This window comes from Vulpes lagopus, chromosome 10 (genome assembly GCF_018345385.1).
Source record: "Vulpes lagopus strain Blue_001 chromosome 10, ASM1834538v1, whole genome shotgun sequence".
NCBI classification, from domain to species: Eukaryota; Metazoa; Chordata; class Mammalia; order Carnivora; family Canidae; genus Vulpes; species Vulpes lagopus.
Genome location: NC_054833.1, coordinates 90156118 through 90264478, shown reverse-complemented (window position 1 = coordinate 90264478; position 108361 = coordinate 90156118). Strand labels below are relative to the sequence as shown.

General features: G+C 49.5%; 3 protein-coding genes and 1 pseudogene across 12 annotated transcripts; 3 read left to right on the top strand and 1 right to left on the bottom strand.

Annotated features, from left to right (window-relative positions):
- The first annotated feature begins 2136 nt into the window (after positions 1-2136).
- On the top strand, positions 2137-34904 carry TCF25 (transcription factor 25). 8 transcript variants are annotated; one of them, XM_041770723.1, is made up of 18 exons: positions 2137-2452; positions 13896-14060; positions 15021-15095; positions 15772-15890; positions 16399-16464; positions 20806-20888; positions 21905-22035; positions 22495-22594; positions 23881-23974; positions 25200-25292; positions 25405-25510; positions 26719-26878; positions 28116-28203; positions 28967-29125; positions 29255-29345; positions 29643-29825; positions 31342-31414; positions 33939-34904. In XM_041770723.1, the coding sequence occupies exons 1-17, from the start codon at positions 2261-2263 to the stop codon at positions 31399-31401; spliced, it is 1965 nt and encodes a 654-aa protein (XP_041626657.1). In that variant the 5' UTR covers positions 2137-2260; the 3' UTR covers positions 31402-31414; positions 33939-34904. The 8 variants fall into 8 exon arrangements, with proteins under 8 accessions (XP_041626657.1, XP_041626658.1, XP_041626656.1 ...); XM_041770724.1 differs by lacking the exon at positions 33939-34904 and adding an exon at positions 33115-33310; XM_041770722.1 differs by lacking the exon at positions 33939-34904 and adding an exon at positions 32996-33310.
- Positions 34905-36080: 1176 nt separating this feature from the next.
- Positions 36081-50119, top strand: LOC121500947 (annotated as a pseudogene).
- Positions 50120-59925: 9806 nt separating this feature from the next.
- DEF8 (differentially expressed in FDCP 8 homolog) lies at positions 59926-75704 on the top strand. 3 transcript variants are annotated; one of them, XM_041772152.1, is made up of 12 exons: positions 59926-60018; positions 64511-64644; positions 66025-66122; positions 67232-67381; positions 68300-68441; positions 69739-69903; positions 70490-70617; positions 70812-70925; positions 71430-71510; positions 72289-72429; positions 72545-72654; positions 73729-75704. In XM_041772152.1, the coding sequence occupies exons 2-12, from the start codon at positions 64521-64523 to the stop codon at positions 73829-73831; spliced, it is 1356 nt and encodes a 451-aa protein (XP_041628086.1). In that variant the 5' UTR covers positions 59926-60018; positions 64511-64520; the 3' UTR covers positions 73832-75704. The 3 variants fall into 3 exon arrangements, with proteins under 3 accessions (XP_041628086.1, XP_041628087.1, XP_041628085.1); XM_041772153.1 differs by lacking the exon at positions 59926-60018 and adding an exon at positions 61062-61084 and having other exon boundaries at positions 72340-72429; XM_041772151.1 differs by lacking the exon at positions 59926-60018 and adding an exon at positions 61062-61084.
- Positions 75705-80693: 4989 nt separating this feature from the next.
- On the bottom strand, positions 80694-82581 carry CENPBD1 (CENPB DNA-binding domain containing 1). Its single transcript, XM_041771268.1, has one exon. The coding sequence runs from the start codon at positions 82579-82581 to the stop codon at positions 80953-80955; it is 1629 nt and encodes a 542-aa protein (XP_041627202.1). The 3' UTR covers positions 80694-80952.
- Positions 82582-108361: the final 25780 nt, after the last annotated feature.

Here is a 108361-nt window from a genome sequence, read left to right as displayed (position 1 = left end):
CAGACACAGAAAGCGTAAAGATTTGTTCCTGGTCACAGAGCCAGCAATGTGTGACCCTCCATGGGCATATGCTTCTGGGAGGTGAACACTGTTGCCATCGTTTTAATTACATGGGTGAGGGGATCCCTGGGTGGCGCAGCAGTTTGGCGCCTGCCTTTGGCCCAGGGCGCGATCCTGGAGACCCGGGATCGAGTCCCACGTCGGGCTCCCGGTGCATGGAGCCTGCTTCTCCCTCTGCCTGTGTCTCTGCCTCTCTCTCTCTCTCTGTGACTATCATAAGTAAATAAAAATTAAAAAAAAAAAAAATTACATGGGTGAGGAAGTGGGCCTGCCAATAGGATCAGGCCCACATTCCCAACAGCGAGAAACCAGTGTTCTATTCCACATAGGAATACTTGGAAATTAAAAACCCATCCTGGGGGTAGCCCCAGTGGTGCAGCGGCTTAGCGCCGCCTGCAGCCCGGGGTCTGATCTGGAGACTGGGGATTGAGTCCCACATCGGGCTCCCTGCATGGAGCCTGCTTCTCCCTCTGCCTGTGTCTCTGCCTCTTTCTCTATGTGTGTCTCTCATGAATAAATAAATATAATCTTTTAAAAAAAATAAACCCTGGGACAGCTGGGTGGAGCTGCGAAGGGCCCACATAAAAGCTTGAAGGTGATGTTGGAAGGGATCCACTTTGTCTCGGGGTTTGCCTTCTGCTGACCCTAGGTACTGAAAGCTATGCAGTCAGCCCAGTGAACCAAGCCCTGTCTCCACCTCACCTAATTTACATTGTGACAAATGGAGATCACTTTGTTTAGAACTGAATGGTTTACAACCAAACTCCTAAGGGCCACGCCTGCCTTCAGTGGTACAGGGAGAACTTCAAGTGGGCCTGATGTTGCATCGCTCGGCATCACATGACTGCTCTCTTGTGGAAGGCAAAGGAGGCAACTCCAGGCTGAGACTCCCCAAGTTTTCATCCACAGGTGAGGCAAGAAATCTGCATAAATTGGTCACACACTTTAGGGGTGACACCAAATCTATTTAACAACTAGCCCGGCCTTGGACAAATAGAATGAACAAGAGAGCGGCGTCCTGGGGGGTTCCACCTGTGCTGAGCATAGCTCTTTAACAGGATTATGGGAGGTAGGGAGGGTAAATTCCAGGGGACTACAGGTGCATGGCTGGAAAGGATGAGGCATGTGGGGAGCTAGAGACAGCAGCTACATCAGGCGATGTGAAGTAATGCAAGAGCCTGATGACCAGTACAGGCCAACAGACCAGCCAGGCACACCTGTGTGCACACACCCTCTCCCTGTGTGTGTCTGGAGGCTCAGTTCCCAATTGGGGTGGGCATACCTACTTCCCAGGATAGAAGGATTAGTACAGTGCCATCCCCACACTCAAGGCTGCCCTCTCCTCTATTCTAGCACACACCAGAGCCTCTCCCTCCTGCATTTGGGCCTCTGCGGTGTAGGCCTGCATATTTTAATCCTCTAAAGAGTTTTTAAGAAATATCAATGCCTGACCCCATCTCAGAATTTCTAGGGATGGGTCCTTGATCTTTATTGTACAAATCTCCCCAGCAGATTTTGAAACACAGGGAGGGTGGCGAGCCTCCACCTCAGACCACGGATTCCCATACCCCGATTATCGGGAGAGTCACCTGGGACGCATTCGCGACGACAAAAGGCAAACTCCCAGTCCGGCCCCTAACACTGGAAGATTTCCAGAAATCTGCAGCTTTGGGAGGGTCCTGGGTTTTGACGTGTTTACTCTCAGGAAGGACAGAAGGTCCCCCCCGGCAGCCACGGAGGCGGGCTCCGCGCCGCCCAGCTGTCACCTGCGCACCGCCACAGGTGCACCGTGCTCCTGCGCGCATCCCCTCCTCACGGAGCCTCAGCTGAGCTTCCTCCCGCCCGGCGAGCACGCTCTCGGACAGCAGGGTCTAGGTCCCGGTGTAGACGGCTCGGAGTCCATGTGGCCCCGACATCCGTCGCGGACACGCCTTAGGAAGGCCAGCTGTGGGTACCCAGCGCGGCCGCCGCGGGAGGGATGGCCGCGTGGTGGCGCCCAACTCGCGCGAGACTTCGTCTGGACATGCCCGCACCTTCTTTGATGCCCCCGGTGACGGAGAGGAAGTTCCGGAGAACCTCAACGCGCAGACGTGACACGCCAGCCTCGCGCCAGCGCGCCGTAAGTGCGCAGGCGCGCCAGCCGTTCTCTTTTCTGCTCTTCCTTCTCCCGGTCTCCAGACGTCAGCGGCCGTTGGGTCCTATGTCGCGCCGGGCCCTCCGGAGGCTGAGGGGGGAACAGCGCGGCCAGGAGCCCCTCGGGCCCGGCGCCCTGCAGTTTGTCCTCCACGATGACGATGATGCGGAAGAAGAAGGTCCAAAGCGGGGTCCAGGTGGCCGGCGCTCCCGGGGCGCAGGCAAGGAGGGCGTCTGCGTCAACAACCGGTTCGAGCTGGTGAGGAACCGGGCTGCCGGGGGTGGGGGCGGTGGGAGGGGGCGGTGGGAGGGGCGGGGCCCTGATGTCACGGGGGCGGGGCGACTCGTCTGGGCCGCAGCTGGGCGGGGCCAAATCGGCGAGTGGGGCGGGCGGTGTGGTGGGCGGAGCTACGTCGGTTCGGGCTGCAGCGTGGAGGCCGGGCGTTGCGTTCTGGGCCGCCGCGGAGTGGGCGTGGTCGTGACGCCTTGGGGGCGGGTCCGCAACCTGTGGTCGGGGTCTCAGGTCTCAGGCTTTGGGGGGCGTTCGCTTTAGCTTAGGGTGGGGCGCTGCGTCCAGGGAGCACTTGGGGGTCCGGGCCCCTATAGACCATCTCGCCCCCTGCTCGCGCCCCGGGGCTGAGTGTTCTGCTTGCTTCTCGCTGCGTCCCCTGAGCAGGTAGATGGTGGATGTGAAGCGAAGGAGTAAACGCCCCCTGGGGCTTCTTCAGCTGGCCACAATCAGTATATGGGCTTGTGCGTGCATCGTTTTCGTCTGGCTTTTCTGACCTCCCTGTGCGGGCAGAGTGTCCACGGTGTGCCCCACTGGTTGAACAAGCCGCAGGGGGTCTGAAGGTGATGGGGAAACCAGCGACTCTTCTTTAGCTCGTTCTTGGTCTTGGATTGCACCCAACTTTAGGTAAAGTTGACAAGTTAGGAGCCCATCATAGATGACAGGGAATGTGGGTGGGCTACCAGTTCTGGAGTTTGGTTCCGAGATTATCGACCTCCCCTCCAAGGTGAGAGACGGCCTTGCGGTGGAGTCTGGGGTGGTGGTGGGACCAGGCCCTTTCTTCAGATTCCCTGCAGTCTCCTTTTTCCTGTTCTGATCCTGAGACCAGAAGCAACTCCCTCCTTTCTACTCTGTTTATTGTCATGCTTCCTTTCTTTTTTGACATTTTTATCATAAAAAGATTCAAACATGTACAAAAACAAGAGTAGTATTAACCTTCTGTGCTTATCTCCCAACTCCCACAATTGAACACACAGCAGGCTGTCTCCCCAGTATTTCTATCACATCCTGTGTTCTTAAATTTGCCAGTCATTTTTCTGACTTCTCTCAAAACACCCAAGTCTTCTCCCCCATCTCACTTGTTCTTATCAATTTGTGCTGTATTCAGCCATCTCCAAGGACGTTTGATTGTGTTGTGCTTCCTCTTTCCCATATACCCCAGATTTGTCATCTTTAACAGCCATAGCTTTTCTTTGGAGGACATTTACACATTCCAGGCACTGCTGTTGTACCACAGGATTCTCGTAGTCTGGGAAGGAGGTCATATTGTCCTTGTGAAACGAGGTAGTAAGTGACACCTGCAGAGTAAATCCAGGCTTTCTTACTTAAAACTTGTACTCTTAACTATGTTATGGTATTTTTGGTATAAAAATTTTATGGTATAAAACAAATTTTTTTTTAAGATTTTATTTATTTATTCATGAGAGACCCACAGAGAGAGGCAGAGACACAGGCAGAGGGAGAAGCAGGCTCCATGCAGGGAGCCCACTGCAGGACTCGATCCCAGGATCAAGGGATCATGCCCTGAGCCAAAGGCAGATGCTCAACCGTTGAGCCACCCAGGTGTCCCTGAAGCAAATGTTCTTAATGTTCCTGTTGAAGAAGAAAAGAGAGTAAATGGACAGGGGGGTGGGCAGAGTGTTTGCAAGAAGTGGAAAAAGTGTGAAGAGAGTGCTTACATGTGAAGGGAAAGAAAGAATACTGATGTGGACCTCCCTCCCCATGAGATCATGTCAGTGGGACTCACGGTCTGTACCTGTTCAGGATTCTGCTGTCTATGTGTTCCCCTGTCACCAGCTCAGGTGTCCTTCCTGGTCTCGGGATTCATACATCCAGCTCAACATTTGTCCCTTTTTAGACCTTTCACAGATCTGTCAAACCCATAGTGTCCAAATGTTAACTGCCTTTGCTGCCTCCTCCAGCTTTCCCTGTCTTGGTAGAGGGCATTTCCATTTTGCCTCTTGTCCATGCTGCAATGTGAAGGCATCCCTGAGTTGCTTTTTTTCCTCTCACAATCTACGCAAACCATTGGGCCATCCTGTGGCAGTTCCAAGTGCAGCCTGTGGAGGGAGAGCATTGCCTATGGTTCGAATCATCACCGTCCTTATACTCAGTCCTGCTGCACCTCTTGTTCCTTTGCAGTCTGAACACAGCAAGCACAGTGACCCTGTTCGGCATGTGTCTGTCCTCAACCCTCCTTTCTTTATAACCCCCCAACGGCCCCATGAGCTCTTCTACCTCGTTCCTTTATAATCTTGCTTTCTATGCTCTGGCCATGGTGATCTGTCCTCCTCGCCATCTCCTCTGCCTTTAACACCTGTATTTAGGTGTCATGTGGCTCACTCCTTCTTGACCTCAAGTTTTGGTCAGATACCACTTTCTCAGTCTTGCTTCCCCTTCCTACCTGCTTTAATTTTTTTTTTTTTAATAAAGATTTTTGGGGGGATCCCTGGGTGGCTCAGTGGTTTGGCGCCTGCTTTTGGTCTAGGGCATGATCCTGGAGTCCCGGGATCGAGTCCCACATCGGGCTCCCTGCATGGAGCCTGCTTCTCCCTTCTCCTGTGTCTCTGCCCCCCCCCCCCATCTATGTCTATCATAAATAAATAAATAAACAAATCTTTAAAAAAATAAAGATTTTATTTATCTGTTCATGGGAGACACACAGAGAGTGAGGCAGAGACACAGGCAGAGGGAGAAGCAGACTCCATGCAGGGAGCCCAATGTGGGACTCATTCCCAGGTCTCCAGGATCACACTCCGGGCCGAAGGCAGCACTAAACCGCTGAACCACCCAGCCTGCACCCTACCTGCTTTAAAAATACACTTACCTTATCTTGGGGCACCTATGTCAGGTGGCTGAAGGTGGCTCAGTCCGGTAAGCATCTTACTTTTGATCTCAACTCAGATCCTGATCTCAGGGTCATGAGATTGAGCCCCATGTCCTCAGACTCTGTGCTCTGCGGAGAGTCTGCCTGAAGATTTTTTTTCTCCCTCTGCCTCTTTCTCTGCACTCACTCTCTAAAAAAATATATCCTTAAAAAAAAAAAAGTACAGTTACCCCCTTATTCCCATTTTCCCTTCTCTTCTTTCTCATTTTTCCCTCCTCCCTACTGAAGTATAAGCTTCTTGGGAATAGAGACTTTGCTGTTGCCTATCGTGTTTCTGCCACCCTGTGTCTGGCACCCAGATATGCAGAAAAGTTACTGCATGAGTCAGCGTTTCCTCTAAGAGGACCAGCAGGTATTGTCTCCAGCCAGAATGTTTGAATACAGGCTTTGGAGACAGAAGGACCCAGATTTGAATCCTGGCTCCATCTCTTCAGAGCTGTAAGAATGTAGATAAGATACGGTCTTACTTCATGGGGTTGTCATGAGTGATACATGAATTAACATGTGTAGCCTTTAGCCCAAGCTGGGCATATAGTCAACACTCAGAAAATACAGATACTAAAAGCCAAGTGAAGGGTGCAATAGAACTTAAGTAGAAACGTGACCCTAAGTTGTTTACTTAGAAACATTTCCAGGGGCCAGCAATGCTGTCCTACAGAGAAGAAAGAGCAGAGAGAAGCTCTCCTTTGTTAGTTTATAAATTTATTCTCAAGACAGGCTCTTGGGTGAGGTTTTTTTTGGCCTTAGAATAGAAATTTTTCCTATTTCATTCAGAGTAGTTTTTAAAAACCAGCTTTATTGAAGTGTAATTTATACATGATAAATGCGTCTGTTTTAAATGTATAGTTCAGGTTTTGCAGCATAGCATACTGTGCAGCCTTTGAAGATGACGTAGAATAGATATTCAGTATTTGGGGAGAACTACTTTGACTATCTGTTAAAAACCCATAAACACACTTTTAAAAGATCAGATTAAAAAAAAAAAAAGATCAGATTTTAAAGCACTGAGAAATTTTCCCTCTAAATGAGGAAGATCAATATTTTATAAAGAATTGCATTTAGGAGATCCCTGGGTGGCTCAGCGGTTTGGCGCCTGCCTTCGGCCCAGGGCGTGATCCTGGAGTCCCAGGATCAAGTCCTACGTCAGGCTCCTTGCATGGAGCCTGCTTCTCCCTCTGCCTGTGTCTCTGCCTCTCTCTCTCTCTCTCTCTCTCTCTCTCTCATGAATGAATAAGTAAAATCTTAAAAAAAAAAAAAAGAAAAGAATTACATTTAGCCTGTAAGCAACTCTAGGGCTGGGGACACTCAACCCCATGCAGTTGAAAATCTGCACATAACTTTTCATTCCCCCGAGCTTAACTGCTAATAGCTATTTATTGGAAGCCTTATTGATAACATAGAAATCTATTAACATGTATTTTGTATGTTATATATATTATATATATATAATATATACAAGAAAATGTTATTAAGAAAATCATATGGGGGAGCACCTGGGTGGCTCAGTCAGTTAAGCGTTCAACTTGATTTTGGCTCAAGTCATGATCTCAGGGTCATGGGATCGAGCCCTCCACCAGACTCTGTGCTGGGCATGGATCCTGCTTACGATTCTCTTTTCCTTTGCCTCGTGCTAACCTCCGGTCGGGTCGGGGGTAAGAAAGTCATAAGAAAAAAGAAGATACATTTACAATACTGTGCTGTATTTATTTTTTTTTTAATTTATACATAAATTCACATGCATAGTTCAAACCTCTTGTTCAAGGGTCAACTGTATGTGCATATGTCTGTCTGTTTTTAGGTACAATATAATGGCCATTCTCTGAAAGCAATTGCAATGAATCTGAATTGTAAAATTATTAGTTTTTTAAAGATTTTATTTTTATTTTTAAAGATTTTATTTATTCATCAGAGACACAGAGAGAGAGAGAGGCAGAGACATAGGCAGAGGGAAAAGCAGGCTCCGTGCAAGGAGCCCGACTCAGGACTCCATCCCAGGACTCCAGGATCATGCCCTGGGCCGAAGGCAGGTGCCAAACCACTAGGCCACCCAGGGATCCCTGAATTGTAAAATTAAATAAACCAGACTTCATCCAGAATAAGTCTCAGTGATCAGGATGCTCGTTTTTTTGTTAGTTTTTAGAGATTTTATTTATTTATGAGAGACAGAGAGAGAGAGAGGCAGAGACACAGGCAGAAGGAGAAGCAGGCTCTCTGCAAGGAGCCCGATGTGGGACTTGATCCCACATCCCAGGATCACACCCCGAGCCAATGGCAGGCACTAAACCACTGAGCCACCCAGGGATCCCTTTCTAAGATTCTTCAGATTAAAGTTATGTCACATCATTTCTTTTGTCCTCACATCTGTAAGATTATCTTTAGCAAAATTAGTATCTCTTAATGCTGCTATGAGTGAGGAAAGAATTAAAAATCCATATTCCAATTGTGTAATTATTTGAACAGTAGAAAAAAAGTTTGCAGTGGTTCTAGATATCTGCTGGATGTATAGACAGATGTATAAGGCTTTTGAAAAGCCCGAAGCAGGATGAACATAAGGAAAACCACAGCGGGATCCCTGGGTGGCGCAGCGGTTTGGCGCCTGCCTTTGGCCCAGGGCGCGATCCTGGAGACTCGGGATCGGATCCCACGTCGGGCTCCTGGTGCATGGAGCCTGCTTCTCCCTCTGCCTGTGTCTCTGCCTCTCTCTCTCTCTCACTGTGTGCCTATCATAAATAAATAAAATAAAAAATTTTTTTTAAAAAAAAAAAGGAAAACCACAGCAAGGCAAATCACGATCAAATTGTTGGAGCCAGTGGTAAAATTAAAATCATAAAAGTAGTTGGAAAAGAGACACATTATCTACAGTGAAATAATGATATGAATGATCCTGACTTACTAGATACAGAGCAAACCAGAAGGCAATGGAGCAACATTTCTGCAGTGCTAATGGAAAAAATGTAACCTGGCATTCTATTCCCAGTGAAATATTTTTCAAACATGAGCGTGAAATTAAAAAAACAACGATAGGGATCCCTGGGTGGCACAGTGGTTTAGCGCCTGCCTTTGCCCCAGGGCAAGATCCTGGAGACCCAGGATCGAATCCCACGTCGGGCTCCCGGTGCATGGAGCCTGCTTCTCCCTCTGCCTATGTCTCTTCCTCTCTCTCTCTCTCTCTCCCTCTCTCTCTGTGTGACTATCATAAATAAATAAAAATTAAAAAAAAAAAAAAACACAACGATAACTGGGTAGCCCCGGTGGCTCAGCAGTTTAGCGCCACCTTCAGCCCAGGGCGTGATCCTGGAGATCCAGGATCAAGTCCCACATCAGGTTCCCTGCATGGAGCTTGCCTCTCTGCCTGGGTCTCTGCCCCTCTCTCTCTCTCCTCTCTCTCTTTCTCTCTCTCTGTCTCTTGTGAATAAATAAAGTTAAAAACAAACAAAAACAACAATAACCATCAATGTGAAGTAAAGATATTTTCAAATAGACAAAGGTTGAGAAAATTCATTGCCAGAGTCATACTAAAGAAATATTAGGCCTGGTGGCTCAGTGGTTTAGCACCTTCAGCCCTGGGTGTGTTCCTGGAGACCCAGAATCGAGTCCCACGTTGGGTTCCCTACACGGAGCCTGCTTTTCCCTCTGCCTGTGTCTCTGCTTCTCTCTCTCTCTCTATGTCTCTCATGAATAAATGGATAAAATATTTATTTTTTTAAAGATTTATTTATTAATTTATGATAGACAAAGAGAGAGAGAGAGAGGCAGAGACACAGGAGGAGGGAGAAGCAGGCTCCCTGCCAGGAGCCTGACGCGGGACTCCATCCCGGGACTCCAGGATCGCGCCCTGGGCCAAAGGCAGGTTCCAAACTGCTGAGCCACCCAAGGATCCCTGGATAAAATCTTTAAAAGAAAAAAAAAAAAAAAAAGAAAAGAAAAGAAAGAAATATTAAAGGAAATTCTTCATTCTGAAAGAAAATAGTGCCAGGTGGAAATGTGGAAGAATGTGAAGGAGTGAGGAATGCTGGAAATGTTAAATATTAGGGTAAATATATAATGTTCCCTAGTTTTTAAATTTCTTTAGAAGAAGATTGGCTCTTTAAAGCGAAAGTAATAGTGTGTTATTGGGTTTACAACACACCAAAGTAGAATGTATGGCAGTTAATTGTCCTTAGAATGGAGGGAAATGTAAGCATGCTGCCATAAAGGTCTTATGTTTTTATATGAAATAACACGAGATGCATAAAAGATGCTTATTGTAAGTTTACAGCAAGTACTGAAAATAGAAAGCAGACATAGTCTGAGGTTAGCTTAAATGTAGACAAATAGATCAACACAACAGAATCAAGAATTCAGAAATGGGTTTATGCTTATACAGTCAATTGATTTTTTTTTTTCAAAAGCAATTCCATGAGGAAGGTAAAATCTCTGTAACAAATGATGCTACAGTAACTGTATGGAGAAAAATGAACTTCAATCCATACAGTCCCCTCACACAAAGCATACTCAAAATGGACCTTGGATCTCCACATTAAAGCTATAATGCTTTTAGAATAAAGTGTTGGAAAATATCCACATGACTGAGGTAGGCTAAGACTTCTTAGACTAGGTCCAGGAAGCACTAACTAATCCTAAGAAGATTGAGAAGGTAGACTTCATCAAAACTTAAAACTTTTATGCCCATCAGAAGATGTAGCTAAAAATATGAATAGGCAAGCCACACACTGGGAGGAAAAGATCACAAGACATCTATGACAAAGGATTTGTATCCAGAACATGTCTGAACAACTCTTATAAGTCAGTAAGAAGTCAGCCCAATTTTTCATTGTGCAGAAGATTGGAACAGGCACTTCACAAAGGGCTGGCTGATACACACTTGAAAGAATATTCAACAATAGTCAAAAAGTAAATGTAAATTAAAATTTTAAAACTGTGCCATTGTATACTCACTAGAGTGGCCATATTAGAAATACTGATAATGCCAAAAGAGGCGCCTGGGTGGCTCAATTGGTTAAGCATCTGACTTCTCAGGTCATGATCCTAGTGTCCTGGGATCAAGTCTCAAGTCCAGCTCTTCTCACTGGGGAATCTGCTGCTCCCTCTGCTCCTGCCCCCACTCATTCTACCTCCCTCTCTTTCGCTCTCTCAAGTAAACTCTTTAAAAAATAAAAAAAAAAAGGAAGGACACCTGGTGGCTCAGCGGTTGAGCGTCTGCCTTTGGATCAGGGCATGATCCCGGGTTTCCAGGGATCTCGTCCCTCATCAGGCTCCCTACAAGGAGCCTGCTTCTCACTCTGCCTGTGTCTCTGCCTCTCTCTGTGTGTGTCTCATGAATAAATGAAATAAAATCTTTTTTAAAAAGATTTTTATTTGCTTATTCATGAGAGACACAGAGATAGGAGAAGCAGGCTCTATGCAAGGAGCCCGATATGGGACTCAATTCCGGGACTCCAGGGTCACACCCTGAGCCGAAGGCAGCTGCTCAACTGCTGAGCCACCCAAGCATCCCAAAATCTTAAAAAAAAAAAAATTTTTTTTTTTTTTTTTTAAGGAAATACTGATAATGCCAAATGGTAAGCACATGGAGCAAGCAGAGCTCTCTGGGAGCAATATAAAGTTGTACAACCACTTTGGAAATAGATCTGACAATTCAGCATAAACCTTATACTTTATAACCCAGTTACTCAACTTTTAGATACTTACCCCTGAAACTTCTACATAAATGTTCAAGAGCAGCTTTCATTCAAACAGCCCCAAATGGAAAGCCACTTAAATGACTTCTGCCAGACAGTTAAGCTAATGTGGCATATCCATACAAAGACATACTGATGACCAGTAGTACAGGTACCAACAGGATAGGCCTCAGAACAGTGTTTTGTGTGAATGAAGCTAAACATGAAAGAAGACATGTTCTGGTTCTTTCTGCATGAAGCTCTAGGACAGGCACAAGCCATCTATGGTGGAAGAAATCTTAGCACCTGAAGTCAGCAGAAAATAATAATTGGGGGTGTTACTGTGGTATATGTTTCGGGGGTAATGGAAGTATATTATATCTTGGTAAGAGTATGGGTTACACACCTATGCATATGCCAAAACTCATATTGTATCTCCATTTAAAGATAAGTAAATTATACCTTGGTTCCTCCTCTCCTCCAAAAAATGGTAAAACTCATGCCCAGTGTTTATTGTTCCTCAAGACTTGTCCTGTAGAATAGCAGAGAATGTATGTGTAGTGAACAAAAACCCCTTGAAATTCTTATCCATTTGAGAACTTGAAACTGATGAAAATGCCAGCTTTTGGATAGCAAATAAGATTTCACTGGGACTGTTGGATAGAGTCTTTGAGTGCTTGTGCGTGCTGATAGAGATAGCAATGAAGCATGCACTGTCAGCAACTCTTAAAAGGCACAAAGCTAAGTATGTCATCAGAGGGCTCCATGTGTGGGTGCACAGAGCCAGAACATTGCAGGTGAAGTGTAGCTTGACATAGAGCTTATGAATTTGAATTTCTCTAAATACCTCAAGCTTCCAAAAGGGACTCAAGAAATAAGATCCTATGGGGCAGCTGGCCTAGTTGGTGGAGCATGTGACTCTTGATCTAGAGATCTTGAGTTCCAGCTCCACGCTGGGTGTAGAAATTACTTAAGAAGGAAGGTAGACATGACTTAATAAAAGTAAACCAGCAGGGAACCAGGGTGGCTTAGTTAAGCATCTGCTTTCGGCTTAGGTCAAGATCCCAGCATCCTGGGATTGAGTCGAGTCTTGCATCTGGTGCCCTGCTCTGCAGAGAGCCTGCTTCTCCCTCTGCCTCTGCCTGTTGTTCCTCCTGCTTGTGCTCTCTGTCAAGTAAATAAATAAAATCTTTCAGAAATATCTTTTTTTACTTTTTTTTAAAGATTTTAATTTTTTTATTTACGACAGACACACAGAAAGAGGGGCAGAGACACAGGAGAGGGAGAAGCAGGCTCCATACAGGGAGCCTGACGTGGGACTTGATCCTGGGTCTCCAGGATCATACCCAGGGCTGAAGGCGGTGCTAAACCACTGGGCCACCAGGGCTGCCCTCAGAAATCTTTTTTTTTTTTTTTTTTTTTTTGATTAAAAAATAAAAGTAAACCAGTAGGGTGCCTGGGTGGCTCAGTCAGTTAAACATCCGACTCTTAATTTTGGCTCAGGTTGTGATCTCAGGGTCATGAAATTGAGCCTTGAGTTGGGCTGTGTGATTACTGGAGAGTCTGCCTGAGAGTCTCTCTCCTTCTTCTTCTGCTCCTCCCCCCTAGCATGCACTTGCTCACCCTCTAATAAATCGTTTAAAAAAAAGTAAACCAGCACTCAGCTTCATTGGAGGCATTGGAGGTATCATTTGGTTGCATGCTGGAGAAAGTATGGGTGCCAATTCTTTCATTAAACCCCCATTGTTTAGAGGAAATGTCCCAGGAGGCCTCATTCCAGCTTCCCCCCTTTGCTCCTGAATCTAAACTACCCAGACCACAGCTGAGCCCCTGGCTTTACAATGGTGCTACTCAAAAGAAAGCATCCACAATAGGAATTGCCATAGTTATTAGTCAGGTTGGGACAGATGCTATTTTGGTAGAATTCCAGCATTTTTGAATCGGATATGGATTTATAGATAGACAAGCATGACATACTCCTGAGTTGTGTCCTTGCCACATGGAAATCTCCATCGGTGAAGAAAGAAAGCAAAAGAAAGGATGCAAAAACTTGTTCCTTTCTTTTCTTTGATACTTTCCAAACTGAGACAGTAGGTCCAAAGAGAATCTGAAAAATCACCAGGTAGAGTATGATCTTAGTTTAAAAAAAAAACAAAACTTAGGGTTTGGGGGGTTAAAGTAGATCTTGTTTTTATTTTTCAGCTTTTTATTTTTCAGATGTCCTAAATTGAACATACAGTTTTATTTTTGGACCTCAGTGTACTAGATGGGGTCCTTCCTGTCTTGTTTATGAAACATAGTTGTTATTCCGTGTTGGACTCTTTTGTTTACTTTTTCATGGACTGGGTGAAGGGCCGGAAACGTGACTTGTACTCGCCCCTGCCCCTCTCTCACTTCCAGAGTGTGTGTGCATGCCCGTGCACCATTCATTCCTTTTCCCTGCTATATCAGGTTCTGTTGTGTGAGTTACTTTTATTAGGGAAGAGTTTCTCAGTAAGTCACTCCTTAGGTACCTTTTCTTCTCCTCAGTCCTTTTGCTGTCGGTTACTGTAGATGAGCTGAGCTAGAGTTCCCAGTGGCTAAATAGATAGATGTATTTACAAATCTTTGCCCTGGGGCAGTGTTCAGGAAGGGAGGTGAGTTGTAATGTTTGGGAACTCTTATGAAGTCAGCTCTTAAGACAGAGACACCATGGAGCCACACAGTGCCTCCATGTTCTCTGGGGTTCACTGATTAAAATGACCCTGAACATGTCTCCCTGCCGCAGCTCTGCCCTGATCTCCATCTCTAATGCAGTTCAGTATCACCATTTACTATGTGGCCAGGATACACTGAACATCCTTTTGTCTCTCATGTGTTCTTCCAGATAAACATCGAAGACCTTGAGGAGGGACCTGTGCTGAATGGGGAGAGATCCGATTGTCTGCTTACAGATGCTGTGGTGTCAGGGAACAAAAGGAGATCTCAGAGTGGAAGTGAAGACACCAAGAAAGCTGGCGAAACAGCTGACAAAGCAGTGCCCCCAGAGCAGGTATGGGGACCAGGAGGTGCCCACCACACACACACACACACACACACACACACACACCCTCTGCTGTCACTTGCTGAGTTCCAGTTACCCCCAAATTCTCTTGGGACCTCAGATAAGATTTGCAGGAAATCCTCGAGATTGGTTGTGGGCATCAAGGGGACCACATACAGGGTCCCCTAGACAAGTTTCCTTGACACAAGACTTGCCTCCACACTTTGGGAGGGTCTTCTTCTATTCCACAGGGTGTCTGTTCTTTGTGATTGTGTGTCTGGAGCTCTGGTCAGGTGGACAGGCCTTTGGGTGGACATGCCTTGAAGAAATGTTAGTGAATGTTAGTGAAATGTTAGTCAAGTTAGTGTTGGGTTATGGCTGGAGTGCATGCTTGTTTACTCAGCAAGTACTTCTTACAAACTTTCTGGGTTCTAGGGACAAGTCTGCCTTCCAGGGGCCTCTGGTTGGGAGTGTGACAAGTGGGTGGACACGTGCATAGGGACACCTGACTGAGCCTGAGGTGGTGGAGGCATTACACTGCAAGGAAGGAAAGCACTAGGTGAAGGCACAAGAGATATTGAGGCAGAGGCATCATGTGTGTTGGGGGGTGGGGACAGTGCAGTACAAGGGGCCCTGGTCTCCCAGGTAGCTAAGTGTGCCAGGAAGGGTAGTTGGCAAAGTGAAAGATGAGAGCAGAGGGCAGGTGGGTGCCCTCTAAGGCCCTCTTGAGGTCGTGGGAAGCCCTGGGTCCTGTCTAGAAGTAGGGGAGAAAGTCGGAGGGAGGACCAGAGATGCAGGCCAGTGAGAGGTACTTGTTGGAGAAATAGGTGAGTTCACAGGACTTTCAGGGTGGGAGGGAGGGGATGCCAAGCCTGGGTTCCCATGTCCCTCTCTAGCTTGTTGCTTTAGTTGTCAGACTGAAGATTTTATTGTCTCTTTCCCTTGATTAAAATGTGCTTCTTTTTTTAGTCTAATATAAGTGGTAAACTCCGAAAGAAGAAAAAGAAACAGAAAAATAAGAAAAACACTACAGGAGAAATTTTGGTATGTGCTTTCAGCTGTTTCTCAAGATGAAGTTAGAACCAATTCATTTTTATTTGATATTTTGATGCTTTACCATTAGGATATAATTCAGAGGTCAGGGAAAGTCACTTGGCAAATTTTGCTTATGTTTGTTCATGTTGTTTCATGAGGGTTAGACCTCACTCTGTGCTTTCCATTTTCTGGCAACCATCTGAAATGACGTCCTTTGGACAGCACAGTCCCTTCTCAGTCCACTGCCCCTGTGCCCTGACCTTTTTCTAGTGCTGATGGGCTAATTTGATGTTGACATGTAAGCTTCCAGGTATAGCCTGTGTCAGAAAATCTGTTTCATTGATGATTCACTGTCTGGTTCTGTGTGTCCTGTCACTGGTAGTTACAGTCATGAGTTCCACCTGAAGAAGTGAGGTGAGCAGTGTAGGCATGTAACTTGTTATTTCAAGAGTCCTTCTGGTTCTGCGATCACACTAATTCTGAACTTCCTCTCATGAAGCATTTCTTCTTTTTTTCTGAATATATGTGTAGTATGTAGTGTTTGGATTATGAACTGTCAGGAAGTAAATACAGTATAATGCTAGTTCTTTGTAAAAATCATTTTGTTAAAAAAATCATTTTGTTGTTGATTGTTATGATATTTAAAGTCAGTATAGTGATTAATATGTTGTTCTGGGGCTTTTAGGAAAATGGACTGGAAGATATTGACCGCATCTTGGAGAGGATTGAGGACAGCAGTGGTTTAAACCGCCCAGGCCCGCCTCCCCTGAGCTCGAAGAAGCATGTCTTGTATGTGGAGCACAGGTACAGCCCCTCTCCCTCCTGGCTGAGACAGACTTTGTGAGAGGAAAAATCATACTAAAAGAAAGAAGAAAAGCTTACTGTATTTAAAAGTGATGTAGGTTTATGGCCAAACATTTAGGCAATAGGAGCAAGGAAAAAGAAGTAAAAGAGAAATCCAAGGAAATGATCTGTCACCTAGGTTTATGTATCTGGGACTGTTTTTTTCTTGAACGATATTGAAGAAAGATGTCACTCTGTGATAAACGATTCCTCTCTTGTCCTAGTAGACGCTTCTTCCTGAGTCACACCTTGATCTAGTTTATGGGTCTGAGACTGCTCTGACTTGGCCCCAGCACTGGCCGCCTATGCTTCCGGCCAATGTGGTTTGGGAGAACGTGGGCCAGCCAGTTGTCTTTCATGTCAGAATAGCTGTTCTCCCTGCTGGGTTTTATGTGACCTTTCAGAATTCCCAGAATCATTATAGAAGAACTCAATTTCATTTTTCTTTGTAAAATTTTCAATTCTCTAGACACTTGAATCCAGACACAGAACTGAAAAGGTATTTTGGTGCTCGAGCTGTCCTGGGGGAACAAAGGTAAGATCAACACTGGCTGTGTTCTCAGAGAAGGGAGGGTGCATTCCCAAGGCCAGTTAAACCCCTGGAGAGGGATGAGGAGGATAGGTAAGGCGCCTTGCCAAATGAAAGCCTGAGGATTTCTGGTTCTGAGGAATCTCAGGGGTCAGGGAGAAGTTGACATTTGACCTTTTCAGTGACTGTTGGGCTCTCACCCTCACACTGCCTCTCCTAGCATGTGACTCATAATTTTTACAAAGATTCTGTAAGTCCTAAAGTTTTGAGCTGAAATCTTGACCAAGTTAATTTTTTTCTCAATCAGCAGCAAAACCAACATAGGGTTTAGATTCTGGGATAAGTTTGATCTTTGTCAGTTTAACAGCTTTTAATGGTTGGCACCATGTGGTCAACACAATGAGAATGCTCTGAGCATGAGGATCTGTTTGCAGGATTTTCTGTAGGAGTTGGGGGTGTTTAGCTGTCTGGACACTCCAGCATGGAGTCCCAGTTCTGACCAGGAGCTTCCACACTAGCAGAAGCTTTGTCTTTTCTGGATGTATAATCAAATGCTTGTTATGAAAAAAAAAAAAAAAAAAAAAAGATGAGGTAAGGGGCACCTGGGTGACTCATTTGGTAGGGCACCTGACTCTTATTTTCAGCTCAGGTCATGATCTTTGGGGTCCTGGGATCAGGCCCCACACTAGGCTCTGCATTCACTGGGGAGTCTTCTTGTCCTCCCTCTGTCCCTTCCTCCTCACCTGTGCATCCTCTTTCCCTCTCAAAATCTTTAAAAAAAAAAAAAAAGGCTATTTATTTATTTTTAAAGATTTTATTTATTTATTCATGAAAGACCCAGAGAGAGGCAGAGACATAGGGAGAGGGAGGAAAAGCAGGCTTCATGCAGGAGCCCGAAGCGGGACTAGATCCCGGAACTCCGGGACCACGTCCTGAGGCGAAGGGAGATGCCCAACCGCTGAGCCACCCAGGCATCCCAAAATTAAGGCAATTTAGAAGTAGAATTGTCTCCTTTGACACCTCCACCTGCCAAAGATAACCATTCAGGACAGCTTGCTGCACCTGTGTGGGGTCCTCTGCACACACATCTTGTTCCCCGGCACCACAGAGTTTTGCTGGCGTGTCACACACCACCCAATTCTGCATGGCTAGATTCTAGGCACCATTTTCCACACCCTGGTATACAAGGGGAATGCGCTTACCCTAGGGGACAGGTGTTGGCTGTAGCCTCCCTGCATCTGTGTGGTCATTTCTAGTGAAATTGCGTGGCAGCAGGTATTCCCATTTGCATTACCTCCAAGTTGTTCCACTGCCCTCCAAGCACCTGTGTGCCTCAATCCACTTGCCATCTGTTTCTTCTTCTCTGAGCTGTCGTAGAGTTCTAGATTCTGTCTAACATGTAGATGGAGGACTTTTCTTTGCGAATGGCTTTTGCTTTTATCCTTGGTGTTAAGTTATTCAGGACACAGGGTTTTGGACTTTATGTCTTCTTTTGGAATGTTGATGAAAAACATTTTCACTTTTAAAACATTCCTCTGGGGTAGCCCTGGTGGCACAGTGGTTTGGCGCCGCCTGCAGCCCAGGGCGTGATCCTGGAGACACTGGATCAAGTCCCACGTCAGGCTCTCTGCATGGAGCCTGCTTCTCCCTCTGCCTGTGTCTCTGCCTCTCTCTCTCTGTCTCTATGAGTAAATAAATGAAATATTTAAAAAAAAAAAATTTCCTCTGGGTCACCTGGACTATCCTGGGCTGGACGTTGTGCCTGTCCTCACCAGCTCCGCTTGTTTGCTTCTGCTTGGCTCACCTTTGCCATCGCTTCACACTTCTGCCTTGTCTTGTTTCTGTGCAAATCATAGTTCATAGTAATTATATTTATTTTTCTAGTACTATTTTACTTCTAGAATATTGATTTCCTTAAAACTAAGTCCCACTGGGACACCTGGGTAGCTCAGCGGTTGAGTGAGTGTCTGTCTTCAGCTCAGGGCCTGGTCCCGGTTCAGGGATCGAGTCCCACATCCGGCTCCCCGCAGGGAGCCTGCTTCTCCCCCTCTACCTGTGTCTCTGCCTCTCTCTGTGTCTCTCACGAATAAATAAAATCTTAAAAAACAAAACAAAACAAAGTCCCACCAAAGGCTTCCCTGAGAAGCCACAGTTCCCTGTCTCCTTCATTCCTTAGCCTGCACGAAGATAGACTTAGTGTGTTTCTGGTTGTCCTTCCTGGTGGCTGCTTCAGAATCTGCAGATGTCATGTGCTTGGCTTTCTCTGACAGTCTCCATGACACAAATACTGGGCATGCTCATCCTCCCGCTGCTCTGCTCATCTCTGCCCTCCTCAGTGCCTCCTCCCGCCACCTCCCTGTATTCTCTATGTTCTTTACGGACAGCTTATTGCAGGGCTGGGCTAGCCCTGGGGTTCCTTAGATCACACAAGTCTGAACATCCAATTTTCCTTTTTATATACTACCAAGCTCCCGGTCAGAACTGGACTCTGTACTGGAGCATCCAGAAAGCTTGAACACCCCCACCTCCTACAGAAAGTCCTGTAAACAGACTCTCATGCTCTGAGCATTTCTCACTGTGTCTACCATGTGGTGCTAACCATTAAGAACTGTTAAACTGACAAAGATCAAACTTCTCCCAGAATCTAAACTTCATGTTGGTTTTGTTGCTGATTGAGAAGCAAAAATCTGGCTAAAGTTTCAGGGCTAGCAGCTCAAACTTTAAGAGGGAAAAATGAGTTTTCTTCAGATTTTGGCCATGGTTTTCAGGTACCATGTGTTTTCTTTTTTTTTCTTTTTTTTTTTTTTACCATGTGTTTTCTCCTGCAGTTTTGCCTTCTTGTTGGAAAAGAAATACACTTTTTTATCCTGTTCCTAAAACAGGCCAGAGTCTTACTCAAGTTTTCTTTCTTTTTCTTTTTCTTTTCTTTTTTTTTTTTTAAAGATTTTATTTATTTATTCATAGAGACACAGAGAGAGAGAGAGAGAGAGAGAGAGGCAGAGACACAGGCAGAGGGAGAAGCAGGCTCCATGCAGAGAGCCTGACGTGGGACTCAATTGAGGGTCTCCAGGATCATGCCCTGGGCTGCAGGCGGCACTAAACCGCTGCGCCACCAGGGCTGCCCTTTTTTTTTCTTTTTTAAGATTTATTTATTCATGAGAAACACAGAGAGAGAGGCAGAGACATAGGCAGAGGGAGAAGCAGGCTCCCTGTTGGGGAGCCTGATGTGGGACTCCATCTCAGGACCCCAGGATCATGACCTGAGCCAGCCACTCAATCACCGAGACTCTTAGGCATCCCAAATATTTTTTCTTAATGAAGTGGTTCAGATTATCAAGAAAGTATAAAGAAGAATGTCCACATGTCCACATGTCTGTTACTCAGCTTAAGAAACAAAGCATCAGTGATGGCACAGAAACCCTTCTTTGCAACTACAGCTTTCAGGGGGTGATGTGGCACCTGTGGCAGAGACTCCTGGATCACAGAGGTGGAGCACATGGCTGAGGGGAAAGAGCAGTTCATGCACAGCATCTCAGGAGATGGACCTCCCTCCTCTGCTGCCCACTTGTGCCTCTGTCTTGCTAGTTATCACTCAGAAGTGTGTTGACGTCAGTGTACTGATAGACCTTGCCAGTTCTCTTCATGGTTACTGTTCTTCTCTTTTCAAAATGTGTTGTTAAATTGGTGTCTCTTGGAGACCCGGGATCAAATCCCACGTCGGGCTCCCGGTGCATGGAGCCTGCTTCTCCCTCTACCTGTGTCTCTGCCTTTCTGTCTCTGTCTCTGTCTCTGTGTGTGACTATCATAAATAATAATAATAATAATAATAATAATAATTAATTAATTAATTGGTGGTGTCTTGAGACAGGGGAGAGGACCCACCTTATGACAGACCTGCCCTTCATCCTCTTTGCTCAGCTGGCATTGCATTTGTGCAGCCTGGCCCACAGGGAAGCCAGCTCACTTGAGTCCGCAGGGCCCCTACACATTTGCTCTCCTCCTGGTCTTTATTTTTGGTTTTCAATTTTTGTTTCCTTTTTATCTGTATTTCCTTCCAGTTTGCTGGACTGTAAATTTGCTGGGTTTTTTTTTTTCTTTCTCTGGTGGTTTGGTTATTTAGATTACACAGTTTCTAGTTTTGTCTGGCAATGGTTCCTTTTTTTTTTTTCTTTTTTTTCTGGCAATGGTTCTGTTGTGTTGTTGACACCATTTGCTTTCTGTCCTGGTCACGCTGGTGGAAGTACCACCACTCTTCCCCTCCCTTCTCTTCCCCACAGTTTTGTTTCCATAGTCCCTGCAGAGATCAAGCAGTGAAGGTTAAGCTGTGACCATGTCTTTTCTTCCTAGGCCAAGGCAGAGGCAGCGTGTGTACCCCAAGTGTACATGGCTGACGACCCCTAAGAGCACCTGGCCACGGTACACCAAACCAGGTGAGGGGCTGCGTGGTTTATGCAGAGCCAATGTGCCGGGGAGGACAGAGGACCCCCCCTCTCCCGCCGTCCACACCAGCTGCATGTTTTCTCAAGTACGTTTTCATGCAGCTTTTTTCTTTTTTCCTGTGGATACTGTCTCATAGGAAGCAACCAACTTCATTTTTCAAGTGTGATATTTTATATTTTGTTGCCAATTAGTAAGTACAAATAATTTACAGAAAAACAGCAACAGTGCAGAAAGGTTTGGGGTGTGGAGTAAATGCCCCATTAGAGGCACTTGGCGTCTAAGAACCCTTGGATCGTGGGGCGGCCCAACTGGGGTGGGACCAAGGGTAGAGGCAGGAGCCCCCACCATGACGGAAGCATGTGATGACCCCGCCCTGCCCCCGTGTTTGTGGGGTTCTGTGTGGTTCCCTCGTGCTGGTAGTGAGGACATGGGAAGCCCTAGGTTCTGGTGGGTGTCTTGTTTCCGCTCGTCTTTCACCCCCGCTTTGCTTCCCAGAGGCCCCTGAGCCAGGGCAGATGAGGGCTCCTCAGTTCTGTAGTGCTGCAGGCCTTGGCCTTTGGTGGGGCTGTCAGGAGGGTAGCCTGGAACCACTCACCTATTTCATGAAGCTCCTGAAGGTTCCTCAGAAGAATCTGGTACAAGGAGAAAAGACTTTCACTCGTGGTTATAGATCACCATCACCATGGATGCCTGGCTGCAGCCCTGCATGATCTCCCATGCCCACCTGGGTCTGGGCTCTGCCCAGTGTTTAAGCCTAGCCAGATGAGAGGCGGATGGCGCCATGTGTGTCCTCACCTCTATTGTCCTGGGATGGTGATGATCCAGGCACACCCATGGGGGAAGAAACACCTTCATAGGAAAAATGTAGGCAGAATGTGGTGCTCATGTGGACCAAGCCACAAGCAGTCAGCCCCAGGCACCCTGGAAAAGGAGACACTGATGGGGACTCATGTCGAATATGCACAGAGACTCCTCATCAGGAACACTGATGCTGCACTCTCCTCAGGTCTGTCAATGCGCCTGCTGGAGTCCAAGAAAGGCCTGTCCTCCTTTGCATTTGAGCATAGTGAGGAGTACCAGCAGACTCAGCACAAGTTCCTGGCTGCCGTGGAGTCCATGGAGCCCAACAACATTGTGGTGCGTGTGTCCCCTAGAGAGTTCTCACCAGCCTGCACCCTCTCCTCAGTTATCCAGGCTGCTCCGGGCCTGCATCCCAGCCTGTGGTCGCTCAACCCAAAGTTGTCCTTGTCCTTTCTTTCTTGTTCCTCTGACCCTCACTGTGTGCCTGGGTCACGGGGGCTGGGGGCCATGGCAAGGTGCTTCTCAGGACTTGCCGCCTCTCCCAAGGGCTGTTTGTTTGGGGGAGTGGTGGTAGAGGGTGAAGGTGGAGATCCCACCACAGGGGTGGTCCGTGACTCATCTGAGCAGTGGTGATGAGCTTAGTTTGAGGTGAGGGTATTGTGGGTGTCACTCTTTGTGACATTTTCCCAAGGTTTAAATGACTGAAGGAAAGCCCTGCCTAGGGCTGGTACTTTGCTGCCTACTGTCCAGGGGCCTCCACGTACAGCCCCATCCATTGTCCCTCTTTCCTCCCAGGTTCTGCTCCAGACTAGCCCATACCACGTTGACTCACTTCTGCAGCTCAGCGATGCCTGCCGCTTTCAGGAGGATCAGGAGATGGCCCGAGACCTCGTAGGTAAGAGCCTCCATGGGCCCGCCGCCCTGCTGTGCCTCGGAACCACGCACAGCTCTGCTGGAGGAGGATAGGTGCTGCCTTGTAAGGTGACAGCAGGTACACGGGGGTTTGCCAGGACTTTTTTTTTTTTTTTGAGAGGAAGGGGGAGAGAGAGGTGGGGGGAGGGGCAGAGGAAAAGAGAGAATCTCAAGCAGGCTCTGTACTGGGCCCACTCAGGGCTCAATCTCATGACCCTGACTGAGATCATGACCTGAGCTAAAACCAAGAGTCTGATGCTTAGGTTCCCCTTTTGGATATGATTCATATACTATATAACTTTGCTGGGGATCCCTGGGTGGCGCAGCGGTTTGGCGCCTGCCTTTGGCCCAGGGCGCGATCCGGGAGACCCTGGATCGAATCCCACGTCGGGCTCCCGGTGCATGGAGCCTGCTTCTTCCTCTGCCTGTGTCTCTGCTTCTCTCTCTCTCTCTCTCTGTGACTATCATAGATAAATAAAAATTAAAAAAAAAAAAACAAAAAAAAAAACTTTGCTGTTAAGAGCATACAATTGATACATTGGTGTTTATTTTTTTTTTAAGATTTTTTATTTATTTATTCATGAGAACACACAGAGAGGATTGAGAGAGAGAGGCAGAGACACAGGCAGAGGCAGAAGTAGGCTCCATGCAGGGAGCCGACGTGGGACTCGATCCTGGGTCTCCAGGATCACGACCTGGGCTGAAGGCGGCGCTAAACCGCTGAGCCACCCAGGCTGCCCGATACATTGGTGTTTAGTTTATTGTCAGAGTTGTACAGTTCCATCACCACCAAATCTAGGAAATTTATGTTAACTTACAAAAGAATCCCTGCCCATAACCTGAGACCTCCCTACCTCCAGCCCCTGGCAACCCCAAGTCTGCTTCCTATTTCTGTGCATTTGCCTGTTACGGACATTTCCTGTGAGTGGATTCCTGTGACACGTCTACCTGGCTTCTGTAATTTACCACAGTGTCTTCAAGGGTCACTCCTTTCACGGCTACCTGATGCTCCTTAGTGTGGACAGACCATATTTTGTTTATCTGCAAGCACTGGGGGGACACTTAGGTGGTTTCCACATCTTGGATCATGTGAATGAGCTGCTGTGGACATGTGTATGTGGGTTTTGTGAGGCCATGTGTTTGTGGCACTTTCAAAATCCTCGCTATGTTACCTTCTTCCTTTGAGAGCTTTCTTTGTGAGCCGTAGGGGGATAGGGTTGCATCCACAGTGGCCATGACACCTTCCCCTGGTGTTTGTGTGGCCCTCAGAGAGAGCGCTGTACAGCATGGAGTGTGCCTTCCACCCCTTGTTCAGCCTCACCAGCGGGACCTGCCGGCTGGATTACCGCAGACCTGAGAACAGGTGGGTTTCATGGATGACAGGTGTGTCAAGGTGTGTCCAAGCTGTCACACTATGTGAGTGCCTATATAGGTGTCATTGAAGCAGGTGGCAGGGGACTGTCCCCGATATGTCCTGCCCACTAGCTCACACAAGGGCATCTTGTGTTGTATTTACAACTTGAATGCAGGAGGGCTGAGTTCAAGGACGGATGGGGCAAGCCTGGTGTTCCCTTTGTCCTTGTTAGAAGTGTGTCTGACAAGCCACTTCATTATGATAGGATCTGTAGTTGTGTTTACTTGTACGTATGGACAGAAGGATCTGTGCCCTGTGAGTTTAGAATACTCTGGAACGCTTTGTGGGAGCCAAACATGCCAATTCCTAAATCATTGAGCTACTTGAACTCAGCCTGATCCTGTTCCCTGCACCTGCACTGAGCGGTCATACTTGCTTGATGTTCTGTTCTCACAGATGCACCTCCTGCCCCAGAGCCCCACTCTGGAACCAGCCTTCACTAATGGAGGCCTGAACAGTCTTACCCACTGGATTCCTGCCCTCAGCCTGGCCTTCAAGGCCCCCCCGGGCGGTGGGGCGACATCCTTGGTCCCGGTGCCCTGCTCACCCTCTTCTGGCCTCAAGCGTCCTTGGTCATCTCCAGCACTGGATGTTCTCCACACCTTGTCAGTCAGCCTGGAACCCAGGACTTCCTGACCATCACCCCCCTGCTCGCACCCAGCACAGATTGTCTGGGTTTTTTTGTGTTTGTTTTGTCTCTCCAATTAAATTTTTCATTCTTGGAGATAGGTTATAAAATACCAGCATCTGTAGGCACTAGCAGAGTTGGTGGTCATTGATAAAAAATAATAGTCCACCAGGATGATTCAAGTCACAAACTTGATGCATCTAGCTGCAGTGCCACTGGCAGCTACTGAGATTTGAGGGTAAATTCAGATGGTAATTACAGTAGGAGATGTGGACTCTGTTCTCTGAAATTATAAACAGTAAAGGAAGAACGCTAAGTTTGTTTTTCTCTACATGGATACACATATAACTGCAAACAACAAGCAGAGCATCGCCTTCTCTGCAGACACAGGGGGACACTCGCGAACATTCACGGTGATTAGGCCACACAGGAAGTGCCGGCGCAGCCAGTGAGCAGAGGGTGGACTCGGTGCTGGACGAGGCTTCCAGGCAGTGCGGCTCTGTGCCTGCTGCTGCTCTCATTCACGAGGAACTGTCTTGGATCTAGGAGCTTCTACCTGGCCCTCTACAAGCAGATGAGCTTCCTGGAGAAGCGAGGCTGCCCACGCACTGCGCTGGAGTTCTGCAAGCTCATCTTGAGGTAAGCGCCCATCGCTGCCACCTGTGTGTCGTCTGCGGCCTCAAGCTAGCAGATGTCCACACCAGCCCACTCTGCACTTTGTCTCCCTCTGCCTGTTTCCTGCCTCTGGAAGCCTGGAGCCTGATGAGGACCCCCTGTGCATGCTGCTGCTCATCGATCACCTGGCCTTACGGGCACGCAACTACGAGTACCTGATCCGTCTCTTCCAGGAATGGGAGGTGGGTGTGAACATGATGTCACATGGGGCCAAGTCTCCCTCTCTTGTCTTAGACCAGAGTCTGTGCACCCCAAGGCAGTCCTGCAACACCATGGAGAGGGTCTGGGCAGATCCATATGCTCCTTCCTTGCTCCCTGCTCATATGTGCGCACACCAGCTGCTGGGGGTGGGGATGGGGATGGGCCATAGGGAATGATGCACATTCGGGAGCTTGTGTGCTGGGTGGGTTCATGTGGACACATGCAGGTGGCGGTCTGCCTCCAGCCTGATACTGAGGCTTAGACTAGGCATAGAAAAGAGTCATTAGTGATCTTCATAATGCTTGCCTTTGAAGTGATGCTATTTTAGTTATTTGGGTTAAACGTAACAGTAGTAACATTTGTTTTATCTGTTTTCTTTTTAATTCAGCTGCTAGGAAATGTGTGTTCCTGTTAGATGGTACCCTCTTGAGTGTGTGTGAACCTGACCACCTCCAGTGGGGTGGGGGTGGTGGGTAGAGAAATAGCAACTTGTTATCTTTTTGTGTAATTGAGAAATGAAAGAAGTCAAACCACATGAAGAGGTCACCTACATAAATCATTTTGGACTGTCACTTGGCTGATTTGCTGAGGAGTCCTGCTTCTGGGACCTAGTTTACAGAAGTTCCTGGAGCCTCCAGAATGCAGCTGCAGGGAGCACCCTCTCCCTCCACAGTGGGTCTGCAGAAGAATGTTGTGGTAGCCTGTAAGGTTCCATAACTGTAGGCCACAGCTCCACTTCAGTGGAGAAAACATGGCGTGTCGTTTGTTACATACACACAGAAAAAGGCAAGCTGAGTGCTTGGCCATGTCAGCTGATGTTGATGAGGTCCTGGCAAGAGCAGGGATGGTCCTCATTGCCAACCAGACTTTCTGAGTTCTCCAGTGTGAACTGCAGCCTGAGGTTGGGTGCCTTTCTGTGACCCCACCCAACTTCGCCTGCTCCAGGTCCTTCCACTCTTCCCTGTCAATTCTCCACAACCCCCTACCCCCAAACCCTGCTCCAGGGCCTTTTGACTTGTCTCCTGCCAATGGAAAGCCTCCAGATGCAACATGAAGTGATTTTTATGCCAACAGAACACTTGTGTGCTCATCACAGGGGCTCCTTGAGTGACTTCAGAGTGTCTGTGAATTGTGCATCTTTTGTCTTTGCTGTGTCAAAACTCCAGACTTTGTTTCTCCATCTTTGAAGGCTCATCGGAACCTGTCTCAGCTCCCAAATTTCGCCTTCTCTGTGCCATTGGCCTATTTCCTGCTGAGTCAGCAAGCAGACCTCCCTGAGCAGGAGCTCAACTCTGCAAGGGAGCAGGCCTCTCTCCTGATCCGACAGGCACTCACCATGTTCCCTGGAGGTTGGTACATACTAGCAGCCCCTGCAGACATGGGTGGGCCCCCGCACACACGTAGTCATGGTTTGAAAGCTGAAAATGAGTCAGAACTGACTTTGGTGTCCAAGTGTCTCAGGGTTTTAGGATAACTAAAAGGTGTTTTAATATTGACTGTTTAAGAAAAACTTTCTCTCTGAAGATGGAGTGTTTTCTAGAGAGAGGGACATGAGCTGCTAGATGTTAGCAGAACTGTGCAGGAGGGACCCAGTCTGCAAACTAGGCATTATATTCTCATCCTCAAATCCTATTTCTCACTGAGTTGAAGAACTTAGAGGCCAGGTTGTCCTGGGATTGCACAGAGGCCCTTCCAAGCATCCCTATGCTCCCTGGAGGCTGGTGTCCTCGTGGAGATGGAGTCCTGTGGGCTGATCTCAGTGCTAACGAGATCAGAGAAGAGCCTGCTGTTACATCAGGGAACTGGTGGACTTGGGTCCTCTTACCACTTGCAGTTTCACAGAGGAGTATGTGCCCGGGATAGGCTATGTGGCTCATGTACACCATCCTCACATGCCCCCCTATCCCTCGCCCCCATGAGCCTGTTGCATCCCTGGCCAGGCAGAGGAGGCAGCCAAGATCCCCACTTTTAGGGCTCACATCCTAGGGCAGGGAGGCAGACCAGGGAATGAGATGAGAAGGACAGTAGATGAGGTGGTGCTAAGTGCTAGGGAGAAAACAGAGCTGAGCATGTAGACAAGGGTGGTGGAGGTCTGAGGAGGCAGCCAGGGCAGGGCTGAGGCCCGTGTCACTCAGGGTTCCTACCCTACAGCATGCTCAGTATCTGCTGGTACATCTGGGCTCGACCCCCATTCTGTGCACACACAAAGCTGCCTGTGGTGTTTTCATACAACCTGGGGTGGTCCTCCTGCACACTGAGCTGCCCTGGAAAGTCCCTCAGACGATAGGGTTCTTTGGGTGCTAGGACTGTGGGGAAGTCGCAGCAGCTCAGAGCCTGTCTCTGCCCAAGGCCTGAACCCCGTGAGCCTGTAGGTGGAATGTGTGTGATCTCAGTGGTTGGAACGCCTTGTGTGCGTGCTTGGGGGGGGTCATGGGTGCGACCCCTCAGATGCAGATGGGGCTGCTGGGAGGCAGCAGGACAGACAACCCCCTCCAAGGTGGCAGAGGCCCCTTGGGGGCTGGCGTGGGTACCCTGGCCTCACCCCAGTGTCACCCTGCCTTTGGGGGCCCCTGCTTCCTCCTGCAGTCCTCCTACCTTTGCTTGAGTACTGCAGCGTGCGGCCAGATGCCGCTGTCGCCACTCACCGCTTCTTTGGACCGGATGCTGAGATAAGGTAAAGACTGGGATGGGCCCCAAGAGGACAGTGCCTGCCCACGTGTGGGTCATGGGGGTGCCCCTAGGAGCAGAGCCCGGGAACCATTTTCATGAGGCTGGCTGTCACTGCTTTCTCCTCCCACCAGGAGGGTCTTGCCAGGTGCTCTCTGCAGGTGACCTTTGTGGCCAGACTCTTCTCCCACTGAGGAGGGCTACGTGCCATGTCTACGTGGGGCATTGCCTCCTGGTTAGACACCGAGCTGGCCAGCGTGTAAGCAGCCCACAGCCCAAAGCACCAACCTTCCTGAGGAGGGGAGTGGACAGGGTGTGGGGCCCACTGTGCTGGCACCTGTAGGCTGGAATTAGCATCGGTACAGTCATTAGTGTGGTTTACATGTCTGTATGTGCATGGACTACCTTACCAGGTGTCTTACAAAAAATAAAGGAAAACATGCAGTGTGGGAACCAGCCGCCTTCAGACCCTGTTCGTAAACCATCATGGTTCCTGCCTATTTTTGTGTGTGAGCAGACATGCACGTTGTTTTTCCATCTTCTGTTTCTATTGAAGACCTCATATTTATTAAAATACATGTCTTTCTGTGGAAGCAAATGCTAAAGTGTCCCACCACTGGGCACTGGCACATCCCAGTTCGGCAGCCCCTCTGCGCCACCTCCTCTGGCCCCAGGCCGCTGGACAGGCCCGCACTCTCCCCACAGGTGCAGGTGGGTGCATGGAGGCTGTGCCCTAGCGGGCTCTGCTTACAGGCCCCACTCTCCCACAGCCAGCCCCCTGCCCTGAGCCAGCTGGTGAGCCTGTACCTCGGAAGGTCACACTTCCTCTGGAAGGAGCCCGCCACCATGAGTTGGCTGGAGGAGAACGTTCGCGAGGTTCTGCAGGCGGTGGACTCTGGAGACCCTGCGGTGGAAGCGTGTGAGAGCAGGTGGGCCTGGAGGTGACAGGGCAGTGGTTAGCCTGATGCCCATCTGCTCGGGGGTGGCTGTCTCACATGTGGCATCAGGGCCGGGGTGGCTCTCGTCCATGTGCTGCCCCTTTTCTCTGTGGGCTCTAGACGGAAGGTGCTCTACCAGCGTGCGCCCAGAAATATTCACCGCCACGTGGTCCTGTCCGAGGTCAAGGAAGCTGTTGCTGCCCTCCCCCCGGTAAGGGAGCTTTGTAACATTTGGGGCCCCTCCCCTCACACCTAGGGTTTTGAGAGGTGGGATTGTGCTCCTGACTGGCCCAGCCGCTGTGGGGGCCCTGGAGCCAGCAGCCTAGAGCACTGACGTGTGAGATGCTGGCACAGGAGATCACGAAGTTCTCTTCCTTCCCTACTGTACATGGGCCATCTGAGTGGGGAAGAGTGAGTGTCCTGGTGGAAGAAAGGCTGTCCCCCACTCCTTCACCCAGTTTCTCAGTACAGTAGACACAGCCTCGCAACCAAGGACCACTTCTATCAGACTGACAGGACTCCTCGCAGAAAAGCCAGTCCAGGCTGGAATCACCTGAAAGTCTGCTGGGGGAAGGCCAGGGCTCACGACGGTTCTGTTTCCCTTTCTGAAGGATGTGACCACGCAGTCTGTGATGGGGTTCGACCCTCTGCCTCCTTTGGACACCATCTACTCCTACGTGAGACCAGAGAGGTACCTCTCCATCTCCCGCTTTGTGCCTTTGCTTGTATAGCTCTGAGTCAGTGCTTGAGGGCTCACTGGGACTCCCGGCCTTCTGCAGACACAAGCCCTCCGAGGACATTGTGCTTTGGGGTCATGGGCAGGCTTTTCTTGGCTATGTTCTTGCGCTTACGTGATGTAGGAGCCTTTTTCGATCAGATTCTAGAGCAGATGTTGGAGGTAACACTGTGAAGTGAGAGTAAGACACCACCTCTACCCTCATGGAATATGCAGTACAGTGGGGAGATATATTCATTATAGAATCTAGAAATTAATGTAAGATCAAAACTGCATTAAGAAACTGCTGGTACTTTAAAAAAAAAAAAAGAAAGAAAGAAACTGCTGGTACATATGATTCTTAGAGGAAGCCATGGTCAGTGAAGTATGAAGGAATAATATATCTTTGCCAAGGAAAGAGGGAGAGAATGCTGGTATTCCAGAAGAGTCAGCACGTGCAAAGGCCCTGTATAAGAAACACAGCACAAGGAGAGCGTATTCCAAGAGCTGAAAGGAGCCCATGTGGCCAAGCCGGAAGAGCTATAATAGTAAGGGCACAGCAGAGCCAAGTCTGCAGCAGATTTGTGGATGGCGTTTAGCCTTGGATCATGGGAAAGCTGCTTTTTTTCTTTTCTTCTAGCCTTAAAAGCTAAGCGATTGCCTTACCATGAGGCTGTTAGCACCACACTGTAGATCTGAAAGTCACAGGCAGATTTTCCCATTTCAAAAAGTGTGCTTTTCAGACGTCTCAGAGCACATTATGTAGGATAAAGGACTTTTTCTTAACTGAATTACATTCTAAAAATTGGACTGTGTGCTTCTGGGGAACCAGTGCCCAGTTAAATTCTCAGAATGGTTGAGGGGACACGAATTTTTAATGTTGTTAGGTTCACACAAAAAGCTAACTTGCTGGCCATTTAGCCCTGAGGAGTGGTTAAAGGGCCGTGCCAACCCGAGGCCATCTGTCCTTAAATGTCCGATGGAGGGCAGCCCAGGTGGCTCAGTGGTTTAGCGCCGCCTTCAGCCCAGGGCATGATCCTGGAGACCCAGGATCGAGTCCCACGTTGGCCTCTCTGCATGGAGCCTGCTTCTCCCTCTGCCTGTGTCTCTGCCTCTCTCTCATTCTGTCTCTCTCATGAATTAAAAAAAAAAAAAAAAAAAAACCTTAAAAAAATGTCCAGTGGAGCTGGGCTGCAGCACCAAGTCCTACCAGGAGGGTCCTCCACAGCACACGCATCTTCTCTTCACATGACCCCTTTGCACCCGTGCATGGCTTTTCTCAAAAGCAAGCCACCTGTGCCATGGCAGGTGACCCTCTCCTGTCTGCTCAGCTCAGCCAGCCAGGTCTGCAAGGACCCACCCCCTCTGGAAGGCCTTCCCTGAAGCCTGAGCTGGTGCCCAGCTGCTGCTTGGGTTGCGGTGGTGTGTATATCCCCACTGCCAAGGGCAGAGTGTACTGTGTGCTTCCTGACCTTCCTCCCTCCTTTTTCAGGCTGAGTCCCGTCAGCCATGGAAACACAATTGCACTCTTCTTCCGGTCCCTGTTGCCTAATTACACCATGGAGGTATGTGAGCATGTCTTGGCCCCTCTCTGCCACGTGGGTTCAGGGAGGGCTGTGGGCTGTGCATGTCTAGAGGCTTTACTGACTCCAGCAGCCTGCTCAGGAGACTGGGACATGCCTACCTGAGATTGTAGCCACCACCTTGGCCCCGCTCTGGGGCCTGGCCTTGTCAGTCACATGTTTTGGTTAGGAGCTTCTTCCTGACAGGGTCCTAGGCCAGCTGGGTTGGGAGCAGTGGGCCTCAGAGCCCAGGACAACCCCTGCTCAGACGAGTCTCATTGCTGCAGGGGGAGAGGCTGGAGGATGGAGGGGCTGGGGGTCTGAACCACAACCAAGGCTTGAACAGGCTGATGCTGGCCGTACGAGACATGATGGCCAACTTCCACTTCCACGACGTGGAGGCAGCTCGCGAGGACAACCCCGAGGGGGATGGGGAGTGGGACTGAGCCCGCGTAGATGCCACGCCCCAACGCTGTACAATTATGTTCCTGATTGCTGTTCTGGTCGGAATTGACCAGTTCCCTGGAGTAGAAATGCTGTGTTGTCCGCTTGCCTCCTTTGTGTCTCCTATAAATGTGAATGGGTTACGCTCCGTGCAGCATGAGCTCTTCTTTCCTGGGGCTGGAGTTCCTGCCCAATGTGAGGCAGGTGGGTGCTGGATCTGCATAGCCCTTGAGCTGTCCCAGGAGAGGACATGACCCACAGTCACACACAGCCAAGCCCAAGCCGCATGTGAACTCTCTCCATGGCCACCCTGCCCCCCATATTTTGGGGCACAGAGTGGAGAAGGCCCCACTGGTTCCAGTGCAACATCTCTGCTGAGAACACAGAGACATGCTTCCAATGGGAACTTGGAACAGGCTGGCCAGGGGCAGGGGGTGCTGACACTGGAGTCCTTGGCCGGGGCATCACACCAATGCAGAATCCCAGTGATTTTATTGGGAAACTTCAGGGCAGGAGTTGGAGGGAGCTGGAGGGAGGCTGAGAGGTGGACCTTGGAAAGGATGTCCTGCCAGCTCTGGGGAGTGTGTGTAGCAGGGGTTAGGGTGCATTTGATGGAGGAGGGGGAGAGCGGTGAGGTGAATAGAGCATGGAGGAGGGCTCATCGCCTGGGGCAAGTCCTGGCCTACTTGACAGCTCAGTACCACACAGCCCTGCCAGTCTGTCGGATGCCCTCCCTGCCCTGACCTCCATCCCTATAGGTAGCCCACAGCTGGGAGGGAGGGAGCATATGCTGCTTCCATGCTCTGGGCCAAGATCAGGTCTGCTGAGCATTGGTATAGAGGCCCTTCTCCCAGGAGGTCCCACACAGCATTCTAGACAGTGACATGGAATCACCTGTTGGGGGAGATCTGTTAAGTTATCCTGTCCGAAGTTCCCAGCTAGGGAACTGCCAGCATCTGGGAGTTAACAGAAGCCTCTGCTCTGAACGCCCATGGTAAGAACGGTGCCCTGCAGATATGTTGATGTTGGTCAGTTACTACCCATGCTTAATTCCTTGTCACCATAACTGGATTTGCTGGGTGGGATTGGGTATGATTGAGATAATCCCAGGCTATCCTAGATCTACATGTCTCCCACTAGGGTATCCTGCGATAAGCTTCAGCCAACAGGATAGGAGTCTACTGGGTTCCCCCAGAAAGGGGTTGGTCCTCTGATAATGACAGGCAAGCAAGAAGAACTTGGTACTCTGCATCTTCCAGCCTTAAATACAACCAGATGGGATTGTGATATCCGGAGCTGCAGCAGCCATTTTACAATCAGGAGTTGCTGATCCTCAAAATGAAGAGCCAGTGTCCTAGAGATAGGCAAAGAGAGGCTGGGCCCAGACTGGTGAAACTGCTCACTTCTGGGCCTGCTGTCCCAAGAGATTATTAAATCATCAGTGTGCAGCTAAAACGCTTGGGTTAGGTCATTACTTGTCGCTCTGTTTCCATGGAGATGAAAAGACGGCCACCTTTCTCAAATCTAAACATCTGCTCTGAAGGCTTGCCTTGCCACCCAGTGTCCAGGCAAAGGTGAATTGGCTCTTCCCAGGCCTCCTGCTGCCTGTGGACAGATTGCTAATAGTTTATGCTCTTTCCCACCAAGTCAGGCCCTACCTCAGGGTCTTTAGGGCAGACACCACAGGTAGGGCACACAAGGTGTTCCCCTCACTGAGTTCAAAGACTTCATGGTGACTCAGCTCTGGGCTGGGTCTTCCTGAGATCCCACGATGACAAGATCCAGGAGGAGCCAGCTGTATACCCCACATAGCTGCTGGTGGGGGGGGGCGGTGTAGGAGGGCTGCTGTGTCTCCTGGCTGGCCCTGGGAGGACCTCCATGAAGGAAGCAGGGCCTCCTGGTGTGGCCATGGCTAGACACTGGTATCTCACTGGTCTCTGCAGTGAGAGGCCATTTACACTCCAGCTCCCACATGAAGGTCATTTACACGTTGAATGCTCCCATGTTGCGGGCCTCGTGTGCAACTGGCACTCAACTGTTCTTGGTACTGGAGACAGCCACTGAGCGACTCTTGTTCTCTCAGCCTCCTCACAGATGGGTCAGGCCCATCCTCTCGTGTTGATACCTGCTCATGTCCACCAGCTGTCTCCTGGCCCTTCTCCGTGTCTCCCAGGAGCACTAGAGATCAAGTTGATAGAATTGGCCTTCAGATGATCTGTGATTTCATTTAGACATTTCCCTCGTAACCATAACTAATCACGAAGTTGAGTGTCTTCCTCCCAAGAAGTCCCCAACGGGCACATCAGAACCAGATGGGGAGTCTCGAGGCCTCACCAGGAAGAGGCTATCCAGTTCTCACGCTCTTTGAAGTCTCATGCGGCGGGGTGGGGGGGGAGCACATCCGTCTCAAAGGCCTCATTTATGGACTTGGAAATACCGTCCCTGCAGTGTGCTGACACAGGAGCTGGGGGCGAGGCTGCCCCCTCTAGAGGGAAGGTGGTCCTTGGTGATGGACAGCTGTGGTGCTAGTCCCAGGACCCTTTGCTCCCTCTGGGGTTCTCCCATCAGGACAACAGAATGGGAAGATGCCAAGTCCACAGAAGGCAAAAAGCTGGAAGGGGAAGCTTGGTGTGTGGGCCTATCCTGTGGCTGGTGCCTGTGGGTGTGGGTTGTCTTCATCTCCTATAGGGGGAGGCGGGGGTGGTGCTCATGTCCTGTCAGCAACAGAGGAACAAGTCCACTCCATGTCACCATGTGGACACACTTGGCCTATGTCCACCATAAGATGGGACAGGAACAGCCAGCAAGTACTATCTGTAACAGACGGGAGATTCCCAGTGTGGTCTGTATTCTTGAAGACCGCTACACACACCACAAGGAAAGTGGTGCAAAGAAAGGCACAACCTGAATTCTAAAATAGGTAAAATGGGCAGCCCTGGTGGCTCAGCAGTTTGGCTCAGCAGTTTAACACCGCCTTCAGCCCAGGGTGTGATCCTGGAGACCCGAGATCGAGTCCCACGTTGGGCTCCCAGCATGGAGCCTGTTTCTCCCTCTGCCTGTGTCTCTGCCTGTCTCTCTCTCCCTCTCTCTCTGATGAATAAATAAAATCTTTAAAAAAATTTTTTTTAAGTTTTTTTAAAATTAAAAAAATAAAATAGGTAAAATGAACCAATGGTCAGGGGATGACTCCCAGGGTGAGCGGATGCCCTAGGTGTTCTCGGGTAATTCACATTTTATTTTTTGGTCTGGATGCTGCTTTCCTGGCTGTTAAGGTTGGGACATCCACTAACCTACATATTTACAGTTCGTGTACTTTTATGTATGATGTACTTCAATAAGAAGCACCGTCCAAGGGGGGGAAGCCGCCTTGCTGAGTGATGCAGATGTAAGGGATGATATTTATGAGTGGTTATGACTGTGTGATCACACGTGGGTGTGCTGGCATCAGAGTGGATGAGAAAGTGGGCTTGAACAGGAATGTCACAGATGACACTGCAGACACTGCAACCACACTCCCAGCTTCCTCTATGTCTCCTGCACCACCCCCACCACCTCCATCACCTCCACCACCTCCATCACCTCCACCACCATCTCTACCACCTTCATCTCTGTTTCTGCCACCACCACCAAGCCAGTCCCTTGCCTTTCTTGTTGCCTCAGGTTTTCTCCACCTACCAACAAATAGATCTCGCCCCCCCCCCCCCCCCCCCCCGCCAGCCTCCACTCCTCAGAGGAGAAATCACAGTCTTCAGTGAGAAAGTGCTGGGAGTAGGTGCCCGCAGGCCACTCTTAGCTTCCCTGTGGCTTGCTCAGTACACCATGTGGCTGGAGACCCGAGATCTGCCCTTGAAGTGGTTTCTTATGCAGAGGAAGTGGCGGCTGTCAGGGTCCTCCCCCTCCCCCACTGTAGGATGAGGCAGAGCAAGGGCCTGACCCTGACGTGACCAGGATGCCCTCCAGCAGGGCTCAGTGAAGGGGGTGGGGGTCCTCAGGAGCAGGGGCTGCCCTTAGTGTCTAACATGAGGTAGGGAGTTAGGGGTTCAAGCTGGGGATGAGTGGACACCAGCCAGTGACTGTATCTAGGCAGGGTGGCATCAGGTGGGTGGTCAGAGATCAGACAGTTCCCAAGAGGAGGTGGTGTTTGCAGTGGATTTGCAGTATACTTAGGGGACCCCACATAGGCAGACACTGGGAGCGGAGCCAGGTGAGGGGGCACACATCCAGCTGAGCCCCAGCGTCCAACGTCCTTGGAGTCAGGATAGCCCTGGGTGCCATTTGTGCTGCCTGGAGGGTGCAGTGGGTTCTCTCCGATGCATGCATCCAGGGTGCACGCCCATCACGTGGCCACCCTCAGGAGGAGGGGCTCCGGAGCCTTTAAAGATGTGGAGAAAGGCTTCATTCTGGAGTGGGACCTCAGCCCCCTCCAGGCCTGGGAAAGCGGGAGCCCTGAGCCGCCTTGAGGCAGCAAGAAGATAGAAATGTATGTCTGAACCTGAGCAACTGCCCCTCCATGGAAGAGGTGGGGAGGTGGGCTGAGGGTCGAGGGGTCCAAAGAGACTAGAGGGTTGGTGTCAGGGAGCTTGGGGTCCTGGCTGGGAAGCGACTGCTCTGTCAGGAAGCTGGACTCTCTGGCTGGGTCATGGCTGAGCTGACACTTGTACAGACCGGGAGAGAGCAAATGTGAGGGCGGCCCTGGAGGACAGACAGGCCCTGCTGGTGGCACCATGAGCTGAGCGAGACACCTGAGGGCGAGGACCCTGCTCTGCTCCCTGCCGGGACCATGTCTGGGCAGTGCCCCCAGAGAAGGCTGCTGGGCTCTCTCAATGCCACCTCCCCAACCACCCCTCACTTCAAGCTGGCTGCCAACCAGACCGGGCCCCGGTGCCTGGAGGTGTCCATTCCCGACGGGCTGTTCCTCAGCCTGGGGCTGGTGAGCGTTGTGGAAAATGTGCTGGTGGTGGCCGCCATTGCCAAGAACCGCAACCTGCACTCGCCCATGTATTACTTCATCGGTTGCCTGGCTGTGTCCGACCTGCTGGTGAGCGTGAGCAATGTGCTGGAGACGGCCGTCATGCTGCTGGTGGAGGCAGGCGCCTTGGCTGCGCAGGCTGCTGTGGTGCAGCAGCTGGACGACATCATTGACGTGCTCATCTGTGGTTCCATGGTATCCAGCCTCTGCTTCCTGGGCGCCATTGCCGTGGACCGCTACCTCTCCATCTTCTACGCGCTGCGATACCACAGCATCGTCACACTCCCGCGGGCGTGGCGGGCCATCTCCGCTATCTGGGTGGCTAGCGTCCTCTCCAGCACGCTCTTCATTGCCTACTACAATCACACGGCCGTCCTGCTTTGTCTTGTCAGCTTCTTTGTAGCCATGCTGGTGCTCATGGCAGTGCTGTACGTCCACATGCTTGCCCGCGCCCGCCAGCACGCCCGAGGTATTGCCCGGCTCCGTAAGAGGCAGCACTCCGTCCACCAGGGCTTTGGCCTCAAGGGCGCTGCCACACTCACTATCCTGCTGGGCATTTTCTTTCTCTGCTGGGGCCCCTTCTTCTTGCACCTCTCACTCATGGTCCTCTGCCCTCAACACCCCATCTGTGGCTGCGTCTTTCAGAACTGCAACCTCTTCCTCACCCTCATCATCTGCAACTCCATCATTGACCCCTTCATCTACGCCTTCCGCAGCCAGGAGCTCCGAAAGACTCTCCAAGAGGTAGTGCTATGTTCCTGGTGAGGCTGCAGGCTTGAGACCAGGGTGCTGGGCAGAGGGAGGTGGTGATTGATACCCCTGTGACTGGGGCAGTCACTTGCAGAAAAGGACAGATGAGCTGATCTGTGGCGTGGTGGATGCATGGACCCTCTAGGGCCAGAGAAAGGAATAAACAAAAATGTCCAGGAGTTGCTGTGGAGAATGGAGCAGGCTGGGGAGATGGTGGGGCCACAGACACGAGAGCCAGGTCCGGAGCTTCTGGACAGTATCTCTGGCTGCTCCTGGAGAGTTCCTTCTCCACCCAGGGACCAGGCCAGGCCTGCACACACCCACCTTTGCTGCCAGGTCTGGAGATTTGGGCCCCTGCCCGTTGGGATGTGAAGTCTCAGTGTTGGTAGCATGACAAGTACTGCTCTCGGGAAGGCCTCCAGGAAAAGGACTTTGTGACCAGCCAGACCTCACAGGACTGCTTCGGGAAGAAGTGAGCTCCTGTTGCAGGCAGAGGGACTGTCTACAGGAGCTGCAGTGGAGGGTAGGGCTGATCTAAGGTCCAGTGGTAACCAGAGAGCTGGTGACCCAACTGTGTGCACGTGCACCGCATGTACCCGCCAGACAGTGTTGGTCAGTGCCTGCTCAGGCCAAGGCAGAGGTCGTCAGCCCGAATCAGTGACTGGTGCCCAGGGTCTCAGGGCTGGGAAGCAGTCTGGTAATAAATGCTGTGTCTAGTGCAGGCACATCACCATCCGCTTTGCGTCCTTTGGGAAATTGCTTGCAACTGGAGGAGGGGGGCAAGGGCGGGGTTGAGGGTGATGAACAGGGAGCTGTGAATCCCAGAAACCAGGGTGGGGCTGCCTAGCTGAAGAAGCCACAGCCCCAGAGCACCTGAATGCCTGAGCCCCTGCGCAAGGAGAGAGTGTAGGGGTCCCCTGATCACACCCGCTCTGGGCCTGTGTCTTAGTTTTCTCTTCCTGGTGTAAACCCCAGCTCAGAACAACCAGAGTCAGAAGCAGCAGGAATGGGATCCCTGGGTGGCTCAGCGGTTTAGCACCTGCCTTTGGCCCAGGGCATGATCCTGGACCCACATCGGGCTCCTGCAGGGAGCCTGTTTCTCCCTCTGCCTATGTCTCTGCCTTTCTCTCTATCATGAATAAATAAAGAAACTTCAAAAAAAAAAAAAAAAAAAAACAGGAACAGCAGCTGCCCCCTCCCCACCCCCACCCCCAGTCACCTCCAAGGTGACATGACTCAGCACTGTCCAGGCTGCCCTTGATGGCAGCAGAAGCAGGACCACCATGACCCATATGTGACCTCCGTGTCTGCTCTGAGGAACACAGCAGGGCCCCCAGGGTGTGCCAGGGGTTGGGGGCTGCTTTCCCCCACGACTGCCCTCCTAGGAGAGGGAGGTCAGTGCTCAGCCACCTCTGGGAAGTGTTTGAGGCAAGGCCTCCCAGAATGGAGTGGGACTGTCCAAGTCCAAGCCGTGAAGGAGTGCACATCGGGTAAACCGTGCTGCCTGTTGCCGGAAGCCTTTGGGTCCTCCCTCTGTGACAAACCTGGGTTTCTCACGGAAGAGCCCACCTGGTTTCCTCCACATATACTGAGCGTACAGTCGACCCCCTTCCTGATACAGGTTCGGCAGTGGCAAGGGTGATGGTATCAGCCAATTTGAAGGCAGGTCTAGTAATGCCTAAAGTCTTCTGCAGCCTCTGGCCAACCACCCCCAGCACTGCCCCAGCCAGCCTCCACCCACGCTGGCAGCTTCAGCCCAGACTGCTGGCCTCAATGCCAGGAGCTGGTTCCCGGCAGGGCCAGCTTTTGCTGGGAGACAAGACAGTGAGTCAGCCTTGAACCTGGCACCAGAGCCCTCTGGGGATGGAGAGAGAGCTGGCCTGGCCCACTGCCATCACGCAGGGAGGCAGGGCATGTGGGTAATGGGTCTTGGATGCTGCAAAGCTTCTTCCTTTGCTCAGACGGGGAGGTGCAGCCAGCTCCGGGGAAGAGCCAAATGCTCACCAAGGACCCCCTGAATGGGGACAGGGAGGGGCCCCAGGCAGTGGAAGCCAACCACAGAAAGCCACATCATGGACACATTGTGGGGGAGGGGTGTCTCTTGAGAACAAAAGACCCATTTCTAGACTAGCCAAACTGGAGAGCTTGGGGGACGGGGGAAGAGGGGCTTGTGCACGGCCACACCCTGTCAACGCACTCTTGAGGAGCCCAGACACAGACACATCACAGGCCTGTTCAGCCAACAGCTTGTGGAACTCCCATGCACTCTTGAGACCCTTCCTGGGAGAATTTCTTACTCAACTATTAGAAGGACCTTGTTATAAGGTCATTTCACTACAGAGTCTGGCCCCAGAATAGTAAGCCAGTAGTATATGTATGTGTAACATCACATCTGTACTGCACGTCCACTTCATCCCCTTTCTCTTCTGACCAGTGGACTCCCTTTCCCAGTTTTTTTCCCCAAGAATCCCCCCCAAGAATTCCCCATCTCTGCCTTATGCACACACCATCTCACTACATAGCCCCTACCACCAATGTTGTGTTGGCCTCACTTGGACCAAAAGTCCAGGAGTACAGGTGACATCAGGAAGTGAATCAGACAGAAACCACTGCCCACCATCCCACACCCTGCCAGTCCCTCACCTGGCTTGTGTCCTTCCGATAATTCCTGACATCAATATTCACTGAGCAGCGGCTACACACCAGGCACTGTGCCTCGCTGGGGTACAAAGCCTCCCCCTGCGCAAGGTCCATTTGGAATCTCATGAAAGCCCCTGAGGGAGGAGGGGCAGGTGGCATCCCCCCACTGCAGGGAAGGACGGGGAAGTTCATTCACAGCTGCCATTGTAATCGACCGTCCTTCTGACTCCGCGTTTCTGAGCCCTGCTCCATGCTTTCTTCTGGAGGGTTCAGTGTCTGCTGCAGCCTCTTCCTGCCTCTCCCACCCCTAAGGGACCCAGCAAAGCTCAGGGTACCTCGTTCGTCCCTTTATGCCACAAGACAGGGAGCTGAGGGAGAGGCGTCCTTTTGGGATGGAACATGGGGTTGGTCCCTGAGCGGGTGTGGGGAAGAAAGACTGTCTGCAAAGCCGCGGGGTGGGGCTGCCGCAGCGGTGGGACCCGGGAGGGAAGTCTGGGCGGGGTCCGAGAGCCAAGAGGGGCTTCTATTGTCCTCCCAGGAGCCCGCCAGCCCCTCCCCTCGGTGTGCGGGGTGGGGCCCAGGCTCCCGCCCCCCGCGGGCCCCCCGGACCCGGGTGGCGGCGGGAGGAGGCGCCGCATCGCGCTGCCGGGCGGGGATGCGCGGTGCTGATGCTGCAGGCCGATGCCGCATTCTGCGGCGGCGTCCCCCGATTGGCCGCGCGCGGTGACGCCAGGCCGGGCGCTGCGGGGGGGCCCAGCCTATAAGAGCGGGCGGCGGGGGCGGCCGACCCTCCGCAGCCAGCCCCGACCCGTCCGCGCGTGTCCCGCAGCCGCCCGCCACACGCACCGAGCATGAGGGAGATCGTGCACATCCAGGCCGGCCAGTGCGGCAACCAGATCGGAGCCAAGGTGAGGACGCGCGCCGCCTCCGTCCCCTCCCCCGCCCAGGCTCGGTCCCCGACACCGGCTCGCGACCCGCGTCCCCACCCAGAGCCGCGCTTGCCACCGCGAAGCCGAGAACAAAGGGACGAGCCGGGGTGATCCCGGCCCTGCCACGTCCACACCGCCTGCCCTCTGTTCCTGCCCGGGTTAGCTCAGGCCTGCAGGAGCGCAGCCCAAGTCGGCGACTAAGCTCCATCCACAGCGGCTGCAGCTGCGGGGACTGTTTGGGCGTGGCCCTCTTCTTGGGGTCGCAACTCAGCCTGGAGCGAGATGGGTGGGGTGGGCAGGTGTGGGTGGGACACCCCCTTCAAAGCCGAAATGATTCCATCTGCCCTGCTCCCGCTCCCCCCACGAACAGGATGCCCTCCAAGTGGCCAGAACCCCCCCCCACAGGCCCGCAAACTCACGGTTTGGAACCTCAGCTTCCTGACCCCACCCTGTTCCTTTGTTGGGGGAGGGGTTGGGCCCAGACTCGGGGTGACCTTGGCCCAGGACTGGACTCTCCCTCTGCTCAGCCCCGCCTGGGCAAACGCCCGGTGGGGTTGGACAGCACCCACTCAGGGACCATGGAGTCAGGGTGGGTTGTGGGAACAAAGCTGGGCTCTGGAATGGAGAGCTGCATCACCCTGCGGCTCCTCCCCTCCATTGTTAGCCTACCTCGGAGACCTTGGGACTAAGGGGATGAGGAGGTGGTATCATTCCCCACTGGAACCTAGGAGACAGATGTCACGTCCCCAAGTCCAAGGAGATTGTTTCTTGCCCAAGGTCACACAGCAAGTGTGAAAAAGAGCCATGCTACCTTCCAGCTCTCTCGTCCCTGCAGACGTCTAGCCCAGGGCTCAGGCTGGGTGGGTGGGGCCTGCTGCCCACTGGGACACTCCACAGAACAAAATGGGGGACCCCAGGGGTGGCTTTGTCAGGACCAAGGCCAGGGACCCAGGGTGCAGTGGTGCGGGGCGAGTTTCCCAAAGGAGGCAGTGGGAGGAGACAAGTCTTGGAGGGGAAGGGGCCAAGGAAGGGATTCCTCTGGAGGCTGTTGCCATGGAAACCAGGCAAGAACAAAAAGCTAATTACAACCCGGCTGGGGCAGCCTCGTGGCTGATATGTAAATTGCAACTTCTCTAGGGTGGAGGCGACTTGGATGGGGTGGAGGGGTGGTACCAGGGAGACTCCCTAATCACCCGAAGAAACAGCTGTGCCTGCCCCAGAAAGGGGGCTGGGAGAGGGGGAGGCCGGGGGGGATGATGGCCTCAAATCAAATCAGGGCTCCTGGGGCAGTCACTGACAGCTGCCCTGGCCAGGTGGGAGGGGCGGGGGGCTCATTAATGTGGTCACAGGGGCCAGGCCTGCCCTGAACATCTGCTCCTCAGAGGGTCAGGGGTCACTGGGGGAGGGAGGGCAGCCTTCAGCCTTGAGTTCGGCCTGAGCCTAGGGGAGTCATGATCTGTTTATACACCCATCCCTTCTGTGGCCCGGACAGACACATATCAAGCAAAGGCAAGTCCACACCCGGAGCTGTAGCTGGGCTAGGGGTAGGGGTAGTGGGAGGGAGGTGGCAGGAGGAGGAGGGAAGAGGGCAGGGGCCATAGCCTGAATGCTGGACATGTGTCCTCAGCTGAGATTTTTTTCCTCCTTTTTAGAGTTGTGGCCTCATGGGTTTGCTAATTATTTTTATTCCTTTTGGGTTGATTTTCTTATTTTATGTTGTTTTAAAAATTAATGTCTGATCCTTTCTAACAATGAAACCCGAGAGAGGTGGATTTTGTGGGGGGAGGAATTGTTTCTTTCTTTTCCACCTCTGCCTTTTTTGGCCGACCAATGACAGCAGTTGAGCTTTTTCCTTCTGGACTCCTTGTCCTGGAAAGTCTTCAGAGACCAAACTCAAAGAAAATGCTGAAAGCTGGGGCCAGGCCCAGCAGATGCTGACATCTGCCCTGTGGAGGGGCAGTTCATTAACCGTTTCTGTTTACTGATCCCATATTGGCTGTGGGCTTTCTGGTGAGGGGAGAGAGCAAACCTTGACATCCCATCACCAGCAGCAGCTGACAGGGGTGAGGGTGGGGGTGGGGTGGGGGTGGGGCTGCTGCTCTGCTTGCTGGACCTAGAGTGGTGCCTGGCACAGTTGCGCCTGCTCTAGCGAGGGCCCTGGCTGTGAAAGGATGGAGAGGGGTCAGGGCGAGAACACACCTCTCCTGAGAGGCAGTTTGACATCGATCGCTACTGATTGAGCACTGTGCCAGATGCTTTAGGCGCCATCACCTCACAGGGAGGCAGCGAGAGGAGGTATCGCCCTTCCCCCAGGGGTCGTTCCGGGAAGTGGAGGCACCGCCCAGCAAGGACAGGGCAGGAGTCTGAGTCTAGGTCTGCACGGATACATCAGGATGGGCGGGGCCCCCCAACCCCCACCTCACCGCCGCCACACAACTGGCGGATGAATCCGGGGACCTCGGCCTTCCCCTCTGGGTGCAGGACCTTCCAGGAGCCTTTGTCTGCGCCCCCTTCTCTCGGCCGCTGGGCGGAGCTTCGGAGGGGCGGGCCCTGGCGCTGACCGCCAATGCGGGGAGGGATTTCCTGATTTCCTTGCACCCGCCTCCTAACTGGGTCACAGTAGCGCTGGTTGTGCTAGGGGCGGGGAGAGACATCAAAGTCCTGAAAGGGTCCAACGCCCAAGAGTTAGCAAGCCCTCAACTTGCCTTGGCAGACGCCTCCCTGGCCCCCGAGCAGGGACGCGGCAAAGGATCAGCACTGCGGACAGCGCCAGGGGGGGGGCGCGTGGGTCGGTCATAGCAGCCGAGCTCAGACAGGATAGTTTTCTCAACTGTAGTGGTGGTCATAGTTGTTTCTTATTTAATCTACAAAATTGTATTCTATTATTTATTATTACATAATATTTTTTACTAGTAAGATAATTGATTAATTTTAAAAAAGATTTTATTTATTCATGAGAGACACAGAGAGAGGCAGAGACAGACAGAGAAGCAGGCTCTTTGCAGGGAGCCTGATGCGGGACTCCATCCCAGGATGTAGGATCACGCCCTGAGCCAAAGGCAGACGCTCAATCACTGAGCCACCCAGGAGTCCCAAGATAATTATTTTATTTTATTTACTTTTTAAAAGATTTTATTTATTTATTAATGAGAGACACACACACACACACAGAGGCAGAGACACAGGCAGAGAAGCAGGCTCCCTGTGGGGAGCCTGATGTGGGACTGGATCCCAGGTCTCCAGGATCACTTCCTGGGCCAAAGGCAGGCGCTAAACCGCCGAGCCACCATGGATCCCCCAAGATATTTTTACTGGTTTTAACTACAAAAGCAATTATTAATATTTTCTTCTAAAAAGTTGCAGATAAAGTCAAAGTGCCCATTTAGCCACCATATGCCTCTAGGTCCTGCTCTCCTAGGGGACAATTTTGCTTTCCATTCTTCCAAGCTGTTTTCTGTGCATGTGCACCTATACATCTTTATACAAAATGTAAAATCTTTTTGAGGTCCCCTGTTTTACTTTATATATCATTATCCAATGTGCCTTTCCCCCAAGGATGTGTCTTGGGGGATGTGTCATATTTTACTGCACCACAGTATCCCAAAATATATTGACTTTTTTTAATTTTTATTTATTTATGATAGTCAGAGAGAGAGAGGCAGAGACACAGGCAGAGGGAGAAGCAGGCTCCATGCACCGGGAGCCCGATGTGGGATTCGATCCCGGGTCTCCAGGATCGCGCCCTGGGCCAAAGGCAGGCGCCAAACCGCTGCACCACCCAGGGATCCCTATATTGACTTTTTAAAACTTTTATTTTGGGGACGCCTGGGTAGTTCAGTGGTTGAGCATCTGCCCTCAGCTCAGGTTGCGATCTTGGAGTACTGGGATCAAGTCCCACATCAGGCTCCCTTCATGGAGCCTGCTTCTCCGTCTATGTCTCTGCCTCTTTCTCTCTGTGTCTCTCATGAATAAGTAAAATCATTTTAAAAATAAAACTTATTTTTGTTATCTGTGCATATGGCTTTACAGATTTAAATAGCATCTAACCTTTTAAGTCAGTGAAGCCAACATTTGCTGAATGCCTTGAGAGTTGTGCTAACCCCTTAATGTGGGTACTATTATCATGTCCACTTTACAGATGAGAAAACTGAGGTCCCAGGAGGTAGAGTCACTGGCACACATCAACTGGTGCTGGGATCTGGTCCATCACCTCCTGGAAGACCATGCCTTCCATAGATGCATTTTCTTTCTTTTTTTTTTCTTCCCATAGATGCATTTTCAATAACTTTCTGTAGATCTGTTGATGGTAGGGTAGCTGAATCACTCTCTCCTGGCCCTATACTTGCTGTCTTGAACTCATCACTCCTCTACACAGGCTACGGTGTCCCTGAAACCAGAGATTTGTGGATGTCCCAGAGCTCTAGGGACCAAGCCCATGGCTCCCATGCAGGCCTTAGGCTGAGGAGTCCATAGGGATCCAAGTAGTGGTAGGAAGCTCTGATCAGGCCCTGAATGCCTCAGTGACATTTCTTTGTGTTTATTTTTCCTAATTACAAAATTATCACACACTGTGTAAAAAGAACAGTTAACAATGACAAAAAAGAGAATAAATCCAGCCCCTCCCTTCACTGAGATGACCTCTGATAACAGCCTCTCTGGATGAGTTGCCAAGACTTTTCTATGCATTTTATAATAATAACAATACCTGCCCATATCAGAATTTTAATTTTTTACTTATTGAAATTTTTTTTCTTAATTCATTTGAGAGAGACAGAAAGAGTGAGTGAGAGCACCAGCAGAAGGAGGGTCAGAAGGAGAGGGAGAAGCAGACTCCCCACTGAGCAGGGGGCCCAACTTGGGAATCAATCCCAGGACCCCTGGATCATGACCTGAGCCAAAGGCAAACACTTAACCGATTGGGCCACCCAGACGCCACTATCAGAGTTTTTAAACATATTTTTAGCTAATCTTTTTGTTTAGAAATTAACATGTGACAGGGGTGCGTGGGTGGCTCAGTCAGTTGGCAGTCTGCCTAAAGCTCAGGTCATGATCCAGGGGTCCTGTGATTGAGCCCCACATCCGGCTCCCTGCTCAATGAGGAGCCTGCTTCTCCCTCTCCCTCTGCCGTTCCCCCCACTCCTGCTCTCTGGTTCTCTCTATTTCTTTTTCTTTTTTTTTTTTTTTGGTTCTCTCTATTTCTCTGTCAAATAAATAAAGTCTTAAAAAAAAAAAAAAAAGAAATTAACGTGACAATTCCAAAAGAGTCAAAGGGTATATAGTGAAAAGAACTTTCCCCCAACCCAGACCCACATTCCAAGGCCCAGGTCCCTGGAGCAGATCTCTGTGTGCCTGTTAGACACATCTATATTTAGATAAATATGTGCAAACTGGGTTCTGATTGCTTTTTTCACTCAGCTGTCTTTTTACCAGCACATGACTCACATGTAGAGGCTTGTTATTTCTCAAGGCCTTCATATCATTCATCTTTTGAAAGTCACTCCAACCCTGAGGAACAAAGAGGAGGGGCACTGGAAAGTCAACCAGCGTGTGACTCCTGACTCTCCTTGTATGGGCCCACTGTGCTTCACAACGGTTTGGCAATGCCCTTTGGGTGAAGGCCGAGCTCTGTGAAGCCTTCCCTTCACCCAGGGGGTATGTCTTTACATATATGCACACGTTCACATGCTTCCTGCTAAGACTTGTTCTCACTATCAGGCCTATTGAACAGATGAGGACACAGAGTGCCTCCAGGACCCACTCAGGGTCTGACAGCTGGAAAGAGGTGGTCCAGCTCCTGTAGGGTGAGTGGCAGCAGGCAGTGGAGAGAGTGAGCCCTGGGAGTCAGGGCTATGCCAGGTCTTTGCAGGCAGGCTGGGGGGCCCCAGGCAAGTCATTCCCCATGCAGGCCCCCGTGGTTCCCGCTGGCTGAGGCTGATGAGGTACTGAACACTGCCAGACCCTGTTTCTAGACATCCCATGCCCTGACACTGAGGGACATGTGTATCCTAGACTCTCTCTGTCCCTTGCCTTCTGTGTACCTCCATTCCTTCATCTGAAAAGAGAGAATAAAGAAAACCATCCCAAGGGAGTGTTTATTACTAACCCCTCATGGAGGAGTGGACCAAAGGCCCCTGGTTAGCAAAGACAGAGGTGAGTCTGAAGGAACCAGGTCCATGTCAGTTGAGCCCTGAACCACACTGAGAGCTCCAGGCACCATGAACATGCAGACAGTGGATGCATATTGACTATCACAATTTTCTGAGAGATGACAGAGCTTGGGCCCTTCTCTGAAGTCACTCAAAGAGGCTAGTGCAAACTTTGAGTCCAGGCCCCTGATTTTACACTCAGGGCTGAGTTCATGGGAGGGAAAGGGCCTGGCGGGGGTCATGAGCACTTGCTGACCCTTCCTTTCCCCCCTGCAGTTCTGGGAAGTCATCAGTGATGAGCACGGTATAGACCCCAGTGGCAACTATGTGGGCGACTCAGACCTGCAGCTGGAACGCATCAGCGTCTACTACAACGAGGCCTCTTGTGAGCTCCCACCTTACCCCCATGCTTCCTCTGGGGAGGGCTTCTTGACTGTGGGGTCTCAGCATCTCTGCCCTCCTCACAAAACAAAGATGAGGAACCCTAGAAACTGCCATTGGAGTGAGAGTCAAATATGTATAATGCTCAGCAGAGTCCAGGAGGCCCCTTAGGAAGCCCGGGGAGGGTCTAGAGTAGGGACCATTTAGCAATTAGTATAAAACAATGTCCATAGTGAACTGGAGAAATATTCACCTGCCCACATGGATGTAGGATGTGGTCCCCATTTCATTCATGGTTCCAGCCTCTCTGACCCCAGAGAGTCTGAGCGCTTATGGTGACAGCATGACTCTGGCAGGCTGGGCAGGATTTAGAGGGCAGGAGAAGCCCTTGACCTTCTGTGACCCACATAACCCACCCTTTCCCTCTAGCTCATAAGTATGTGCCTCGGGCCATTCTGGTGGACCTTGAGCCCGGAACCATGGACAGCGTCCGGTCTGGGGCCTTTGGGCATCTTTTCAGGCCTGACAACTTCATCTTCGGTAAGTCTCCCCTGTCCCACACTCTGATGTAGACCCCATCACAGGCAGATCCAAAACAGCAGAAACAGCAGGGCAAAGTCACTCCTTAGCAGGACAAAAGTGACCTTTCCAGTTTGCATTTGGCAACAGAGGCTCTGAGAAAGGGTTCTGTGCAGGGAATATAAACCACTTGTATTTCAAGCAGAACATTGTATAAAACAGAGAATTCAGTTTATAGGACTGTTACAGAACTTTCAGGACAGGAGTCAGTCTCCAGAGGACTCAAGTTCATGGGCATGCAACACTGCTGTGATCAAGACGGCCTCACCCCATTTCTGTCTCCCAGAGCTCAACACCCCAAGTGATGGGCAAAAATCCCCATTCACACTCCAAGTTGCAAGGGATTCTGGGGGTCATAGTTTACACTCCCAGCACGGCTAGCCAGAGGGTGGGTGGGCTGGAGGGGAGGGCTGACAGACTCATCCAGGAACCCCTAGGGAGGCAGAGCAGGAGCTACCACTCCAGGTTCTCAATTCCTGTCTAGAGCCCTTAACATTGGACATCCCCATGTCACGGAGCTTCCACAGTTGCTCTCTTTGATGGCATGTTCAGGGAGGTGCTATAAGTCCCCCTTCTGCTTCCCCCTAACCTGTCCTCACCTACAGGTCAGAGTGGGGCTGGCAACAATTGGGCCAAAGGTCACTACACGGAGGGCGCAGAGCTGGTGGACTCAGTCCTGGATGTGGTGCGGAAGGAGTGTGAGAATTGCGACTGCCTGCAGGGCTTCCAGCTGACCCGCTCACTCGGCGGGGCACGGGGTCCGGGGTGGGCACACTGCTCATCAGCAAGGTGCGCGAGGAGTACCCCGACCGCATCATGAACACCTTCAGTGTGGTGCCCTCGCCCAAGGTGTCGGACACAGTGGTGGAGCCCTACAACGCCAGGCTGTCCCCCCACCGGCTGGTGGAGAACACGGACGAGACCTACTGCATGGACAATGAGGCTTTGTATGACGTCTGCTTCCGCACCCAAGTGGCCACGCCCACCTACGGTGACCCCAACCGTCCGGTGTCGGCCACCCTGAGCGGCGTCACTATTCTCTCGGCTTCCCCGGTCAACTCAGTGCTGACCTGCGCAAGCTGGCCGTGAATATGGTGCCCTCCCCCGCCTGCACTTCTTCATGCCCGGCTTTGCCCACTCACCGCGAGGGGCAGCCAGCAGTACCGCGCGCTCACGGTGCCCGAGCTCACTCAGCAGATGTTCGATGCCAAGAACGTGATGGCTGCCTGTGACCCCCGCCATGGCCGCTACCTGACCGTGGCCACCGTCTTCCGCGGGCGCATGTCCATGAAGGAGGTGGACAGCAGATGCTGGCCATCCAGAGCAAGAACAGCAGCTACTTCGTCGAGTGGATCCCCAACAACGTGAAGGTAGCCGTGTGTGACATCCCACCCCGGGGCTCAAGATGTCCTGCACCTTCATGGGCAGCGGCACGGCCATCCAGGAGCTGTTCAAGCGCATCTGGAGCAGTTCACAGCCATGTTCCGGCGCAAGGCCTTCCTGCACTGGTACACGGGCCAGGGCATGGACGAGATGGAGTTCACTGAGGCCGAGAGCAACATGAACGACCTGGTGCCCGAGTACCAGCAGTACCAGGATGCCACGCCGAGGAGGAGGGCGAGATGTACGAAGATGACGAGGAGGAGCCGAGGCTCAGGGCCCCAAGTGAAGCAGCTGGAGGGGCAGAGCCAGGCTGTCGCTGTGGCCCAGAGGCCTGTCCCCCAGAGCCATGTCGCCATTGACACCGCCCCGAGCCTTGCCCCCACCAGCTCTGGCCACAGCGCCCTAGGGCTCCCGAGTGTTTGTCCTCCAGTATTTACGGCATCCCCACCCACGTGAGTCCTGTTTTCCCACCATAGGTCAGCTCCATCGTGTCTGCTTTATTGTCAGCTCCAGGCCTGTTTTATGGTTTGTTTTGTTTTTTGTTTTTACTGGTTTGTGTTTATATTTTGGGGGGGAATACTTAATAAATTTATTGCTGTCAGATATCCCTGCCTGGTCCTGGAGATTTCTTTCTATTCTGGAAAGTTGGGTCTAGAGGGGTCAGCAGGGGCAGATAGGGAGGCCTAGGCTGGGAACGGTCATTGTCTCCCAGGCTGGTCGCCGACGCAGGCCTGTGTGTACAGCCTGCGGGTTCTGAAGGCACAGCTGCTGTGGAGCTTCCGGAAATGGGGTCCTGGACACGGGCCATGAGTGGATGAAACCTCATTCTAGAACCACAGGTGTAGTTGCTCTTGACTTGAAAATTATCCCCAGTCTCCCACAGGGAGACACACACTCCAGAGCATTCCTCTGATTTATCTGTGTGCTGCATGTTAGAGGAAGGCAGTGGAGACTCAAATGGGAGGTTGGAAGGGAGGACCCTGAACACTCCCCAGAAAAAAAATGTGGTGTGTTGTAGAGTTGGGTTTTGGGCCCTGGGAAGGGGCTGGACGGGGTCAGTGAGCTGTGGCCACAACACAGGCAAACCCCAGCACACCCCGGGTAGGAAGCCATGTGCTGGCTCCATACGCCCCCTGGTGACATTCCTGTGGTTGTAGGGCTCCCAGTGTGGGGCTGCAGGGGCTCCTGGAAGGGACCCACCATTACTGTGTATAGAGCTGGACTTCTCCATTCAGCCTTCCCACACCCCATTCCTCAAAGCCAGGGGTTTCATCAATCCTAGCTCCACCTGGAACATAAAAGGGGCTTCAGTGTAGGCAGCAGCACCCTGGCTCCTGGCTCTTTTATCTAGATATTTGTGCAGAAGAAAGCCAAAGAGACCACTGGCCCCTGACGTAGGCTAGGGAACTAAAGCCCCCAAAAGGGTCCAAGTCTCAGGCTTTTGCCCTGACACAGGCTGGGCTTTGAAGTCTCTGGGGTCCCCTGAGCAGCAGAGAAGCACATTCTAAGAGCCAATGCTTCTGGGCACCTGCTGTGCTCCAAGCATTTCACATTTGCTGCCTACCTTAAGAGCTGTGTGTCTCCATCCCACACATGCAGTGGCTGGGTCAGCGTATATGACTGATGAGGCCACATGGTGAGTGGGAATTTGCGCCCTGCTCTGGGTCACAGCAGCTGGGTCCTCATCACCAAGAAAGGGTTAGATTGCAGGAGAGTCTCCTCCATCACATCCCAGGGCTACACAGGGCTGCAGGCCTCCACACTGTGGTGGGGAGTGGTGCCCACAGCTCACATTCTCAAGGCTTCTGGACCCGAAAAGGGTTGAGACACCTGCCAGGGTTGACAAGAGCCCCTGCAGCTCCTGACATTCACAGACGCTCCTTATGGGTCTCAGATCCCCTGTCTTAACTGGGTCTTCTCCTGAGGGCTCAATACATATACCTCATTTAACCTTCACAGTGATGCTGCGAGGTACACATCATTATCATCCACATCCTACAGGCAAAGAAATGGAGGCTGAGAGAAGTGAGGGCATTTGCCAGCTGGCAAGTGGCAGAGCCAGGTGTCCAGCCCAAGGTTGTACACCTCTCCATTTGGCTTAAAATAGTCAAAAATTTCACTTCCCTCCCAAGCACTGGCACCCACCAATACATCATCTTTGCTCATGTCACTCAGATGAGGCTGGCCTTCCTGGGCCACTCTGCGTTTGTGGAGTTGACTATGGGGCCAATCCCCTTGATCCTTCTCCCAAGGTCCACAATCCAACTTAGTATGAATGTGTGGTGTACGTTTTGGTGGGGACTATGTTGGTGGGGATGTGAGGAGGTGGAAGGGTGGCAGCCCAGCACCTCTAGCCCCCTAGCCCATTTCTGCTGTCCCCCAGAGTCCGTCTCTGCTTCCCCGCCAGAGCCCATCTCTACTCCCCCTCAGAGTCCATCTCTGCTGGCCCCCAGAGTCCATCTCTGCTGTCCCCCAGAGTCCGTCTCTGTTTCCCCCCCAGAGTCCATCTCTGCTCCTCCCCAGAGCCCATCTCTACTCCCCCCCAGAGTCCATCTCTTGCCGCCCAGAGTTCTGTAGTAGGGATCTCATGCTTTCTTTCCCAGCCCACTCTTCTCTCCTCCAGCTGGTTCTCCCCTGAGCCTCCAGCTTTACTTTCTTATGAGGAGTAACATAGGTCTCTGCTGTTTTGCACCATTGTATCTTCACTTCTCATTGCCTCCATTTCAGAAACTGTGGGACAGACCTCAAGTCAGTCCTGTGCGCTACATGAGTTCCTGACCCACAATATCCCTAAGCATAATGAAATGGCTGCTGCTTTATGCCACTGAACTTCAGAGTGGTTTGTTATATAGCAACTGAAAATAGAAACACACATGGGGAGTGGCTGGAACAGCATGTGACCCATAATAAAGGCCATGAATGTTTGCTTTTAAATGTATCCATTATTATTAGCAAAGGGAATTTGATTACAGAGAGACGCATGGGCATGAGGGTGCAGGTAAGCTCAGCTCAGTGACTGCTGAGTCCTGCTTGAACCTTCTAACAAGGCTCTGACTGGCCCAGCACTATCCAGTGTGGACGACACCTTTGGCTGGCATTTGGGACAGCCACTTCATTGGCTGCTTCACCCTCAGCTCCATCTGTCCATTTCAGCCTAGGTGAAGGGCCAAGGGTGTCCAGACCTGGGCACACTCCCAGCTTTCGTGAGGGAGAAGCCTCAACCTTTCCTGACCCTCTGCCTGGTCCCCTGCAGGGAGTGTTCAGGGGCAAGGAGATGACTTTAGACTGCCAGAGCAAATACAAGATGCCCAGTTGAATTGGAAGTTTAGATAAATGACAAATAATGTTCCACTTGGAAGCATGATTATAGGAAGCAATTATGCCTCAGTTGCTAAATCCAGGAATCTTAGCCTAGGTCCTGCCAGCAGCCCTGCAGCTAAGCCTTACCTGGGGGCCAGGTGGCCTTGAGCTCTTCACCCACTCACTTGCTCTTCGTGTTACCCTATGAAGCAGGTGCTTACAGATGGAGAAGTGAGGCAGGAGACAAGTGAAACTGCTCCAGGGCATCCAGATGCCAGTGGCAGGACCACAATTTGAATGGGGGAGGTTGGGGCTGAGTCATCACCATCCACCCATCCTGGGGACAGCACAGCAGCCTGAGAAGGGCATGGTGGGAGGGACAAAAAGAAGTGGACTTCACCACTGCCCTCTGCTCCTTGTGGCCAGGTCACTTCCCCTCTGAAGAAGAGCACTTTTCCCAGCTGCAAAGATCAAGTCCATGCTTGCCTTGCTTAGATAATAACAAATGAGAGTGTACACATACTGGAAGCTGATGAAGTCCACCTTTAGAGATTAGCAGATGCAGCTGTCGTTGCCACTGGGAGTGTGGAGTGGAACAGGGCAGGGGTTCGCCCAAATAAGGGATGAACCAGGCTTATATGGGATTCGGAGTGAGGTAGAGCTGAACTGAAGCCAAGCCACAGTGGCTGAGTGTGAAGATATCCACTTCTGACCAAGACATGGAACTTGACCAGAATCCTGTTTCCGGGGGAAGTACAGAGTTACAGTAGATATGGGGTATTGGTATGGCAGCTCATACTGAGGCTTCTCTGAGTCATACTCCAGGCAGGAGCTGGACACCGTTGCCATTAGTATGATTACAAACACTGTTTCTCACAGTCTGTGAGTTTCAAAAACAAGGTTTCTCAACATTGTACCTGCTATGGAATCAATGTTTGTGTCCTGTCCCCCATATTCATATGTTGGGGTTCTAATCCTTAATATGATGGTATTAGAAGGTGGGGCCTTTGGGAGGTGATTAGGTCATGAGGGTAGAGGGTCATGCATGGGATTAGTGCCCTAATAAAAGAGACCATAGAGAGCTCCATCATCCCTCCCACTATGTGAGGACACCTGGAGAAAATGCCATCTGCAGCCCACGAGAGCACCCGAGCATGTACCCTGGTTGCATCTCACCAGCACCCAGCGATGCTGACAGTGTCCTGGACTTCCAGCCTCCAGAACTGTGAGAAATGACTTTCTGTTTTTCATAAGCCACTCAGCTTGTGGTACTTTGTTAGAGCAGCTTGAATAAACTTAGAGAACCCTTAATGATAATTTATAAAAGCCATTTTTACAGGTTCACCACACTTGATCTGTGATAAGTGCTCAAGTGAGATGATGCCACTTACTGCTCCTGGCAGCATCATAATTTCATACTCACTCTCCATCTGAGTGAACTGAGGCTCTCTGAGCTTACTGGACAGCAAGCTCATCACCAGGGGCCCCAAGGATTATGGGCATCACACAGCAGGACTCTGTTGGCAACATTTCAGACTCTGAATTTGGAGATTCCAACACAGCAAGGCTGCTGCTACTCTACTGAAGCCAAACATGAGTGGTCAGATATGGAGTAGGACTTCCTGGTCCTGGAGACAATATGGAATGCTTCCATGCATTTTCTATCTCCTCTGATTGTGTTTGGAGGAGGACTGGACTCTTATCCAGCAAGAACCATTTGTAAGGTCAACCTTAGAGTTTCTCTCCAGGTTTCCTCCACTTTCCAGTGCCCATCATATATTTAACATCTTTCCAGTAGCCCTGGGGAACACTTCAGTTTTCCAGTATGGCATGATTGTCATAGGAAAATCATAGAACAAAAATTAACAAAAAGAGAAAATGCTAGAGTCACCCATGGTTGTGGTAACACTGGCTACTGGTCAGCATTCCACAGAGAGAGGGGGGTATGTCCAGACGTATGGCCCTGGACTGGTCTCTGGCTGTGCTCCTGGCTGCAGAGTGTTGGGGGTGAGGCAACAGGAGATTTCTTATGTGGCCTTTACTATGTTGAGCTAATTTCTATCTATTCCTATTTTTTGGAGTTTCTATTTTTTTTTACTTTAAAATTTTTAAATTTATTTCAGAGGTAGTGAGACAGAGAGAGAGAGAGTGCACATGAGCATGTGGAGGGGTAGAAGGAGAAGCAGACTCCCTGCTGAGCAGGAAGCCCATTGTTGGGCTGGATCCCAGGACTCTGAGATCATAACCTGAGCGGAAAGTAGACACTTAATCAACTGAGCCACCCAGGTGCTCCTGGAGTTTTTAATATGATGGGGTATTGAATTTTATCAATACTTTTTCTATATCTATTGAAATGATCCTGTGATTTTTATCCTTTAACAAGTAGTGTTGGGAAACTGGATATCCCTATTCAAATTATTAAAATTGGACACTTATCTTACACCATACACACTGAAAAGATTAAAAACTTAAATATAAGACCTGAAACTATAAAACTCTTAGAAGATAACATAAGGGAGAATCTTCATGACATTGGCCTTGGCAATGATTTCATGGATGTGACTCCAAATGCACAGGCAACAAAAGCAAGAAGAGACAACTTTTCATCAAACCAGAAAGCTTCTGCCTAGCAAAAGAAATAACAGAGTGGAAAGTTAATCTATGCAACTGAAGGAAATATTTGCAAACCATTTATTAGGTAAGTGGTTAATTTCCAAAATATATAAGGAATTTTGACAACTCAATAGCAAAAAACAACTTGATGAAAAAAATAGAGGACTTGAATAGACCAATTCTTATTAAGGAGATGTACAAATTTCCACGATGTATACAAAAAGCTGGCCAGCTTAGTTGGAAGGGCATGCTACTCTTGATCTTGGAGTTTTGAGTTTGAGAGCCACATTGGGTGCAGAGATTACACACACACATACATACATAAAATTTTAAAAAAGGATGCTCAATGTTACCAGTCATGAGGGAAATGCAAATCAAAACCACAACAAAATACCATTTCATACCTGTTAGAATGGCTATTAGCAGAAAAATAAAAGACAAGTGTCAAAGCTGGAATCTTTGCACATTGTTTATGGGAATGCAAAATGGTGCCACTCTGGAGAACAGTATGGGGGCTACTCAATAAAATGAAAAATAGAGCTGGGATCCCTGGGTGACTTGGCGGCTAAAGTGTCTGCCTTCAGCTCAGGGCGTGATCCTGGAGTCCTGGGATCGAGTCCCACATCAGGCTCCCTGCATTGGAGCCTGCTTCTCCCTTTGCCTATGTCTCTGCCTCTCTCTGTGTGTCTCTCATGAATAAATAAATAAAATCTTAAAAAAAAAGAAAAATAGAGCTATCATATGATCCAGCAATCCCCCTTCTGGGTATTTATCTAAAATAATTGACATGGGGATCTCAAAGAGATATTAGTACTCCCACATTAGTACTCCCACGTTCCTTGCAGCACTAGTCACAATAGCCAAGATATGGAAACAAAGTAAATGTTGGTTGACAGATGAATGGATAAAGAATATTTGATAGATACATCCAACAGAATACTGTCAGCCTCATAAAAGAAGGAAATCTTACAATATGCAACAACATGGGTGAACCTTAAGGACATTATGCTAAATGAAATAAGCCAGACTTGGAAAGACAAACTGCCTAATACCACTCATGCGAGTTACCCAAATTGTCAAAATTCACAGAAGCAAAGGGCAGGATGGTGGTTTCCAGGGACAGGGGAAGGGAGGGACTCTAGTCAATGAGTACAGTTTCAGTTATGTGAAATTAATAAGTTCTAGAGATCTACTATACAAAATTGTGCCTATAGTTAGCAATCCTCTATGGTATACTTAAAAATCTGTTGGGGAATCCCTGGGTGGCTCAGCAGTTTAGCGTCTGCCTTTGGCCCAGAGTGTGATCCTGGAGTCCCGGGATCAAGTCCCGTGTCTGGCTCCTGGCATGAAGCCTGCTTCTCCCTCTGCCTGTGTCTCTGCCTCTCTCTCTCTCTCTATCATGAATAATAAAAAAATCTTTTAAAAATCTGTTAAGTGTATAGATCTCATGTTAAGTGTACTTACCACAATAAAATAAGATTTAAAATAAAAAAAAATCATGATGCCTGGGTGGCTCAATGGTTGAACGTCTGCCTTTGGCTCAGGCTGTGATCCCAGAGTCCAGGATCAAGTCCTGCATCAGGCTCCCCTGGCTTCTCCCTCTGCCTATGGCTCTGCCTCTCTCTGTGTGTGTCTCTCATGAATAAGTAAATAAAATCTTAAAAAAAAAATAATGCCACTACTTTGCTCAAAATCCTCTATGGAGAGACTGACTGCTGACATCAAATGTTTGTGATGATATGGAGGGACCAGAATGTTCACACCAATGGGAGTGTGAAACAAGCACAACCACCATGGGAAAAAGTTTTACAGGTTCCTAGAAAGTTAAGCAAACACTTACCATATGATCTAGCCATTTCACGCATAAGTATTTACCAAGGAGAAATTAAAGCACATTTCCACACAGACTTGTACACAAATGTTTATAGTAGCTTCTTCATAATAGCAAACAGTGAAAACAGCACAGATGTTCATCAACAGGTGAATGGATAATCCAGCTGTGGTCCATCCACACCATGGGATCCTATTAGCAATGAGAATAAACTAACACCTGACACCTGCTACAATATGGATGAGCCTCAAAATATTATGCTGAGGGCAGCCCGGGTGGCTCAGTGGTTTAGCGCCGCCTTCAGCCCATGGCCTGGTCCTGGAGATCTGGGATCAAGTCCCACGTCGGGTTCCCTGCATGGAGCCTGCTTCTCCCTCTGCCTGTGTTTCTGCCTCTCTCTGTCTCTCATGAGTAAATAAATAAAATCTTAAAAAAAAATAAAAAATTAAAAAAAATATTATGCTGAGTAAAAGAAGCCAAACAAAAGAAGAGTACATATGATAAGATACCATCTCTATAAAATTCTGGAATGTAATACAACTCAGTGACCAAAAACAGATCAGTGGTTGCCTGGGGATAGAGGTGGGGATAGGGAGGGAAGACTGCATTAGGGGATGAGGAAACACTGGAGGATGATGGATAGGTTTATTATCTTAGTTACAGTCACAGTTTCTTAGGTGTATGCATATGTCAAAACTTATCAGATTGTATATTCATACATGTGCAGTTTAGTGTATGTCCATTTATTGAAGTATTTCCATAAAGCTTCTAATGGCTCCCACCTTGGCACAAATCAAAGTCAATGTGTTTATAAATGCTACAGATTTGCCTCTCACTTCACCTTTTACCAGGCTCCCACTTTTACCAAGCTCAGGCCACCAAGACCTGCTTTCTGTTCTACAGGCACACTGGGCTCTTTCAGTTCCTCAAGGGTTCGCCCTTATGGTTTTCCTCTGGATGCTTTCCCACAGCTCTTCTGCGGTTCTCACCTTCTTACCCTTTGGGTCTTAAACTGAGCATGGTGTCCTTCTCCCCTGATTTTATCCACTACTTTATCACTTTCTTTCTTTCTTTCTTTCTTTCTTTCTTTCTTTCTTTCTTTCTTTCTTTCTTTTCTTTCTTTCTTTCTTTCTTTCTTCTTTCTTTTTTCTTTCTTTCTTTCTTTCTTTTTTCTTTCTTTCTTTCTTTTTTTCTTTCTTTCTTTCTTTCTTTCTTTCTTTCTTTCTTTCTTTCTTTCTTTTAAAATATTTTATTTATTTATTCATGAGAGACACACACAGAAAGAGGCAGAGACATAGACAGAGGAAAAGCAGGCTCTATGCGGGAAGCCTGATGTGGGACTCCATCCCAGGACTCCAGGCCAAAAGCAGCGCTAAACCGCTGAGCCATCGGGGCTGCCCTATTTTTTTTTTTTTTTTATACCTCATCACATCTTATTAACTTGCATCTTTCCATATAGTCAGTCTGGCTCCTTGAGTCCTGGGACCTTGTCTGTCTTCTTACCACTGTGTCACAGGACCTGAGCCAAGCCTGGTGCAGCACTCATTCAGTTGGACAGTTGGTGCTAACACACATCTGTGGAGTGGGCCACCCACCAGGTGAAACCTTCTTCCTCTCAGGGACTCAGGGATTTATCCCTTCTTCAGTCCATTTAAGGAAGCACTTACTTTGTGCAGGCACTGTTCTAGGCAAGAAGTGTGAAGAAAGTAAACAAAACTTTTACCTGTAGCCCTTGGTTTCTAGTGGGAGGAGGGGTGATGGCGGGGACAGACAAGTAAAATTGTATGAGACAGGGTATCAGGCAGTGGTGAGGATCATAGAGAGAAACAAAGCAGAGGCATGGCACATCTGGAAAGCAGTAATAATATCGGCTACTTCAGACACAGGCTTCTCCAATGTCCCCCTAACTCATTCTCCCCTGACCTGACTGTGCCTCAGTTTCCTCCTTTGTAAAATGGGATGGAGTGACAGCACTGCCCTTCCTCACCAGCTGTGAATACCACGTAGGGCCGCGTGGTTGAGCACCAGCAGCTGCTGTTTGCACGGCGATTCCCTCTTCCCTTTTCTCCCCCTCCTACCACCCCCAACCACTGGGCTTATATTTATTTATTTATTTTTAAATATTTTATTTATTTATTAGAGAGAGAGAGAGAGAGAGAGAGAGAGAGGAGAGACACAGGCAGAGGGAGAAGCAGGCTCCATGCCGGGAGCCCGACGCGGGACTCGATTCCGGGACCCCAGGATCACGCCCTGGGCCGAAGGCAGGCACCAAACCGCTGAGCCACCCAGGGATCCCTCCCACTGGGCTTCCCTCCCCCCCCCCCCGCCCCGCACTGGGCTTTTAAAAAAGAAATTAAATACCACCATTTCTTCTTAAGTGTTGTGGTTTCGGTTTGAAGCACGGCTTTTATGATTACAGAAAATGCAGACAACGCGGTCGCCCCCCGCGCGGTCCTTGACACCCATTTCCCGGAGCGGGACGTGGAGGCCGCCGGGCGCGGGGCGGGGCGGGGCACGCGGACTCCGGCCCCCCGCTTGCCATGAGCCTCCGGGCCGCAGGCGGCAGCAGCGAGCGGCGGGCCGGATACAATGTAGCGAGGGCGGCGGGCGGGTTACAATGTAGCTAGGGCGGCGGCGGTCAGGTGAGCGGCGGAGGGGGGGGATCTGGGCGGGCCAGGTGAGGGGCGGGGGTGCTGGGGGTGGAGGGAGCCCCTCCCGCAGCTCCGGAGTCCCCCCTCCCCCACCCCGTCCCGAGGGCGCGGGGGAGGAGCGACCGCCGGAGCGGGGTTCCGACTGCTGGGTCAGCGCGCCCACGTCCCGGGCCTCGCGGGCACTGGGGGCACTACTGACCGGAGCTGGTCCCCGCGCTCGGGCAGGTGTAGGACCCTCCCTCTCCGCGTCCGGCTGTCAGCTCGCGCGGTCCGCAGGTCCGCGAGGCCCGCGCCGGCTCCCCGGGTGTGCACCCTCGGGGAAGGCCGGGCCTCAGTGTCCTCACCTGTGGAGTGGCCGGCCAGGGGGCAAGGGGCCTGTCCCTATGCGGAGCGGGGCGCTCAGGGTCCCAGGAGGGTGTGCCTGTTGTCAGCGAAGTGCGGGAGGTGTCTCTTAGGGGTGGCTCCTCGCGGACCCGGGGCCACTCTGCCCGGCTTCAGTGGCAAATACTCTTAGAGGGCAGTGCCCCTGCGCCTGCTCCCTGCAGGGTCCGGCCAGGCCTCCTTCCAGGGATGAAGAACAGGATGTACCTTCTCCCCTGCCCTCTCCCGGGGGAATTCTAGGGACCTCCAATTGTGTCCGGGGTGATAATAGAACCTGTTTGGTGGCTGTACCCCAGGCAGGACTCTGGAGGCCGGTTTAGTGCATCAAGAGTGCTTCTGCGCTTCAGCGTGGGATCTTTCAGTGCCTGGAGATCTTGGGCTTTATTCTGAGGTTCCCTTGCATTGCTAAGTTGTCTTGTCCTCCCCTTATTTCCGCTGCCAGAGAAAGGTCCTCTCTAGAGGAGGGCAGAGGCTGGTTAGTGGGTTTCCTTCATTCCTCCTAGAGACCAAGCCTGAATCTGACTGAGCACAGGGCTCTCTGGGAGTTGGACCTGGTGGAGCAGCTGGGGGCCGATCAAAGTCAGCTGTTGTGAGCTGCATCCCGGGGGCTTTTGTGTTGGGACACCACTTGTCTGCCCTCAGAAGCCTGAGGAAGTATGATTCTCCAACTTGGCAGGTTAGAGGCTGAGGCTGAGAGAGGTCAGATGACCATGTATTCATTCATCAATGGCCTCTGTGCCAGGCCTGGAGCTGGAAGGCACTGCCCATAAGGAAATACCTGAAAGATGCTTTTTCCAGGGGAGTGTCCAGCCCAGAGGAAAGCTGTTGGGAGGAGCAGAAGTGTTCTTCCCTTTGACCTCCTCTGGCCATATTTTATTTTATTTTATTTTATTTTTTTTACTTTTTTTTTTAATTTTTATTTATTTATGATAGTCACAGAGAGAGAGAGAGAGGCAGAGACACAGGCAGAGGGAGAAGCAGGCTCCATGCACCGGGAGCCTGACGTGGGATTCGATCCCGGGTCTCCAGGATCGCGCCCTGGGCCAAAGGCAGGCGCCAAACCGCTGCGCCACCCAGGGATCCCTCTGGCCATATTTTAAAATGCTGGGAAGTTTCTTTGGGTTTGGGCTGGTCATCATGTGATGACAGTTATAGTTTGCTTAGCAGCAGCTCTGGGCTATGGGCTTCCCTGACATACTTAGTCCTTCTACCCACCTCAGGAGGTAGGTATTCTCCCTTATTTGTGGGTAAGGGAATAGGGTCACATAGCTCATCACTGGGAGACCCAGAATTTAAATCATGGCTATCTGATTCTTTTTTTAAAATTTTTATTTATTTATGATAGTCACAGAGAAAGAGAGAGAGAGAGGCAGAGACATAGGCAGAGGGAGAAGCAGGCTCCATGCACCGGCAGCCCGATGTGGGATTCGATCCTGGGTCTCCAGGATCGTGCCCTGGGCCAAAGGCAGGCGCTAAACCGCTGCGCCACCCAGGCATCCCGGCTATCTGATTCCTAATAACATTAGTACCAATGCTAATAGTACGCTGTACCTGATATTTATTGGATGCATACTGTGTGCTGGCCATGATACTAGGAACTTTGCATTAACTAACTTAATCTTCATAATAACCATATACAGTGGGTACAATTATTACCCCCATTTGAAACATGAGAAATCGAAAGCAAAGAAGGGTTTAGGCATTTGCCCAAGACCATACATGTCAGCTAGGAGCTGTTAGAGCTGGGATTTGAATAGCACCAATTCATTTTATTACCACAGTGCTCTTGGGGTGATCAGTCAGGATTTGTTTCGAATGTAGGAGATAGAAATCCCTCTCCTAGTAATAGTGGTTTAAACAGAAGTTTATTTCTATCTCACTTGAATGAAGCTTGGGGTGAAGCAGCTCAGGGCTTCTATGTCAACCCCAAGGTGGCTACTACAGCTCCACCCATTACATCTGCCTCCCAGGTGGCAAGAAGTATGAAAAGCTGAAGAGGGGCAGTGCCTCCTTTGAAGAATCCCCACCGATCTTTCTGTTTAAATTCCATTGGTCTTAACATAGTCGTATGACCACATCTAAGTTTAGGGAGGGAAATTGCAATAAGACAAAAATCCAGCCCCCGCCCCTTTCTCAGTCAAAGAAGAAAAAACAGACCTGTTTTTTCTATCTCAGCTGGATAGTTGTTTAAAAAGTAAATGCAGGTTTTATTGAGGACTCTTGCAGTTGGAGAAAAGAGACCTCAGTGTGGGACTGAGTTCAACTTGGAATACAGCTTGGGCAAGTGGAAATTTATAGCCAAAGAGCAGGGTAAAATCAGTGGGGGGGAACATCAGGGGTCAGGGGTGGGGAATCTGGCTAAACTGACCTAACCAGATCTCTGGTGAGGGCATGCCAGGGTGATCAGATGTCACCCTCAGCACATTTGAGGGTGACCAGGTTATCAAGGTGGAGGTCTCTTGCTAAACAGATACAGCAGGGTTCTTGCTAGGATTGGATTTCACAGGAAGGGCACAGATGGGCCTAGGAAAAGGTTCAGGAGCCTGACTACAGTCTGGTTAGGCAAAGAATCTTTGTTGCCACTGGAGAAGATGGCGGTGAGTGAATACTGACATGGCTGGATCTATCCTATAATCGGGGTGCTTCCCAGGACACTGTGGCATGTGCCATTTGGAGAGGCACTGGCTCAGGGCCCACCCACCCTGAGTGAGTGGCCCAAAGCTTCCAGGTAATAAGAAAGAGGAGACTAGAGCCCAAGGCACCTGTGTCCTCTGTCCTCTCCTGTGGTGATCCAGGAGCAGCCAGTCAATGGGTGCTGGGTCCTGCCAGACTGGAACTCCCCACCCACATCCCCACCACAGAGGCCAAACAGGTAGGACAGGTCCTACAGTTAGTGTGGGAGCTCCTACCCAGATGCAGAGCATCCAGCACTGGTCAGGGGTGGGGATGACTCTTGTCAAGGCTGTCGCATCTGGGATCAGTTCTCTTTCCTTTGGAGGGGTGCAGATAGGAGTCATAGGATTGTCTTTGATAATTACAAATTATTTTAGACCAAATAGGCACAGAGAAAACATAACTAATACCTGACCCTTACTACAAAGCTTTAAAAAAATCTGACGTCCTCTGAACTCATGTCACCCTGGAGGGAGAGAGGCTAAAGAATCTGGTCCAGTTCATTGAGTGGGAGCATCTGGGATGCAAACCACTGCCCCAGTCAAAGCCCCTTTTTCCTTGTCAGGAGCCATCCGCCCTGTGTGTTCTGTAGTTCACTGAGCTCTAGGGAGGGGAGAGAAGTGCCAGGTGGTGAGCTAAGCATTCCCTGTTTCCTGGGATCCTAAGGTATGAGGCCATGCCCTGGCTCAGGCCAATAGAGCATCAGTGGTAATCCAGGCCAGTGAGGTGTCATTCTGGCCTACATGATGATTAAGGAGCATTCATGGAGTCTTCTCCACATTCCAGCAGAGATGTAGAGCTTGTTGGGGCACCAGGAGGATGGTCCCTGGCCAAGGCCACAGTGCAGGAGGCAGAGCAGGTCCGGATCCTGGCTTTGGCTCCAGAGTGTCCAGTACTTTGACCACTGGCTGTCATCACTGATGGTTCTGCTCAGTGGCTATAGTTTTGGGGAGCTGTGACAGAAAAGGAGCACTTCTGGTCGGGGCCGGAAGCAAGAAACTGAGTCCTAGGTGTTGATTCATGGGAGCAGCCAAGCCTTTCCTTCTCAGCAGGGAGGGCATGGCTGGACTGGGGCTGAGTGAGGTATCTGGGGCCTCCCTGTGCTGGGAGGTAGGGGGCTGAGGTTCCAGACTGGTGGGGGACCAGTAGGTAGTAGGTAGGTCATGTCCCTCTCCTAGCTCTGTTTGCTCCATCTGTGTGCCCTGAGTGGGCTGCTGTTCCTGAAGGGATGTTACCAGTGAGGGGCAGGGTGACAGGCTGAGCTGCTTTGCAGATGGGCAGAGGATGGTGGCTGTGGTGTGGGGGTGTTCTACTGGGACTCTCCTGGGGAAGTGAAGGAGGCTGGTCATCCCCTCTGAAACCCTAGGACCTCAGAAAGCCGTGAGTCTAGGAGCTGGATGCTCATCTCTGCCCTCCTCTTGCCCTGCAGGTGGGATGCTATGGAATATGATGAGAAGCTGGCTCGGTTCCGGCAGGCCCACCTCAACCCTTTCAACAAGGAGATTGGGCCAAGGCAGCATGAGCAGAGGGCCAGTGAGGAGACCTCAGAAGTCGCTTCTGAAGGTGGGTGCTGGGGGGAGGCCTGAGTGGGCAGTATGACCCCTCACTTGGGCCCCCCATCCTGTGTTCCTCATTCCTCCCATGGACAGTGCTGGCTTTCTCAAATAGCTGGATACCTTGCTGGCCACTTCTCTTTTCTCCTCGGCACAAACCGCCTATTCTGTAGTTTACTTATTTCTGTCACCCCATTAGAACTTGCAGTCAGGTCAGGAGGGTGTGAGCTCTAAGAACTGCAGATGGAGTCAACAGAAGGCATTCAGGGTGCATGCAGAGATCTCCTAGAGTCCACACAGGCGTGCAGGAATTCTTCCCACAACTACCCAGCAGCCTTGAATCCATATATGCATACATGAGGTATGTTTGCAATTAGGATGTTTCTGGGGTGCTTGGGTGGCTCAGTCAGTTGGGTGTCTGACTTGGGCTCAGATCATGATCCCAGAGTCCTGGGATGGAACTGTGTGTTGGGCTCTGCACTCAGTAGGGAGTCAGCTTATGCCTCTCCCTCTTCCCCCGCTCATGCTCCCTCTCTCTCTCTTTCTTTTTAAGATTTTATTTACTCATTTGACAGAGAATGAGAGAGAAAGAAAGCACAAGCAGACAGAGCAACAGGCAGAGGGAGAAGGAGAAACAGGGTCCCTGCCAAGCAGAGAGCCCGATGTAGGGCTTGATTATAGGACACTGGGGTCATGACCCAAGCCAAAGGCAGACATTTAACTGACTGAACCACCCAGACGCCCTCTCTCTCAAATAAATAAATAAAATCTTAAAAAAAAAAAAAAAGAAAGAAATTGAGATATTTCTCTACTACTGTTCTGTGGACCTCTCATAGCACCATGGGTATGCTCATCTTCTTGGCCCTCATCTTCTTGGTTTCTTTCTTTTCTTTTTTTAAATTTTGGTTTTATTTTATTATTTTTTTAATTTTTAGTTTTAGATTTATTTTTTCTATCTCATCTTTTTGAATCTCTCTCTCTCTCTCTGTCTTTAAAGATTTTATTTAAAAAAATAAAAAAAATAAAAAAAAAAGATTTTATTGATTTATTCATGAGAGACAGAGTGAGGGAGGCAGAGACAGAAGCAGGCTCCCTGCAGGGAACCAGATGTGGGACTTGATCCCAGGACTGTGGGATCAGGCCCTGAGCCCAAGGCAGACTCTTAACCACTGAGCCACCCAGGTATCCTGGCTCTCTCTTATTTGTGCAGGCTCTGGGTTCCTTTGCAAATGCAAACAGGGCAGATACCAGGGCAGGGCTGGCTCCCCTTAGCATCTCCAGTAGGCTTTTCCCATCCACTATGGTCCTTCCCACTCCAATGTACTCCTGGGGAAAGGCGGGTTGATTTTTCTTCCTCTCTTTACTGCTTACCACACTATGCCCACTCCAGAGGCCCTGCCTGAGCTGCCCCCAGGAGAGCCAGAATTCTGCTGCACTGAGCGAGTGATGGATCTTGGCTTATCTGAGGACCACTTCTCCCGCCCTGTGGTAAGGTTTAGGCCTGGGGTAGGACGGGTACTGGGTGAGCCCCCAAGGCAGGAGGAGCCAGCCATTTCCTTATCACCCTATCCTCAGGCAGCAGGACCAGTCCACCTCAGCTGGGGCTCCTGGGAAATCCTATAGCTGCAGCAGGGTGAGGGAAGGAGAGTGGCCTCCTCACAGCTCCACAGGATCACTCTCATTTGTTCAATTTTTGTTCCACGGAAACTTTTTCTTTTTTCAGTTAAAGGGCTCCAAAATTTTATTTTTAAAAAGTTTGAAAATGTTTTAGTTTTGTGCAAAGTATCTTCAACTTTTACTTGAGAGAAACATAGTAACATTCTAATGTAACCAAAATCAAAAAAGATTCACTCAGAAGCCCGTATTTCTCATTTACTTTTCATTTTGTATTTGTGTTTTGTATTTTCATTAAAAATTTTTTGAGCCCCTCCTACAGGCCACACACCAAACTCCAAGAGTAAACGTGTCACCTCCTCTTTGCTTGGTCTCTTAGAGGAGGAGGGTGGCTCCCGAGGGCAGCTCTGTCCCTTTCCTGGGGTGAGATCAGCCTCAGTTCCCCAGCTTAGACTTGAGCCTGTCTTCCTTCCCAAGTGACAGCAGTATCCTGAACCTAGGGCCTCTGTTGGGTCCTGGCTCTGAGTCTTTATGAGTTGCTGGTGCTAGGGGTGGGTGGGTGCATGCAGGCATCTCTGGGCTTTGTGATCAAGCTGGAGGCCACTTCCTCTCCTTCGTGACAGACAAATTGTCATTTCCCCAGCTTTCATTTCAAGAGGAAGCTCTGTAGAAGTGAGCAAAATAGCATTGCCAGAAAGGTGATTGGATTTCTAAAATAAGGAAGTTGTGTTTTGAAAAACATCCTGAATTAGGTTTTCGGAGGCCTGTGAGTGGACAGGTCCACAGGGGGCAGGTGGTACGGGGTGGTTCCTACCTTACTCTTAACTTTCCTGGACTTTGAACAAGTCCTCAGTCCCCTCTCACCGGGCTTCAGTTTCTTCATCTAGGCAAGGGAGGAGTGGGGAGGTCTGCTGTGGGGTTGACCTCCACATGGAGAGCATGCAAAGTAGCCATCTGATGCTGTCACCTGCCAACCTGGGCAGGGTCTGTTCCTGGCTTCTGACATCCAGCAGCTGCGGCAGGCTATCGAGGAATGCAAGCAGGTGATTCTGGAGCTGCCTGAACACTCAGAGAAGCAGAAGGATGCCGTAGTTAGGCTCATACACCTCCGGCTGAAGCTCCAGGAGCTTAAGGTGGGTGCTGGCCTACTTCACCATGGACACCACTGGAACAATGTGAGGATGTAGAAGTCTCCCATTCTAGGGGCTGAGGAGCTGAGGTAGAAAGCACCCAGAAAGGGAGGGGCAGAAGTAGGCTTTTACCCCATGTGCAGGCTCTTTCTCTGTGAGTCTCATCTCCATTGGCCAGTCCTGGGCACATGCCCATCCACTAGCTCAAGTAAGTGAGGCATGTCCTACCTTGAGCTCATGACCTAGAGTGTATGTGGGGTGGCTTCCTGAGTATTTCACAAAGGAGACAATAGTAAGGGTAATGGATCCTGGAGGCCCAAACCCACAGGTGTACCTGATGCAGTCCTTGGGCGTGTACTCTTTATCTTGGCTGCCACTGTGTTCCTGTACTGACTTATGAGTCCCTGGGAATTTAGAAAGTAGAATATTCATTAGGGTACGAATAAGGCTTTGGTAACAAAGACACCCCAAAGTATAGTGGCTTCAAGGAATCACATGTGTGCTTTTATTCATGTGGAGATCTCACAGGTGATGGAGGGTTCATACGGCAGCTCACAGTGTTGCAGATCCTGGGCCCTCTGTGTTTGTTGCTTTGCCAGTCCTCATGGAGAATCCAAGATGGCCCCATGGAACCTCTGGGTCTATACATAGCAGAAGAAAAGCTGGGAGGGGAGAGAAGGCCACACCACTCCTGCTCACACACCCTTGGCCTTTACATAGGCCCAGGACAGTAGTGCGGTGCTGGGAAAGCGAGTCTGTCATCTGCATTGTCCAGGCCTGCCTGGGGAGTTCTGTTGCTAAAGGGAACAGGGGGTGTGACACTGGGGGAAACTCACAATATTTGCTATAAATGGTACCTGGAAGAAAAGGAAAGGAGTTGCAACAGGCTCACCTGTGACCCCTCCCTGGGCCTCTCCCCAGGACCCCAATGAAGATGAGCCCAATATCCGAGTCCTCCTGGAACACCGTTTCTACAAGGAGAAGAGCAAGAGTGTCAAGCAAACCTGTGACAAGTGTAACACCATTATCTGGGGACTCATTCAGACCTGGTACACCTGCACAGGTGGGCCAAGACCCAGGCCCGCTTCGGCTGTCTGGGCAGTCCTGGTCCCCAGGGCAGGACAGAGACCTTGCAGCTCTGCTCCCTCATCTGGCTTCTGGTTGGGTGAATTCTCTGCAGTGGACTCAGTATTTACTGAGCATTACGGAGTACCTGGGATAAAACAAGGGACAAAAGACTCTTTATGAGGCTCACATCCACATTTGCCTTTCTAGTATGGTGGCTGCAAGCCACATGTGGCTGGCTATTCAAATTTATGTTTAAACTAGTTAAAATAAATAACTATTTAGCTCCTTAGTTGTGCTGTCTCAATGGCTACATGAAGCTGGTGGCCACCATATTGAACAGTGCAAAGAGAACATTTCTATTTTTGCAGAGACTTCCTGTGGATGGTACTGTTCCGAATGAGCACACTGAATATAGACAATACAGTGCATTGAAGAAAAATAAGGAAAGGGAATAACATGGGTCAGGGAATGTGATGGGTATGGATTTAGGATGGAATGAAAAGGCATCATGTGACATTCAAGCAAAACTTGCAAGTCAGGGTTTAAGCCAGGAGTATATCTGGGGAAGAATGCTCCCATGGGGGAGTTCTCTGCAAATGCCCTGTGGCTGATGTGTGTCCAGTGTCTTCAGTGTGGACCTATGTGGAGGAGCTGGTAGAGAGAAGTGTGGCTGGGGCACTTCATCTGAGAGAAGCATGGTAGAGGTGGGCTCAGAAGTGGCCATGGGCTTTTCTGATAAGTGCACTGGGGGACACCAGTTGATGCTGGACATGCCTAGGTTTCAAAAGAATCACTGTGGCTGCTGAGCTGAGCATGAAGGAAGGAGTGCAGAGGTACACGGGGAGGATGACAGCCCTCTGATCAGGGTGGAGCTGTATGGGGTGAGAAGGGTGCAAAACAGATATGAAAGGGAGGTTGAGATGACATTGCAATGTTTAGTCTCGGCAGGTGCAAAGATGAAGTCACTGAAGTCTGAGGTGGGGAAAACCACCAGGTGGGAGGTAGGCTTGTTAAGGAAGAGCAAGAATTTCATTTCGACAGAGTGAGTTTGATGCCCTTGTGGCATCCAGGTGGGAATGGCAGGTAGTTTGGGGTTGAGGAGGAAGGCCTGCATGCACCCCCAGGGCAAGGCTTGGGATGGGGACTGAGGAGGTCTTTGAAGTTCTCAGACCTACAGTGGGGTCTGGAGAAACTCTCAGATTAATGTGGGAATTGGGGGAGAGCTGAAGGTCAGTCTGGGCTGTAGGATGCCCCCCACTCTGAGAGGCACACTGTTGGTCTTCCCACTCCAGGATGTTATTACCGATGTCACAGCAAGTGCTTGAACCTTATCTCCAAGCCCTGTGTGCGCTCCAAAGTCAGCCACCAAGCCGAATATGAGCTGAACATCTGCCCTGAGACAGGGCTGGACAGCCAAGATTACCGTTGCGCAGAGTGCCGGGCACCCATCTCTCTGCGTGAGTGCCCCAGGAACGAATGGGGGGAGGGGGGAGGGAGGGGGCTTTGGGCAGGTGTGAGAAAAATGGATAAATCAGACAGCGAGGGACAGCTGGGCTCCTGTGGATGGTGTCCTGTTCTCTTGGGAAGTGACAGGAGGCTGCTGCTGCTGGCACCTTTTCACTTCCCACTCAAGCCGACAGAGGTTCCAGCCCAGGTCACTTAGGAGGACCCACAGGGCTGGCCTACACTCAGCCTCCTGTGTGGCTCCATTGTCACAGAGAGCCCATCTAGACAGGAAAAATTGCACAATATCACTTACGTTCCACGTGTCAGACCTTCTTCCAGAGATTCAGTAATTTTAATTCATGGGGTCCTCTCAGCAGTTCTATGGTGGGGGTCCTATTTTGTCCTGTTTACTGATGACAAAACTGAGGGTAACGTGGTGTCCTGATTTGCTTCAGGTCTTGTGGCCAAAAGAGGTTGCGTCAGGTCTGGAGGGTGGAACCTCCCAGATGGGTGGCTCCTCCCAACCATGTTTTCTATGCATTATGTCAGAGACCCTGAAGGCAGCCTCAACTTTGTAATGACCCGTCCCTTCTCCAGGGGGCGTGCCCAGTGAGGCCCGGCAGTGTGACTATACGGGCCAGTACTACTGCAGCCATTGCCACTGGAATGACCTGGCTGTCATCCCTGCGAGAGTCGTGCACAACTGGGACTTTGAGCCACGCAAGGCAAGGGCAGGAGAGCACGGGGCCAGAGCTGGTACTCAGGCTGGGGGGGAATTGGTGTGGGAGCGGGGGGTGGGGGAGATGTAGCCCCAAGGACGGAGAGCCAGTGCTCAGGCCTGCCTTAGGTTGGGGGGGAGCATGGTTCTGGGGGGTCATGTGTGTTGTGCTGGAAGTGCCACTCCATCATGTCTCCCCAGGTATCCCGCTGTAGCATGCGCTACCTGGCACTGATGGTGTCTCGGCCAGTTCTCAGGCTCCGGGAGATCAACCCTCTGCTGTTCAACTATGTGGAGGAGCTGGTAGAGATCCGGGTGAGGCTGAAGAGGGCAGGGGTGAGGGTGGACCCTACTCTCCCCATGTGTCCTGGGAGCAGAGATGCCACCTGCTAAGGTTCAGTGGGGTCCTTTAGCTGTCTTTAGGGTTACAGACCCTAGAGCAGTGTCCAGTCAAGATATGATACTAGGCCCAGTGGCAATTTGAAAGTTTCTAGTAGCCACATTAAAAAAGTAAAAAGCAGGTAAAGTTAATTTTAATATACAAAAGATTATTTCAACATAATCAACATACAACATTATTAAGATATATGACATTCTTTCTCTTTCTTGGACCACATGTTTGAGGATAAATGCTCCTCGGGGTGCATTGGCCTGGAAGCTGTGGTTCGAACTGGAGCTTGGCTGGAGCTCTCAGATCTGGCACCATCCTGGGGGATGGGAAGTCACCTCCTGTCCCCTCGTGACTTGGAGTGCCAGCCCCCTTGGCCACCCAGACATGCCACCTGGCTGAGAATGCCTACCTGCCCCTCTTGTCCGTAGAAGCTGCGCCAGGACATCCTGCTTATGAAGCCATACTTCATTACTTGCAAGGAGGCCATGGAGGCACGTCTGCTCCTGCAGGTCAGGCCACTGGCCCAGAGTGGGAGCTGGAAATCCAGGGTGGGAAGGGCAAAGGGGAAACAGAGAGTCAGAGCTGTGAGGACACGCTGCTCCCAAGTCTTTTTCCGATGACTTTGTAGCTTGTGCTGTGCTTTAGCAGAGTGTCTCCCATACTCTGTCCCAAGGGACACTAGGTCTTCAGTAAGCACACAGGCATTCTGTTCACAGAAGTGTTTTCTGATGACATCACCGAGGGAAGCGGGTTCACTCTGCAGAGCCCTTACCTGGATCTCCACACAGTTCCACCCTGGCAGGATTGACCACACAGTGGACACACAGGGCACAGTTCCACCCTGGCAGGATTGACCACACTTCTCAAGGCTCACCTATTTATTTGTTCAACAAGTGTTCATGGGTATTCACTGTTCTAGATCCTAGGGAGCAGGGAATGAAACAGGCAGGAATCCTCATCCTCACCTCAGGGAGCACTCTGCAGGTGGGAAAGAAGCATAAATGGGGTGGTGAGGTATGTGGGCAAGATAAAGCAGAGAAAGGAGGCGGTAAACCGGGGCAGGATTGGGAAGAGGTATGGCATGCTGGGCTGAGCTGGGGTGTGCACAATGTGTTGGGAGCAGCACGGTGGCTGGCCAAGCAGCAGTGTGGCTAGGGGAGCACCATGGGAGGCATAGAGACTGCCACTGTCTGTTGCTCCCATGAGTGCCCTGAGGCCTGGACGATGGGTAGGCAGTGGAAGGGGCCCTCACCCAGTGTTTGGGGTCACGGTTGCTGGGACCCGCAGCTCCAGGACCGGCAACATTTTGTGGAGAACGATGAGATGTACTCCATCCAGGACCTGCTGGACGCGCACACAGGCCGCCTCGGCTGCTCGCTCACGGAGACCCACACACTCTTCGCCAAGCACATCAAGCTGGATTGTGAGGTGTGCCCCCTGCTGCAGACTGGGGGGTATCTCTCTGCTCCCAGTCCTGAGGAGGGCGTTAGATGCCCTTGGAGCAGGCACTGACCTGCCCTCCACTCTCCGCTGTTACCCCCAGCGCTGTCAGGCCAAGGGCTTTGTGTGTGAGCTTTGCAGAGAGGGTGACGTACTGTTCCCGTTCGACAGCCACACATCTGTGTGCACCGAGTGCTCTGCCGTCTTCCACAGGTGAGTGTGGCTCCCACCCTCCCTCAGGCCAGGCCTGGGAGCTCCCTGCCAGGGAAGGAGGGTGAGGGAGGCCTTTGGGTGTCAGTCCTTGCTGCCTTGATCCTAATATGGGCTTAGACCTTGGTGTGTGTAAGAGTAAATTTGAAGTTTTGCTGGGAACAAGCACCCATGGGGCTGGGTGGTGCTGCAGATGTGCACATGGAGGCTGACCGGCTTCCCTTCTCCACCCGCCCTGAGGTGTAAGCAGCAGCCAGAGGTTCTGAAACTTTCTAGTTCCTGGCACCCTCAGTGTCTCAGAGATTTTCTTCAAACATCCCTAGGCCAAAAGAAATACCTAAAGTTATTATTAAGTACTTAGGTTCAAACAACTTAAGCATTTATGATGAAAAGACTTAGTGGATGTTTGGAAAAATAATACACATACATTGGAAAAAAATAATTTAATTCTTTAATAATTACAATTACTAATAATAGGTGTGTGCCTGCTGGGCCTTGCATGGCATCTCACACTGGACTCAAATGGGTACCTCCCATTTCTGTCCCTGTGGATTTTTGTCTGGCACTTGCTGTTTGTCCTAGCAACCATGGACGTTGCAGACCTGGGGCTGCTGTCAAGGAAAGGACTGTGGCAAAAACTAATGCTCCAAATGTGGGTTCTGTTGAGCAGCAGTGTGTGTGCTGACAGATGTCAAGTACTGCTGTGTCCCTTCAAAACTATAATAGACCCCAGGACCCTGTGCACCCCCAGTGCCTCAGGTGGAGACTTCTATGCAGCAGTGGTAAAAGCAGATACGGAGGTCGAGAGTCTGAGAGCTCCAAGCCGAAGTCACATGGTAACCAGCTAGCTGCCGTGCACCCTGTAGGGGGTCTGCACTGAGGCACTGGGTCACAGACCTGGGTACACCTGGGTGCAGACCTGGTTTCTGCCCTCTGATAGAAACTACCTCAGTTTCCCCATCTGTAGAAAGGGGATAGAAGGGCCTGGCTCATGAAGCCTGTGAAGGCTCAGTGGTAGAAATTTACATGCAGAGCCCAGACCCTTGCTGGGACTGACTCCATTCTCCCTGTCCCCAGGGACTGCTACTATGACAACTCCACCACGTGTCCCAAATGTGCTCGGCTCACCTTGCGGAAGCAGTCACTCTTCCAGGAGCCTGGTCCAGATGTGGATGCCTAGAACAACAGGCACCCCTTCCAGGCCTATCTGGCATCCGAGCTGCTGGTCATTGCCAAAGTCAAGGTGTTTCTTGTGTTCTGGAGACCCCTAGGGTACAGTCCCTGGACTTGTCCCCTGTGCTGGGCCAGAGGGGTGTACGTGGCACCATGAGGACCATCATCCTTCTCCCAGGCACTTGTTGGGACTTGTGGAAGTCTTGTCTGTTTCTTTCCTGAGTGTGCTGCTGTGAAGGCTGCAGGGCTCCATAAGCAGGGAAGTGTGGAAAGGTTTCTCACCCAACCCTGTGGGAGCCTTGGCCACCTTGAAAACCCTTGAGGGCTTTGGGGGAGTGGCTGACAGGCCCTGGGAATGCTGGCTGCATACACCCAGCGTTAGCCTGTTTTACCTACAGTGGATGGTTTGGATCTACCTGAAGGCCCCTGTCCCCTAGCCTTGTATTTGGGGACTTCTAGTTGTCCCTGGCTAGGGTTGTTCATGACTGTCTCCTGAGAGCCCTGTTCCTGTCTCTTGAGGGCCTCTCTCTCTGGGTTTTCCTCCAACAGGGCCAGTCCAGTTCTGTACAACATGGAGGGAAGTGAGCTGTGAAGCTCTTCCTCCTGGGTGGACCAGCCACTGTTCCTGCCTTTGCTCTGCCAGCTTACCGTGGTGCTCCAGGCTAGGTGGCTGGGGGTCCAGTTGTAAGAAGCTGGGCCCTTTCCCAATTTGGAGCAGGGTCTGGGGAGGTTCTAGGTTAGCCAACAGGGTTGGCTTTCTGTAGTAGGCCTATTTGCCTGAGGAACTCCATGCTGCTGCCACAGTGCCTGTGGCAGACTCTGGACAGCTCAGAAACCACCAGCCAGTGGTCTTTTGTTTGGGAGTCTGAGGTCAGGCACTGGGAATATTTGCTCAAGGGAACTTTGGGCCGGAGTCCCAGAGGCTGTGCAGGAAGAATGGGGCATGGGATGTGGAAGGTTCTGTACACCAGCTGACAAATGGAATCCCTGGACAGAGGACGAGCACCCACAGCTCTTCACTGGGGGAGCCACAGTCAGCCTCGGTATTTGCAGAGATGCTTTGTGTTTCAGAGACCCTGCCATTGAGGGGGAGGCCTGTGGGAAGAGGACACTTCAGGATGTGGCTTTTCAGTCTCTTGTGCCCTCTTTCCCAGACTGTGCTTGGCTGTTGATGTGCATGGTTGATACACATAGGTTGTGGTGGTGGAACATAGCCATTTGGATATCCATCACCTTCAACCGGGAAGCCCAAGAGGTGAGGTCTCAGCCAGCAGAAAGGTCAGCTTAGCTTGCTGGCCGATGAAAGGGGTAGATAAAGACAGTGTCACCTCCTCCTCACTTCTCTGCATCAGAAAGGCCTCTTGCTGTGTGTTCTCATCTGCCTTGGGGTAACAGTGAGAACAAGCACTGGTGAAGTTGTGTCAATGACAGGTCCCCACCCTGCTTCCCCATCTCCTCTTCAGGGCTGAAGAGGGGCTTAAGGGCCAAATGCCCTTTTCCTACACCTCCAGATCTGCACATTTATCACCACTGCATTACATTTCTGTCATAAGGATATTGGCCATTCCCGAATTTACTGTGTAATGAACATCACATTATTGCAGTTATAATCACTGTGTCTACAGATAGCATTAATATGCTGGTGTCTGCTGGACAAAGAGTTAGCTCCCTTTTAAACTACTTCCATTTCCTCCTCCCCAATATCTCCACCTACCCTTTCTGAATGACAGTCTTTAAACAAAATCATGCGTGGGTCTTGGAGTCCACAGCCTGGTACAAGAACCCACCAAAGAACCAGTTTGCATCGTCAACACTTCACAGAAGAGAAGCAAGGAACATCCAGCTGTAATGATGCCGCAGCCGCTGTCTCATTAAATCTGTGTTCTCTAGACTCTGGTTTGTGTGGTGAATTGGGGACAAGGCAGGGTTTGTTGACATGCAGACCAGTTGCAGGCTTAGGCAGAGCCCACAGTCTTCCTCATCTAGTGGAGTCAAATGTAATCTGTTTTGGGGAGGAGTTCTTGTTGGGTATCAGACAGAGGGCTAAGTGTGTGGATTCCCCTCAGCTCCATTTTTATGAATGATGAAAACATACCCTGTGGGGAGTTTAGGTTCTAGGAAGCATTGAGCACTGAGCCTGGCATGCAGAGAATGCTCAGTACACAGAAATTGTGTCTTCTAGAGTCCTCAATGTGGAAGAATTATCTCATCAACCCAATGCAATCATCGAGAAACTGGCTAGTCATGCAAGTCACAGGTTCAGCTCCTAGCAGCCTCTTTCACAAGCTATATCCAAAAAAGGGCCCTAACTGCAACTCAAGACCATTCCCATGTTCTTCAGAACTATAACTGCCCCCTCCCAAATTATATTCAAGCCCCTGTATATGTACATTCTTTGTAGAATCATGATTACAGTTGTGACCAGGATCTGGTCATGACCCAGGGAACATAAGGAATCTTCTCCTTTAGAAAGTGTCTTTATACGTCATCCACACCCGGTTGCAGTTCAGGTAGGCTGACAGACTGCTACCCTATGTCTAAAGAAACCAGAGAGTTCTGTTGGGGTATGAGCAGAAGGGAGGGAGGGATGATGTGGGAGGGCTGTTTGTGGGCCTGGTGCCAGCATGTTTGAGCACATACCTCCAACTACAAATAACTGTAAAGCTACACTTTGGATACTCAATGGAAGATGAAGTATGTTTTCCCTCCCTTTCAGGTGATTCAATAATATTTTCACCGTTTATATTTTGACAAATACAGGCTTACAGAATTATTGCAAAAACATTCCCATTGGGCAGCCCCGGTGGTGCAGTGGTTTAGTGCCGCCTGCAGCCCAGGGCGTGATCCTGGAGACCCTGGATTGAGTCCCACGTCAGGCTCTCTGCGTGGAGCCTGCTTCTCTCTCTGCCTCTCTCTCTCTCTCTCTGTGTGTGTGTCTTTATGAATAAATAAATAAAATCTTAAAAAAAAAATTCCCATTTACTCATCTCCTGGATTCCCTAAATATTAACATTTGCCACGTTTGCTATATTCTTTCTCCACATATGCGTATTTCTTTTTCTGAACCATTTGGCAGTAAGTTGCAGAGATGATGCCCCTTTGCCTCTAAATACTTGGTGGTGGTGGAACCATGGCCACAGTTCAATTATGACTGGAAATTAACACTGGCATGATATAGAATCTACAACAAAACTTATTCAGATTTTACCAGTCAGCTGCTATGAATATTTAGCTGTCTTTAATTTGGAAGGTTGCATGATATGGACACCTTTAAAAAAAACACAAGCTAATTGAAGGATATCCTTGAATGTGGATTTTTCTGATAGGATTCAGGCTTTGTACTTTGGGTGGGAATTCCCTAAAAGTGATGCTGTGTCCTCAGTGCATCATCTGTCCCTTTCCTGGAGATGCTGGCTTTGATCCACTAGTCTCCTGTGTCCTTTTGACATGTTCCTGTCATTCTTTAAGCACTGTTTATCTTCTAGCATACTAAACTGTTCTTGGTTTCTCTTGCACTTTCCCAGTCCTAGTCCTGAAACTGTCCATTTCTTCAAGGAGCCCTAATACCTGTTAGTGGAGAATGGTATTCAGATACCAGATATGGTCGTGTGGTGTGCTCATTACTAGTGGGCTGTTACTGCTTCTAGGTCCTTTTAATAGAAAGCTAGAAAACAGTATCTGACTCTCCAGAAACATGTTAAAAACCATGAGTTCACATTGATATTTCCAATTTCAAAGCAACACAAGGTTCTTTCCCTTTTTCATATTTGTAATTCCCTTCCTGACAGAAACCTGGCTCTATTTCCATAAATATTTGCTCAATCCTAGACACACAGAAAGTACCTTCCGCATTGCTAACCTATGCCTCTGTGTAAAAGCAGCTTACTAACTAGATTTTAATAATTGTCTAGTGTTCTTTTTTGTCGTCAGCGTGAGGGCATACAATCAAAACTCGAGTGTCAAAATGGACTTCGATGTTTCTTCCTTGTCACTGTGGGTGTGTGGTATCTGTGAAATATGGTTCCATTCATATACTCCATTTTGGCTTATTTCTCTTTTTTATTTTTGTGATATATTAACATGGTTCCCAATGCCAGAACTTTACCAAAGGCCAGGGTGCATAGCTGACTCAGTTGGTAGAACATACGACTCTGATCTTAGGGTTTTGAGTTCAAGTCCCTCATTGAATGTAGAGATTACCTAAAAATAAAATCTTTTTTTTTAAAGATTTATTTATTCATGAGATACACACACACACACACACACACACACACACACACACACAGAGAGAGAGAGAGAGAGAGAGAGAGAGGCAGAGACACAGGCAGAGGAAGGAGCAGGCTCCATGAAGGGAGCTCGACGCGGGACTGGATCCTGGGTCTCCAGGATCAGGCCCTGGGCTGAAGGCGGTGCTAAACTGCTGAGCCATGGGGCTGCCTTTTTTTTTTTTTTTAAGATTTTCTCCATTTATTTATTTGAGAGAGAGCATAAGAGGGGGAGAGGGATAGAGGGAGTGGGAGAGGTAGGCTCCCTATTGAGCAGGGAACTGGACACAGGGCCCAAACCCAGGATCCCAGGACCATGACTGGAACCGAAGGCAGACACTTAACCAACTGAACCACCTAGGTGCCCCTTAAAAAGAAAATCTTAAAAATAACAACAAAACTTTACAAAAGGCCTGTCAAATATCTTCCTCCACACCTCCTCCTATTCCTTTCTCCTTTTCACTCCTCTCCACTACTGGGAAACCAATCTCTTTAGTCTCTTGCTTCTCTTTCCTGTGTTTCTTTTTGCAAAAATGAGTAAGATACATATATATTTTCTTATTTCCTTTTCCCCATTCTTTTTTTTTTTTTAAGATTTTATTTATTTATTTATTCATGAAAGACACACACAGAGAGAGAGAGGCAGAGACACAGGCAGAGGGAGAAGCAGGCTCCATGCAGGGAGCCTGATGTGGGACTCGATCCTGAGACTCGATCCTGGGACTCCAGGATCAAGCCCTGGGCCAAAGGCAGGCGCTAAACCGCTGAGCCACCCAGGGATTCCCCTACCCATTCTTTCTTCCACAAAAATGGCAGCATACTATTCTTTTGCATGTTGCTTTTTTCAATAGTATACCCTGGAAACCATTCCCCATCAGTTCTTCCTCTTTTATTACTGTTATCATCATTTACATCTAGATTATATAGTCCATTGTGCATAATAGCCATTTCATATTTGAACACTCTTCTATAGATGAATATTCAGGCTGTCTCCTCACTTTTGCAATTACAAACAAGGATGCAACAAATAATCTGTACACATGTATTTTCTTTTGTTGGAGGAGTATCTTCAGGGTACAATCCTAAAAGTGGGATTGTTAGATCAAAAGGAATCTATTTTTTATTATGAGTATCTAGTGCCCCTCCATAAGGGTTGTACCAATTTGCATTCCTATCAGCAATGTATGAGGTGCTTGTTACCCTAGAGCTTCACCAACAGAATGTGTAGTCATACTTTCTGATTATTTGCCAATCTCATTAGTGAGACGTTATCTGTGTAGCTTTTTTTTTTTTAATTTTTTTAAATTTTTATTTATTTATGATAGTCACAGAGAGAGAGAGAGAGAGAGAGAGGCAGAGACACAGGCAGAGGGAGAAGCAGGCTCCATGCACCGGAAGCCCGACATGGGATTCGATCCCGGATCTCCAGGATCGCGCCCTGGGCCAAAGGCAGGCGCCAAACCGCTGCGCCACCCAGGGATCCCGCTTTTTTTTTTTTAAAGACTTTATTTATTCATGACAGAGAGGGAGAGAGGCAGAGGGAGAAGACACATGCAGGGACCCCATGTGGGACTTGATCTCAGGACTCCAGGATCACATCCAGGGATCCCTCTGTGTAGCTTTAATTTGCATTTCTCTAATTATGAATGAGGCTGAACATCTTTTCAGGTTCTAAGGTATTTATTTATGAATTATATCCTTTGTCCTTTTCTCTTGGTATCTTTTTCTTAATCCTTTTTAAAAGATTTTATTTATTTATGACGGGGGGGGGGGGGTTGGGGCAGAGAGAGAAGCAGGCTCCAAGCAGGGAACTCCATGCAGGGAGGCCCACGCGGGACTTGATCCTGGGTCTCCAGGATCACGCCCTGGCTGAAGGTGGCGCTAAACCGCTGGGCCACCTGGGCTGCCCTTTCTCTTCTTAATCCTAAGAGCTCTTCACCTATCTGGGGTATTAGCCCATTATCTGTGAGATGTTGCAAATATTTTCTTCCAGTTTGTCAATTTCTTTTGACCTTATTTGTAGTGATATTCCCCCATGGAAAAAGTTCTTTTGTTACATTTTAATGCAGTCAAATTGATTAACTTTTTAAAATTTCATCTGGGTTTTATGTCAGAAAATTTCCCAGCAACCAGATCAAAGAGGTGTTCATCTATGTGTTTTGTAGTATCTGTATGGCTTCAAAGTTTACTTTTGGGTCCCTGACCTGTTTGTTTATTCTTATGTATCCTATGAAGCATGAATCTAATTTTACTTTTTTCTAAATGATTAAGCAGTTGTCTTGCACCACTAAAAAAATATTGTGGGCTTTCTATCTTATTCTACAGGTCTGACTACTGCAATGATTTAATCACAGCAGTTTTATAGTTTGTTTTAATGTCTAGATGAGCTAGTCTCCTCCTTACAGTTTTCTCCTTTTAAAGAAATTTTCCGGGCAGCCCCGGTGGCGCAGTGGTTTGGTGCTGCCTGCAGCCTGGGGTGTGATCCTGGAGACCCAGGATGGAGTCCCATGTCGGGCTCCGGGCATGGAGCCTGCTTCTCCCTCTGACTGTGTCTCTGCCTCTCTCTCTCTCTCTCTGAGTCTCTATGAATAAATAAATAAAATCTTAAAAAAAAAAAAAGAAATCTTCCTGGGTATGCCCGCATGCAAATATTCTAAAGCATATTTAATTGAAATTTTAATGACAAAATTTGATACTCTCAAGTGTCAAAATGAAAATACCAGACACAGTTTCCAGGGATGTGAAGCACCTGGAAATAGGCTTGGCTGGGCCTCATCCCTTGAGGTCATCTTTTTTACTTCCAGCTTTATTTTGATGAATGTTTGGTTACACACACTGAAAAAGAGAGTTGCTTTGAGCGCCGCTAGTAGAGTTGCTTTGAACGCTGCTTTTTCTCCTTGTACAGTTCCCTGTAGCAGTTTATTGCATCATTGATTGCTCTTGAAACTTGCATTTTCCATTCCTCATTGGGGCTGTTACTGGTAAGGACTTGCAAGCCTGCCTCGAAATGTGAGAAGGCTGTTGACAGCTCTCCTGTGGTTAGTTGGCGCAGGGCAGGTGGAACATCTTCACTCTCCTCCTCTCCTTTAGGCTCCTGTTCCAGTTGCATCAGCTCCTCATTTGAGAGATCTTCCTCGTGGGACCTCAGCAACTGGTCCACATCAGCTTCTACAACCTCTTCAAAAGCCACATTCTTGGCGAGGGTCACAATGTTTTGTTGAAGCTGTGCAATGTCATCTGTTTGGGAAACACTATGGAACTGAACACACTCAGGCCAAATCTTCTTCCACACACTGTTCATTGTTGCTGGCCTGAGCTCCTCCCAAGCTACTGCAATGTTGTCTATGGCATCCAAGATACTGTACTTACTCCAAAACTCCCTGATCGTGGCTGTATCTTCTCCATCTGTTGCTTCTAGGATGTGCTCAAAAGTTCTTCTCAAGTAATGAGCTTTGAAGGTAGAGGCTATGCCTTGACCCATGGGCTGGATTGAGTCAGCTGTACTGTCATGAAGGTATTCCACTCTTACATTATCAGACAGATCACTCAAATTTACTGGGTGGCATGGTGCATTGTCTAGGATGAGCAATGCTTTATTGGTGAGATTATTTTGGGCACAGTATTTTTCAACAGCAGGGCAGAAAAAGTATGTGAACCATTCCTGAAAGATGCTCCTGGTCACCCACGCCTTTTTGTTTGAGCGCCAAATCACAGGCAAATTGGGCTTGGAGTACCCTTTCAGAGCCTTGGGATTTTCCAAGTGGTACACCAATAAGGGTTTCAGCTTAAAGTCCCCAGCTGCATTGCCACCAAGAAGCAGCATCAAGCGATCTTTGGAAGATTTAAAGCCTGGCTCAGCTTTCTCTTCCATAGAAATAAACATTCCCTCTGGCATTCTCTTCCAATAAAGCCCTGTCTCATCTACATTAAAAACTTGCTGAGAGGTGTACTCACCTTCTTCAATGATGCTTCTCAGCATTTCTGGATATACATCCTTGTTTCCAGGAGCTGCACTGTTCATCTTGAAGTGGAGCAGACAATGGCGCTCCTTGAATCTCACAAACCACCCTTTACTTGCGCTAAACTTTTCTGTTTGAGAGCTTCCACCTCTTTCACGCTGTAAGTCATCAAACAAACTCTTAGCCTTCTCCTGTATAATGGTGACACTCAGGGGCACATTCCTCTGGCTCTGGTCTTCAAGCCACACGTGCAGCAGGCGCTCCATGGTCTCCATGAGTGCACTTCGATGGCGTGTCAACCGAGAGGCTCTCAAGGGAGTAGCTATTTGTGAGTTCGCTTTGATTTTTTCTTTATTATCTCGGATTGTGGCTACCGTCGAGACAGCAAGGCCTAAGGCTTTTGCGATCTGGCTGAGCTTTTCACCCACTTCAAATCGTCTTAACACTTCCAATTTTAGGTCGAGGGTAATTGCTTTCCGTTCCCTTTTGGTACCTGGGATGACCGATGCATTTAGGGACCTTTTCCCAGGCATCTTTGCCTCCAAGCTGTAATAAAATCACAGCAGTCTCACGTGCAAGAAGGCCCGTAGCTACTCTATGCTCCCTTGCAAAACCTGGGAGAGAAACTGGGGCTGCCAGCAGGCGCAGGCAGGAGACGTGAGAAGGTCACCAAAGGCCGTCCTGGCCCCCCTTCTCAGAAACGGTGGCTTATTCCCGATTCGAAAGCAGACAGCATGGGCCTCTGATGTCAGAGTTTCCAATCCCCGACAGCACATCTGCAGGAACATTAAACCGGCGTGGGTCGCCGTGACCCAGAAAAACAACAAAACCCCGTGAAGGGGCAACAACGCTGCAGAGCACACACCGAGTCGTGTCTTTGTGGAGGAGGGGCAGGAAAGCGGCAGTTCCGCCGGGGGGCGGCTCCTGAGGGGCACCGCAGCCGGTGGGCGGAGGGGGGTGGCGTCCGGGCGGGGCGGCCGGTTGGGGCGGGGGACGGAGCACTTCCGTGAGCCGCTTCGCTTGGAGGACCCGGGAGATGTGTCCTTGGAGGTGCCCGACTTAAAGGAGGTGTAGAGGCGCGGGGTATCCTCGCGGCACCTAGCCCGCGGCGGCCGCCGGGGTTCTGTGCTGTAGGGAAGACCGCGCGCGCGTCCCGATCCCTAAAAAGTCCGAGGCTGCGGCGGATAGTCACAGAGCGGTCCCCAGCCGGCGCCGCGTCCTTACTGCGCACGCGCGACGCCGCCGGAGCCCGCGGGGACCCCCTGGGGGACCCCCTCGGGGGTGTGGCGCCACTAGGAAGGGTTTGTCGCTGTTTTGCGCGTGCGCGCGCCCGAGCGCCGGAGCTGCATGAGGTCTGGGGCCGGGAGTGTCTCTTCGGCTGGTGGCGGCGCCAGGGCCGCTGGTCGTGCTCTGGAGATGCGGCGGTGGCCCGGGAGGCGGCAGGACGGCCAGGACAGGCGCGAGGGCCCTCGGAACAGCCCGGCAGGTGAGCGGGGAGGTTCTGCCCGCGGGTGTCGGGCTGCGGGGGCGGCGGCGGGGGCGGGGGCTGCGCTCGGCGCCGCCATGACGCCATCCGGGTGCGCCGGCTGTCGCGCGGTAGGGGCCGGGGGTGCATCCCCTCTGCGCCGGGCGGCCCGGGGACACGGGGCGCGCCCCCCGCCTCCGAGTCCCTGCTCTTCTCCCGTCGGCCTCCCGTGCCCTGCGCGGGCGCGGTGCGGGCCCCCTTTCTTGCTTCCTTTCCCCGCTCTCCGCAGAGCCCCGCACTGAGCGACTTGGTCCGAGTCGCCTGCGCCTGCCGCCCGCCGTGCGTGCTCGGGAGCCTGGTGTTCGGCCGCAAGCCCGGGCCAGATCTGATAACGGACGGAGATCTCTGACGCGGCTTTCGTTTGAGGACCTCGCTTCCCACCACTCTCATAACCGCGGATACTGCCTGAGGGCTTCCGTGCCAAGGGCTTTACAAGAATTGCCTCTTTTTAAGTCTTAAAACTGTCCTGCAGGAAAGCGCTGCTATAGCCCTGTTTTATAGAAAAGGAAATGTAAGTCCAGAACTGGCCAGGGACGTCCCTCACCTTGCAGTTCTGGTCCGTCGTGCTCCAGTGCCTTCACTTTTAAATACTTAGGTGTTGTATACCTTTCCTGGGGTTAGATACTGTGAAATAGAATCCCATGTTTTATGGTTCTATTTTTTCTTTTCTTTTTTTTAAGATGTACTTATTTTAGAGAGAGTACAGCAAGGGGAGAGGCAGAGGGAGATAATCTTCAAGCGGACTCCCAGCTGAGCGGGCAGGGTGAGTCAGGGCTCCATCTCAGGACGGGTGAGATTCTGATCTGAGCCACCCAGGTGCCCCTGTACTGTTTCTGTATTGATTGATACATCCCAGGATGCAGTGATCCCATTGCCTTAATTTTTTTCTACTGCACAAATGTGGAGTTTCTGAATTTCAATCCAAGAAAAGTACCTTTGTTTTCAGACAGTAGTGAAAGAGGCAGGATTCTATGGATTCATTTTCTGTCTTGTCTTCAGTAAGGAACTTTTCCCTTTCATCCCTTTTCATTTTGGGGATGGTGCCAGTCAGTTTTGTTTCTAGGAATATGGATGAAAACAGAGCCTTTCACCTGTGGCACCTCAGCTTTGCAGAAGGCTGTTCTGGTTGTTAACACACAGTGGAAGTCAGATGGTACAGCAGTCACTGAACTTCCATGGGCCTCTGGTTTTAATTATGAAGGAACTTGGATGATCTTTGAGTTTGTTTTTTTTTTTTTCCCCCCCAGACTGAGTCATTCATCTGTTGAGAATCAACAAGCTGGCAATATCATGGTGAACAGGATAGGCAAGAGCTCTGCCCTGTGGGCTGCTCTCTTGTATTTATAAGCTGAGGGGGGGCTTGCAAAAGCTGGAGAAGCTGTCATAAATCTGCTTTATAGTTAAAAGATGTACCCTAGCGGTTAACACTCCTCAAGGGAAGCTTATGTTCCGGAAGCTTCCCTGCAGTTATTTTCTCATTTGGTGATCTTGCTACACTATCCCTGCTGTGTAAGAGGAGAATGAGACAACAAACAAGTCATGGCACATTAGGTGGTTCTATGAGGTGTGAAGGAAAAGGAAGCAGAACAAGGGAAGTAGAAAATGAAGAGAAGGGAATGGAGAAGGATATATGCCAGTTATTTTAGGTGGGATAGTTGAGTGCTGGAGGAAGTGAGTGGTTGGAGTAGGTTCAATCTTGCCAGCAGATTGAATAGCCAGTGCCTGGTGGATTTGCATTTGTGTGAATTTGAGACCTTGGGATAACCTGATTGATAATCAGACTGGAAGAAAAGGAGGGTGGCACTTTGCCTGTTGAAGGGAATCTTGCTGTGACCAACCTCACATCTTGGCTTTCGTATGCAAAGACCAATTTAAAAAGCTCATCTAAACCAAACACCAGAACAGATGGTAGACTGTCTTGGAGTGCTGCATCTGACCTGATGTGGTTTGCTAACCCAAATCAGAAAAGGATTAAGTCATAAATTGAAATAAGAGAATTGGATGTTTTATCAAGTTTCGGAGGCTTGAACAGCAGTACTTAGCACCTCTAAGACTGTAGGCCACGAGCACTGCCTTCTCTGGGGTGGTGCTGCAGAAACCTTGGGAGGTTTGGTTTTTTCCTCAGACACCTCCAGCTCCCACTTGTGTTACTTCAGGCACTCAGCTCTCTAAACTTCTCCACCTTTGCAGTGAGCATAGTAACACCTACCTTCTTAGGACAGATGGTGAGGATTGGAGGAGGTGACAGAGGAGCATCCACTCAGCTGATGCAACCCCCCCCCCTCCCGCTGTTCATCTTAGTCTAGATTTCCTGTTACAGCAACACGCCTTCATGATGTCTTCGTGGGTTTTTTTAAATTTTTTTTTAATTTTATTTATTTATGTTAGGCACACAGTGAGAGAGAGAGAAGCAGAGACATAGGCAGAGGGAGAAAGCAGGCTCCATGCACCGGGAGCCCGACGTGGGATTCGATCCCGGGTCTCCAGGATCGCGCCCTGGGCCAAAGGCAGGCGCCAAACCGCTGTGCCACCCAGGGATCCCTCTTCATGGTTTTATAATTCCTTCCACATCAGGCTCTGGTCCTGTTATACAGGGTGACATGTTGCAGCAGGGAAGTTTCATTTATGGTGCAGAAGTTCTAGGATCATCACCCTTACTGACTGCATTTCCTTTAAATCTTTTTTTTTTTTTTTAATTTTTATTTATTTATGATAGTCACACAGAGAGAGAGAGAGAGAGGCAGAGACACAGGCAGAGGGAGAAGCAGGCTCCATGCACCGGGAGCCCGACGTGGGATTTGATCCCAGGTCTCCAGGATCGCGCCCTGGGCCAAAGACAGGTGCCAAACCGCTGCGCCACCCAGGGATCCCTGCATTTCCTTTCCGAGCTTCCCTGTTTTGTTTGCATTTTCTTTCTCCCTGTCCCCCCCCCCCCCCAGAATGAATGAATGAATTTATTTAGAGAATGAGTGGGAGGAGGGGCAGAGGCAGAGGAGAGAGAATCTCAAGCAGACTCTGCTGAGCACAGATGCAAGATTCAGTCCCAGGACCCTGAGGTCATGAGCTGAATGTAGGAGTTGGATGCTTATCCAACTAAGCCAGCCAGGTGCCCCTTTCTTTTGTTTGTTTTCGTTCTAACGGCTTTTGACCCATAACAATGAAAAACCTAACTTGCTCTCTCCTTAACTGGTGTTAAATATTGTTAGCTTATGGGGAAAAAACGGCATTTTCTTCTTTGAGGATTGAAGAAAATACTGGATCTGGAAAAGTGCTTGCCTTCTTTGGCTGATCAAAGATAAATTATAGTATCGTTTGGTTTTGAAATTTTACATGACTTAATCTTAGAATCATGTTTGTTTTTGAGGCTGTAGTAGTTTCAGTGACCAAAATTGCCTCAGGCAAAAAATGGTTGTAGAATTGGAGGAGAGGAGGTATTGACAGCAATAGCTGTAAAAACTCTTTATGAATTTCTGCGGTGAATTTAGTTCCCGTTTGTCCTTTTTGAATCATATTTTTTTTTTTTTTTTTTTTTTTTTGAATCATATTTTTTTTTAAAGATTTATTTATTTATGATAGACATAGAGGGAGAGAGAGGCAGAGACACAGGCAGAGGGAGAAGCAGGCTCCATGCACCAGGAGCCCGACATGGGACTCGATCCCGGGACTCCAGGATCGCGCCCTGGGCCAAAGGCAGGCGCTAAACCGCTGAGCCACCCAGGGATCCCCTTGAATCATATTTTAATGGGATGTTTAAGCGGATAAGTAAAGGCAGCAAGTTTACACTTCAGGCCATATCCTTGTCCCTTCCCACCTCTAATACTGCTATAAGAAAACGCCCCATCAAATTGCAGAAAAGGCTAATCCTCTCTCCCCTTTCAGTGCCTCCAGGGGATTGCATTCAGCCGCTGGCTCTTCTGGGGAAGACAGACATCATTTTCTCAGTGGCTATGTTCAAAACCACCCAAAGGTAGGTATTTTTTTCCTACATTCATTAGCATAATGGTCACTGGAACTGAGTGAGCCTTCTTCAGTGTTTCCCCCATAGCAGGGGAACCAGGGGACAGGGCGTGTGTTGACTCAGGATGCCCTATGCATCCCCCTTGTTTGCCTTCCATTTTGAGCCACACTTTAAGCTTCCCATTTCTGGATCACTACACCACCATCTCCACGTCTTATGGTTTTGATATGACTGTGGAAGAGAAACTCTTTCAGAAGGAGGTATCTAGGTGAATCTGTGTTTCTACACATTTGAATGCAAGCCAAGCTGAGCCTCATGTTTGGAAAGCAGAACACGGATGATGTGCAGGATGCACTTAGCTTGAAGCACATCTGCCCCTCATAGCAGAATTTAGGAGTGTGCTCACTTCTCTCTCTCTCTTTGGAGACTCTGTGATGAGGCTTGTAAGTACATGTTGTTTGCACAAAGCATGAAGTCAGGAAAGAAAACTGGTTTCTCTCTTATTCTCTTTCCTGATCTGACAGTATGGCTGCTTATGTGCATGTGATGTGTGCCTTTACAGTGCTAGAGCCTCATCATTTTGTCCTTAAGGGTTTGAGAAATTCTTTAAGAGTAGAAGAAACAAACAAAAAAAAAAAGAGTAGAAGAAACAGAGACTTAGAAAAACCAATAACTCTAAGAAGAAGTGCTAAGGTCCATTTGACAAATCAGACTTTCAAAGTTTTACGTTTTTTAGACATTCACTACTTTTGGGGTTAGTCTCCTTGGGAGGTGACAGCAGGCAGGCCAGTGTGTGTGTGGTGTTGGCATCCTCTTTCCTCTGCTTGTCATGGCCATCTTCTGCCTCACAGTTTGTTAATGTGGACTGGTGAAGTATTTATCAGGTGTGTTTCTTCTATGAAATGTCCAAGCAAGGAATAGGAAGAGGCCCATAGAAGTGTGTTAGGAGGTTTGTTTACATGCCTCACTACAATAGAACAGTTCTTCTGCAAGCTTATGCAGATTTCCACTCTCCTGTAATATTTTTGTCCCTTCCTGGGTCACCTAGACCTTTGAGCTTCCATGGCTTTTGTTTGGGTTGTTGGAATGGCATGCACGTGAATGGACAGGACTATGGCTTGTTGGTCCTAGGACTTGCTGGGCTTCTTGCTCAGCCCCTTCCATTTGCTGTTGTTGACTGACTTTGGAGAAACATGGCCATGGATGGATCACTGCCTCAAAAGCCTCTATGAGACCACATTTTCCTTATTCAAGGGAGCAATTTTTTCCCCCAAGTTTTGAGTTAGTTTTCTAGATTCATATGGAAATCTTGTTTGTGTCTTCCACACTCAGTACTCCATTTCTGGTCATTAATGTGTATATGTGCTGTGGTGGGGGTGGGGGTGGGGGAGGGGTGGTTTCCCTGCCATGCATTTCTGGGACTCCAGCAGGGTGTCCCATAGTTTAACCCAGTTCTGACACTATATACCTGGAATTAGCAACAGATTCCACAGACCCACTCTATCCTGAAAGACTGCCTCCACTCCCCCATTCCCCCATACCCTCTCTTCAGATGCCAGTTCCATGTCCAGGGTGTCACCTGTGCTTCTGTCCAGCTGTAAATTGGTGGTTCCCACAACCCCCTCTCCTTGAGTTCAGTTGATTTGCTAGAGCGACTCATAGAACGCAGGAAACCAATGTACTCACTAAATTACCAATTTATTACAAAGGATATTATTAAAGGATATGAACAAACAGCCAGATGAAGAAATGTGAAGGGTGAGGTCTGGAAGGGTCATCAGTATAGGACCTTTTGTCCTCTTAAAGTTTGGCATAGAATGTGAGTGCATTCTTGTCCACCAGCCTAGAAGCGCTCCAAATCTTGTTCTTTTGGATTTATATGGAGGCTTCATTGTATAGGCATGATTGATTAAATCATTGACGATTGGTCATTAATTCGGCCTCCAGCCCCCTCCTTTCCCCTCCCCTGATGTTAGGAGTGGTGATTAAAGTTCTAACCCTCTAATTACTTGGTTCTCCTGGCAACCGGCCTCCATCCTTAGAGGTTTTCCAAAAGTCACCTCATTAACACAAAACTCAAATGTAGTTGAAAGAGTTTTGTTATGAATAAGGACAAAAGGTCCCTTTACTATCTAGGGAATTCCAAGGGCTATTGGAGGTCTGGACCAGGAGGGCCAAATGTATACTTCCTAGAAATGGAATATCACAGCAGTCAAACAAAGCTAAATGCCTGGTAGAAACCGTGATAACAATTACTCGCTTTTGTTCCTCCCCTTGTCATTTTTGTATGTGCTAAAAAGCACCTCTTAGAAATTTTAACTGGAAATGCACTTGAGATAGTTACATGGGGAGGGGAGAGTTTTTCTTTGGATATGTACAGCTTTCTAGGACTGTTCAAGCCTCCTGATCCTCAGATTATACTTGGAGGAAATGGGCCATTTAATCCTAGGTGGACATGTCCTGAATCAGACCCATCTCCTCCTATACATATTTTGCACCTGACAGAGCATGGGGTTGGGGTCTTCAAGGGTGTTTATGGGGCTGGATTCAGTCATCTAGTCTATGGGTCACAGTATTCTAAGGACAAGGGGGGATCATGCCCAAGAGTGGGTGACATGCATTATGGTTTTCTTGGGAAGCTGAACCTTTGTAGATAGTCCACCTGTGTCAGCCTGTCTCATTGGTTGCTTCCTTCCTTTGCCCCATTTACTGGCATGGGAAGGTGCTCTTTCCATAACAGGAAAGAAAGATTTGCTAGTAGGTTCAGGTTTCAAGCCAGAAAGGTGAAATTTGAAGAATTTTACATGTATTGGAAGCTACTTCTCAGCGGTATCTGTTTTTTCCTCCAAAAGGGTGAGTTATGCAGGGCAGAGCATTTGACAACATCAGAAGTAAGAGTGTACAAAGTTAAATGCCAGCTGTGTAAAAGTAATGCCTCCTGGGTCATGCCTGGCATGTATATACCAGTTGCTGGTGATTTTGTGGAGATTTGTGTTAAATTTTCTTCATGTCTGGGAATGTCTGGGTTGACATGGTCTGGCAGTCTCCACCACTCTGAGCTGTGCCCTGACCTGAGAAGGGCACAGCAGGCTTTCCTCCTACCCTGCAGGGTGAGGTGATGCTATGTTTCAGCCTCTTTCTTTCCTGCCCCCTCTTTACCTCAGAAGACTCCAGTAGTGGGAAAGTGTATGTTGGGAGGCATTTTTCTGTTCTCTGAATCTTCTTTTTCTGGGAAGTTGTAATTACTGTTTTCTCAGGTCAGACTTTGTTTTCTCTTAGGAACTGGTGAGCCAAAAGAATACTGGACCTGGAGCAGATGGAGGCAAGAGAGGGGAAAGCAGAGAGACTTTGCCTGGTAGAGACAGATACAGAAGGTTTGTGGACATCTGAGGACCAGACCCAGTCAACCTGTCACTTCCCCAAGGTCCTACTTGGTTTGGAGCAAGCTGATTCGAAGATCCTGAGAAATGAATTCAACTTAAAAAATATGGCGATAAGAGAAAACCCCAGAAATGTGGGCTCTTTGAGGGTATTCTGCTTCTCCTGGGTGGTCTGGTGACTGGGTGGTCTGGTGAGCAGCTGCTTTTGATGTATTCATATATATCACATGGACGCCTTTCCTCCCAAGGACAGGCTTTGGTTTCACCACACACAGAGGCCGCATGGTGGAATGTGAGGAGGGAGCATTTGGAGAGATGGTGTCTTTCATAATATCTGAAAAAGGAAATCACTGTTTGATAAAGGAACCACCCTTATTTAACCATAAAATGTGTTCTCTTCTCCCACAGAGGGAGTTCCCTTGGGATGACAAAGGTGTCCACAATCTGGCTGCTTTGGGGGCAGGTGTTGGCATGGGGTTTCCCTACTTCTATTTTGAGATTCTGGGAAGGAAATCACCTGGAAGCACTTGGCATAGTATTACCTGGTGAGAGGTCTAGGGATGAAAATTTATAATCTGTCTACCCCGGAGGGAGCTGGTACATGTGATCTGCAAGCTTAGATCCTTAGCAGTCCCAACCTTGGGATACGGATAAGACACAGTTTTACTTTTTCTAGTAAACGTGGTCATGGTCATGCTCACTTTCTTGCTGAGTGAGCATCCCATTAGTATCATGGCTTAACTTTAATATTCATTAGATTTTTTCTTTTAAGGCTTAGCTCTGTTTATCTTTAAATTATTATTATTATTATTTAAGATTTTATTTATTTATTCATGAAAGACATACAGAGAGAGAGAGAGGAAGGGAGAGGCAGAGACACAGGCAGAGGGAGAAGCAGGCTCCATGCAGGGAGCTTGACATGGGACTCGATCCCAGGACTCCAGGATCAGGCCCTTGACTGAAGGTGGTGCTAAACCACTGAGCCACCCGGGCTGCCCTTTATCTTTAAATTCTAATCTGATATCTGACTTAAAGCTTTCCTCCTAATGTAGTCCCACCCTGCTGGCTGACCCTGAGCAGGGCAGGACCATCAATATCAGGCTCTATGTTGTGCTGACAGGGCCTTCCTGGCTTGTCCTTGTGAGTAGTTGAAGTTGGGAGAAGTGTTCCTCAGGCTTGAATGTAAATTCCTATAGGAGCAGAGGACTTGCTCCCTGTTTGCCCGTTACCCAGGGTAGCATATTGTTAAGATCTGGGCTTCCTTCTATATGATGATGTTTGTAGAAACCCATGGTTTCCCACCAGGGTCTATGGCTGAGGCCTTTGTTTTCTGCCCACATGTCTGTCCTCAGAGAGGCCCTTGCTCACTACAGGGAAGGGGAATGGCAGCTGCCAGCCTTGTCTCCTGAGGACCTGCCTTCTGAAGGAGAGGGAAAGGGTAAGACAGGGATCCTCCTGTGTCTGCATTCTGGACAGATTCCAGAGTCCCCTCGAGGTCTGTTTGTTTTAAAGCATAGCCTGGAGGAGCCCTGAAGGATGAAGTGTTCCGTCCCTGTCTCACCTCATGCGGCTCTGTGCTTGGTCCCTGTGGGACACAGTGTTGGCAGACTCTTCCCTGGCTCAGACCAAGCACCTGATTCAGTGCACTTAGGGAACTTTCATGAATGCTGCACTGTCTCCCGGCCCCCTCCTGAGTTGTCGATGACATCTTAGGGTGTCCCAGGAATACGTAAACTTGAGTGCAGCCACTCCTGAGCCCTTGATGCATTTCCAAGTCCATGGCCTGGAACAGATAGCCTTTTGTTAGGGTCTTATTTGGGAATAAAAAGCTACAATATCTTGAAACTTAAGTAGCAATCTTTGTTTTAGTGCCTGCCTTTGGCCCGGGGCGCGATCCTGGAGACCCGGGATCGAATCCCACGTCGGGCTCCCAGTGCATGGAGCCTGCTTCTCCCTCTGCCTATGTCTCTGCCCCTCTCTCTCTCTCTGTGTGACTATCATAAATAAATAAAAATTAAAAAAAAAAGAATTAAAAAAAAATAAATAGCTTAGCTGGGACGCCCGGGTGGCTCAGCGGTTAAGCATTTGTCTTTGGCTCTGTCTTTGGCTCCCGGGTCCCTGGATCGAGTCCCGCGTCAGGCTCTCTGCAGGGAGGCTGCTTCTCCCTTTGCCTATGTCTCTGCCTCTCTGTGTCTCTCATGAATAAATAAATAAATCTTTAAAAAAAATATTTGGGAAATAAAAGTATAAAGAAGGAACTCGCCATCCTGCACTAAGCAAGTTGGAATGTTTACTGTGGCTCTTCCTTTCCTGTTTTGAATGCATCGATGTGTGCTCCTTCGTACCCTGTATCTCTGGCTTCCCTATGTTGAGCTGTACACCCAGGAGATAGTGGACTGTGTTGGAAAAAATAAGACAGGTCACCTGGGCTGTGATCCAGAAAACAAGAGATTAGAACATGATAGAAGCTGTGAGGATGCCCCCAGCTCTTGTCTCATTAACGTGAGAGTTGTTGGAGTCTTGCCATCTGAGGATTCTTTTGCAGAAGAGAAGCTGAGATGTTCAGTTTTGTTTTGTTTCGTTTCTTTCTTTCAATATTTTATTTATTTGAGTGCACTAGCTAGAGTGCACTAGCAGTGTGGGGGGAGGGTCAGAGGGAAGGGAGAAGCAGGCAGGAAACCTAATGCAGGACTCCGTCCCAGGACCCTGGAATCATGTCTGGAGCTGAAGGCAGATGCTTCATCGACTCAGCCACCCTAGTGTCCCTGCCTTTTTGGATTTTTTTTTTTTTAAAGATTTTATTTATTTATTCATGAGAGACAGAGAAGTAGGCTCCATGTAGGTATCCTGATGTGGGACTCGATTCTGGGACCATGCCCCTAGCCAAAGGCAGACGTTTAACCACTGAGCCACCCAGGCATCCCTGTCTTTTGGATTTTTAAGACAGTGTGCAATCTTAATGTCTAGATATACCAAATTTTAATTCCTGAATTGGAATAAAATTCAGTTCCTGAATTGGTTTCTGTTTATTAAAATGGAAATAGGTTCATACCCCAGGCTAAAAGTGTTCAGGTTAATAGGAAAACAAAACAGATCTGTTCTGCAGAGTGTAGGCTGAGATAGAGCTGAAGTCTATGCTTGTAGAACATGACTGGGCATGGAGGCCTGTGGTTTGTTGCCAAATGCCCTCTGTGTTATCTCTGCTGTTCTGGTATCTTTTTTTCGTAGGTGGACTGGCTGGAAGTCGTTAACAGTTGGTGTGTGTGTCATCCATCCCTGGCACTGGGATGGCGTCTGAGGTGAGGGGGTAGTTCAAGGCTGAATGTTTCTGCCATAGGGTTTTGGGGTTTTTTTTCCATGTAAGGTGTAATTTTTTGTTTTTTCAGAAGAATGCCTCTCCTGGTTTCACTACACAATAGCAACCCGTGTGAAGGTGATCATTTACCATGTTGGTATGTATCAGTAGCAGTGCTCCAGGTAGGACATAATCCCTGTGTATAGAACTCTTAACTGATTCAGTTTTGTCTCAAAACTGTGATGTGAGAACCATGAGCCAAGATGTAGGGGAGAACAATACGAGGACAAAGTTGTTGGAGCTTGTTATACTTTTATCCAAAACCTAAAGCCTGCAGCTTTGTGGGGTCAGGACAGAGGCTCCACTCAGGCTTTGCTGGAAGAGCACCCAGGGAGAGGGGCGGTGGCTGTGGGGAAGGGCAGCCTTAGGCTGCCCTCACATCTTGGTTTCTGCAGAATTTTGTGTGGTTTAACAGCAGCACCGTTGACACCTTTGAGCAGAACCTGGATACTGTTCACTGGGAGCTGGGCATCGTTCCCCCCAAGCAGGCATCAATGGTCTACACCACTGAGAGCGACAGGTAAGTGGCAGGGGCTCCAGTCTGGGGCACCGGGATCTGAACACAGAACGTTTCAGTGCTTAACCAGTTTTGGAGTGTGCTTCCTTTGAGCATATTGTAGGCATCTGCTAATTGACAACGAATAGTAAAAAAATAAATCTGTTCTGTTGTTTTTGAGGAAAGAATTGATTAGGAAAACATTTGGCGAGGCAGCCTTAAAAAAATAATAGGCTAGGTAGGGCTTAGCTGTAAGGAGGCTGTATTGGGTCTGCTGAGTGGCCATCCTCCCCACACCACAGGCCAATTCCAGGTGAAATTGGACAGATAGATGTGTGTGGGATGAGAACCTCGGGGTTGGAGGAAGGCTGAATGCTGTGTCCAGGCTCTGACATGTTTGTTTTTTAAGATTACTTATTTGAGAGAAAGAGCACCTGCATGAGTGGTGGTAGGGACAGAGAGTGAGGGAACAGGCCAAGCAGACTGGCCTGACTTGGGGCTAACTTGGGGCCTGATCCCAGGACCCTGAGATCACGACCTGAGGTGAAGTCAGCCGCTTTGCCGACTGAACCATCCAGGTGCTCCCAGGCTTTGGCACATTTTTAAAGAAAACTACTTCCTTGTATAACAAAACTAGAGTTCAGAGCAGTCTGCTTGTCATAGCCCTTCTCTCAAGGGAACTGAAAATGGTTTCCTTGGATCTTCTAGCTCTTGCTTGCGAAGCCTGGCACCTACACTCCTAGTGGGCATCCTTCTCTATGCTGTGAGGAGAGGCCCAATGGGGGCTGGGTATGGCGAGTGTGGAGGGGCCCCCTCTTCAGTGCTGGGGAGACAACTACCAGGGTCTTGAAGAACGATGTGGATGTGCAGTTTGCAGATGCAGGTGGTGTAAAGAGGCCAAGTTGGGAGATTATGGAATTTGTGAATTCCCTGAAGAATGAATCCCAAGCAGTATCAGGACTTAGGAAACAGAATTCCGAAGGTATTTTTTTTTTTTTTAATTTATTCATGAGAGTTACACACAGAGAGAGGCAGAGACATAGGCAGAGGGAGAAGAAGCAGGCTCCATGTAGGGAGCCTGATGTGGGACTCAATCCCGGGACTTTGGGATCACTCCCTGAGCCAAAGGCAGATGCTCAACCGCTGAGCCACCCAGTCGTCCCCCAAAGGTATTGATTTCAGAAAATATCATAGTGCTCTGAACTCCAGGTCCAAGCCAGAGATCACCATGGTTTAGTGTGGACCATTATGAGACCACTTAGCTTTTTGTACAGGTTGTATATTTTATTAATCAGGAAGAAGTAGCGTTTGCCAGGGCAGAATGGTGAAGATCCTCTTATCAGATTGAAACCACAGTGAGTTTACTTTTTTGAACTGTGGGACTGTAGAGCCCTAAGAATAATACAGACCCATGTGAGACGTGTGTCTTTGGTCACTGAAAGCACAAGCTCATGCCCTTTCGTTTAGAGGGTAGTCTTTCCTTCTAATTTAGTTCCAGTGATCAGACTCTTCTGTTAAGTGTCCTGCATAAAAACCTCTTGTCTACAGTTTGTTCCTCTGAATGAAGTGAGAACTTAGAAGCAAAGCAAACTGAGTGGAGAACCTTCTATATTTTTATGATTTTTTTTCTTACTCTTGGAGTTTTCTCACCTACTCACTTTGACAGTTTTTTGTTTTGTTTTTAGCTATTTTCCTTTATTGCTTTATTATCTAAAGCCTTCAACTTAGTTTTTGAAGGAGCAACCTTTTTTTTGCTCCCTTTTTATTAGTTCACATAATGTTAAATTACATAATTAAAACAGCAAATACTTGCATAAACAGGTTTGGGGTCAGATACAACTGCCTCATGGTAAGCCCTTGATCCTGTTGGGGATAGAGGTGTAGTGTGGGTGTGGGTTAGGCTGTTCTATAAGAGGAAATGGAGCTATAGTAATTCTGACTGTGGGATCTATCTATTGGTCCCTTTCTATGTCATGGACCCTTTGAAGGCCTGACAAACTGGGAGTCCTTTTCCCAGAAGGATTTGCATCTTAGGACATTGACTCACAGACCCATCAGTCATCCCTGGACCATGGACCAGCTGAAGAGCTCCTAGAGTAGACTGTGCTTAGTGCACAGACCTTGCAGGAGCTCTTGCTTTCTTCAGCTATTCCCTGTAGGGTGGTTGCCACTGAACAGTTTATTCTGCATAATAGCAACAAGTTAGGGACCACTGTGAGCCTGGGGACTAGAGATGGGTGGTGCTGTTTCTGTTCTGTAGTCTGATGAGTGTTAGCTAGAAAGGTGTGTGTGTGCACTCGCGTGTGAGACAGAGGTAGGGATTGCTCTTGGGCTCTCAGTTGGAGATTGGCCAGCACCCACCCCAGTTGCCATTCACCTGGGCTTTAGAGTTGGGTGCTACAGGGGGCTTGTACGTACTGGGGAAGGTGGGTATGATAAACAGTAGGCAGGGCAGGCAGGTCACCTGGAGTGTGACTGCCCCCCCCCCCCCCCCCCCCCCGCCGGCTGGTTGTGGGCTGGGGTGGGGGTGGGGGCTCCCTCTGTCATTCTGTGTGGTGCTAAGGATATCAGGGACCATATGGCTTTTTAGCTCCTCCTGGGTATGAAGTTCGATGACTTAGTAAAGTGATCTATATAGTATATGTGGACACATGTACCCAGGATTCCACTGCCTCCTCGTCTAGAAGAATTGGCTGTGTGTGTGGTCGGTCACACAACTGGTGATGGATCCATGGTGAATCCCACATCTGTGCTCATGGAGACGTGGAGTCTAACACCATTTTGTGAGTTTGAGTTTTGTGACTCCCTCTCCCCTACCTTTTTGTGAGTATTTTTTTTTTTTTTTTTTGTGTTTTTTTTAAAGACTTAAACAAAAAACAAATTTATGGTCTCCTTTGAGGTAATTAGATGCTAACCTATACCCTTCACTAGAGATGGGACAATAGATGCTCCCTGCTTTATTTTTTTATTTTTTAAAGATTTTATTTATTCCTGAGAGACACAGAGAGAGGGGCAGAAACATAGGTAGAAGGAGAAGCAGGCTCCCTGAGGGGAGCCCAATGTGGGACTCAATCCCAGGACTCTGGGATTATGCCCTGAGCCAAAGGCAGATGCCTAACCACTGAGCCACCCAGGCGTCCCAATGCTCTCTGCTTTAAATCTCTTTTCAATTTTCAGGCGTAATGGTAATCCATAAAATGAACATTGAGGTGTGTTACCAGAATGTGAATTGGTGATTTTAAACCTTAAGCCAGGATAGGAAAGGGCAAGTCACAGACAGGGAAACATGGTGCCAGTAACCACAGACAGGCAACGCTTGTTCAGCAGATGAAGCACACAGGTCAGCATTTCTGTTGTTGAGACCAGCTAGCTGTGAAGCTGTACAGACTGACTGGCCTAAGATCTGAGGGATTGGGGGGAGTGTGAATTGGTGTCACTATTTTGTAGAGCAGTTTGACAGCAACTTAAAATAGACATTCAGACCCTTTGATCCAGCAAGCCCTCCTCCTGGGAGCTTTTGTGAAGAAATAACCTGCTTAGCTGAATGGGCTTTCATATGTCTATAGTGTTTGAACTCTTTATGGTCAGAATGCATTTATTTTCTAAGCAGAAAATATTGAAAAGAAAACCTCAGACTATGGTGCATCATCTTAGGGATTCTTGGTAGTGATGCCTAGAAGTCACCTTTTTTTTTAAAATTTATTTTTTTTAAACAATTTTATTTGTTTATTCATGAGAGACACAGACAGAGAGGCAGAGACACAGGCAGAGAGGAAAGCAGGCTCCATGTAGGGAGCCCGACGTGGGACTCGATCCCGAGTCTCCAGGATCATGCCGTGGCCTGAAGGTGGTGCTAAACCGCTGAGCCACCCAGGTTGCCCCACCTGTTTAAATAGAAAATGGGACTCTTTTTGGGTTCTATCTGTCCAGGAGTCCCCTTTCTGTTTCAGTGAGCCATGCTCACTGGTCCTCCTGGTACTGGCAAAACGCTTCTTGCCAAAGCAACTGCAGGGGAGACCAAAGTGTCTTTCATCACTGTGAGTGGGTCAGAGCTCTTCAAAATGTTTGTTGATGTTGGGCCAGTAAGGGTAGGTGGCTGCTTGCCCTTGAGTCAGCCCCAGGTTTTGTGTGGACCCTGGCAACAAGCATAGAGCATGATGCCATGAATATCAGATAAGCTTTGGGTTGCAGAGGAAAGACTTGGGTTCACACTCATTTTTGTCTTCATACCAGTAACAAAACCAACTCTCTGTGGATTGCTATTTCAGTTTCATGACATGTTTGCAATGGCTCAAAAAAAAAAAAAATGCTCCTTGTATCTTATTCATTGATGAAAGTGATGCAGTTGGCAGGATGTGAAGCCAAGGGTACTTTAGAAGCCAGAGCAAGCAGGAGAACATACTGAACTAGATGCTTGTAGAGATGGATGGTGAGTGGATGCCACCAACAACTGCTGAGAGCAGGCTTGTGTTGTCAGCACTGCCAGAACTCATGTGACCCTCCTCCAGCCTTTTGTTTCTGTAAACTCCTTGGGTGAGAATCCCTGATGGTTTGATTTTTAGGAAGGCTGCTTTCAGGCAGACTTAGTGGAGAAAGCTATGTCAGATCAACACAGGACCCCAGTACTCAATGATAAGATGAGGGGCCAATGCACCCCACCCCTGCCCTACCATCAGAAGGGCTTAGCAGAGATGCCGTGGCGAGGTCCTCTTGGGGACCAGCTAGATGGGAGCTCCCCCATCCCTCCTAGCATAGGATAGAACCTGTACTCCTGGGATCCCTGGGTGGCGCAGCGGTTTGGCGCCTGCCTTTGGCCCAGGGCGCGATCCTGGAGACCTGGGATCGAATCCCACATCAGGCTCCCGGTGCATGGAGCCTGCTTCTCCCTCCGCCTGTGTCTCTGCCTCTCTCTCTCTCTCTCTGTGACTATCATAAATAAAAAAAAAAAAAAAAAAAAAAAAAAAAAAGAACCTGTACTCCTTCCTCTCTGAGCCTCTCTTCTGCTGCCATCCCTGACCCAGAATCTCATGGGTGCCCAGGCCCACTTTATGTACCAAAATAGCTCTTTTACCTCCCAGTTAAGACTTTTCCTCAGTGATTCCAGCTGAGTGTGTCTGATAGCTTGTTAGATCTGCTGAGGCTTTAATGGAAACATCTAGGTGTTGATGCCAATTTTCCAGTTTGGAGAAGCTTTCACTGGGCCTGTGGAAAGTTTTGATCCTCATTTTGGGGTTGCCAAAGAGTACCCTGGGTTTGGTGATTGACTAGGAGGACTCCCAGGACCTCAGGTGTGGTTGTACCCCCAACTGTGACAAATGACAGACACAGAGCAAATTCTGCATAGGGCAGGGTGCAGTCCAGGGAAGTCGGCTGCAGCTTCTTTTTTTTTTTTTTTCGGCTGCAGCTTCTTTGAGGAGGGGGCAGGAGGCACTGATGCCCCTGGTGTTGAGCTGTGACAACATGTGGGCGTATGGCTGACTGCAGTTTTCCCTGGGGGCTGGTCACGTGGCACAGTTTCCCTAGTATGTACCAAAATCCCAGCCTTCCAGGAGGAAGGCAGGTGCTCAGCATAAACCACACTGTTTGCAGAAACAGTTTAGGCATAGAGAGCCCTTCTTATTGAGGAACAGTGGCGACCCTCCTCAGTCTTCCAGAGTCATTTGAGGGCTGCCTTGGAAGCAGACCTTGAGAGGATGAATAGTTAGGTCTTCTGTGTTAGTTTTTTCCTATTCAGACCAAAACATTTCCAAAACTTTCTTTTTTTTTTTTTTAATTTTTATTTATTTATGATAGGCACACAGTGAGAGAGAGAGAGGCAGAGAGACAGGCAGAGGGAGAAGCAGGCTCCATGCACTGGGAGCCTGATGTGGGATTCGATCCTGGGTCTCCAGGATCGCGCCCTGGGCCAAAGGCAGGCGCCAAACCACTGCGCCACCCGGGGATCCCAAAACTTTCTATTATACTTAGTATTCAACAGTGATTCTAATTAGATATCATTCTGTTCTGATATCTTAAAGCGTTGATGGGGAGAACATTCTGAGAGTGAGGAGGGTGGGAGCACCACCCCTTCCTCTGTTGGGCATCCCTGTTCTCTGCAGCCCTGACTGCCCTTGACCAGTCCAGCTCCCTGAGCCCTGTGAGTCCAGCGGAGCTGAGTCAATGGAGATCCCGACAGATGGCTGGGGCACTGACACAGTGCGGCCGGTGGGAGGTCTCCTTGCTCCCTAGGGCAGGGGGGAGGGTGTATGAGGTAGTTCAGGCTGTCGCACCAGTGATGAGATGGGAGTCTACACCCTGAGACCAGGTCATGGAGATCCCAGTTAGCTGAGGAATGTCTGATTATTCTGATGGACATGTGTCTCAGCCAGAGCAGTGAGGTCTGTGAGAACCAGAGCCTCTAGTGTGCTATTTGGTTCCTGCTTGTGAAGGGTCGAAGATAAGGGGCTATCAGCCAGCCCTGGGCATGAACATCTGCCCCACTAAGGAGCTTCTGCAGTCAGTTTGGAGTAAGCAAAAGAAGTGCAGAGCCAGGGCAGGGCTGCTCAGGGTGGCAAGTGGACCCAGAAGGATGGGCAGGTGTGCAGAAAGAGGACATGTTCTCAGGACCTTAGGAGGAGAGCTAGGTAGGAACATAGTCCTGTCCTAGTGGACACCAGCCTGAGCCCTCTCCTTGGGCTCGCTTGCTTCTCATGTCCAGGGTTCAACTCTTCATGAACATTGTGGTGCTGGCTGGCACAAACTGCCCTGACATCCTCTACCCGGCCCTTACACAGCCTGGCCAGTTTGACTGCCTGATTTACATGGGCAAATATGCCTGTCACTTTGGCATTCAGGGTGGTCTTCATGTCCTTGTTTTAAAGATCACGTTAGATCATTATCTGTGTATTTGGAGGCAATTTCTTTTGATCAGGCTCCTACAGCAGTTAATGTTAATAACATTTTGAGAAAGTGGAAGCTCACGAATGCCCTTGGTTGTTGCCAGTCCCTGTCTCCTGGCGATCCACTTTTGGGAGTAACAGATGTGTCTGGGCCTGCAAAAACGTCACTTCAGTCCATACAGGTTGGAGTGATGGGACAGATCATATTCTTCACTTCTTGTTTTGGTGAAGTGTTAAAGAACAGAAGAGCTCACCTTCACCTTTTACTCGGACAGTGGGCATCTGCATCTTTGCTGGCATTTTCCATTTGTGAGAAGGCACCCATTCTGTGTGGACTTGCCTGCTGCCCAGGGTGGTCCTTGTCTTGCTCTCTGTCAGGTTACAGCCCTGGGAACGAGTTTGAGGTTGGTCGGTGGCAGCATAGTCAGGAAGATGTTTTACGCATTCAAGAGCTGAGTGTACATAACATTTGGGGTATTTCTGTTATTGCTCCCTGGCTCTAGTTGAATAACTGAGTGTGAAAGACATAGCTGGGAGAGTGCCTAAAGCCTCAGACTGTCCTTGTAGATTTTGCGAAGTGGCATTAGGTGACCATGTTCTGGCCATCTGTGTCTCTCTCTTGATAGGGCCCCCCATCATCACAGGCAGGTCCACCATCTTCACCGTCTGCCTGCACCCACTGAAGCTGGATGAGAGCCTCTGTAAGGACACCTTGGCAAGAAAGCTCACCTCACTCCCTTTGGGCTTCATGGGTGAGTGTTGGCCAGGCCCGCTCCAGCTGGGCCCTGGATGGGGGGTACATATGATTGGTGGATGGTTTCTGCTTGTGCTGCTCAGTCCTGGCAAGTGTCCACCTTTGTCTTTAGAACTTTGAATCTGTTGAGACAAATCAGAGGCCTCAGAGAGGATTAGCCCCAAAGTGGATCTGTACCCATTTGAATTTCTAGTTTAATTCCGTTTAAATGTGGTAAGTTTTCACTGCAAAGACCTAACTAACGTCTGAGGACAGACCTACTGAAATGAAGAGCTATGCTACATTTTATTGTCTTGGGCTTGAGCTCTCAGTATGGGATCTTTCTTTGCTTTTCTCTTTTCTTTGTGATAAAAACCCAAGGTCCTGTGCTAGGAAACTTGTTTCCGTACCAGGGTGGTTTAAAACACTGGCAGTTTAGGCTTTTCCTGGCAGCTTCTTGCCCAGCAGCCCTTTGGAGGTCTATGATGACTCTGATGAGCTGTTGGCCACTGCTCCTGGAGCATTCTGCTGTGTACGGTGCTGCCATCTCCCCATGTCCTGCCCAGTGCTTGGCAAGGGCTGGGGGTCAGATCACACATGGGAGTGTACGTTTGTCGGCTACAGGGTGATGAGTGCGGCGTTCTCACCCGATCCAGCTGGTACCTGAAGGACCTGGTCTGTTTCCTGCCAAGAATGTGCTTTCTGCTCTCTCCCTTTGTGACTCCCATGTCCACTTATCAAAGTTAAGAAACTAGAATAGGCCTCCCAGACTCTCTTCTTCCCAGGGGTAGAGGCTGCCTATCAGCAGGGATGACTTGGTGGGATGATCCTGAACTCCCAGCCTCAGCCCCCATGGGATCCTGAGGAGGCTGCTTCATGGGACTGCCCTCTTGTCTCAGGCTGAGCCCATGGATCCTGCTGTCCCTGAGAGGCAGATGCAGCCTTTGTGAATGTCAGCATTGCAAGGATAGAGAATGGTTTGTCTTCACACACAGAAGGGTACATGGGATTCTTGAACTAAAAAACTTTTGACACTTTTTTAAGGGCCACAAAAGTAAGCATTAACTGTGGCACTCTTATGGTTCTCTCACTATCGAGCCCTCCTCTCCATGTGTGTGGCAGGCCCCTATGTGGGCGATCCAGGCATGGATCCAGGAATAAACCTGGTGTTCCTTAGAAACCTGACGTGTAAAGTTCTCTTTTGCCATTTTTGCTCATTCTTGGTACTATAATGTAGTAATGAAAGTGAAAGAGAAAAGGGCATTTTAAAACTTGGATAATGAGTCAATGAAAAATGACAAAGTAGGGGGATCCTTGGGTGGCTTAGCAGTTTAGTGCCTGCCTTCGGCCCAGGGCATGACCCTGGAGTCCCAGGATCGAGTCCCATGTTGGGCTCCCTGCGTGGAGCCTGCTTCTCTCTCTACCTCTCTCTCTCTGTGTGTCTCTCATGAATAAGTAAATAAAATCTTTTTTAAAAAATGACAAAATATGCAAAGAAATGATAAGTGGTTCATTCACAGGAAAAAATGGACAAAAGGGGGCAGCCCAGGTGGCTCAACGGTTTAGCGCCACCTTCAGCCCAGGGCCTGATCCTGGAGACCTGGGATTGAGTCCCATGTCAGGCTCCCTGCATGGAGCCTGCTTCTCTCTCTGACTGTCTCTGCCTCTCTCTCTCTCTCTGTGTGTGTCTCTCATGGATAAATAAATAAAATCTTTAGAAAAAAAATGGACAAAAGCTGTCCCCAAGGTAGCACAGATGTTAGACTTAGTAGGACGAAGACTTAATGTCAGCTCTCATAAATGGACCAGTAGAAAAAAATCCAGAGTGCAGATTGCAGATGCAAACCTGTATGTACATCTTTGCAGAGTTGATTTTTATCAGGGATGTGAAGACCATTCAATGGGGGAAGGACAGTCTCTTCAACAGAAAATACTGGGACAATGAAATTGGACCCTTGCACTTTTTGAGTTAACTCAAAATGGGTAAAAGACCTGAATTTAAGAGCTAGAACTGTAGAGTGCTTACAGGAAACCATGGGAGGCCAAATCTTCAGGACTTTGGACTTGGCAGTGGTTCCCTAAGTACGACACAAGAAGCACAAACAATAAGTGAAAAAATAAATTGGACTTACCAAATTAAAATCTTTTGTGTATCAAAGGATACCATTGAATAAAAAGTGTACAAGAAAAAAAAGATAGTGTACAGAATGGAAGAAAATATTTGGAAATCATGCATCTGATAAGGATTTAGAATACAGAACATAGAACCCAATTTAAAAATGGGCAAATGGACATTTTTCCAGAGATAGTATACAGATGACCAAAAAAGCACACACAAAAATGCTGAATGTTATTAATTAGGAAAATGCAAATCAAAACTACAACAAGATAGCACTTCACACCCACCAGGACAGCTATAAAAGACAAAAAGGAGTTGGCAGGGATATAGTATAGAGACACAGGACCCCTAATACATTGCTGGTAGGAGTATAAAATAGGCTGTGAAAGTCAGTTTGGTTGTTCTTCAGAAAGTAAAATACAGAGTTATCATATGACTCAGCAATTCCACTCACGAAGAGAATTAAAAACATGTCCATACAAAGACTTGTACATGAATGTTCACAGCAGTGTCATTCACAATAGCCAAAAGGTAGAAACAACCCAGATATACATCAGCGCATGAATGGGTAAACCAAAGGTGTATACATATAATGAAATATTATTCAGCCATAAAAGAAGTGAAGTATTGATAACATGCTGCAATATGGATGAACCTCCAGATGTTATGCCAAGTGAAAGAAGCCAGACACAAAAGGCTTTGTACAGTGTGATTCCATTTATGTGAAATGTCCCTAACAGGCAGATCCAAGGAGACAGTATAAGAGTGGTTGGCTAGGATGAGTACTGGAATTAACCACATCAGGCAAAGGTTATCTCTCTTTCCTTCCCTTTCTCTCTCCCTCCCTCTCTCCCTCCCTCCCTTCCTTTTAGAGATGTGTTTATTTGAGAGAGAGAGAGAGTGTGCACAAGCAGAGGGAGTGGCAGGCAGAGGGAGAGGGAGAAGCGTGCTCCCTGCTGAGCAAGGAGCCCAATGCAGGGCTGGACATCAGGACCGTGTGATCATGATCTGTACCTAAGGTAGGCTCTTATCCGACTGAGCCACCCAGGCGCCCCAGGCACGGAGTATTTTATATAGATGATGGAAGTGTCTGAAACTAGGGTGCTAATCACATGACTTGATAAATTTACTAGAAGTCTTTGAAATATAGAAGATGGGTAGGTTTTATGTTAAATAAATCCTACCTCAATAAGTTGCATAACCAAAAAACTGGCCCAAAATAGTGGTGATTGACAAAGCCGTTCCCTAGTTTGGCTCTGGTTTCTGTAGTGGAGCTTTTCTTGTAATACACAGTCCCAGGGCCTGATGTCCACAGTGTTTCCTTTCCTGGGTCAGGTGCTGACATTTCTAGTGTCTGCAACAAAGCAGCCCTGATTGTCACCCACCACCCGAGTCCTTGTGTTCAGGAGAAGCACTTTGAGCAGGCCTTTGAGAGGGTCATTGTTGGTGAGCAGGGCAGTCCTGGAGAGGTGGAGGGCCTTCTAGCTCTCAGCTTTGGCAGGCTCACCTTGGGGCCCCAGCTTTACTTTAGGAGACAAGAACCACAGACAGCTTTCCAAACAAAAATTTGTGACTCAGGAGTCTGTCAGCAGCCTTCATTCTCTGTGTAGAGCTACATTTAGAATCCCAGACAGGGGCAGCCCCGGTGGTGCAGCGGTTTAGTGCTGCCTGCAGCCCAGGGCGTGATCCTGGGGACCCTGGATCGAGTCCCATGTCGGGCTCTCTGCGTGGAGCCTGCTTCTCCCTCTGCCTGTGTCTCTGCTACTCTCTCTCTCTGCATCTCTATGAATGAATAAATAAAATCTTAAAAAAAAAAAAAGAAAGAAATTCCCCTTATCTTTATTTATTTATTTTTCCTTTCCCCCCCCCCCCATCTTTAAAAAAAAAAAAAAAAGAATCTCAGACAGATGGGGCCTCTGGGGCAGTGGATCAGGTCCTGGTTTGAAATGCTGATTGCAGACCAGAGGTGAGGGGTTCTCTAGGATCTTCCTTGTGGAAGCACGAGGACAGTCCTCTGAAGGTAGGGCTTACTGATCTGCATGCTTCAGTACAGCAATGGCTCCCTGGCCTCCTGGCTTCAGCTCAGCAGTTTAGGGAGCTGCAGTTAGCAAATTAGTTACCCTCCTAGGGACAGAGATCAGGAAGGTGTTCCTGTGGCCAGTGGCTGCTGTTCATGGTCAGCTCCAGTGGCTGCTGTTCATGGTCAGCTCCATGACTGTGAGAACCAATAGCAGGTTAACAGTGCTAACAGTTTGTCTTTAGTGAAATATAACATGTATAGACAAGTGTGGAGTGTCGGGTAGCCCAGGATGTCACCACAGCTTCTAGAGGGCTGTCCTGGCAGCAGTGGTAAAGCTGGGCCCAGGGTGAGTTGTTGGTACCTTTTCTGTGTACTGATAACTGCCTGTAAGCTATGGTGTAGGAGGGCACTGGGAATCACTCCTGGGCTCCAAGCTTCTGGTGTCACTTAGCAAGCCACAGAACATAGCTAATCATGCTGGTTGAAAACAAGCCTCCTAAAACTGTCTGCTGCGTGCAGATGCATCAGATCTTTACAGTTGGGCGGTAGGGTTTTTACAGAGCAGAAGGCAGCATAATGTCTGGTGTGGAAAGACAGGCACCAAAGTGAGCCTGAGCCGCGTGTGTGGAGCAGATAGACTGTGAGTCTGTACTGGCTGAGCAGAAGCTCCAACCAGCCCCCGACTTTCCCTGAGTGGAGGGTGGGGATTTGCACCCACTTCCCAGCTGTCCATTTCTCCTCTGCCTTTCACTGGCCTGGGAATTTGATGTGTAGGCCTTGAGAAGATGCAGGTCCTGTAGCTCAGTGAGAAGGCGACCATGACCTACCACAAAGCCGGACATGCTGTGGTGGGCTGGTTCCTGGAGCATGTGAACCCTCTGCTGAATATTGATCTCTCGACCCTTGGCTTCCAGGCCTGGGTGTTTACCTTCCCCAGGTGACTGTGTGGCCTGTGGTTGTGTGGACATAATACATTCAGTGGCAGCTCTTTTACTTTTCAATGAACGTAATGGTTTGGAATTTGGTTCAGAAGATTGCTCAGGGGTGTGTAGCAAAGTGCATGTGGGGGTGTTGGTTCCAGGTAGGATCTGGATGTCAGCCACCTGACACTTTTCCTCACTCCTAAGCTTTGGACCCAACAGCATGGCTCTTCCAGAACTTCTTTGGGACTGATAGGATGGAGGTGGTTTCCATGTTAATCTTTGGGGTGACCCCACCCAGACCCACCTAATCCTGGGTGGGCCCTAGGGATCTCCTCTCCTCCCATGCCCTTGTGACCAGTGGTCATAGTAGGACGAATTGGTCTAGGATGTTCCAGGGGTGAAACCTGGGGGTGGGAGGGGTAGGAGCATTGTGTGGGGAGTGACCAGGGCACTGCCTGCCTGTATCTTACAGCATCTGTTACTATAGCTCCAGGGCAAGGGGCTCGGCTACGTCCAGTGCTTGCCCAGGGAGCAGTATCTGTACATGTGGGAGCAACTGTTTGACTGCATGTGCACTATGCTGGAGGGAGGGTGGCTGAACAGCTGTTTTTTGGACAGATCACCACAGGGGCCCAGGATGACTTGAGGAAGGTCGCTCAGAGCGCCTATTCCCAGGTAAAGGGCAGCCATCCTAGTGGGGGGCTCTGCATGGCTTACCCCCAGCTCCCTACTTCCAGATTGTGCAGTTTGGGATCAGCAAAAAGCTGGGCCAGGTGTCCTTTGACTTCCCCCAACAAGACGAGATGATGGTGGAGAAGCCATACATTGAAGCCACTGCCCAGCTCATTGATAAGGAGGTACAGCACTTCATCAGCCCTGCCTCTGAGTAGACACTGGACCTGCTGACCCGGTGCGGAGAGCAGGTG

Coding starts and splice junctions, on each gene's coding strand:
- TCF25 (XM_041770720.1), top strand. CDS start 2,261: ATGTCGCGCCGGGCCCTCCGGAGGCTGAGGGGGGAACAGCGCGGCCAG. Junction 14,061..15,020: donor AAGCAGTGCCCCCAGAGCAG/GTATGGGGACCA, acceptor TTCTTTTTTTAG/TCTAATATAAGTGGTAAACT. Junction 26,879..28,115: donor ACTCACCATGTTCCCTGGAG/GTTGGTACATAC, acceptor TTCCTCCTGCAG/TCCTCCTACCTTTGCTTGAG.
- DEF8 (XM_041772151.1), top strand. CDS start 61,065: ATGATTCTCCAACTTGGCAG. Junction 61,085..64,510: donor ATGATTCTCCAACTTGGCAG/GTTAGAGGCTGA, acceptor CTTGCCCTGCAG/GTGGGATGCTATGGAATATG. Junction 69,904..70,489: donor CCGGGCACCCATCTCTCTGC/GTGAGTGCCCCA, acceptor TCCCTTCTCCAG/GGGGCGTGCCCAGTGAGGCC.
- CENPBD1 (XM_041771268.1), bottom strand. CDS start 82,581: ATGCCTGGGAAAAGGTCCCTAAATGCATCGGTCATCCCAGGTACCAAA.